Raw genomic sequence first — 124969 nt, 5'->3', positions numbered from 1 at the left:
ATTGGCATAGAGGACCCCAAAGAACCCTTCCAGCTCTGAATGATTCAGCAACATTGTTTAATTAGTTCACAGGTCTATCTGAGGAGATAAAAAATTTAGATAGAATTCTGCCCTGTCCTAGTGGGTCAGAGGACTGGGTTTTAAATTCCATCCTTTGCCTTAGGTAGTCCCATCAAGGGGGACAATACTGGGCTGAAATCAGGAAAACCTGAGTTCAAATGTGACACTAGCTGTGTGATCCTAAGCAAGTCACTTAACCCTGTTTGCCTCAGTTTTCCCATCTTTAAATTAACTGGACAAGGAAATAGCAAACCATTCCAGTATCTTTGCCAAGAAAACCCCAAATGGAATTACTGAGTCAGACATGTCTAAGCAACAAAGACACAAATGCAAGTGACCACCATATGAGATAGTGTCAGAGCAACTAGATGATCACATCAGGTCTGGAATCAGGAAGATCTGGTTTCAAATTTGACCTCAAACACTTCCTAGATGCTTGTTCCTGGGCAAGTCACTTAATCCTGTTTGCTTTGCCCTTCTGTTGTTACTAGAACTGATGGTAAGGGTTTAAAAAAGAAATTCAAGGCAGTGTCTTCCACAATGGGCTTGATGATATTGCTGCCTGAGGGCTAGCCAAACTAAATTTCAAGAAATTTATCACTGTAGTCAAAGTATATGAACAAACAGTTCTCAAAAGAAAATTGTAAAGTATTCACAACCACATAAAAGAACAACCCTGAGGTTTTACCTTATACCCTGCAAACTGGCAAACCAAAAAATGACAATAGTCAATGTTGAAGGAGTTGTAGGTTTACTAGGTTCACTAATACATTGTTGGTGGAGCTGTGAAACAGCAAACCAATTTGGAACTATGTAAATAAAGTGATTAAAATGTTCATACTCTTTGAACCAGAGACTCTATTAATGAGTTTATACCCCAAGGAAGCCATAAAATAGAAAATTATTTATATCATCCAGCCTGCAAAATATTTATATCAACATTTTTCATAATAGGTAAAAACTGGAAACAAGGTAAATGCCCATCAATTAGCAAAGGATTAAACAAATTGTGATACTAACAGAATATTACTAAAAGAAAAGATGTGTGATTCAATATAGAGAATCTGTATGAACTGATGCAGAGTAAATTAAAAGCAGAGCCAAGAAAATAATATTCACAGGAATTATAACAAGGTAAATACAAAGAACAACTACACACCAAAAAGTCAAAAGTAAATGTAACGGGGCGGCTAGGTCATTCAGTGGATTGAGAGTCAGGCTCAGAGATGAGAGGTCTAGTCATTTATCCCCCATTGCCTAGCACTCTTCTTTTGCCTTGGAACCAATATATGATATTGATCGTAAGATGGAAAGTAAGGGTTTAAAAAAAATGGAGACTGGCAAAGGTCCCAAGGGACATAGGAAGGATTTTAAAAGGTAGAGAGGAGGGTGGCAGAGATACCAAATATAGGTAATGAAACCTGTAAATGTAAAGTTAGGAGAACTGGGGGACAATTCATGGGGATGGAAAGTAGTCTGCCTTGGACTAGAAACTGAGTCTCCTGATTTTTAGGCCTTTTCCACTTGGCCTCTCTTGACCCCCATCTTTCTCAAGAGTCAGTGAAGTACGTTGAGGGAAATCTGACTTCCATGTCTTTCTTGTCTAACTGGGATATTGCCTGGAGTTGTGGAAAGTCTAGGAATTGGAATGCACCCAAACTCCCAGGTTGTCAGTCACTAGGCCTTGGTATTGTGAGAGTAAAGAGAAAGGGCTTCCCTATCCTTAGAGCTTAACTGAGGAGTTGTCATTCTATTTCTTGTCTTACCAGTAGAGGTGAAATAAAAGGACATTCAAGAGCTTACTCAGGGTCAGTCAGGAACAAGAGAACCTGATATGGAATATTTATTGAGTCAGGAGTCATGGATGATGCCCAGAGCATTAGGGATTAACAGGAGAGGAGGAGGATAAGAGACAGGGGGACAGGGGACAAGAGTGAGGTTGGTGGTTAAGCGGAATGAAATAGGTAGGAGAGCTGACTAGTTGGGGCAGGCAGGAAGGTCCTGCATACCAGGGGGAAAGGGCTGAGCTCCAAGCATGGTAAGTACTTTTTTTTAAAAAAACCCTTATGGGGGCAGCTGGGTAGCTCAGTGGATTGAGAACCAGGCCTAGAGATGGGAGGTCCTAGGTTCAAATCTGGCCTCAGCCACATCCTAGCTGTGTGACCCTGGGCAAGTCACTTGACCCCCATTGCCTAGCCTTTACCACTTGTCTGCCTTGGAGCCAATACACAGTATTGACTCCAAGACAGAAAGTAAGGGTTTAAAAAAAAAATCCCAAATGAGGTCACAAAGGAAAAGTTGAACAGGACTGAAACAACTGAATAACAATGAAATAATGGGCAGAAGTGATTGCTAAACCATTGTCAGTGAAATTTGAAAGACAATGGAAAAGATAGTGCAAGAATGAAGAATGGCCAATGTAGACTCAAAAAATAAAAAACAAAAGAGAGCAGATTCTGCAGAACTGTAGACCAGTGAGATTGAATTTGATTCCTGGAAAATTTTTAGGACAGATCATTAAAAAACGGTTGGCAAACATCTAGAAAGGGAAGCTATGATTACAAAGAGCCGGTTTGATTTCATGAATAAGTCATGTGCTTCAAGAATAGTCTATGCCAGACTAACCTGATTTCCTTGTTTCATACATTTTCTAAACCAGTTGATGAATGGAAAGCAGTGGTTTGGCTAGATGTAGCAAAGCTTGTGATAAAGTATTTCACACTATACTTGTGGAGAAATTGGAAAGATGTGTGCCAGTTGATAATGCCATTAGAAAGATTAAGAAGTGGTTGGAAAGCCTAATTCAAAAAAATAAGTGGGGCAGGTAGCTGGCTCAGTGGATTGAGAACCTGGCCTGGAGATGGGAGGTCCTGGGTGAACATAAGATCAAATTGCTTACCATCTCCAAGCTGGGGGAGGGAAGGGAAGGAGGAAGAAGGTTTGGATCTTATAATTTTAGAAAATGTATGAAAATTATTATTACATATGATTGGGGAAATAAAATATCTTGGAATTTAAAAATGGGAAAAAAGTATAAACTAGAGGCAGCTAGCTGGCTCAATGGATAGACAACCAGGCTTACAGACAGGAGGTCCTGTGTTCAAATTTGGCCTCTGAAACTTCCTAGCTGGGTGTCCCTATGCAAGTCATTTAACCCCCATTGCCTAGTCCTTACTGCTTTTCTGCCTTAGAACCAATATTTAGTATTGATTCTAAGACAGAAGGTAAGGGTTAAAAAAAAAATATGTGTCCCTGGCTCAGAATCAATGCAACAAGAGTTCTCTAGTGAAGAAATCCAGCCATTTGGGTTTGGCTCTGTTCTTTTTAACATTTTTTAACAGTGACTTAGATAAAAATATAATTGCATTCTTATTAAATTTGTAGATGACACCAAACTGAGAGGCATAGTTAACAGTGGATGATGGAGGGTCTGGATTGGCTCTAGATCATTGGACTAAATTTAACAACAACAACAACAAAAAACGAAACACCTCAGGATAAATGTAAAGTCTTATACTTAGATTAAAAAATAAACTTTATTTCATTAAACAACATTCACAGGTCATTCTCCCTGTCCTCATTTTCCAGTTCTGGAATCATAATGAAATCAACATTGTCATCACTCTTAAGAAGGGTTTGTCAATTTACTTCCCCATCCTCATAGCTCCACTTACCATTCCCTTCTAAACCACAGTATTCCCACCATTGTCATATATGGGTTGTCTTCCCCTATTAATCTCTAAGTTCCTTGAGAGCAGGGACTGTCTCCACGTTTGTATTTGTATACCCAGTGCTTGCTTGACAAGATGGCAAGTGCTAATGTTATAAGGTTTTTCTAATCCTTTTTGATTATTGGTATTGTATGGTAATACCAATAAATTTATCCTGTGTGATGACAGGCTTTGGTGTGACTATTTGAGAAAAATGGCTCCACAGAGCAGCGTAAGAATTCTGACTCAGCCAGTTGTATAAAAAATATATTTTTATTATAGGTTAAAAAAAACTAATGAAAGGGATATGAAAAAGAAACAAGTGGAAAAGAAATTCTTATAATAATATGTCCCTACACTAACAATTCTTACTCTAACCACCCAAATCTGATCTGCAAAGATCTTCTTCCCCAGAGTTGAGGCTACTCTCTCCCTATTTTATCTAAATCCCCCCAGACCTTAATCTATCTACCCTACTCTAAATTATACACAAGAGAAATAAGTTAGATCGCTCTCTCTTCCTTGCTGTATAGATGAACAAACATCTTTGAATCTCCACAGCCTCTCTCCACTCACACAGCAAATCTGCTGGGGCTTGCACTGATATTTCACCCAATAATCTCCTTCACTTGTCAGGTCTTTTAGATGAATCTTTAAATGTGAAAAACACTGAGATTTTCCCAATCTCACCAAGCAGCTCTTAGGATCTCCTTTCTGAACAGGGTCAGCTCAAAGAGTGAAAGTCAGTTGAGTAACTGTCTCTCAAAGCATTCAGGGAAAATTCTCTCTTACCCATAAATCCATCTGAGATTCCATTCAGATTTTTTAAAGAAACCTAACATAACTCTCTTATGCATCTATCAATAACTTATGCTACTTAACTTTCCTAATGAACTCTTACTTCTTTAATAAATAATTCTCTACGCTAGTTAAATGTTTGATTTTTTCTTCATCATTCACAAGCTGTAAAATGTCCAGAGGAGGGTGACCAGGATGATTGGAAAGACCTTGAACTCATGTCTTATTAGGATTGTTTGAAGCACCTGGGTCTCTGGGCTCTGACAGATTAGCTTTCACCTTATCTTGACTGGAACCAGGCTTCCACAACACTTCCCCTACCTATACTTCATCCATCACCTTCCTTTCCCTGAAACCAAAACGTTGACTTCTTCCCCTAGGTCATTGGCTCTGATAGATGAGCTTTCACTTATCTTGATTGGAGCCAGGCTTCCTTATAATCAAGTCAGCTGTTGATGGAACTCTCCTTTCCCTCTTCTAGGTTTCCTATATGTGTTGTTTCCCCTCCATTGCAATACAAACTTTTTAAGTATAGAGAGGACCATCTGGTTTGCTCCTATTTGTATCCCTATCTCTTAATCCAACATATAGTAAGTACCTGATAAATGTTCTATTAACCCATCTGTTTATCTGTCTGTCCATCTATCACCTATCTATCCATCTATCCACCTGTCTATCTATAGTTTGACAAACTATCTTTCTGTATGTCCATCTGTATCTGTCTGTCCATCTATGTCTTTTCATCTGTGTCTGTCTGTCTGTCCATCTATCCACTTATCTATCTATGTATCTATGTATCTATCTATGTATCTATGTATCCATCTATCTATCTATCTATCTATCTATCTGTCTGTCTGTCTGTCTGTCTGTCTGTCTGTCTGTCTGTCTCTCTGTTTGGAAAAACTTCCTAACAGAGATGTCAAAAATTAGAATAGGCTAACTCAAAAGGCAATAGTTTGGGGGCAGCTAGATAGAGAGTCAGGCCTAGAGACAAGAGGTTCTGGGATCAAATCTGGCATCAGACACTGCCTTACTTTGTGACCCTGGGCAAATTATTTAACTCCAGTTGCCTAGCCTTTACCACTCTTCTATCTTAGAACCAATTCTTAGTATTGATTCTAAGATGGAAAATAAGGGCTTAAAAAAAAAGGCAGTAGGCTTCCCAGACTTGGAGGTCTTCAAGCAAAGGTTGGAAAACTATCTGTCAAATATGTTAGAGTGGGAATTCCATGTTTAAAATTGTTCAGTTGGAATAGATGACCACTGAGGCATCTTTTCACTCTCAAATTCTCTATGATGGCAATCTTGGTCTCTGAGTTTATACAACAATCCTTCCTTCTGACAAGTTTTAGCCTATCTTGCAAGAGGCACCCAGGTTCCAAAAGACCTTGGGAGTTGTATTTCTACTCAACATGAGAATAGAGGAAGCTACCTCCAGGAATCGATGCAGAGTGAAAGGAGCAGAACCAGGAGAACATTGTACCCAGAGACTAATACACTGTGGTACAATCGAATGTAATGGACTTCACTGTGGGAGTAGAAACACAGAAGAAAAACAACTGCTTGATTACATGGGTCAAGTGGGATATGGCTGGGGATGCAGATTCTAAATGAACATCCTAGTGCAAACATCAACAACATGGAAATAGGTTCTGATCATGGACACATGTGGAATTATGCATTGGCTACAGGAAGAGTGGGAGGAGGGAAGGAAGGGAAAGAATATGATTGTTGTAGCCAAGGAATAATGTTCTAAATTGACTAAATAAAAATTTTTAAAAATACAAAAGGAAAAAAAAGAGAAAAAAGAAGAGAGGAAGCTAACAAAATCATGATTGGAAAACAGGATTTTCTCCCTTAAGTGGGAGTTCTAATAAGTGAGGAGAAAAGGAACAAGAACAAGAGAGGAGAGAGATGATAGGACTTTCCTCTGACACATGCCAAAAAGATTGCTAGGTTTGTATTAGACTATGGCCCCCTTTGTATCTCCCTAGGCAGAATCAAGACTAGGACAGATAAAGCTAGTGATGTAGAATATTTATTTAATTAAATCTATATTTAATATTACTTTTCATAGATGTCCACATTTTTAATTTCACAAAGTTCTGCTCATCATGGTAGAATGGTTTTCTTTATTTTATTTTGTGATGTCAAGTTGCACATAGAACAGTTGAAGTTTACAAAATTTGTCTAGTCCTGACTGTTTCCAATCCAACAGTGTTGAGGGTTCCATCCAGATCCTACTGCTTTAACAAGAAAGGATGCAAAAGCCCCAAAAGGGGTACCCAGATCCAAGGGCTTCTCATAATCTCTTTCATGTAGCTTACATCATTACACCAATTTCCATGGTGGCCAAATAGACATGAGGTCTTTCAAGAACTTCAAAGGGTTGATGGTAGTTTGTCCACAGGTTTATCTCAAGCTCAGTCACCAGGTGGTGATAGACATTTATAACAGGAAGTCCTGGGGAGTGTCCAGCCAAGACTGAAATTGAACAGGTACAGAAGGGTAGACCCTTGAGGATAACAGAAAATTAGTTCTCCCTTTGTTTTTTGTTTTTTGTTTTTTTTTGGTTTGTTTTTTAGTCTGTTTGTAAGGAGGAGAAGGGGATTGGGAAGCTTGAACAGGGATACAATCCATCTGTCTACAAATAGTCCTACATCTGCTCTCATGTATTTAATGATCATCGCTATGTTGATGATTCTCAAATCTTCTCTAACCTCTCTACTGACCTCTGGTCTCACATTACCAAATGCCTTTCAGGTATCTCTAATTGGATGGCCAGTATACATCTTAAGCGTAATGTGTTCAGAACTGAACTCATTATTTTTCCAACTAAATTCTCCCTTCTTCCTTAAATTCCCTATTATTATCCACAGCAACAACTATTTTCCTACCATCCTCAGGCTCAAAACCCAAAAGCCCTCCAGGACTCCTCATTATCTCTTATCCCCTATATCCAATCTGTTGCCAAGGTCTGTTGATTTCTTCTTTGCAATATCTTTCTAATGTTCCACCTTCTCTCCTCTGACACTACTACCAGTCTGGTCTAGGCCCTCATCATCTCACCTGGATTATTATAATAGCTGGATGGTAGGTCTGCCTGCTCCGGGTCTCCCCAACTCTCCTCCAATTCATTTTCCATTCAGCCCCCAAAATGATTTTCTTTTCTCTTCTCTCTTTCTTTCTCTCTTTCTTTCTTTCTCTCTTTCTTTCTTTCTTTCTTTCTTTCTTTCTTTCTTTCTTTCTTTCTTCTTTCTTTCTTTCTTTCTTTCTTTCTTTCTTTCTTTCTTTCTTTCTCTCTTTCTTTCTCTCTTTCTTTCTTTCTTTCTTTCTTTCTTTCTTTCTTTCTTTCTTTCTTTCTTTCTTTCTTTCTTTCTTTCTTTCTTTCTTTCTTTCTTTCTTTCTTTCTTTCTTTCTTTCTTTCTTTCTTTCTTTCTTTCTTTCTTTCTTTCTTTCTTTCTTTCTTTCTTCCTTCCTTCCTTCCTTCCTTCCTTCCTTCCTTCCTTCCTTCCTTCCTTCCTTCCTTCCTTCCTTCCTTTGCCCTTACCTTCTGTCTTAGAATTGGTTCAAAAGCAGAAGAATGGTAATGGTTAGACAACTGGGGTTAAGTGACTTGCCCAAGTAGTTTGTTTTCCACCATTATTAATGTATAGAGTGTTGATTTGTTGCCACTATAAATCAAATTTGATTTTTAAAAAGTTTGGAAGTGTCTGAGGCCACATTTGAACCCCAAACCTCCCATCTCCAATCCAAGTCTTCTATCCACTGAGTCATCTAGCTTTACATAGATTACATATATCACCTCTAGTATCAAATACAAAATCTTCTGTAGAGCATTCAAAGCTTCTTCATAACTAACTCTTCTTCAATCCAGTAACACTGGCTTTCTGGCTGTTCTACCAACACTGTTTCTCAGCTCCAGGAATTTTCATTGACTATCTCCATGCCTAGACTGCTCTTGAGCCTCCTCTTCTCTATGTATTGACTCCAATGGCTTCCATCAAATCCAACTAAATCTCTTATACAGGAACCCTTTTTCAACTTCTCCTAATTCTAGTGTCTTCCCTCTTTTAACCATTTCTTTTTATCCTGTACATATCTTATTCATACATATTCGCTTGTTGCATTTCCCATTAGTCTGTGAATTCTGTGAGAACTGAGTCGTTGTCTTTTGCCTCTTTGTTTCCTAGCATTTTTTCACAATGCTTAGTATACAATAAGCACTTTATAGATGCCTAGTGTCTGACTTATTGAATCAGAAGTTTGTGACCTATAAGGTAGGAACTGTTCTTGCCTTTAGAGTAAAGGTTGAGATGAAATTATTAGAAAGATCTAAGGTTGCCCTGAGAAGAGTACCTAACCATAGTTGAGAGAGGTGACTCTATGAAAATTTTAGTAAACTAGTATTTAACACTCTTCACAAACTGTGGCTTCAACCTACCTTTCTAATGTTCTTTCACATTATTTACCCTCACACAGTCTCCATTCCAGCAAAGTGGAACTACTAACTGTCCCTCTATCTCATCCTTCCTTTTCTTGCCCTTGTGATTTTGTATGGTCTAGGCCTCATGCCTTGAACACCCTTCCTTACCATCTTTGCCTGTTAAAATCTTCTCTTGCATCAAGGCATAATTCTGGTACCATCTCCATCTCTGAAAGTGTTCTCTGCCTCCTCAAGTTTCCTACAAAGCACTAACTCAGAGATTTTCAACCTTTTTTTAAGGCCATGGACCCTTTCTGCAGTTGAAGTCTATGGACCCCTTCTCAGAATGTTTTTAATGCACAGGACATACAAAGGAAACAAATGAAATTGAAATATAGTTATCAAACTATTTTCAAAAGCAAGTTTATGGCTCCAAGTTAAGATGTTTTTAAAACTGCTCATAGATGCCTCTCTTTTGCCCCTATCAAATTCTACCTTATATTTTGAATTCAGAATATAAATGGTAACTCCTGTGTTTAAAGGCACTACTAAAAGGAGATTTTGTTTCTTAGATTTAGTCATATTCTCCAATAAAGATTTAGTACCATTAAAGAAACTTTGTTCATATAGCCAACTTAAAAATATACAACATTCCATCCTATTTGGTGGAATACAAGCTTCTTGAGGGTGAGAACCATCCTTACTTATGGCAACTGGGTGGCTCAGTGGATTGAGAGTCAGGCACAAAGATGGGATATCCTGGGTTCAAATCTGACTTCAGACACTTCCTAGCTGTGTGACCAAGGAGGTCACTTAACCCTAGCTGCCTAGCCCTTACTACTCTTTTGCCTTGAAACCGATAATTGATTCTAAGACAGAAGGCAAGGGTTAAGAAAAGAAAAGAATCATCTTTCTTGAAAACCAAAGATATGGGACCAAAAAATGGTTTCAGAATCCTATCTATAATGTGCCAAAAGACTTTTTTTTTAATCACTATCCTAACACAGTTGGATGTGAAGGCTTGGGAATCTTAAATTGAGGGAGGAAAGGAAGAGCCACCCCATGCTGTCCCAGCAACTCTTTTTGATGCTGCCTAAGTGAGGAATATAAAAGGAGAGATCTAACAAGCATTCCATGGCCCATAGGAACTGATCTTCAATGGGCTAACATAACTTGAAACAGAAGCAGCACACAGCAAAGGGAAAGGAAAGGATAAAGTGGGGCAGAATTTTTTTTTATTAGAAAAAAATTTTTTTTCAAACTAAGATCTGCTTTCTCTCCCTTTCAACACCCACCCTTTTTTTAGAAAGCAAGAAAAATAAAATCTGGGGCAGAACTTTGACCAGCAGGAGAGGCAAGAAGCCTGAGGCATATTAGCAGCAGAGGCATCTTTGGGATGGAACTGCAGAGACTGTTCCTATGATAGACAAGAGAGTGGGGCTGCTGACATGGACCCTGGAGAAGGAGAACTCCTGAGATGGACAGCAGTGGAGGCAGAGCTGCAAGACTGACACTTGGCAAAGCAGGTTTCAACTCTTAGTAGCAGTTTGAAGACTTGGAAGGAGTTTCACAAAAGAATCAGGCTGGGTTCAACTAGGTGACTCAGTGATTAAACTGATTAGAGATCCAGGCCTAAAGATGGGAGATTCTGGGCTCAAATATGGCCTCAGATACTTCCTAGCTGTGTGACCCTGAGCAAGTTACTTAACTCTCATTCCCTAGCCTTTATAGCTCTTCTGTCTTGAAATTGATACACAGTATTGATTCTAAGATGGACAATAAAGATTTCAAAAAACAAAACTAAGACAAAAAAAGAACCAGACATCTAATTTCTCAGGTTTATAAGGAGATAAATCAATTGATAAATGGGCAAGGGACATAAATAGGCAGTTTTCAGATAGAGAAATAAAAACTATCAATAAACGCATGAAAAAGTATTCTAAATCTCTCATAATTAGAGAAATATAAATCAAAACTCTGAGATACCATCTCACACCTAGCAAATTGACAGCAAAGGAAAATAATAAATGTTGGAGGGGTCGTGGCAAAATTGGGACACTAATGCATTGCTAGTGGAGTTGTGAATTGATCCAACCATTCTGAAGGGCAATTTGGAACTATGCCCAAAAGGTTTTAAAAGACTGCCTGCCCTTTGATCCAGTCATACCACTACTGGGTTTGTACCCAAAAGAGAAAATAAAGAAAAAGACTTGTACAAAAATATTTATAGCCGCACTCCTTGTGGTGGCAAAAAATTGGAAAATGAGGGGATGCCCATCAATTGGGGAATGGCTGAATAAATTGTGGTCTATGTTGGTGATGGAATACTATTGTGCTCAAAGGAATAATAAAGTGGAGGAATTCCATGGGAACTGGAACAACCTCCAGGAATTGATGCAGTGAAAGGAGCAGAACCTGGAGAACATTATACACAGAGACTGATACATTGTGGCACAACCGAACTTAATGGACTTCTCTACTAGCAGCAATGCTATGACCCCAGACAATCCAGAGGAATTTATGAGAAAGCTATCCATATCCAGAGAAAGAAATGTGGAAGTAGAAACAAAGAAGAAAAAACATATGATTGATCACATGGTTCTGTGAGAATATGATTGGAGATGTTCACTTTAAATGATCACTTGATTGCAATATGGAAATAGGTTTTGAACAATGATACATGTATAACCCAGTAGAATTGCTTGTCAGCTGGGGGGGGGGGGGGGCAGAAAGGGGGGAAAGGAAAGAACATGAATGAAATACCTAGAAGCAGGAGCACTGGGAAACAGGGCCTGGGTCAGGAGGTTATAACTGGGGTGGTCTCTGGGACTTTGTCAGCGGATGATCTTTGTGCCCCTGGAAGTAGGGAGACAGCAAAGACCCTTCAGGGAGGGCACTCTAGGTTTGGCACAGCCAAGTTCTCTTGTCATTCCCTAGTGCTTCACAACCATCCCCTATCAAGACAGCAGAAAGTGATCCTGAATTTTTAGGGATAGAGTAGGACTTAGGTTGAAGATAACTGCTTGGTTTCCTAGCTCTAAAATTTTTTAAAGCTATATTTTTAAAAATGCTCTAAATCCTTAATAATAACGGAGGTGACGGGGTACAAGGAGATATTGTGTGGATATTGATTGAGCTTAAATAAGGAGTAGAGCTTGGAGTATGAAAGTTGATAGAAAAGGGACAGAAAGAGAATACATACTAGTGGCCCCAGCAGAACAAATCTTCTGAAAAGAAATATTAGGAGAGATGACATAATATAGCAGAAAGAAATAGAAAGAAGCTTGGGCAAATCACTGAGCCTTCCTATATTTAAGTTGCCTCATTTATATAGATAAGAAGTGGAGTATTATTCTGGTTTTTTGGTGTATTTTTTTTTTTCAAATTCCCAGACCCTTGACTTCCAGGTCAAGATGCCTCCAGAGTAGAAGCAGAGCTCTTCTTCTCCTCTCCACCTCTGGAGATAGAGTGCCTCAAAACAACAAAACCAAAGTCAAGTGAGTGAAACAGTTCCATGGTAGGGCACAGTACGGAAGGTAGGCAAAGTTAGGGCATTTCCACTCTAAAAGGGGGAAAATTTTCTCCCACCAAGGGACGAGCTCATCACCCCTCCCCCACTTCACCTACCTTTCCAGAGTAGGAAAGAGCACGGGACAAACTTCTAAGTTCTGGGAGGGAGGATGGCTGAGGTCAACACAGACTTACCCCTAAGAGAAATTAGACTTGGAACACTGGGAGGCTGAGGAAATGTTGAGATGGGGTATGGAGCTTGGGGAGAGGGGGCAACTCACAGCAAAATGCCACAGAGAACAAAAAAAAAAGCCCTTGGGCAAAAACCTCTCCAGTGCTCAATACAGAGTCTTGCCTACACTCCATACCCAGACCTCTTCCAGGCAATCTTTAAGTTCTCAGTGGCTGGTCCTGCCCATAAGAACAGCAAGACTAGGGACTCTAGGAGGCTGAGGAAATGTGGAGATAGGGGACGAAACTTGGGCAGAGAGAAGTGGCTCAAAGCAAAGCACCACAGAGATTCGAAAAATAGCCTGTGAGTAAAAACCTCTCCAGCACTCAATACAGAGACGTGCCTATACTCCACATCCAGACCTCTGCAAGGCAATCTTTAAGTTCTTAGGGGCTAGACCTGCCACTAGGAGCAGCTGAACAGTGCTGAGGATTGGGAAAAATATTCTCAGGGAAAAAACCTCTCCAGAGCCCAGTACAAAGATCACTCACATTCCTCACTTAGACATCTGACCAGGAAGGAACAAAGCAATGGCCACCAACTCTTAGGAACTGAAATCCACAAACACCAAAAAACAACAAAACAACAACAACAAAAAAACAAGAAGAAAACCTTAACACTTGATAATTTTTATGCAGAAAAACCCAGCCTAAAGAAGAGATAGCAGAAGATGACAAACAATTAAACACACCCAAACCTTCAAAAAAATGGAAATTGGTCACAAGTTCTTGAAGACTTTAAATACAAGATTGTAAGGAAAATGGAGGAGATGTGGCAAGAAAAGTGGGAAATAGTTCAAAAAGAAAATAACAGTTTAAAGGACAGGATCTCCCACTTGGAAACTGAAGCCCAGAAATCAAATGAAATAGTAAGCAAATTGGAGACCAGAAATGACCAGCTGGAAGCCATGAAAAGCAGGATAGATCAAACTGAAAAGGAAAATCAAAAGATCTTATCTGAAAAACCAGTCATTAAAAACTAGAATTGGGCAATTAGAAGCCAATGATCTCACAAGACAGCAAGAATTAATAAAGCAAAGTCAAAAGAATGACAGATTAGAAGGCAACACAAAATATCTCATTGAGATGGTGGTTGCCTGGGAAAACAGATCTTGGAGAGACACTTTGAGAATCATAGGCCTACCTGAAAACCTAGAAACAAACAGAAACTTTGACATCAGTGTACAAGAAATTATCCAAGAAAACTGCCCTAAGGTCCTGCAACAAGAGAGCAAAATAGATATTGAAAGAGTCCATAGATCACCTGCTACACTAAATCATCAAAAGACAACCCCCAGGAATGTAATTGCCAAATTCAAGAGCTTCCAAGTTAAGGAGAAACTATTACAAGAAGCTAGAAAGAGACAATTCAGATATCAAGGAGCACCAATCAGGATTACACAGGATCTGGCAACCTCCACACTAAAAGATCTCAAGGCTTGAAATACAATATTCAGAAAGGCAAGAGAATTGGATCTATAATCAAGGATCACCTACCCATCAAAATTGACTATATACTTCCAGCAGAAAGTATGGGCATTCAACAAAATAGAAGACTTCCAAATATTTGTAAAGAAAAGACCAGAACTAAACAGAAAAGTTTACATCAAAATATAAAAATCAAGAGAAACATGAAAAAGTAAATAAGAAGGAGAGGGGCCTTATTTTTTTTTTCTTTAAAGGCCGCAATAAGGCCAAATTGTTTATATTCCTATATGGAAAAATGTTATTTGTAACTCTCAAAAATTGCATTCACTATTGTAGTAGTAGTTAGAAGAATTATCCATAGGTAGAGATTGGGGTACTAAGTGGTTTAAAATCATATATAAAAAAAGAAGAAGAAAGAAAGAAGGGGGGAGGGGGAGATGGCACCAAGAGAAACTTGGAGGAATAAGAAAATTAGGATAATCTATACTACACAAAAAGACAAATGGGAGTGGGAGGTAAAGAATACAACTATAATAAAGAGAGAAAGAGAGTGCTAAAAGGTAATACTCAAACCTTACTCTCAGTGGAACCAATTCCAAGAGGTTAGAGCATCTAGATCAATTGGGGTATTGAATTCTATCTTACCCTATAGGGAAGTTGAGAGGAGAAAACTAAGGAGGGGGAGTGGGGTGGGGAGTTAAAAAAAAGGGAGGGGAAGAGAGGGGGAAAGGAATTTCATAGACTCTAAGAAAATAAAAGGGGAATAAAAAAGGGGGAAGCAGAAAGGGAGGGTGGGGAGGGAAGCAATACTAGGGATGGAGAGTTTGTGGGGTAGATTAAAAAGAACCCTAAAGAAAAATAAGGGAGGAATACAAAGGAGGAAGGGGGCAGCTGGGTCACTCAGTGTATTGAGAGCCAGGCCTAGAGATGGGAGATCCTAGGTTCAAATCTGACCTCAAACACTTCCCAGTTGTGTGACTCTGGGCAAGTCACTTAACCCCCATTGCCTGGCCCTTACTACTCTTCTGCCTTGGAATGAAGGTAAGGGTTAAAAAAAATGAAGGGAGCGAGGCGAGAACGAAAAGTAAAATAAGGGTGGGGAATAGGGAGACTGATTAAAAACAGAACACTGGTATAGAAGGAAATAGTAAAAGAGGAAAGAGCAGGACAAGGAGAGAAAACCAAAATGTTGGGGAATACACAGGTAGTAATCATAACTTTGAATGTGAATGGGATGAATTCACCTGTAAAGTGGAAGCAAATAGCAGAGTGGATTAGAAACCAAAATCCTACCATATGTTGTTTACAAGAAACACACATGAGGCATGTAGACACACACAGATTAAGGATCAAAGACTGGAGCAAAATCTACTGGGCTTCAAATGAGAAAAAGAAGTCAGGAGTGCTGGGAGCCATCAGGCCACAATTTCTTCACAAGGTCACTCGTGAATGCCAATAGGTCACAAAATGGCTCTTTGGCAGGATGGACTTTCCCACTCAGCCCCCTCTGCATGACTTCTCTCATCAACATCCCTTACTAATAGAATTGACATGATTGTTGTCCTCTCCCAGGTCTGAGAAAAAAAAATAAGAGCAAAATGCTTGCACACTATTTCCCCAAAATATCACCAAAAGATTAGATTCACAAAACCAAAGCCAAAAGACTATTATGATTTAACTTTTGCTTAGGTACATAATTCCCAGCAAAAGCTGTGCCCACAAGCCAAGCCCAGAATATTCCTTACCCCCTGTACAGAAACTTATTCTCCTAAAGCCAGTACATAGATTAGGTCTTTATGTACAAAATGCTTTGGCATACCATGCTTCATCAAGCCTCAGTGACTTTATTATACCAACCAGAACCTTCCTTGAAAAACTCACTAAACCCTGAAAAACAATCAGCCCAATATTAAATCTGAATTGTGTCCTCAGTACTTCTCTGATCTCTCAACCTCACTGCTATGATTGTTGAATTGTCTCTAGAACTTCTGATTGATTATCTATTTTTATTAAATGTAATAAGTGATTTTCCTTGATTGTGTAAGCTCAAAACTCCTCACAGGTTAATGAGAAAATTAATCCAGCTGTGAGGAAATCATTTATCTGGTAGAACCATTGTATTTCCTGTCAAAATCAATAGTTACATACAAATGTATAGAATGATCTCAGAATGTTAATCAAACAATTTGTTAAAAGTTAATGTATCACATCCAATTATATTTACTTGAACATGTATGTTGAATAATGTATCTGTGTGTCAAGAAAATGGGTATAAAAATAAAGGCTAAAAACTGGGCATGACAAAGCAGCCACTTCATGCAGAGCATGCCCCCAGTAGAAACACATACACAGTGCTGCCTTCCATCTCTCATTTTGCTTATCCCTCTCTACCTACTGAGGACCCCTGCAGCTATGAGTAAGGCTGGATCCCAGCCCATGGCACAGGAGATGCAATCATGATATCTGACAAAAAGAAAGTAAAAATAGATCTGATTAAAAGAGATAGGGAAGGTAATTACATCCTGATAAAAAGCAGTATAGACAATGAGGAAATAGCAGTACTCAACATGTATGCACCAAATGGTATAGCATCCAAATTTCTAAAGGAGAAATTAGCAGAGTTGAAGGAGGAAATAGTAAAACTATACTAGTGGGAGACCTGAACCTTCCTCTATCAAATCTAGATATAACAAACAAACAAACAAACAAACAAACAAACAAACAAACAAGAAAGAGGTAAGAGATGTGAATGAAATCTTGGAAAAATTAGAGTTAATAATATATGGAGAAAAATAAATAGGGACAAAAACAAACACACCTCCTTTTCATTAGCACATGGTACATTGACAAAGACTGACCATGTACTAGGGCATAAAAACATGGCAAACAAATGAAAAGAACAGAAATAATAAATGCAACCTTTTCAGATCATAATGAAATAAAAATAATAATTAGTAAGAGTACATGGAGAGGCAAATCAAAAATTAATTGGAAATTAAATAATATGATTCTCCAAAATTGGTTAAAAAACAAATCAGAGAAACAATAATTTCATTGAAGAAAAATGACAATGATGAAACATCCTTTCAAAATCTATGGGATGCAGCCAAAGAAGTACTATGGGGGAAATTCATATCCTTGAGTTCATATATTAACTAATTAGGGAGAGCATAAGTCAAAGAATCAGGCATGCACATTAAAAAAACTAGAAAGTCGAACAAATTAAAAATCCCCAGATGAAAATTAAATTAGAGATTCTAAAAATTAAAGGAGAAATTAATAAAATCTGAAAGTAAAAGAAATATTTTTCCCATTTCAATTAGTTTATTTAGTCAATTTAGAATATCATTCCTTGGTTACAATAATCACATTGTTTCCCCTCCCTCCCCTTCACCCACCCTTCCCACAGCCAATGCGAAATTTCATTGGGTATTACTAGTGTCCTTGATAAGAACCTATTTCCATGTTGTTGTTTGTACTAGGATGTTCATTTAGAGTCTACATCCCAAACCATATCCCTTCAACCCAAGTATTCAAGCAGTTGTTTTTATTTGGTGTTTTTACTCCCACAGTGTTTCCTCAGGCTGTGGAGAGTGATTTTTCTCCTAGATTCCTCCAGGTTGTTCAAGGTCATTGCATTGCCACTAATGGAGAAATACATTACATTTGATTGTACCACAGTGTATCAGTCTCTGTGTACAATGTTTTCCTGGTTCTGCTCCTTTTACTCTGCATCAATTCCTGGAGGTTGTGCCAGTCCCCATGGAATTCCTCCACTTTATTATTCCTTTGAGCACAATAATATTCCATCACCAATATATACCACAATTTGTTCAGCCATTCCTCAATTGAAGGGCATCCCCTTATTTTCCATTTTTTTTTGCCACCACAAAGAGCGCGGCTATAAATATTTTCCTTATTATCTCTTTGGGGTACAAACCTAGCAGTTCTGTGGCTGGATCAAAGAGCAGACAGTCTTTTACTGCCCTTTGGGCATAGTTACAGATTTCCTTCCAGTATGGTTGGATCAATTCACAACTCCTCCAGCAATGAATTAATGTCCCAACTTTGCCACATCTCCTCCAGCATTCATTACTTTCCTTTGCTGTCATGTTAGCCAATCTGATAGGTATGAGGTGATACCTCAGAGTTGTTTTGATTTGCATCTCTCTGATTATAAGAGATTTAGAACACTTTTTCATGTGCTTATTAATAGTTTTGATTTCTTTAACTGAAAATTGCCTATTCATGTCCCTTGCCAATTTATCAATTGGAGAATGGCTTGATATTTTGTACAATTGGTTTAGCTCTTTATAAGTTTGAGTAATTAGACCGTTGTCAGAGGTTTTTGTAATGAAGATTGTTTCCCAATTTGTTGCTTCCCTTCTCATTTGGATGCATTATTTTTGTTTGTACAAAACCTTTTTAATTTGATGTAATCAAAATTATTGATTTTACATTTTGTGATTTTTCTAGCTCTTGCTTGATTTTAAAGTCTTTCCTTTCCCAAAGATCTGACAAGTATACTATTCTATATTCGCCTAATTTGTTTATAGTTTCCTTCTTTATATTCAGGTCAGTCACCCATTCTGAGTATATCTTGGTATAGAGTGTGAGATGTTGATTTAAATCTAATCTCTCCCATACTGTATTCCAATTTTCCCAGCAGTTTTTTTTAAATCAAATAGTGGGTTTTGGTCCCAAAAGCTGGGATGTTTGGGCTTATCATAGATTGTCTTGTGAGGTCATTTACCCCAAGTCTATTCCATTGATCCTCCTTTCTGTCTTTTAGCCAGTACCAAATTGTTTTGATAACCACTGCTTTATAGTATAGTTTGAGATCTGGGACTGCAAGTCCTCCTTTCTTTGCATTTTTTTTCATGATTTCCCTGGATATCCTTGATATTTTGTTTTTCCAAATGAACTTTGTTATGGTTTTTTCTAATTCAATAAAAAAGTTTTTTGGTAGTTCAATAGGTATGGCACTAAGTAAGTAAATCTCGTCCCACCCATGAACAATCAATATTTTCCCATTTATTTAGATCTAGTTTCAATTGTGTGGAGAGTGCTTTGTATTTGTGTTCATATAGTTCCTGTTTTTGTCTCAGCAGATATATTCCTAAGTATTTTATATTGTCTAGGGTGATTTTAAATGGAATTTCTCTTTCTAATTCTAGCTGCTGAAATGGGTTGGGGATATATAGAAATGCTGATGATTTATGCAGGTTTATTTTGTATCCTGCAACTTTGCTAAAATTGTTGATTGTTTCAACTAGCTTTTTGGTTGATTCTCTAGGATTCTTTATGTAAACCATCATATCATCCGCAAAGAGTGATAGCTTAGTTTCCTCATTGCCAATTTTAATACCTTCAAATTCTTTTTCTTCTCTAATTGCTAATGGTAGTGTTTCTTGTACAATGTTAAATAATAGAGGTGATAATGGGTGTCCTTGTTTCATGCCTGATCTTATTGGGAAGGCTTCTAGTTTATCCCCATTGCAGATGATGTTTGCTGATGGTTTTAGATATATACTATTTATTATTGTTAGGAAAGGTCCTTCTATTCCTATACTTTCTAGTGTTTTCAATAGGAATGGGTGTTGTATTTTATCAAAGGCTTTTTCTGCATCTATTGAGATAATCATGTGATTTTTGTTGGTTTGCTTATTAATATGGTCAATTATGCAGATAGTTTTCCTAATATTGAACCATCCTTGCATTCCTGGTATGAATCCTACCTGGTCATAATGAATAACCCTTGCGATGACTTGCTGGAGTCCTTCTGCTAGTATCCCATTTAAGATTTTTGCATCTATATTCATTAAGGAGATTGGTCTATTGTTTTCTTTCTGTTTTTGACCTTCCTGGCTTTGGGATCAGTACCATGTTTGTGTCGTAAAATGAATTTGGTACAACTCCTTCTTTGCTTATTCTGTCAAATAGTTTGTATAATAATGGGATTAGTTGTTCTTTGAATGTTTGATAGAATTCATTTCTGAATCCATCTGGACCTGGGGATTTTTTCTTAGGAAGTTCTTTGATGGCTTGTTCAATTTCTTTTTCTGATATGGGGTTGTTTAGGTAATCTATTTCTTCCTCTGTAAGTCTAGGCAGTTTATATTTTTGTAAGTATTCATCCATGTCACCTATATTGCTATATTTGTTGTCATATAATTGGGCATAATAGTTTTTAATGATTGCTTTAATTTCCTATTCATTAGAGGTGAGGTCTCCCTTTTCATCTTGGATACTGTCAATTTGGTTTTCTTCTTTCCTTTTTTTAGATAGACTGACCCGTAGTTTGTCTATTTTATTTGTTTTTTCAAAGTATTAGCTTCTAGTCTTATTTATTAAATCATGATATAAATTTCCCCCGAGTGCTGCTTTGGCTGCATCCCATAGGTTTTGAAAGGATGTCTCATCATTGTAATTTTCTCCAATGAAGTTATTAATTATTTCTATGATTTGTTCTTTAACTAACTGGTTTTGGAGAATCATATTCTTTAATTTCAAATTAATTTTTGATTTACCTCTCCATGTACCCTTACTAATTATTATTTTCATTGCATTGTGATCTGAGAAGTTTGCATTTATTATTTCTGCTGTTTTGCACTTGTTTTCAATGTTTTTATTCCCTAATACATGTTCAATTTTTGTGAATGTACCATGTGTTGCTGAAAAGAAGGTGTATTCCCTTTTGTCCCTATTTATTTTTCTCCATATGTCTACTAACTCTAATTTTTCTAAGATTTCATTTACTTCTCTTACCTCTTTCTTATTTATTTTTTGGTTTGGTTTATCTAGTTCGGATAGAGGAAGGTTCAGGTTTCCCACTAGTACAGTTTTTCTATCTATTGTTATATTTAAAATAGTTTTGAGCATTAAATAGTTGTAGATAAGAGAGTGGGAGTCATAAAATGTGATAATTAAAATGTTTGGGAGCAAGGGAGATATATAACAATTATGACCACTGAAATATGTTTTCTACTGTGTCTTGGTTTTATATAAATATAAGATGGTCGCCAGGGAATATATTCCCAATTTATGAATATGCCCAAGCCAACTGGGTTTTATAGAGAAATTTAATTTATAATACACTGATTAATCAATAGAAAAAGAGAGAAAGTAAGAAAGGAATAAGAATGAAGGGCCTCAAGCCAATAAGGCCTAGACCTCAGTCCTAAGAGATAAATCAGTCAGTTGGTTTTATCACTCACCCAAGATCTCTCTAGGTAAGGCTTCTCATGCCAACCTCCAGCTCCACCTTCAAGAGAGCCTCCTTTCAAGAAATGTTTCCAGAGAATTCTCCTCCTGACTCCTCCTGAGTTCTCCTTCCACAGCCTCCTTCAAGACCTCTCCAGGAGCTCTCCCTCCAGGACCTCTCTCCTCTCAGACCTCCTTCAGAGCATCAACCTCTCTATCTTTAAGCAAACCATCTAAGTTCCCTCCCCTCAGTTCTCACCTCTACCAATGACTGTCGATGTCTCCCCTGTGCCAATGGTGGCTCTAGCTTAACCCAGGACCGACGAAGAGGTCTGTCCCCTTTGCACATGTCTGTTGAAGGTCATATTCTCAAATAATTAAATCTTGATCTTTGATGCAGCCCTTCCTAAATCCTGTTACTCTGAGTAGGGCAGAGATTATAGTTTCCAAGACCTGGTTCTGTCATTCCAAGTATCTCTATTGTATCAATTCTAAAATCAATCATGACTCAAAAAACTTCCTGTTCTATGCTTAAGCATAGGTCAAAGTCCTTTCCATTTTTTAGCAAAAGGTTTCTGTCCTAAAGTAGTCTTAAGTAGGGAGGAGAAGAATCCTCCCATGCCAAGGAGTTTCATATTCCAATAGAGTTCTTACTATCAGTAGGAAATTTTTTCAAGTATGAAATTTCCCAATGGCGAAATTTCCAACATTCATAAGTCTAAGAAATTTTAAGGTTTACACTATTTCATCCTTGAGCTCCACTAGTTTCTCCTTTAGAAATTTGGATGCTATGCCATTTGGTGCATACATATTGAGTACAGATATTTCCTCATTGTCTATACTGCCTTTTTTCAGGATGCAATTACCTTCCCTATCTCTTTTAACTAGATTTATTTTTATTTTGGCTTTGTCAGATATCATGATTGTGACTCCTGCCTTCTTTTTATCACTTGATGCCCAATAGATTTGGCTCCATCCTCTTACTTTCACCCTATGCGTATCTACCTTTCTCATGTGTGTTTCTTGCAGACACCATATGGTAGGGTTTTGGATTCTAATGCACTCTGCTATTCTTTTGCATTTTATGGGTGAGTTCATTCCATTCACATTCAGAGTTATGATTACTAGCTGTTTATTTCCCAGCATTTTGTTTTCTACTCCTGGTCCTGCCTTTTCTTCTTTCACTATTTCCTTCTACACCAATGTTTTTTTTTTATCAGTCCCCCTAGTTCCCACCCTTATTTTACTTCCCTTTATACCCCCTCCCTTCTTATTCCCCCCACTTATTTTCCCTGTAAACTTTCTAAAACTACCCCCACCCTCTCCCTCTGTTATACTGCTTCCTTCCCCACCAGTCCGTTTGTTACCCTTCTACTCCCCTATAAGGCGCAAATCTATTCTCTGCCCCAATGGATTGGATTGTTCTTCCCTCTTTGGGTCAATTTCAATGCATGTTAGAGTTGAGTATTTCCTATCTCCAACCTCTTTTACCCTTCCAGTGTATTGATGTTCTCCCCCCCTCCCTCCATGAGCTTCTTTGTGACATATAAATTTACCCCTATTTGTTTCTTTTCCCATTTCTTTTAGTATTAACCTCTTTTTTAGCTCTAGTTGTATATATCTATATATACATATGTATATGTATTTATGCATGCATATATCTATATACCTATTTATGTCTTGTCCTTTCATCCTATACAGTTTGTCACTGTTCCCTCTAAGTGTAATTCTTCTAGTTGCCCAGGTGATAACAACAGTTTTTAAGAGTTACCAATGACCTCTTTTCTTATAGGGATACATAACATTTTAACTTATTGAGTCTTTTAAAATAAAAAAAGGGTTTTTGTTTGTTTGTTTTGTTTTGTTTTTCTTTTTCCCCTATTTTTAATTACCTTTTGATGATTCTCTTGAGTTCTGTGCTTGGGCATCAAATTTTCTGTTCAGGTCTGGTCTTTTCTTTACAAATTCTTGGAATTCTTCTATTTTGTTGAATGACCATACTTTCCCCTGTAAGAATATAGTCAGTTTTGCTGGGTATTTGATTCTTGGTTGTAGACCTAGTTCCCTTGCTTTCCGGAATATCATATTCCATGCCTTTCAGTCCTTCAGTGTGGATTATAACCATGAAAATGTGGTTTGCCAAGACTGTGAATTGCCAAAACTGTAAAGGTTTTGGCCAAACTGTAAAGATAATTTTTAGTGTCTTGATTTAAAACCTAAAATTAAGTGGTCACCATGGGAAAATTCCCAAATATGAAAATACCCAAGGCAGCTGGGTTTTATGGAGATTTTAATTAATATAAATGAAGGAATTAAGGGAAGGGGTAAGAGACAGAGAGAGACAGAGAGAGAGAGAGAGAAAGAGAGACAGGGAGAGAGAGACAGAGAGAGAGAGAGAGAGAGAGAGAGAGAGAGAGAGAGAGAGAGAATAGTATAAAGAGCAATCAGTCTTTATCACTCACCACAAGATCATCTTCAAGTAAGCTCCAGTCCTCCGCTAAACTCCTGAACCCTCCAACTGAGTTCAATCCTTCTCCTTTTAAAGATATTTTCTCTTATGTCACCTCCCTTAAATTTTCACATCTACCAATCAGAGTAGATGCTTCCCCCCCCCCCCCCCCAGGACTGCCCATTCCTAGTTCACCTTCTCTGGTTAGATAAAATCCTCTGAGTACTTCACACCTCTTTTGTTAAGCTTGCCTTTTGTAAGTTGCTTGACCTTTTAGTGATTAATTTAACCTTTATAGGTAGTTAGCACCTTTTGTATTAGATCTAAAAATTGACCTACCTTAAGGTTCTAGCTTTACTATAAGTACGAGTTAGGGACTTTTCATTGTTCAGGCAGGAATTTTCAACTTTATCTTCCCCTAACACACTGTCTGAGCAGGGTGGAGTAATTTTAAAAGTTCTCAATACATTACTGATCAAGTACCTCCATTGTTACAATAGGGAAAAACTTAACCAAATCTTCTAATGTACAGACTGAGCAGTTTTAAGATTCACAGAATGCAGTCAGATCCTGTGTTATCCTCACTGTGGTTCCATGGTATCTGAATGACTTCTTGGCAGCTTGTAATATCTTTTCTTTGGTCTGATAGTTCTTGTGTTTGGCTAAAACATTTCTGGGTGTTGTCAGTAGGGGATTAAGAACAGGAGGTGATCTGTGGATTCTATCAATCTCTACTTTTCCCTCTTGTTCCAGAATATTGAGGCAGTTTTCTTGAATAATTTCCTGTAGTATTATGTCCAGGCTTTTTCTTTTGTCATGGTCTTCTGGTAGACCAATGATTCTTAAATTGTCTGTCCTTGAACGATTTTCTAAATCCTCTGTGTTGTGAATGAGATGCTTCATATTTTCCTCAATTTTTTCATTATTTTGGTTTTGTTTTATAGTGTCCTGCTGCCTTGTGAGGTCACATGATTTTAGTTGTTGTATTCTGGTTCTTAAAGACTGGATTTCATCCCTGGCTTTTTTGGTCATCCTTCTCTCTCTGGTCTGATTTTCTTTGGAGGTCATCTTTCATTCTCTTTGCCTCATCTCTCATCTCCTTTGCCTCATCTTTCATCTTCTTTGTCTCATCTTTCATCTTCTTTGCCTCATCTTTCATCTCCTTTGCCTCATTTTCAAGCTGGTTGATTTTGGCTTTCAAGACATTATTTTCTGTTTCCAGATGACTTATCTTAGTTTTTAAATTCTTGTCCCAATTGTCTTCAGCCTCTCTTAATTATGTTTTGAATTGCATTTTTGAGTTCTCACAAAGTCCGTGTCCAATTCCCTGGGATTTCTGTTTTATTACTTGCCTCCTCCTTTGTATTGTTTGTTCTTGGTTCATTGCCTGTACAGAAGCTGTCAATTGTAATTTCTTTCTTCTTTTTCTGTTTTTGGCTCATAATTACCCCTTCTTTGCTCTCCATACTTGTCTGTGCTCTTGCTCCTCTCATTTTTTTGGTTTTGGGGCTTTCTGTCCATCTCCCCTCTTGGAGCTTTGTCAGATCTCTCAGTGCAGTCTCTGGGGGAGGAGTGTTGGAGTTTACCCTTCCCTGTCCCCTGGAGGTTTTTTGATTGGATTAAAGTCAAGAAGTCAGTGAGAGAAGGGTGTTGCAGCTTAGGCTTCCCTGAATTTTGAAGACTTTTGATAGGATTAAGTTCAGCTGGGTTGGGCTAGGTGTGCTCTGAGGCCAAAAACCTCCTGAAAGGCTGGAGCAGTATGGAAGATCTCCACGACTCTATCCAGGCTGCCAGCTCCCTCTCCAGCTCCTTCCCTGCCATCTGTGCTCAACGCTCCAAGCTTGGCACTGCTCTGCCTGCAAGGTACACCCTCTAGACCAGCGCCTTTGCCCACCCACTGCTGTTCCCAGGTTCCCACTGCCACTGGAGGCCCAGCACTCTAGATGTTTGTGTGTGGGGGGGATGGGTCCTGGGACCTTCCTTCTGCCTTCCCCTTAAACCCGAGTGTTCTCAGATCAGAATCTTTTTTCTTTTGGGGAGGGGGGGTGTACCTTTTGAGTTGAGTCCAGCAGGAGGGTTCCTTGGCTCTATCTTGTTGTTAGGTTTGATTTTCAGTCCCCTAGGAGCATTCAGTTTGTGATCAATAAAGAAGGGTATTCAGAGGTCTGAACTTTTGCTCCTTCTATGCGGCCATCTTGACTCTGCCTCCTAAAAGAATTATTGAATTAATAAACAAGACTAGAAGCTGGTACTTTGAAAAAAACAAATAAAATAGACAAAGTACTGGACAATCTAATTTTAAAAAAGGAAAGAAGAAAACCAAATTAATAGTATCCAAGATGAAAAGGGAGACCTCACCTCTAATGAAGAGGAAATTAAGGCAATCATTAAAAACTATTTTGCCCAATTATATGTCAATAAATATAGCAATCTAGGTGATATGGATGAATATTTACAAAAATATAAATTGCCTAGATTAACAGAAGAAGAAATAGAATACTTAAATAGCCCCACATCAGAAAAAGAAATTGAACAAGCCATCAAAGAATTCCCTAAGAAAAAATTCCCAGGGCCTGATGGATTCACAAGTGAATTCTATCAAACATTCAAAGAACAGCTAATTCCAATACTATACAAACTATTTGACATAATAAGCAAAGATGGAATTCTACCAAATTCCTTTTATGACACAAATATGTGTCATATGTCATATATGTCACAAATATGACAAAAATCCAAAGCCAGATAGGTCAAAAACAGAGAAAGAAAACTACAGACCAATCTCTTTAATGAACATAGAGGCAAAAATCTTAAATGGAATACTAGCAAAAAGACTCCAGAAATTGATCATGAGGGATATTTATTATGATCAGGTAGGATTTATACTAGGAATTCAAGGATGATTTAATATTAGGAAAACCAGTTCACATAATTGACCATATCAACAAGCAAACCGACAAAAATCACATGATTATCTCAATAGATGCAGAAAGAGTCTTTGACAAAATACAACACTCATTCCTATTGGAAACACAAGAAAGTATAGGAATAGATAGGCCTTTTCTAAAATAACAAACAGTATATATCTGAAACCACCAGCAAACATCATCTGCAATGGGGATAAATTAGAAGCATTCCCAATAAGATCAGGAGTGAAATAAGGATGCCCATTATCACCTTTATTATTTAACATTGTACCAGAAACACTAGCAGTAGCAATTAGAGAAGAAAAAGAAACTGAAGGTATTAAAATAGGTAACAAGGAGACCAAGCTATCACTCTTTGCAGATGATATGATGGTATACTTAAAGATTCCTAGAGAATCAACTACAAAGCTAGTGGAAATAATTAACAACTTTAGCAGAGTCATAGGATACAAAATAAACCCACACAAATCATCAGCATTTCTATATATTCCAACTCATCCATGCAGCAAGAGTTAGAAACAGAAATTCTCTTTAAAATCACCACAAAATAAAATACTTAGGAATCTATCTACCAAGACAAACACACGAACTATATGAACACAACTACAAAACACTCTCCACACAATTAAAACTAGATCTAAATAATTGGAAAAACATTAATTGTTCATGGGTAGGACCAGCTAACATAATGAAAATGACAATCCTAACCAAACTAATTTACTTATTTAGAGCCATACCCATTGAACTACCAAAAAACTTTTTTACTGAATTAGAAAAAACCATAACAAAGTTTATTTGGAAGAACAAAAGATAAAGAATATCAAGGGAAATAATGACAAAAATTGCACAAGAAGGTGGCCTAGCAGTACCAGATCTTAAACTGTATTATAAAGTAGTGGTCATCAAAACAATATGGTACTGGCTAAGAGACTGAAGGGAGGATCAGTGGAATAGATTTGGGGTAAGTGACTTCAACAAGACAGTCTATGATAAATACAAAGATCCCAGCTTTTGGGACAAAAATCCACTATTTCACAAAAACTGCTGAGAAAATTGGAAGACAGTATGGGAGAGATTAGTTTTGGATCAACATCTCATACCCTACACCAAGATAAACTCAGAATGGGTGAATGACTTGAACATGAAGGATACTATAAGTAAATTAGGTGAACACAGAGTAGTATACCTGTCAGATCTTTGGGAAAGTAAAGATTTTAAGACCAAGCAAGAGTTGAAAAAAATTACAAAATGCAAAATCAATAATTTTGATTACATTAAATTAAAAAGTTTTTTTGTACAAACAAAACCAATGAAATCAAAATTAGAAGGGAAGCAACAAATTGGGAAACAATCTTTATAAGAAAAACCTCTGACAAAAGTCTAATTACTCAAATTTATAAAGAGTTAAATCAATTGTACAAAAAATCAAGTCATTTCCCAATTGATAAATGGGCAAGGGACATGAATAGGCAATTTTCAAATAAAGCAATCAAAACTATTAATAAGTACATGAAAAAATGTTCTAAATCTCTTATAATCAGAGAGATGCAAATCAAAACAACTCTGAGGTAGGCTAATATGACAGCAAAGGAAAGTAATAAATGTTGGTGGGGTTATGGCAAAATTGGGACACTAATGCATTGCTGATGGAGTTGTGAATTGATCCAACCATTCTGGAAGGCAATTTGGAACTATACCCAAAGGGCAATAAAAGACTGTCTGCCCTTTGATCCAGCCATAGCACTGCTGGATTTGTACCCCAAAGAGTTAATAAGGAAAAATACTTGTACAAGAATATTAATAACTGCACTCTTTGTGGTGACAAAAAATTGGAAAATGAGGGGATGTCCTCCAATTGGGGAGTTGCTGAACAAATTATGGTATATGCTGGTGATGTAATACTATTGTGCTCAAAGGAATAATAAACTGGAGGAATTCCATGTGAACTGGAACAACCTCCATGTATAAATGGAGATTTTGAAGCTTTGACTTCATTCCCCCAAAATCCTAGGTATTTCCCAGAATTCCCTATGATCTCTCCTCCATCTCCATGTTGGCAAGATCATATGATTGGTATTTAACTTGCAGTAATGCCTCCCACATCCTCTTTTTTTTTTTTTTTGCATGATGTAGCATCAGCAGTGATGGTGGTAAGGTGGGAAAAATTTGAAAATGGCTAACCAGCCATGGGCATGTGGTTTTTATTTTGTATCCTCTTTATACCTTGATTTCTAATGATCCTTAATAAACCTCATGAAATATAATATTTTTATTACTAGAGATATAATTTGATTTTCACATCCAGGAATTGATGCAGAATGAAAGGAGCAGAATCAAGAGAACATTGTACACAGAGACTGACACACTGTGGTAAAATCAAATGTAATGGACTTCTCTATTAGTGCAAATATTAATAATATGGAAATAGGTCTTGATCAATGACACATGTTAAACCCAGTGGAATTGAGCTTCAGATAGGGGAGGGGTTTCGGGTAGGGGAGGTAAAGAACATGAGTCTTGTAACCATGGAAAAATATTCTAAATCATCTAATTAAATAAAACTTTCCCCCCAAAATTCCTAGATCTTTAGTCTTGGAATCAACTCTGTGCTCTATTAATTATTTCCTTCTTATAGTGAAACCTGAGTATTTTTCAGATCCCAAAGAGGAGAGAGGCCCTTATTATATTTTAGGGAACATATACTATAGTGTATTTGGGTCAAGAGAAAGCTGCCTGTGTTCATATTTTTTTAAAGGCATTAACTAAAGGGTAAGGATTAGGCAATGAGGATTATGTGACTTGCCTAGGGTCTTACACCTAGGAAAGTGTCTGAAGTCATATTTGAACCCAGTATCTCCTGTCTCTGGGTCTGGCACTGCACCCATTGCCCCGAGGTGGCATTTTGATATGATAGCCAAGAGGGAAAGGATCTCCTGAGAACTGTTTCTCTAGCTCCAATGTTTTTGGAGTACAAATTTTCTCCTCCCTTAAGAGCAAATTTGTACTTTTTTCTACCCTGGTATTGGAGTTTATGGAGGAAATTGTTTTCCATGTATATATGAGAGGTTAAGAATGATTTTGTGACCTAGGTTTTCCTGTTACTTATGCTTGACTATCTTCAGTTAAATATTTTGATTTTAATCCTCTAGTGACTTGCCAGGTCTATGAATAGAACCTATACTGGACTGGGGCTTGTACCCTTTAGAATTTTACAGATCCCACTGTGAAGGGAGATTCCTATTACATTTTAGGAAGCTCGTATACTATCATGTATTTGGGTCAAGAGAAAGCTGCTTAATGTTCATATTTCTTAAAGTGAATTTTTATTGATTCCTTTTGTTTTTATATTACCTACATTTTCCAATGAATGCTCAGGGGTGTGCTGGAGCCAATTCTTGCTCTATAAAAATTGCTTGAGTGTGATAGAAGACTCAGAGAGTGAAGTCACCAGCAAAATGGAGACCTGGCTAGAGGCTAATAATATTAATGATAATGACACAGTATGGAGTACTGTGCATGTACCTGCATGTAGAGTTATCAACCTATCCTTGTGTGGATTGAAGGGAGGCAGAATAGACATCTCTAGCCTCTTCCCTTCTGACCCTTCTACAAAGGAGATTTTCATTGTTGCCAGAAAAAGAATCACAAGGTCAGGCCAGAAGCCACCATTTTGCTCTTCTCAGATAAAGAAGGCAACAGGCTAGAAGTATATCTATTGTTGTTGTTGTTGAGCCTTCCAGTCAAGTCAAACTTTTCATCACCCCATGAACTATGTCCATATAGTTTTCTTGGCATAGATAGTAGAATGGTTTGCCATTTCCTTCTCCAATGTGTCCCCATTTTACAGACAAGGAACTGACACAGATAAGGGTTAAGTGACTTACCCAGGGTCAAGTAGCTAATAAGTGTCTGAGCCTGGGTTTAAACACAGGTCTTCTTGGTTCTAGGCCTAGCACTCTATCATCACTAATTACCATTTCTTTTTAAGCTATTATTTTCTTTTTGCATTACTTTCATTTCCCCCCTCATTTTTCTTTGACCTGTCTTGTTTGCTTTTTAAATTTCTTTTTGAATTCTTCTAGCACTTGAAACCAATTTCCATTTTTCTTTGAAGTTTTTCATGTGGTCACTTAGATCTCACCATCCTTTATTGGCTCTGTGCTTCAATCTTTGTCTCTATAGAAAATTTTTAAGGTTAGATATTTCTTTTGCTGTTTGCTCATTTTCCCAGCTTTTTTTGGTCTGTGGACTGGGAATCTAAAAGCTAATGATTCTGTCTCCTCTGCTGATAGCAGGACTTGGCACTGTGAACTATTTTGCCTTGTGATTAGGTCTTCACCACAGTGCAGGCTTGAAAGAGCCAAGTGCTATGGTCTTCTGGGCTTAGGTAGTGCCAAGGCCTGGTTTGTTGTTGTTGTAGTCAGAGTCTTGGAATCCCAAGACTCTGGACCAGACTCAGGACCTGGTGCAATAGGTGGGTGATGGGGGGTGGTAAGCAAGCATACCTGCATGCAGTTTTGCTTGTGGTTCTCCCTTATCCCATGAAGATTAACTCTCTGTCTACCTTTCAAGTTATAGTCCATAGGAGAGCACCTTCATTCTGTCTTGCTATTGGTTTTTTATTCCTATTCTTTTGAGGCATTTTAAAGCTTGGTTTGGAAGTATTGTCAGAGTGAATTCAGCTTTTGCTGCTACTAAGCTGCCATCTTTGCTTTGTCCCCAGTGGCTACCATCATTAATAACCATTTCCATAATGAACACATAAATAATAGCAAAGAAACCCATTTATCCAAATAATGGGAAAAAGAAAAAGAAAATGGAGAAGTTTAACATGTATAGGAGAGTATATACCAAACAATACAGAGTGAAGGCACTTTCTCATTGGGGTCTGAAATAACTTGACTCAACCAAAAGAGAGTCCTAGATCTCACCCAAGGGGAAGTTCCCCAGGATCTCTAGTATAGCAAGCTGAATACAAGGACACGATGAGGAGACTGTTGGGTCCTCTCACGTCTTCCCAGAGTCTTTTCTTTTAGTGATCTGAAGTCAGGTTGAGTCTCTTCCATCTTTCTCCAAGTGGAAGGAATTCGTACCTAAAGAAAACTCAAAGAATCACCAGAGGATACTTAAAGAATCTTCGAAGGAGACTGGCCAAGATCTAAAGCTCTTGTCTTTCAAAAACTCTGCCCTTTCAGGCCAGCTAGGTGGCACAGTGAATAGAGTAAATAGTGGTCAGGTCTGGCATCAGAGAATCTGAGTTCAAATCCAACCTCAGGCATTTAATAGCTATGAGACTTTGGATAAGTCATTTAGCTTTGTTTGCCACCGTTTTCTCATCTGTAAAATGAGCTAGAGAAGGAAATGGGAAACCACTCCAGTATCTTTGCCAAGAAAACCCTAAATGGGGTCACAAAGAGTTGGACAGAACTGGATAAACATTCTACTCTGATCAGGACAATGATCTACAACAATTCTACAGGATTCATGATGAAAAATCTATTTGTCTCTAAAGAGAGAACAACTGATGCACTCTGATTGCAGACTGAAGCATTTTTTTCTCATTTTTCTTGCTTTTTTGTTCTGTTTTACAATATGGTTAATATAGAGATAGTTATGTTTTTCATGACTTCACAAGTATAATGGGTATCATATTACTTTGCCTTCTCAATGAGAGGAATCAAGGCTGGGATGGAAGGAAAGAATTTGGATCTCAAATGTTTAAAAGTAAACAAACTTAAGAAAATGGAATCTAAAAAACCTGTTAGCTATTAGCTAGTATTCTTTCATCTCTTCTTTGGGACAGGCTTGGTCATTATAATTTTACAACATTCAGTTTTAATTGTATTATTGTTCTTCTTGCTAATTATATTGTTGAAGTCTTTGTGTATATTTGCTGAGTCTACATACTTTGTTTTGTATCAGTTCCCATGTGTCTTTCCATGCTTCTCTGTAGTCATCATAGTCAATGTTTCTCTTTTTAATAACTTTTTCATTTCTTATTATTCTGAACTTGACAGATACCAACAATAAGTTTTTCTATACAAAAAACAAAAATGGTATGTTGCTTCTAATGTAAATTTATGTTTTATAATTTATACACATGTAATTTATAATTTTATGTTTTTATAAACATAAATTTCCATTAAAAACAACTTTTCATTTTTTAAATATGTAATAAACTTAGTATGATAGTTTCATAGCTGTTCCAATTGTCTAGTTTCCTTCTGAACCTCTTTCCATTCTCTTCCATGCTTTTAAACAAATTCTTCTTTAATGCTCTTTTCATTAATTTTTTTTGTATTACTATCACTACTTTCCTTCTACTATCCAATTCTCCCCACCTTCACTACAAAAAAAAAATGGTGAGAGGACTTCTTACCTTCTATCTCAGAATAAATATTGTGTATTGGTTCCAAGTGTTGTAAGGGATTTTAGCAGGAGCAAGCTGAAAGCAGGAAATAGAGAGGCAGAGAGAGAAAATTCCGGAATCCTGAGGAGACCATCTCTTTGGAGGATAGTTGGGGCTCTCTGGAGGAGATTTTGAAGTTGCCAGGAGACTGGGACTCTCCTTCAAGCAAGTCTTCATCCTCTAGAAGTGGTAGAGAGAGTGGTTGACACTCCAACAGGTGGATTGTGTGGGTAAAGCCATTTCTCCCCTTCCTGATCCTGTGAGCTACAGGTTTCTACTGAGACTTCTGCCTGACCCAAGAGGACATCAGTTTGTGAGGCTTCCTTTGACCTTTGTTCCTGTACCTACAAGCCCTCCCCTAATCTAAAGTAGTAATTAAGGACTTAATTAGAATATAGAAAGTAGTTAGTGGGGTTTAGTACTCTGATTTTGGTGTTAAGTTTAGATCCTTCCAATTCCCTTCCCTTCCTTCCTTTAGCTTAAATAAATTGTTAGTTTGATATTATTACATGTTCTACCTAGTATTTTAAATACATTATTTCACAAGGGAGAAGAGCAGTAAAAAATAGGCAATGAAGCTTGAGTGACTTGCTCACACAGATAGGAAGGGTCAGAGGACAGATTTACTAGGACCTCCTGTGTCTGGGCCTGACTCTCAATCCACTGAGCCATCTAGATGCACCCCCCAAATTAAAAAAAAAAGCCTTGTAATTAGTAAGCATCATAAGACAAAAGAAATCCATACATTGACCATATCTGGAAACACATGTCTTATTGTGTACCTTGAGAGATGATCAGCTTTCTGCCAAGAAGATTGAAGTATGTTTCATTTGGGGGCCTCTGGAATTGTGATTGATCATTATATTGATCAGGGTTTTTAAGTCTTCATAGTTGTTTGTCTTTGTAATGTTATAGTCATTGTATTAATCATCTTCCTGGATCTACTTGTTTCATTCAATCAGTTCATACAAGTCTTTCCAAATTTCTCTGAATCCATCTATTTAACCAATTTTACATCACATTCATATATCATAATTTGTTTTAGCCATTCTCCTGATGGATAAGTACCACTTTAGTTTTATATGAACAGAAAATAAGGGATTCTTCAACTATTGTCCTATAATAGAGGAAAGGAGGTGAAAGAAAATGATAAGGCTTTGGATAGGAAGGCATGACTTCTGAAGTTTTATCTAGCATGTATTTCACTTTCCTAAAAGTGAAAAACAAAGAGAGAGGATGAATAGAGTATAAAATAAACATGAATAGAAGGTAAAATAAAGGCAAAGCTTTGTTGTTATTGTTTTTTAAACCCTTACCAGGAGTTACACATTGGGAGCTAAGATGGCAATATAAAGGACACTCCACTCACCTGAACTGTTCATACACACACACACACACACACACACACACACACACACACACACTGAAAATAAATCACCTTAAAACAAAGGAAAGTGGGAGGAACATATCTCACTGGAGAAAGAAGAGAGGTAGCTCAGGGACTGCTGCATCTGTGAGAACTGGTAAAATGTGGACCAGGACAACTTGCTGCTATAGGGTCAGAGGCAACAAAGCAGCAACATGGAAACAAGCCCAGCCTAAGCCACGATTCATCGACAATGAAGGTAAAATAGGCACAAGATCAACATACTCCCTCCCATGTGGCCTGAGGCAGTGAAGTGGCAGAGAACCTGAGGCAACAAAGCAGTGGAGCAGGGACCAGCCCAGCCCATAAGACAATAGGAGAATTGGCAGCATGGGAAGTAGAATCTAACTGTACAAAACTGCAGGTGTCACCACAGCAAGCCAGCAGGGTTACCCCTTCAATAGATACACCTTAGGAAACAAAGACAACCACGTCTAACCTAGACACTAGAAAAGAGTACTCTACAAACTTGGAACAATGCTCCTCCTACCCCAGGAGCAGAGAAGACCCTCAACAGATAGATAAAATATGAATTCAGAAGAAAACAACAATGCCAAAAAGGAAACATGTGAAGGAAAGTATGAAAGGATGTCAGGCCCCAGAAGAACCCCAAGAAGAACTTGAACAGAAATTTTAAAAATCAAATACAATGGTACCCTAGTTATCATCATTTTCTAGGAGGCAAATAAAGTACCAAATGAATTTTTTCCTATAAAGAATAATATAAATTCAATTAATCTGTTCTAGATACCCAGAAAACTCAGGTTTTAGAAGACATTATAGGCATTAATAGAGTTGTATTTTACTAAATAAACATTAATAACACATAGAAATATTTTTATAACAATAATTATATTAAGTAAAATAATTTTGACTTTACTATATTGAGAGGAGGTCATGGTGTAAAGGGATAGTGGGGAGTAGAAATGTTATTTTCTGGGAGAGGAGTCCCCTTCCATAATATCTAAAGGCATCTGCCCTTCTACAGTTCTTTTTCTTTCACTTTTCTGTCCTTATCACCACTGAACCCTATTTGAGATTCACCATGTATAAATTTCCCAAGACACTTATCCAATGATGTTGTTTTTGTCTGCATTGCAAAAGTCTTCAAATGTGGGAAATATTCTGGTCATTTAACAAATTTACAATTCTGCTTATAAAAGCTTTTTCAGGGTGATATTTTTAAACAATGTTTTAAAGTTCCACCCATTTTTCACACATTTCCTTGATGAATGAATGAAAAAGGAACATCCTCCTTTGCTTCCTCCTCAGCTGAAGAAAACTCCCCTTCCACTAGCTATTGCTGCTTGCTTTGAAGTTCCTATAGGTCTTCAGTGTTGAGCTCTTCTTTATGCTCCTAAACTAACATATGATCCTTTATTTTCACTGGAATGGGCATATGCTTCCTATAATCACAAAGCTAACAAGTTCCAGCAAATGTGTTGAGTGCCAAGCAAATGTCAAATACCATGATAATTTTTTCCCATCAAAATGCATCACATACTAAATTCAACAAGTTCCAAAACTGTTGAGTACCAAGATTTGACTATAATCTGAGAATTGACAGAAAAGATTTAACAACTGGGTAAAAATTCATTGAAGAAATCAATTCCCTAGAGACCTTGGCAGTAGAGACAGAGCCAAGATGGTGGCTTAGTAGCCGCAAAAACTGAAACCTCTCTAACTATCCAAGATAATCTTTAAAAAATGCCTTAAAATGACAGGAGTTAAAAAATGAACAGCAAAATGAAACAAGGTGGTTCTCCTGATGAACACAACTTGAAAGGTAGCAGAAAGAGTTGATTTTCATGGGACAAGGGGGAACCAGAAGGAAAACTGAACACAGAGGAGTGTTGGTTGACCCCTTACCCCCCTCACTGTACTGGCTCTATGACTGGACTTAGGCTAACTTTGGGATCCTGGGATGTGGGTTATACCAACAAAAGAGAAGCTCAGACCCACCTTGGAAGTCTCAGGCCCTGGCACCAGCCCACAATTATGCCCAGAAGTCATAGCACTGGGCCCTTTTAAGCTTAAGCTGCTGTGGTGAAGACATAGCCCCAGGGCAAAATAGCTCACAGTGCTGATCCCTGCAAGCCAGCAGAGAAGGCAGAATCAGCAAGAAACTTTCATAATTCCCAGTCCATAGCAAAAAATGTTGGGAAAATGAGCAAATAGCAAAAGAAACATTTAACTCTCAAAAATTTCTATGGGAACAAAGAGCAAAGCACAGGACCAACAGGGGATGGTGAGATCCAAGCAATCACATGCAAAACTTCAAAAAAACAGGAGTTGGTCTCAAGCTCTAGAAGAACTCAAAAAGGAATTCAAAAATCAAATAAGACAAGTCAAAGAAAAATGGGGAAAAGAAATTAACACAAAAAGAAAATAATTACTTAAAAAGAAAACTTGATCAACTGGAAAAAGAGGCACAAAAACCCAGTGAAGAAAAGAGTGCCATGAAAACTAGAATGGACCAAATGGAAAAGGAGGATCTTTAAAAGGTCATGGAAGAAATCAACTTTCTAAAACCTGGAATAGGCCAAAAGGAAATGGAGGCACAAAAACCACTGAAGAAAGCAACTTCTTAAAGAGTAGATTGGCGAAATGGAAAAGGAAACACAAAAACTCAAGAAAGAAAATAACTTCCTGAAAATTTGAATTGGACAAATAGGAGCCAATGAATCCATGAGACATCAGAAAAGGAAAAAAAAACAGAATTGAAAGAATGAAATAGAAGAAAATATGAAATACCTTGCTGGAAAAACAATTGACTAGGAAAATAGGTCTGGGAGAGATAATCTAAGAATCATTGGGATATCTGAAATCCACAATCAAAAAAAGCCTCTACATTATATTACAAAAAAATCATCAGGGAAAACTTCTCTGATATCCTTGAACAAAAAAAGGGGGAAAAAGAAGTAGCAAGAATCCATTGATCATCTTTTGAAAGAAACCCCAAAACAAAATGCCCCAGGACAATATAAGGGATAAGAAAAGAGTTTTTTTTTAAATAAAAGGTTGAACTGAATTATTTTTAAAAAGGGTAACCAGAATTTTTATAAATTTCCAAGAGATATATTTAACAATTTATTTACAAAATATAGAAAGAGTGAAGTAAGGAATCAGAGAGAGGATAGGGTAAGATATCTAGCCTACACACTAAGTATTTTGCTCTGATCCCTGGCTCAACCCAGGCAGAGCTTAGCCAGAGAAGCTTCAGCCTTGAGCCGAGGACCTGGAGATATAGGGAGCCTCTCTCAAGAGGATAGGTCTCTCCTGAGGCTAGTTTCTTCAGAAAATCCAGGAAAGGAGTCAATTCTTTTCACTCACCACATGTCAATACAAGGGGAGATATTTAAGAACAGTCTCACCAATTACAGGGTCTCAAGTCTAGTCAGCAGATTCTTCACCAGCCTCCAACTCCAACTCAGAACTCCAGAGGAATGAGAGCAGTCAGAAGTCCCAAGCATGAGGCACTCGAGAACTCTCTCTCACAGGAAGTTGTAATTCCTTTTAAAGATGCTTCTTTTGTGTCACTTCCTGTGCCTTCCTCCACTTTTACATCTACCAATTATGGCTAAGGCTTTGCTTAGGATTGCCCAGGGGAAAGTCAGTTTGATTCAGATTAATAACCCACTATCGCACATGTGGGTCACAGACCACCCCCACTCAATTTGTGAGTGGGGTGTTTACACTTTTGGTGACTGAATCTAAAATTTAATCTTCACAATCAGGGGAGAGTTAGTTAATTTCATTTTCACAATCAGGGGAGAGTTAAATTTAATCTTTACAATTATTATAACCAAATTCCAGAACTCCCAAGTCAAGGAAAAAGCAGCCAGAAGGAAACAATTCAAATATCATGGAGCCACAGTCAAGATTACACAGTGTAAAGGATACTTTTAGCATTATGACCAAAAATATATTAATTATTGGTCACCATGGATATCCCAAATAAAAAAAATACCCATCAGGAAATTTATGGTGATTTAACTAATATAGTGGAAAGAAATTAAGAAGGGGGAAGGAAAGGGTGTAGGATTTCTCAGGGGGAAGATTAGAGGCTCTAGGAAGACAAAGCTTTGGAGAGTAAAGGAGGAAGGAATCAGCCTGCACTCCAAGAGGGCTCAGCCAAGGTGCCTGAACCCGAATTAGCTCAAGGGCAAACTCACCGCCAAAACCCAGAGACAAATAGATGCCACCAAGCCAAGATGTTGGAATGCCTAGCACTCTGCCAGTCAGAGCCACTTCTCTGGGGAAAAAAGTCAGCTGAAAGGCAGCCCCTTAAAAAAAAACCCTAGATGATTCTACCTCCCTTTCCTGTGTCTCCCCTGCACCAATTGTAGCCTATGCCTGATTTAGGACAGCCCAGGGGTCTGTCAGCTGTTTCTGATTTGTCAATTTTTCTATCAAAGGCCAATCTCCTAAACACTTAATCTCCAAGCATGGTTACAGATATTCCGGATTTTGTATACAAAGTAGGGTGGAGTAATGCAAAGTTCCCAAAACATCCCTGATATTGTTAGAATAAGCATCTTCATTGTTACAAATCAGGAGATTGCTAAATCCAATCTTCACAACAGAACCTAACAACTTCTACATTAAAGGACCAGAAAGCATGATATTCCAAAAGGCAAAAGATCTAGGATTATGACCAAGAATTATATACCTAGCAAAACTGAGCATAATCCTCCAGAGAGAAAATTGATATTTAACAAAATAAAGGACTTCCAGGATTTCCTTTCAGAGCTGAAAATACAATTCAATGACCAAATTCAACACTCAAAAAAAAAAGCATAAAAAGGTAAAGTGAAGGGGTTTCAATAAGCTTGAATTGAGTACATTCATATCTGGGAAGATAACTGAGAAACTTAAGATCTTTAAGATATGTAAGCTACTTAAAGTTCTTAAAATATTCAAAATAACTAACACACCTAAGATTCTTAAGAACTTTATCACTACTAAGGCAATAAGAAGGAATATACATAGAAAGAAGGTGTAAGCTGAATAGGATGGATCAAAAAAAAATCAATAAATGGGGAAGAGGAACACACAGGGAAAAGAGAAAAGTAGAGATAGAAGAGGATAGACTATCTCTCATGAAGAGGTACGTAAGAGTCAATAGAGTGGAGAAGTTGGGGGTGAGGTGATAGGTAATGCTTGAACTTCACTTTCATCAGATTTAGCTAAAAGTGGGAATAACAACCACACTCAGTCATCTATAGAAACCTACCTAGCCTTTTAGGGAAGTAGGAGGGAAGGGGGACTAAGAGAAGGGTAAGGGGTGGACAAAGAAGAGGGTGAATTGGGAGGGGTAGTTGTTGGAAGCAAAGCATCTGTGATTAGAAAAAGGCTGAAAGGAGAAAGAGAGAAGGATAAACATAGACGGAATTCCAAGATGGAGGGAATTCCACACACAATTAGTGTAATAACTGTCAATGTGAATGAGATGAAAAGGAGAGAAGAATGGATTAAGAACTAAAATCCCATAATATGCTGTCTACAAGAAAAAACATTTAAAACAGACAAACACAGATTAAAAGTAAGGGGCTCGAGCAGAATCTATTATGCCTCAGCAAAAGTAAAGCAAAAACAAACAAACAAAACTGGGGTAACAATTATGATCACAGACAAAGCAAAAGTAAAAATTGATCTAATATAAAGAGATAAAGAAATTAAATGTTGATAAAAAGACACCATAGACAATAGAACAATATCAAGACTAAACATACATGCACTAAATAGCATAGCATTCAAATTCCTAAAGAAGTTACACAAATTATAGTAAGACATAGAAAGTAAAACATTACTAGTAGAGGAACTTTAATTTTTCCTCTCAGCAGTAGATAAATCCAACTAAGCAAGAAAAAAGTTATGTAGGTAAATAGAATTTTAGAAAAGTTAGATATGATAGACCTCTGGAGAAAACTGAATGGGAATAGAAAAGAATGTACCTTTTCTTCAGCATTACATAGCATCTTCACAAAAATTGACTATATAATGGGTCATAAAAGATTCACAAGACTATGTAGAAAAGCAGAAATATTATATGCATCTTTTTTCAGACCATAATACAATAAAAATTACATTCAATAAAGGGTAGCAAAAAGAAAGGCTAAAAATTATTGGAAACTAATCTTATCCTAAAGAATGAATAGATCAAAGAATAAATCATAGAAACAACCAACAACTTCACTGAAGAAAATGACAATGAGGAGATAACATACCAAAATTTGAGCAGGCAACTAAAAAAACTAGAAAAAAAAATTTAATCCCCAATTAAAGGACAAATTGGGAATCCTGAAAAATCAAAGGAGAGGTTAACAAAATTGAAGGTAAGAAACAAAAATAAATGAATTAATGGAAGTAAGAATACCATTAAACTAATATATAAGAAAAGGAGCCAGTTTTATGAAAAACAAATAAAATAAACAATTGATTAATTTGATTTAAAAAAGAAAAACAAATTACCAATATCAAAAATGAAAAAGGCCAAATCACAATAAAAAAGGAGAAATTAAAAAAATTATTGGAAGTTATTTTGCTCAAATATATGCCAATAAATCTGACAATCTAAGTGAAATAGATTAATCTTTACAAAAATATAAAATAGCAGGAGGCAATTAGGTAGTTCAATGAATTGAAAGCCAGGCCTAGAGCAGGGCTAGCTTCAGATACTTGCTAGCTGTAGAATCCTGGGCAAGACCTCATTGCCTAGTCTTTACTATTCTTCTGCCTTGGAACAAATAGGGAAGAAGGAAGGTTATAGAGAGAAGGGATGATTGAAATATGAAAGTTTATAGAAAAGGCCAGGAAAAGGGAATATGCCAGTGTCCAGAGCAATCTGCTGGAAAAATTAGGTCATGGGAGCAAATATATATATATATATATATATATATAAATGTGTGTGTGGGGGTTACCTTGGTATGGAAAAAGATCGTGATCAAGGGTTTACTATTGTTTGATATAGTTAAAATGAAGGGATAGGAGTTGGGATAGATAGGAAAACTTTGAGCAAAAAAAACCAAAAACGTAGGGACACTAATTCATTGCTGATGGAGTTGTGAGTTGATCCAACCATTCTGGAGGGCAATTTGGAACTATGCCCAAAGGGCAATAAAAGACTGTCTGCCCTTTGATCCAGCCATAGCACTGCTGAGTTTGTACCCCAAAGAGATAATAAGGAAAAAGACTTGTACAAGAATATTCATAGCTGCACTCTTTGTGGTGGCCAAAAATTGGAAACTGAGGGGATGCCCTTCAATTGGGGAATGGCTAAACAAATTGTGGTATATGTTGGTGATGGAATATTATTGTGCTAAAAGGAATAATTAAAGTGGAGGAATTCCATGGAGACTGGAACAACCTCCAGGAAGTGATGCAGAGCGAAAGAACCAGAACCAGGAAAACATTGTACACAGAGACTAATACACTATGGTACAATCGAAGGTAATGGACTTCTCCATTAGGGTCAATGCAATGTGCCAGAACAACTTGCAGGGATCTAAAAAACACTATCCACAAGCAGAGGATAAACTGTGGGAGTAAAAACACTGGTGAAAAGCAACTGCTTGACTACAGGGGCTGAGGGGAAATGACTGAGGAGAGACTCTAGATGAACACCCTAGTGCAAATACCAACAACATGGAAATGGGTTTGAATCAAGAACACATGTGAAACCCAGTGGAATCACGCATCGGCTATGGGGGGTGGGGGAGGAAAAGAAAATGATCTTTATCTCTAATGAATAATGCTTGGAAATGATCAAATAAAAAATTATTTTAAAAAACTAAACTCCTTAAAAAAGGAGGAAGAATGACCTAGGGGCAAATTGATAACTGGCACTGGGTTCTGGATTGAGTAAAAAATTGAATAGAGTGAATTTCTCTCCTCTCAAGGTTTTCAGGATACCACTGTCATAAAACAATGCATACCCTTTGATCCAATAATACCACTACTAGGTCTAAATCTGAAAGAGATAAAAAAAAATTGGGAAAGGACCTGGTTGTACAAAAATATTTATAGTAGCTGTTTTTGTAGCGGCAAAGAATCGGAAACAAAAGGGATGTCCCTTAATTGGAGAATGGCTGAAAAAATTGTGATATATGATGATAATGGATTATTATTGTGCGGTAAGGAATGATGAACGGAATGATGCCAGAAAGAGCTGGAAAGACCTACATGAAATGAAGCAGAGTGAAATAAGCAGAACCAGGAAAACATTGTTCACAGTAACATCAATATTGTGGAATGATCAAATGTGATAGATTTAGCCATACAATGATCTAGAACAATTCAGTGTTATGAAAAAGAATGCTATCCGCCTCCAGAGAAAGAACTGTTGGAGTAGGAATGCAGATGAAAGCATATGATTTTTCACTTGTTTATTTGCCTATATGTTTTGGGGGTTCAGTTCTATAAGATTATTCACTTACAAAAATAAATAATATGGAAATGTGTTTTGCATGATAATATATGTATAATTCAGAATGAATTGTTTACCAGCTCCTGGAGAGGGAAGGGAAGAAGGGAGGGAAACAATTTGGATCATATAACTTCATAAACTTGTGTGGAAATTTGATATTATTTGTAATTAGTATAAATAAATAAAAAGGATACCACTCTCTCCTGGTTCTCCTTCTGCTATCAGACCACTCCTTCTGAGTCTCCTTTGATGGCTCCTCCTTCAGAATGCAATGCTCTGCCCTCTTCTCTGCTCCCTCTATATACCATTTCATTTGGTTTTCTCATTGGTTCCATGGATTTAATTACTATCTCTATGCTGATGATTCAGATCTATGGATCTTTCCCTAGCCTTTCTGTTGACCTACATACAATCTCATTTATCCAACTGCCTCTCAGATACCTTGAATTGGATGTCCAGTTGACATCTTAAACTCAATATGTATTAAACAGAATTCATTATCTTTTCCTCTCAGCCCTCCCTCCACTAATTTCCCTATTACTGTCAAGGGCAACACTATCCTCCTAGTCTTATAACCTAGAGGTTATCCTCAACTTCTTCAACTCTATACCCAATCTGTCAATTTTTTCCTGTGCAACTGTTTTTTTTACATGTAATTGGGAGGAAAGAACATTTAACTTGATTTAAAGAAATCATCTGTTTAGTGTTCAAAACCCTTCATGACTTAGCCCCTTCCTGTCTTTCAAGTCTTTGCTTTATATCTTACTCTCTGACAGGAAGTCTTCAATCCTGTCACACTGGCTATTCCACTAACAAAACACCTCACTCTCTAGTTATTCCTTATTCCTGTAATGCTCTTCTTTATCTTTGCCTAGTGGTTTCTGTGACTTTCTTCAAATCCCAAATAAAATCTCATCTACTACAGGAAATCATTTCCGATCCCCCACCTCTTTTTTTGTTTTTACACTTTCCTTCTATCTTAGATTTAATACTATATATTGATTCCAAGGCAGAAAAGCTGTAAGGACTAGGTAATGGGGATTAAGTGACTTGCCGAGGATCACACAGATAGGAAGTGTCTGAGGTCAGATTGGAACTCAGAACCACCTATCTCTAGGCTTGACTCTCAATCCACTGAACCACCTCATTGCCTCTCTAAACATTCTTAATTCTAGCGCTTTCCATCTTTTAGCTATTTCCTATTTATCCTGAATGTAGCTTGTTTGTACATAGTTTCTTGATGTTCTCCATCCCAAATCTCAAGTTCAATGATTCTGCAAGAAGGTAAGGATGATAGTAGGAGATGGGAGAAACAAGTTAGTAGAGAAGGCCTTCCTTGTGTCTACAATCTCAAGACCCCTGACCTAGTCACATGCAACCTAATACCTCACTAGTAAAAATAGTTATATGAGGAAAGGGAGTGCTTTGGTGATTTTGCTTTTTCTCTAAGTGATACTCCTCTCCAACATCATTACCACCAACATCAAGTAATATTTACACCTTGTGGCCAGCAAGAAGGAAAATGGAAAGAACTCCTACCTTTAGGCATTTTATAAGGACTCTGAGTAGCCAACCAATACATGTTCTAAGTGGCAAAGTGAACCCCTTCATTCCACATCATCGCACACTCTCAGAAACAAGCTCATCAAACACTAATGCTCCCACGACTTGGACCTTATTGGTCAGACCTTCCCAAGTCCAGGTTCCATTTTAGTTCAAAATGGTGAAGTCCAACTCCAACCTTACACCAGTATCCCAATGTCTTTCTCCCCCCAGAAAAGGACAACTTTTCTGTCTTTTGGATTGGATACAAAAATACTTAGCAATAGATAAGTGGGAGAGGATAAGAAAGAATAGGTCAACCAATGTCCATAACAGGAGAAACTTAAGAATAAATAGTTGAAGAACCAGATGAGAGTTGTCACAGAAGCCCAAATGAGGTTTCAAGAATATATTGGCAAAGAGAAAATGCAATATTGAACACAGTAGTATTGTAAGGGCTAGAACATAAGGGGTTAAAATTAAAGGGTTGGACTAAATTTATCAGAGCATGGTTGCCAAGAATTAATTAATTCCAAATTATTTTTTAGCAACTTATAAAATATAAAAAGAGTGAAAGTAGAGAAAGGAGAAAGAGGGCAGAGTAAGAAATCTAGCTGAATGAGCTAGACTATTTGCTCAAGCCCACGCTTTACTTTGGCAGGGTTCCAGAAGCCCCAGCTGGAGGGCCTAGGGGTCAATTAAATAAGGGTTTTAGCCACAAGGCCTCCTCCAACACAAGGGGCCCCTCTGGAGCCTAGTACCTCTCAGAACAGACCAGGGAAAGAAGTCAGTCTTTTTCACTCACCCACATGGTAGTCCTAATAGAAGCAGTCCTCAGCCAGAGCTCTTCCAAGGTCAAGTTGAAGGCAAAAACCTCACTCAAACTCAGAATTGACTCTCATAGGAAGTTGTAACTCCTTTTAAAGATGCTTCTTTGTGTCACTTCCTATGCCTTCCTCTACTTTTACATGGATCAGTTATAGTCTATAAATTTTTTTAGGACTGCCCAGGGGGCAGTTAGTGGATTCTGATTCATCACTCACTCACATGGGCTATAGACCTCCTGCACTCAAGTGTATAAATGTGGTGCATGTACTTCTGGTGATTAAATCTAAAAATGGGCAGGAAAAAAATTTTAATGGGCAGGGGAGAGTTAATCCCAACTTCATAATTCCCCCTGTGATCATTTAGGAGACTAGTCTCCCCAGTTGATCATTTAACATAATCATCTTGTATCCCTAAAAATACACCTATACAGGTATATACAATATTGCATCTTTTAAAAGAAAACAACACTAGTTAGAGATAAGAGGGAAATAGAGGAGAGAGAAAGCAAAACCAATATTTGCTAAGCACATTGACAAAAAAACAATTGGGGCAGTCCCCTTTGGCATAAAAGTTTACATTTAAAATAAATGTGTTCAACCCCCTTCAGTTCAATCAATTGCACCCCAAAGTTCATTCTGGATCTTCTTGATGCAGTGTAGGTTTCTGCAGGCATCTTTCTCCAAATAGTTCATTTTCTGGATTCAAGGAGTTAGCAAACTTCTTTCCCTGAAATTTTTTCTCAAACAAAATTTTAAATTGTGGATTTTATGAAAATATATACAATCCTCCCTGAAGAGGGTGTTGACCAAAACCCAGATCATCTCAGGATGCATGGCTGAGTATGGGGTGTCAATTATCAAAAGAAAAACCAAAAACATAAAAAGAAAAACAAATAGAAGAAAAAATTAAACTTTGGGAGAAAGAAAAAATTCAAAATCAGAATCAAAATATCAAAAATCGATGTATATAAAAATTTCTGAGTAAACAAGAATAAATTCATAACAGACCCTTGTATTAGGATCCAATTAAAGTAATTTCTGTCCCACAAGTCTGTAGGACAAAATGTAGTAATATTGCACTTGCCCATTGGCAGCCAGGACTACAGGAAGTTGCCATACTATGAGAAAGAAAAACAAACTAGATTTTCATGTAAAAGGGAAGTGTCATTCCCTGCTCTGATTTTACCTTCACTTTCAGGATAGGGGTAGCCAGGATGATAGCCAAACTTCAACACTTGTTTGAATGTGGCATGGAGAAGGTCTGTGTCTGATGTACATCAAACAACTACAACCTCGAACCTCAAACAAGTCTTCTGTCTTGGCCCAGATTTCATCAATTCCACCAAGATTGGTGGGTCTTTTTTGACCTTGTGCTTCTAGGCATTGTGCAGGTTCTCATCAATCCCACTGGGATTGGTTTGTCTCCTTGACCTTGTGCTTCTTTGTACTGTATAATGGCTCTTTTGTTCCCTTTTCCTGGAATCAGACACAAACATTAATCACAGTCCCATAACATTTATCAATAAATGGCAGGTTTCCATAGTCTAAAGCTTTTTGGGTACACGTTAATATTTTAGCAAACATATATTTTAAATTTATATTACTGCAAAAATAAAAAAGATTAATATTGTATAGTACATAATAATAGTACATTATTAGATCTATACATAAGATCAATAAGTCTTGCATCAAAGTGAAGAAAAGAGGGAGAGTTATAGGAGAAAGATCTTTTAAGAGGAATTCAAAGAGAGATAGAAAAAATGCCAGGTCTTAGTCTGGACTTTATTTGGAAGCTTCATACATTCAGGCACATGGAGAGAGAAAGAGATCTATGTTATACCAGCCCTCTCCTGGGGACCGATCCTCCTTTGTCATGGATCAACCTTCATACAGTCATACAGGCCAATCAAATATGTGCATGTGTGGTTTCACACCCCATTGTATACATATGTGTGGGATGGGGTATAGGTGTGTGTCAAGGGAGGGGGTGACAGAAGGTAATGCATAATACTGAGCAGCTAGGTGGCACAGTGGATAGAGTGCTAGGCCTGGAGTCAGGAAGACTTCTCTCCTTGAGTTCAAATCTGGTCTTTAGTTTTGTGGCCTTGGGCAAGTCACTTCATCATACCATACTTTTCTCATCTGTAAAATGAACTGGAGAAGAAAATGACAAAAGTACTCCAGGATCCTTACCAAGAAAACTCCAAATGGGGTCACTAAGAATCAGACACAACAGAAAGGACTGAATAACAACAAAAATCCCATCCCACCCATGCCTCCTCCTTTGTGCTCCTTATTGTCCCTCCCTAGGATATCCAGTTATTGGGTTGCCATTTTGATCCATTGGCCTGTCATTTGATCTTTCCCTCTGGCCCTGGGTGGGAGGGTCAAAATGGATAGAGTGATGAAAAGGTCCTTAATGGTGCTTGAGGAGCAAGTTATGGAGAGGTTTTTTTTTCCTTTTTAAGAGACAGGAAAGGGACAGCTAGGGGGTTCAGTGGATAAAGAGTCAAACCTGAAGATAGGAGACAGGAGGTCCTAGATTCAAATCTAACTTCAGACACTTGCTAGCTATGTGACCCTAAGCAAGTCAGTTAACCACAATTGCCAAGTCTTTACTACTTTTTTTATCTTGGATCCAATACAAGGAGAGAGAGAGAGAGACAGAGACAGAGAGAGACAGAGACAGAGACAGAGACAGAGAGACAGAGACAGAAAGACAGAGAGACAGAAAGACAAAGAGACAGAGACAGACAGAGAGAGAGAGAGAGAGAGAGAGAGAGAGAGAGAGAGAGAGAGAGAGAGAGAGAGGAAGGAAGGAAGGAAGGAAGGAAGGAAGGAAGGAAGGAAGGAAGGAAGGAAGGAAGGAAGGAAGGAAGGAAGGAAGGAAGGAAGGAAGGAAGGAAGGAAGGAAATGAAAGAGATAGGAGATCATTTCTACAGAAACTAGGTTGGAGAAGGAGGTCCCTGGAACCAATACAAAAGTAGGAATCCATAGTTAACTACACTAATCAACATTGGTAGCCCCCATCTTTTAATGGCAATGGAAATAAATTCCAGTCCTACTGGAAAGGAATAGAATAGATTTCTCCCCACTTTACTCTTCCCCTATGTTTGAAAGGGTCAAAAGAGGAAGTTAATGTTCAGACAGTCATCAGATGGTCACTCATCCCCAGAGATGTAACCAGAGAAATTAAATGATCAGGTACCCTAAGTAGGAGGCTCATCAGCTGATTCCATGATCTGCCTGGGCCTGGTATGGTTCAAGCCATTCATAGCCCCACTTATTGAATGCTGAGTTGCATGACCTCCTTTTGGTTTTGTCATTAAGACATGGCTCAGGTCCTTCCTTCTGCTCTCACCTTAGTAAAGAATGTGACATCAGGCCAAGCTTCTCTAGGATGACTCACATGCTCTTACTCTTCCTTCTCAATCCTCTTTCCCAGGCTTTTCTCCTTTGCAGAAACCCTCAAATTTATCATCAGAAGCATTTGGGAACTTTGGGTAAAAAAATATCTGCTCCACTCCCAGGCACTTCTGCATCCTAAGTTTCCATGGCAACTCCACCAGAATGTGAAGAGAAAAATGCAGAAGATATTGAATTTATCACATACTTATTGTAGTGTTAAGTGAATCTTAAATTCACAAGGGAAAAGGAATAGCAATTTCTTTGTCTTTGGTTTTCTGAGCACTTGCTGTACCCTGCATATTCTAGGACACATAGTTTTTATGGTTTTCTCCATAGTTTTCTCTTGAGTTTCATTCTGAAGATCATTTGCCTGGAACTGAAGAATCCAGCAATAGCACCAATAGTAGGTAAGAGGGAGGACAATGGAAAAGAGACCATGATGAAGAGATAGGAAACAGCAAAGATTCCCAATATTCTTTCCCCTTGGAATAAAGAGTGGGAAGAGAAAATATTCTAAAAGAGACATTAGACTTTTTTTTAATAGTCAATAAAAAAATGTCCACATTTCCATATCCAGAAAAATTTATCTCTGAGTCCTTCACCTCTCTATCAGGATGTGGGTCGTATGTTTGGTCATTAGTTTGTGGAATCCTGGTTGGTCATTACACTGTTAAGAGTTTAATATAATAGTATTGTACTACATTTAGATACCATAACTTGTTCATCCATTACCTAATTTATGGATACCCATTCTTTTCCATCTCAAAAAGCACTATAAATATTTTATACATCCTTAGAATTTGCTTTGCTTATGACTATTCCTTTCCTTAATCTACCCTCTCTCTAATTTCCCCTTTTTCCTTCTTCAATTTCCTTCCTGTTTTTCTTTTGAGTGAAATTTTTTTTTTCTGTACTTGATTCTGTGCGTGTGTCCTGTGTGTGCAGTTTTCCTTCTTTTGATCAGTTCATAGATTCAAGTGCCATCCCTTTCCCCTGCTTCTATAGATGCCTACTTGTGTACCCCAATTATATGAGATACTTTTCTGTATATTTCTTTCCCTTCCTCCCACCCAATGTATTCTGTTTCCCCTCTTTTTCTACTCTTAAGATTATCAAGACATAAAAGAATCATTCCCAAGCTTTGTCTAATTAGATGCCTTCTCTGAACCCCAAGGATGATAGAGTTCAGAGGTGACACATGTAATACCTCCCCATTTTTGAATGCAAGCAGCTTATTCTTATTAGGTCCTTAATTATTGTTAATTTATGCTTACCTTTTTATATTTCTCTTTATACCTGTTTTTGAACTTCAAAATTTCTCCACAGCTCTGGTCTTTTCATCAGTAATGCTTGGATATCCATTATTTCACTAAAGATCCATTTTTTTCTCATGTGGCATTATACTCAGTTTTGCTGAGTAAGTTATTCGTGACTACAAACCCATATATTTTGCTTTCTGGAATATCATATTACAAGTTTTTTGCTTCTTTAGAGAAGTGGCTACTGAATTGTGTCTCTTCCTGACTTCCTGACAACGTCTGGGTATTTGAATAACTTCTTTCTAGATGACTGCAGTATTTTTTTGTTTGAGCTAGAAGCTTTGGATTTTAGCTATGATATTCCCAAGAGTTTTCATCTTGAGATTTCTTCCAGTGGATTCTATCTATTCACACTTTGCCTTGTGGTTCTAAGATATCAGGGAAGTTTTCCTTTAAGATTTCTTGAAATATGATGTCTAGGCTCTTTTTTGTTGTTAAAGAATTCAGGTAGTCTAATGACTGTTAAATTTATTCTCTTTGATCTGTTTTTCAGGTTAGTTATTTTTGCTATGAAGTTCCTTACATTTTCTCCTATTTTTTCCAGTTTTTTTACTTTTTTTTTATATTTCTTGTTGGCTCATGGAGTCTCTGATTTCTATTTGGTCTATCTAATTTTCAGGGAGTCTATTGCTTGAGCAAGGTTTTGTATCTCTTATACCAAGCTATTAGTTCCTTTTCTATTTCCTTCTTCCATCCTCTTTATTTCTTTTCTTTTCTTTTTTGTCCACTGAATATGATGACTTTATTGATGGTACACAATATAATACTATGCTTCTTCTCCCTACTTCAGGGATGCCTTGGGGCAAGGACTGTGAATAGGGCATGAAAACTCCAGAATAGGGTAATAGGTTAAACGTCTGGCCTCCCCAGTGGAGGAACTCCTCTCTTGACTAGGGATGAAGATCCATGGCTTTCCACTTTATTCCTTGATGGCCATGCAGACCATAAGGTCTACTCTACATTTGCTATAACCATACTCATTGTCATACAAGTAAATTAGCTTGACAAAATCATAAATTATTTTATGAAGCCTTATTTTTCAATTACACATAGAAACAATTTTTATAACCCTTACTTTCCATCTTAGAATCAACACAGTGCCACTTAGCTGCCCCTTGTAGAAACAATTTTTGACAATTATTTTCTGACATTTTGCAATACAGATTCTCTCCCTTCCTTCCTCCTCTCCCACCTCAGTATAATAAATTGTCTGACATAGGATATACCAGTGCTTTCATGCAATACATGTTTCCATATTCCTCATGTGGTGATTGAAGATGTGTCTCATATAAAATTAAAAACTCACAGAGGAAGTAAAGCAAAGGATAGTGTGTTTTGATCTGTAATCACATCCCAACAATTCCTTCTTTTACTGCATTTTTTTTCATCATGAATCCCTTGGAGTTGTTATTTTAGAAATGTGTTTTGCTGCTAATAGTTCAAGCCTTCACAGTTGATCATCATACAATATTTCTGTGACTGTATACACTATTCTCCTGATTCTGTTCACTTCACCTTGAATCAGTTCATATAAGTCTTTCCATGTTGACAAAACCCTCATTGAAGGCAATACCAGCAACAGCATCCAAAGAAGAAGAGTGGGTATCACTGTTAAAGTCACAGAATACCACCTGGTCTGCTGTGTAGCCCAAGATGCCCTTCAAGGTTCCCTCAGATGCTTGCTTTACTACTTTCTTAATACCATTATATTTGGCAGATTTCTCCACGTAGCAGGTCAGGTGCACCACAGATACGTTGGTTATAGGAACACAGAAGAAAATGCTTGTGAGCTTCCCATTCAGCTCAAGGATGACCTTGCCTAAAGTTTTAGTAGATTTGGGGTAATACCACACCTACTGTGCCACAACTTGCCAGAGGGTCCATCTACTGTCTTCTGCATAATAGGAACGGCATGGATTGTGGTTCAAAATGCCAAAGTTGTCATAAATAACTCTAGTCAGGGGGAGGGGCAAAATGGAGGGACAGTTGGTAATGCGCTACTGACAAGTTTAAAATAATTATCGTTATTTGCTGCGGGTGGGGTCGTCTCACTCGAGCCTCTAGGGTTCCCAACAGGTGGTGAACGATCAGTCAAAATAAATAACAAACAGAAGACAGCTTATGGCCATGGGACTGCTTTGCATCTGACAGCGGCTCCACCATTCCCCGGCTTGATTTTTATTTTTATACCCATTTTCTTGGCATGCAGATTGCATTACCTAACACACATGTTCAAAGAGAGATAATTGGAAAAATGATATGTTAACTTTTAACAAATCACTTGATTAACATTCTGTATTTTTGTATTGTGATTACAGACAGAATACAAGATAAATGATTTCATCACAGGTGGCTTAATTTTCTCATTACCCTGTGAGAAGTTTTGAGCTTACAAACAATCAAGGACATTTACTTATTGCTTTTAATAAAATGGAATAATAAAAGACAATTCAACAATCATATCATTGAGGCTGAGGGGTACCGGGAACATAATTCAAATTTAGACTGATCATTTCTCAGGGTTCTTACTAGGGAGTTCCTGAGTTTGTGAAATTGAGTCACTGAGGCATATTGAAGCTTGATGTACTTGTACTTATTTTATGGGCCTCTATGATTGATTTGTGTGCTGGCTTCATGAGAATAGGCTTCTGTGAGTGGGATAGTTTGGGGCTTGGCCTGTAGCTGTGGTTTTGCTGGGAATTATGTACCTAAGTAAAAGTTAACCCATGATAGTCTTTTTGGGATTGGTTTTAAGGGTCTGATCTTTTGGTGATGTTTTAGAGAATTAGGGTACAAGTGATTTGCTCTTGCATTATTTCTTTTGAGACTAGGGGGAATAATAATAATGCAATTCATAGGTAATGGACATTGATGAAAGAGGTCATGTAAAAGAGATAGAGTGGGCAGTCACATCTCACCAAGGACCACTCTGTGGTCTCCCACGTGTAACACTGTCAAGGTGTCGTGGTCTGATGGCCCCCAGCAATTATTAAAACGAGTATGTAACAAAATTGTCTAATTATAATTATCATTACAATAAATATGTAACATGTAATTATCATTTTCCCATTCTATACTGATAGAATCAGGAGCAAGTAGGTAGCTCAGTGATTTGAGAGTCAGGCCTAGAGATAGGAAGTCCTGAGTTCAAATGTGACCTCAGATACTTCCTATCTATGTGATACTGGGCAAGTCACTTAAACCCCATTGCCTAGCCCTTACCACTCTTCTGCCTTGAAACCAATACGCTGTATTGATTCCAAGATGGAAAGTAAGAGTTTAAAAAGAATACGGGTAGGATCACTCTCCTGAAAGATGGTAATGGCTTTTTCATTGATCACCAGCTTTCCAGTCTCAGGCTTGATGGTGCCCTTGAACTTGCCACAGATGAAATCATATTGGAACATATAAACTATGTAGATGAAGCCTGGGAAGGAGTCATTGATGGCCACAATGTCCAGCAGATGCCAAATCCACATTTATCATCTTTTCTTAGGGATGCAGATGCAGCAGCAACAGATCCTGGCATCCAGCTTTGGAAAAGAGCTAAAAGACTCTCATTTTTTTCCTACTTTTTCTTCAAGCTCTCTCATTCCATTTATGAAAACATTTGTTACTTCTCTCTTTTTAACTTTTGCTTCATCTCTTCCAGAAATTCTAGCTGAGTCTCTGTGCCCAAAGAAGTCTAGGTAATAAGACTTTGAATCAAAAGTTTCTCTATGTGTCAGAATTGATGAGTGACATATATTCTACACAGAGCACAGGATTTGCCATTAAAAGACCTAAGCCTGAACCCTAACTGTTTATTTGCTATTTAATTCACAATCACCTCAACTTTATACTAGAGAACTTCAAAATACACATTGATTCTCTTTCAAACAACTCAGTTCTTCATCCTTTTCACTTTTTTTTTTAAACCCTTACCTACCATCCAAGGCAGAAGAGTGGTAAGGGTTAGGTAATGGAGTTAAGGGACTTGCCTAGGGTCACACCTAGCTTCCCCCCACCTATGTACTTTTCATGACCTACTCCTTCAACCCAACTTAGACACAAATTATAATAATAATAATAGCTAATAATAATATAACACTTCCTATGGGTCAAGCACTGTGCTAAGTACTTTACAATTATCTTATTTGATTGACACAACAATCTCAAGAGGTAGGTGCTTTTATTATCCGCATTTTACAATTGAGGAAGCTGAGACAGAGGTTAAATGACTTGCCCAGGATCATGCAGCTAAGTAAGTGTCTGAGATCCTCCCTTTTCAACTCACTGTCTCACTCTCCTTTTTCATTCCTCAAACTTCCCTTAACTGTCCTTTCCCTACTCTTTCAATTGAGAATCTTGCCTCATATTTTACAGAAAATATTTTTACATTCACCATGAATTCCCTCTTCCTCAGATGCTTTCTCCCTTTATCTCCTCATTCACCCCTATCTTACATAATAAGGTGGCCTTTCTCTTTTCCAAGGCTAACCCCTCTACTTGTTCAAGTGATCTTATTCCATCCCACCTCCTCTAACAGATTATACCCTCTGTCAACCTTACTCTATTACTTATTTTCAATATCTCCATACTGCCTACAAATATGCCCATGTCTGCTCCATTTCCCCTCTCACTTGATCCTTCTATCCCTGATAACCATAAACCTATTTCTCCTCAGCCCTTTGTATCTAAGCCTCTTGAAAAGACAGGCAGTAATAGGTGTCTCCACTTTCCTTCCTCTTACTATCTTCTTAACCTCTTACAATCCCACCGCTGGTTTCATTATTCCACTGAAATTGCTCTCTTCAGAGTTACTGATTATCTCTTAATTGTCAAATTCAATGGCCTTTTCTTAGTCTTCATTCTCCTTTACCTCTGTAGCCTTTGCCACTGTTGACGATTCTCTCCTCCTGGAGATTCCCTTCTCTATAGGTTTCTGGGATACCACTCTATCCTGTTTCTCTTTTTACCTATTTAACTGCTCCTTCTTAGGCTTCTTTGCTGCATCTAAATCCAAACCATGCCTTCTAAACATGATATCTCACAGGGTTCTTTCTGCCCCAGCCTGTCTTCATTTCTCCCTCTATTCTACTTCACTTGATGACCTCAACAGCTCCCAGAGATTTAATTACTATCTCTATACTGACAATTCTCAAATCTATCTTTCTCTACTAATCTCTATCTACCTCTCTACTAATCACCAAATCTCCCATCTTTAACTATTCTTCAATAATTTTGAGTTGGATGTCCAGTAGAAATCTTAAACTCAACATATCCAAAATGAGACTCATTATCTTTTCCCTTAAATCTATCCTCCTTCCTAATCTCCCTATGATTGTCAAGGGCAACATCATCCTTCCAGTCCCTCAGACTCACAGCCTAGGAGTCATCCTGGATCCCTCCCCATCTCTATCCAATTTGTCAGTTTCACCTTTGCAGCATCTGTCTCCATGGACACAGTCACTATTCTGGTGTACTCCCATATCACCTCACATTTGGACCATTGTCATGGGCTGCTGATTGGTCTCCCTGCCTCAAGTCTACTTACTCCATTCAGTCACCAAAATGATTTTCCTAAAGGGCAACCTAGACCATGTCACTCCTTGCTCAACAAATTCCTCCAGGGACTTCCTATCACCTCCAAAATAAAAATTTTTAAATGCTCTGGTTGATATTCAGAAAGTCCTTCATATCCTAGCCCTCTCCTGCCTTTCCAGACTTCTTACATCTTACTCTCTTGACAGGTATTCTTTGATCCAGTAACACTACTCTCCTGGATGATCCATGAACAAGACACTCCATCTCTTGGCTCTGGACATTTTCTCTGGCTGTCCCTCATCTCCACCTACTGGCTTTCTGGTTTGCTTAGGTTGCAGTCAATATACCATCTTCTACAAGGTGCCTTTCCTAATCCCTCTTAATTCTAGTGCCTTCCTTCTCTTATTTGTTTCTTATTTATCCTGTAGATGGTTTGTTTCTACAGATATTTGTTTGTTATCTCCCCCATTAGATTGTAGAGCAGAGATTATTTTTTGCTTCATTCTGTATCCTGTCAAAGAGGCATGCATGCAAAGGACATCATCTGTCAGTCAAATGAGGATTCTTTTTGGAATGTAACTGGGAGACAGTTGAAGCCAAGCCAATGACTGGACTGAGCTTTTGGCTTCTGACAGAGGTGGAGAGGAAGCTTTTTGTATCTCTGGGACTGACCTGGCTGAAGGAAGAAGAAGAAAGACAGTTGTCCTCATATCTCTCTGACTGACTTGGTGTCACAAATGTGATAGAATTGCCATTTCCCCAATATCCTCCTAACCAAGGCTCCCGGTAGAGAATAGGGAAAATCCTATCCCTCTTACCTTATCCTCCACCTTTCCTGTTTTCCTCACTAAACCCTTACTTGAGTTAAAGAAGAGAAAAGAGTATTTTCTCTAAAGCATCATAGTTCACACTGAGTGAAACTGAAGAGGGGGGGGGAAGCTGAAAGGCTTCTGAAGAGGAGAGGAAGGGAGATTGAAAAGGGGGAGGAAGGGAGGAGGGTAGACAAACTTGATCCATTAGTTATTTAGTATACATCAATATACACCCTCAGAAAATATATCTATTACAGATTGGCACCCCTAAAACGACTGAACTACACAATCCCTTAGGAAAAAAATGTTTAAGCAAATTCTCTGTGGAGCTGTGGTACTGGCAGCCATTACTGGATTCTGGGTCTACAATATACTCTATAGCAAAATGACCCATATGATATTTGATTCTCTGGATTATATTGGCAACACCACCATGTTTATACTGCAGTTGCCATTTCAGACTGAACCTATACTATGGCAGGTTTTGACTCAAGTATACATCATTACTATGGCAGTCGTACAGACTCTGACCTATTTGAAGAAGATATATAGATTTGTTATGTCCAAAAAGGCAGAACAGATACTGGTAGTAGATAATAACCTGGAAAACATTATCAAGAAATTGTTTGAGGAATTGATCAAGGAAAAAGGGTTAGGCCAGATTAAGAACAAGAACAATGGCCAGGCAGATAGTGCACCCAAAGAAAAAGAAAGGAAGGCAAAGAAATCTAAGGTCAATGCAAAGGGAAATGAAAGTGACAAGGACACTAAGTCTGATAGTGAACCAGAAAAAAATGTGTCCATTAAAGGAGGTCACCATGCTTTCAAGCACAGCTGGTGTGCTACAATCTAAAGTGCATAGGCAGTTTACATCCCAGGAACTTGAATCCCTGAAAAGACGTTTTCCAAAATGTTTAGAGCAACCTTTTAAGACGCAGAAAGAACTGAAACGTGCTTTTAGGATCTTTGACCCAGACTTTGAAGATGTAAAGTTTCTCCTGTCTGAACTGTTTAGCCCCCATGAGCAAAGGCAATTCCTTGAGAAGACCAGAACAGATAACTTAACTAGTTGGCCCACAGAGGAGTAAAGAGAAGACCTACATTTTGCAAACCCAACAAGCATGTCCTACTTGAGGAAATGTAGGGAAGACTTGCTCCAAGCTATAAAGCAATGTTGCTCGAAGCCTAATACATGGGCAAGATTTGATAAACTCATGCAGAACAAAGGGGAACATCCAGCTACATTCATTGATCATCTCTCAGAAATGGCAGAATCAATTTTGGGTCTACAGGCTAATAGTGAGGGGTCTTCTAGTCACATCCGAAGGCAGTTTTTGAGGGAAGGCAGTTTTTGAGGGGATGCACACCTCACTTGAAGAATCCCCATCTGGGGTGCCAATCTGTAATAGATATATTTTCTGAGGGTGTACATTGATGTATACTAAATAACTAATGGATCAAGTTTGTCTACCCTCCTCCCTTTATGTCTCCCTTCCTCCCCTCTTCAGAAGCCTTTCAGCTTCCCCTCCCCCCTGTCTTCAGTTTCACTCAGTGTGAACTATGATGCTTTAGAGAAAATACTCTTTTCTCTTCCTTAACTCAAGTAAGGGTTTAATGAGGAAAACAGGAAAGGTGGAGGATAAGGTAAGAGGGATAGGATTTTCCCTATTCTCTACCGGGAGCCTTGGTTAGGAGGATATTGAGGAAATGGCAATTCTATCACATTTGTGACACCAAGTCAGTCAGAGAGATATGAGGACAACTGTCTTTCTTCTTCCTTCAGCCAAGTCAGTCCCAGAGATACAAAAGCTTCTTCTCCACCTCTGTCAGAAGCCAAAAGCTCAGTCCAGTCATTGGCTTGGCTTCAACTGTCTCCCAGTCATATTCCAAAAAGAATCCTCATTTGACTGACAGATGATGTCCTTTGCATGCATGCCTTTTTGACAATTCCCAGCACTTAACACAGTACCTGACATAGTTTTTGGTTTTGTTCAGTCATTTCACTCATGTCTAACTCTTCATTATCCCATTTAGGATTTTCTTGGCAAAGATACAGGAGTGGTTTGCCATTTCCTTCTCTCCAGCTCATTTCACAGATGGGGACCTGAGGCAAACAGGGTTAAATGACTTGCCCAGGACCACACAGCTAGTAAATATCTGAGGTCACATTTGAACCCAGGCCTTCCTGACTCCAGGCCTGGTACTCTATCCACTGAACCACCTATTTGCCTTGCCTGGCACATAGTAGGTACTTAATAAATTCTTATTGGCTATCTGGGTAACATCAGTTACCTCAGTAACATGAAGTGGCTGGACTAGATGACCCCTAGTGTACTTTAATGTAATGCTACGATGCTATTATCTCATGATTCTGTAAATGTTGCAGAGAATTTATGATTGAAGGAAGACAATTCCAACTTCCTAATCTTTTCTGATGTTGAAAAACAAAAAGCACAACCCTATGTTAATTCCCAATCCTTTGTTCACCTTAATGCAGAAAAGGCAGGGACCAAGTAGTTGATTAGAAAATGGATTGTGGAGGAGCCAGAGTGAATTTAAACTGGTATCTTTGCTTAACCTACTTAAAAAAAAATCAGTAATCTTTTCATCAGAGAACCCCAGAATCTATTGTTTCTTCATTGCTAAGTAGCTAGGTGGCATAGGGCCTTCAGTGAGGAAGATGGGGATTAAAATTTGATCTCAGATACTTACTAGCTATGTAATCCTGGGCAAGTCACTTCTGTCTTCCTCAGTTTCCTCAACTGTAAAATGGGGCAATAATAGCACCCATATCACAAAGTTATTGTGATGATCAAATGAGTTAATATTTAATGGTTAATAAGTATGTTTTCTCTTTCCTTCCTTCCCCTCTTCTACCAAACCTATAGATTTTCCATTTCCCTCCACACAAGATTACAGAGCCCAAGCCACATAGCTTCCTGAAATGAAGGTTTATGATTATAAATAGACCTTCTCTCCTTGTAAGGAACCCAAGCAAGTATTATTCTGGAGAAAGGGACAATTGAAAGTCTTAAAACCAGGCCTTGAATAGCTTGTATTCTTTTTGTGAGCACGTGTTGGTATGTTTGGGTTGAAGCACTCACTCTACCTGGCATTAAAGAAAGTTTTTGAGTGGTTAAAAAAAAAAAAAGCCTTAGGTGAATGAGTATTTTCCCAAGATGGACATGTCCAGACTTTGCAGCCACCTTGTTAGTTTGAGAGATTTGGAAAGGCTGGATATTTTGTCTTTGAAGAGAATTCCTGTCAAGTATACTACTACCCTAGGCAATGACCACTGGCTGGAGAATGAACCTAAACTCTGACCTTTCCAGAAGACATTGATTTTGAGGGAGACAGGTAATGTGTATAAAATGTCCTGAAGAGTTTCAACCATTAGAGTATAATGTATAATTGTAGCTTTTGTATTTCCCTCTATATATTGAGTGTAATAGTAATCATGTTAGTGTATATATTTTTTGTCTATTCATTTGAACTTGTAAAATTTTTTGTTATGAATTTCTTTTATGTATAGGGAACAAATATCTGTCCTGTACCTGATCTAGAGTATATACCAAATACTTTTCTACCCTCCCTTTTGGTGAAAGGAGCCTGAAACAAAGATTTAAGTAAAGTTTCCTTCCTCTGGGTGCCAGTCAGAATATAGAGAGGCTGAGGAAAGGAGTCTGCCCCCTCACCTAGGTGATCAGGCTATCCCAAAACTGAACTTGATTTTCCTAAGTCCATAGGTCTTGTAATAAGGGACTACTTTGAATGGTAATTGATATCTAAAGATCAGGCTGATAAATCTTTCTTTCTCCCTTCCTCTCTTCCTCCCTTCAACCTCCCTACTTCTTCCCTCCCCCTTCCCTTTGATTTTCTATTAGTCTCTTAAATCAACGCAGGGTGAGTTTTGTGATGTCTCAAATGAAATACTCTTTCTCTTCTCTATCTTAAGTAAGGGGTTTATTGGGGAAGACAGGGAAGGATAAGAAATGGAGGGGAAGAGGGTTGGGAATTTCCCTAATACTACTATGAGTCTTATTTTGGAGGATGGTGAAATATAGTTCAATTGGGAGAAATGGCTGATAGGTCTGGAAGTTCAGTCACTATCACAACAGAGTAAATCAGAGAGAGCTGGACTTTGCTTTCTTTCTTCTGTCTTCAAAGCCCAGAGACCACCTTCAGGCTTCAGTCTCAAAAAGCCAAGAGAAAACAGACTTCTTTCCTCTTTCAAGTCAGAAGGCCCAGACATCAGTTGGTCTTCCTCCAACTGCTTCTGACGGTCACATTCCAAATCAGAATGCTCTCGTTTGAATGACAGGTCATCAGTCCCAGCTATTCCAAGCTCCTGCTACAAACCATTCTCAATTTCTCACTTTCAGTCTAGAGTTGAGAGGGGCCCTGAAACTTCTCTGACCAGCCATGGCATTTTTGGTTAGATTTATATTATACTTTTATATATGTACAAGTTGCATTGCCTCTAACTTTATCTCCAGCCAATTCTTGTTCTAGCTTTATTTTCCTCCCTTCAAAATGGTCTAACTTTATATTGTTCCCAACCCTTGAAGCATTTTTCTCTTTGTTCTATTGTAGCTCTTCCCTTTCCACTATTCCACCCCAGTATTACTCCCATCACCCACTGAAGTCACACAATGGTATTTTTGACTTCAAACCTTCCTAGAGAAATATCTTATATTCAATATCTCTACCTTTTTTTTTTTAATCTTCCACTCACTTCTCTATCCTTTATCATCTGGCTTTGTCCCTACTGCTGAATCCCACTTTTCTAAAATTGCTTTCCTCAAGGTTATCAATGACTTTATTTCCAACAGCCTTTTTGCTGTTTTCATTCTTTTACCTTTGCAGCATTTGACTTTCTTGACCAATTTACTCCCTGGATTTTCATGATAATCCGGGTTTTCTTCCTGCCTGACAAATTCCAGTTTCCTTTCCAACATGATCATCTAGTTTATCTTACATGTATAGATGTATCTCAGGACTTCACCCTGGGCTCTCCATTTTTCCTCTAGGTAATCTAGATCCATTGCACAACACATGCCATCTCCTGACTTCAGGCATTTTTATTGTCTCACCCTGCCTGGAATTTTCTCCCTTGTCACATCAATCTCTTGGTTTAGTCCCACTTAAAATCTCATCTTCTATAAAAAGCCTTTCCTGATCTCCCTTAATGTTGGAGCCTTCCCTCTGTTGATTATTTCCAGTTTGTCCTATATATACCTTGTTTGTACATAGTTGTTTCTATGCTGGGACTTGCCCAAGGTCACACAGCTAGCATCTGAAGGCAGATTTGAATCCAGGACCTCTTTGGTGCTATCCTCTGAGCCACCTAGCTGCTAACTGCTCTCACCCATGTTAGATTGTACAGTCCTTGAAAACAGGTACTGACTCTTAACCTTTCATTATATTCTCAGCACTTAGCACAGTGCTTGACACATAGCAGGCTCATTTATCAATGTTTATCGATTGGGTACAACTATCATTATTTCTGCACATGACTCCCAAATCCACATATCCAGTCTTCATCTCTTCTGAGTTTCAAGTTGTGCACCTCCAACTCCTAGCTGGATATCTATACTTGGATATCCCATGGGCATCTCAAACTCAACATTTCAAAGACAATTTATCTTCCTCCTAGCCTTTCTGTCAAGGACACAGCCAGAGCTTAGCACACCTGGCACATAGTAGGTACTTAATAAATGTTGCTTGACTGCCCATTCTTCAATTCACCCAAGCTTGAAAGTTGTTATCCATTTTCACTTGCTCTTTCCACCCACCAACAGTCTAAAGTTATCAAGTTCTGTGGATTCTACATCTCTCATATTTATCCCCTTTGCTCCACTTACACTATTACTCAGGTTCAGACCTTTGGATTGTTGCAATAACTTCCTGATTGATCTCACTGTGAAGACTCATCCTCTCTCCAATCCATCTACCACACAGCTGCTAACATGTCACTTCCCTGATCAAGAAGCTTCAGCAACTCCCTACATCATCTAGGATAAAATAGTGACTACTCTATTTGGCAAAGTTCTTCACAACTTGGTTTATCTGTTTTTCCAGAGGGTATATTCCTACTACTCATGCATTCTAAAGTTCAGTCAAACTGGACTCCTTGCTCTTCTTTCATGTAGGCTGATCTCTGTCTGAGATAAATCTACCTCTTCACTTCTACTTTTTTTGGAACCTCTGGGGCCAGGGACTGGAAGCTCTTGGAAGGCTTTCTATGCAAGTAGTGGGGAATTAATGTTTGGTGGACTGAATTTAGAAGTTACCCTCTGATAGTGTAAGTAGGAAAATGAAGACCTTATGAGGATGGGAATAATCCATTGTGTACATTATAAGCCTGGGTGCACAATGAAAGAGGTTTCAGGAGCTTGTTCTTTGAAGAAGGAAACATTTTTTAAAAGAAATACTGCATGGGGCAAAAAATTTAGCCAAGATGCTGACTACTGTGTCTCAACAATGCCAAGTACAATGAATGTCTTGGACTTTGAAGCATTTTTCTCTGACTTTATACCTGCTTCTCTGGAAATCTCCAAAGAATCAGGAAGAACAGTTAATATAGCAAGATGAAACACATCTGCTTTTTAACATTCCTTTTGAATATCATGTTGCCCACAGAAGAGGTTAGTCTGGGAAGGTTGCAAAATGGAAGTCAAGTTCAGTCCTTTACTAATTAGAGACATGTGGTTGAAGGGAGGTGGGGTGGTGTAGTACACTGAACATACATCTAACTTTTGGTATTTTAATAGCCTTCCACTAGCCTGCCTCAAAATCAAACTAGCCGTCAAACACACCATTTTTTCATTCTGCTTACTGCTCAATATTACATGCAAAAAAAATTGCAAGCATCTTCTACTAATTCTACAACCAAGGATAGTGGAAAAGAAATCTCGAGATATAATTGGGAGCATTAAAGGGACAAGAGGAAGAAAACTCAATGAATGGGGGTTCCTCTAATAAAAAACTAATTTATAGCAACAAGTGGATCACAAATCCATCAGGAAATAAATGATAGACAATACTAGAAAACAAAAGCCACAATTCTGTGGTGAATTTTTTAATGCCAGGGAGATAATTTGGGTGGGAAAGACACTGGGTTCCACCCTCAGCAGTAAATGGAAGATAATTAATGATCAAGAGATAGGAAAAGTCAGTTTTCTAAGAAAGAAATTCAAACAATCAAAAATTTTGGGGAAAAAAATTCCAAATAACTAATAATTAGAAAATGCAAAATAAAGCAACCCCATCATACTAGCAAAGGTGCCAAAAGTGGAAAATGGCATATTGGAAAAATTGCAGGCTAACAGGAACATTAATGAACTGCTGCTACTAGAGATATGTTCTGTCTAGCCATTCGGAAAAGCAATTTGAACTACTCCCCAAAATCACTAACTTGCACTCTCTGACAAGGAAAGGGGCCTTCATGTATAAAGTTATTTGTAGTTGTTTTCTTTTCCCCATTGTTGTAAAGAACTGGAAACTAAAGGGGCATCTGTCAATTGGGCAATAGTTGAACAAGTTACAATAGATAAATATGATGGAATTATACCATAAGAGATGAATGACAAGAGTCAATTTCAGAAAAATGTGGAAACAGGAAAAACAATGCAAAGTGAGCAGAACCAAAAGAATTTATGTAATGAGTCTTTAAAAGGTGTGCAACTTTGAAAGATTAAAGAACTCTGATCAATGAGTATCTAACAACAATTTCAGAGAACCAATGGGTAATCATAATGAGGAGATGGACTGAAGATGTAGAGTAAAAAATATACTCTTGGACACAACCAAAATGGGAATTTGTTTTGTATATTTGTTATGAGGGTTTTGTTGAAAAAGGCAAAACAAACATTAAATGGAGGACAACAAAGTGGGGGCTCCAGTGAGTCATTTCAGGTACTTTTATTAGATTTCACTTACAGGGCTGTAATTAAGAGAACTCCAATCCAAATCCAACAAATGCACATCTGCAAACAGGCAAAGCTGGAGCACCAACACCCCCAGAGAGCCAGTTTTTAGTTATGAAAACTGTAAGGGGAGAAGAGAGGTGGGCTAAGAAAAGATCAACATCTTTCTTGTCAAAAAAGGCTGCTGCACCTGCCTGCATGAGCCCTTCTACCCTGAGCCCTATCAGTCACCACCTTCCTGGTTTGTGGACCATTACTCTTCTAGTGTAGAAATTGCAATGGGCTACATTGAGGGAGATGTGCTGGCTGGGACAACAAAGGGAAAATGGTCTATACTATAAGTAGGAGAAGCAAGATCAGTTCAGGCTTTCTGCATTTAGGAAGGCAAATTGTCCCTTCAGATTAATCAGTGGGGTTGGAGGAAGTGACCAGGATCTGGTCAGAAGCCTGGCCCTCCTACCAACCCCACTGCTCTATGTATAGCTTCATTAAGCCCTCACTGGCTTTCTTTGGATAATGGCACAAAGTCCATTGTTGAACTAAGGCAGTTAAACCAAAACAAAAATAAAATAAAAAGGACAAAGAAAGTTGTGTGAATGCCAGAATTTCTCAGAGGGAAAAAATAATGGTTGAAAGTAAAGTGAAACAAAAGCAGCAAATAAAGGAGACTAGAGCAAGCAGAGGAGGAGCCTAGGCCTTTTCTTCTTGTGATCTGATGCTACATTTGTGATATTATGTCTCAGAAACAAGGTTAAGTCTCTACTTGGTTGAAAATGAATGATTTCAGTGTATGCACAAATGGAAGATTATGAACTAGATGCATGTCTGAACTAATCAGGATATTTACTATTCTAAATAAAAAGTCAGTCCCCAAAACCATTTTCAATAGCTCTAGAATAGATTACCTTGGAGAGGTGCTCCCCTGTGCAGGATTTCATGCTCCAATCGTTCTTATGCAATAGTACCACATGCCCCTGAAGGAAGTTACAGGCCAGGCAAACCCTTGGCCAGGAAAACCACTAATGCCACTAGCCAGTTCTGCCCAAATATATCAGCCAAAGCTTACACTGAGCTTTCTGATACCATCAGAAGTCAACATGCAAACTAGCAGATGCAAACATTCTCTCTAGAACCCAAGAGGAAAAGAGGGTTCAGCATATGCAAGAAATATCATGATGTGTAAAAGTGATAGAAGCATTCTAGCAGCTGTGCCCTTTTCCTTTATACTAAATGGCTGAGGATAGTTTGCATTTGGCATCAAGACAAAATAGTAACAAGGTGCCCAGGCCAGTTGGCTCAATATGAGGGAAATTCTAAAGAATTTCCATGAGGTGTTGCGTTATGATGTTCTTACTCACCTGCAGGCAGTTTAGGCCAGTAAATAAATGCTAGGGAACCCATTAGGCCCTCTGTTTTTTCCCTGTAGCTGTCATTCTCTATTTCCTTGGCTGCCTTCTCAGGGGTCCTTGCACAGACCTCACACTTAGCAGAACCCTAAATTCCCTCCTGGGATTGCCACAGTTGACATACCAGTGAATCAGAAGACCCAGGGCTCAGGAAGTAGGAAGAGGAAAGAAGGTGGTGGGTGGGAACACAATACTTAATACTGCGGTTGAGCTGAGCTTACCTCTGCTAGACCCAGGGGACTATGGCATTAATTAAAAATTTAAAAAGCAAAACAAAACTAAAATAGCCCAACTCCAGTGCTCAGCTCCAGTGTTCCACTTGCCTGGATGCAGCTCATTCTTCAGTTCCCCCCCCTCTAGACCTTCAGCTTTTAAAAATGTCCTTACTGTGTAGCTTGGTGGAAAGACTCAGGCACTGAGGTTTACTTCAAAGGATAGCTAACTGTGGATCCACACTTATCTACGTACACACCCATCCACAAACACACACCCCAAAAGGGATTGATTAAGGTGAAAGCTTGAGAAGGGAGAAGGAAAGGGAAGTGGAAAGTAGCCTCTCACTCCCCTTTTGTGCAGTATTTTTCTCTTTAAGAATAAAAACAAACTAAAAAGGCCTGTAGGAAAGAATTACAAATTGCTGTCATTATAACCAATGTAGATCTTTAAATCTCACCTCCTAGTCTGGTGAGAGGAAGAATGAGGTGAAAAGGGGGAAAAATCATGCAAATCAACAAGGGAAGCCCCCTGTCCCAAGACACAGCTCATCTGACCCTTCTGGTTTTCATTCTAACCAGATAACTGGCCAAGCTGAAGAGGGGAAAAAAGCAGCCGCCACTGTCAGAAGGCATCCAATACCTGGTAATGGAGTAGAAAACAAAGGACAGGGCAGAGGGCCAATATGGTTTTTAAAGGGGACTAGGAGTGGAGGAAGTGGAAAGGGCAAGAGCATTAAAAAAATGAGAAAATTGCAAAAGGAAAGGGGAAGGCTGCAGGAAAAGCAAATTCCAGGGGACACAGAAGGGCATAGTTCTTATCAAATACAAATTGCAAAACTGTAAACTGAGGTTAAATGTCTGACTTTCTTGCATTGGGGATAGTTTTGGGATTTCCAGTTTTGAGATTAAATTCAGCCTGGCAGAAAACCCAGCCTTGGATCCCTCTATCTAGTGGGTACCCTCTGGAAAGAACAGTGCCAAGATGCTTCTGTGGGTCGCAGAGACCCATGGGTAGCCTTTTCCCCTTCTTCAGGTCTGCCCACCATTGGGGCATCATTACAGGGGAAGAATCATGAGAAATGATCCTGGCTTCTAAGAGGGCTGTAAGTCTGGTCCCCAGGTTTGCCCAGGAGGATGGTGGGGAGTGTTAGGTCCTGGGGAGGCTACACATCTCGCAGTGGTCCGTGCCTGGTTGGTTCATGAAGGTGCAGTGTTGACAAGCCCACATTGCAGAGGAGGTGGCATGTGTTGGACCCCCGATGGCACCATATTCATGCATTCCTGGAAGCTGGACACCAACTGTACCTGTGGGGAGAGGAAGAGAACAGAGAATCCACATCACCTGAGGGCAGAGAAGAAAACAGGGAAAGCATGCTAGCCCATCTGAATTCTGACCAGTTTTCATAATCATATCGATGTTACAGATAGTAATTGCTCTCAAAATGTAAGAAAAGATATGGCCATACTGTGCACATGTGGAGACTGTTCCCTGACTATTACTACAGCTGTGGTTTGTACAGTCTTTATTTTTCAACTCTATCCTATAGTCCAGGAAATGCTTTTGCTTACTTCCCCATCCCTGCATTAGCCAAATAGTTACCCGGAGTTGCCATCACTAGCAAGCCTCAAGGCAAGTATCCCTTAGGATGCTCACCAGGAAGAGGAACACAAAAGGTAGCTAAAGCTATCGCAACACCAAAAATTGTTCCTTTTGCTTGTGAGGTTGCATATCTCTTCTCTTAGTCAGTTATTTCTAAAGGTTTTCTTGGTTACTATTTGCTGATCATACAACCTTGCTCTATCCTACTGCTGAAAGATCTCCAAGTTGCTACTCGAAAGGACTTTAGACATATCAAACTAGTATAGACCTCTAACACATAAGCACCATTTTATTTTACTGTTTATTTGGCATCTGATTCATCCAATGGCCCAACCTTCATGCTTTGTGGACTTCCCCAACTGTCTCCTCAGCCCACTTCTATCCTCAGTAGATGAACAGGAAGCACTAGGCCTTCTGAATCCTTCAAACCAAGCTTATTTTCCAGTAATGAAACAGGTAAAGCAAGAGAAATGTGTAAAGGACTGAAGAAGGCCTGTGATGGCTGAAATATTAAAGTTCACAAAAAGAAACCAAGAAATCTACCAGAATGGTGGAAGCAGAATAAATGATCAAATAGTAACCAGGAAATCCACAAAACTGAGGAAGCAAGGGCTGAGCAGCCACAAGAGATACACAGCATTAGCAGCAAAAAGAATGACTGATATAGCAGTAGCTTGCTGGCACAGCTTCAGTGACCTTTAGACTTATCACATACTGGTGACAACCATTTCTCAGGGAACCTGGCCTGCAGGCTTGCTGGTGATGACAGTGTGTTAACAACTGGCTTGGAGAGCAGACATTACCTTAACAAATGCAAACAAGTCATGTTGATCCTAAACCTTCACTCAGAAATTATCTCAAATCATGATTACTTCTTACAAGAAAGATCTGTCGAAAGCTGTTATTTCCTAGCCATGCACGAGAGGATATAGTTAGAACTCTTGACATGGATCTAGTGCTTTTAACCTAAAATATTAAGTACTGGAAAGAACTTCAGGAAGTTTTGTTCCTATATAAGTCAAATACCTTTCCTTCTCCTTCACTCAATAAACCTTAGGGAAATTTCCCTGGCATATTAGTTTGGTGTTATGAATATGAAACTAGCCCAGAAGTCTGGGGCACTGAAGGTGATTCCTGGTTCTACACTAAGACCTCCCAGGGCAACCCGGTACAAACTAATTTATCATTCTGGTTTCATAAAAATGGAAACAAGAATTTCTGCCAGGATGTTTGAAAGAATGATAATGATGATGATAACTAACATTTATATATAGCACCTAGGAGGTAGGTGCCATTATTATCTTCATTTTTCAGGATACAATGATGATTTAAGAGATTTGCTCAAGGTTCTATAGTTGGTACCTAACACTGAGATTCAAATGAGGTCTCCCTGACAAAACCAGTCATCTTTCCCCTCTCATCCCAAGAACTGTGTTTTGAGTTTTCCAAAGAAGATGAAAGGTAAGTACAAGGTGACCAAGTAAGATGGAAATTCTGGTTTTCTAAAGGTTTCTAACTCATTAACACACAACATGAGATACCTCTCCGTGTGCGGGACACTCTCCAGTGAATGACATAGATAGGTGCTATATGGATATAAATTTGGAGAACCTATAACTATAGCAGTCAAAACTACTAGTCAAGAAAATTTTCTCTCTTCTCCAGTGACATTATGTGTCTGAAGTTCTTGAAGTTCATCTAGTTAGGTCACCTGATATAGATCCAGTGCTTTTTAACCTAAAATACTAAATATCTGAAAGAGGTTCCTACTACATAGTCCCTACTATACTATAAATCTCCTTGAAGACAAGAACCATACCTAACTTAACTTTTGTGACTCCCCCACAATGGTTGGCACATAGAAGTAATTAATAAATGTTCAATGACCAAATAATTGATGGTCCTAGATATAAAAAGAAGGTAGACATGGTGCCAACTAGGGGCTGAAGAATTAGATTCTAATATTAGTTCTGTCACTATCTGTGAGCTTGGGCAATCAGCCTCTCTGAGCCTCTCTGAGGTTTTCTCTGTTGTTTAAAAAAAAAATGGGGAAGATGACAGCTGCCCTGCCTACCTTAGAGGGATGTAATAAGGATGCGAATGAAATAATCTCTGTGAAGATGCTCTGTTAACATGCATGTATAAACATGTGTAAATTAACCCAACTATTGGGCAATACTTTAGTTGAAAGATTAGAATCCCTATGCAGTATCACCTCTCGCCTCTTCCTCTCACAGTTCTGAGTGTTAAATATATCTATAGGGGAATATATATCCCCTAGATAAAACTGGGGACTGGTTTTTTGATTTCAAAAAAACAGCTTCAGATCACTTCTTAACAATTTTAAGTTATATACAAGTTATTATAAGACTAGAATAATGTAAATGGAAACTCAAATAGCTGTGTAATTATAGGCCAGTTATGACCCTGAAGAAATAAGAAAATACATATCCCTCTTTGCTTTGCAAGATGGAAGATAGGGAGACAGACAGAAAAGGGCAGGACTGTGGGTCTGGGATATTACATATACTGTCAGACTCAATTAATACTAGGTACTTTTCTCCCCCCTTTTTCTCCATCTTTTGTTATAAGGGTTGGCTCTCTAGGTAGCAGAAGAAAAAGGGTTATATTTCGAGATGAAGCTTATATAAACACAATATATTAATAATTTTAAGTAGCCAGCTACACTTCAGAGAAAACTAAAAATCAAAGAAGTCATACTGAAGAATATGAAGACTTCTGAATATAGTTGTCTAGTTAGTTAAAAAGAGAAAATAGCCACCCCTACCCCCCCCATCTACGAATCAAGGAAGGACCCTAAGTTCTCAGAGCTACTCAGACTGACACACTTTCAAAGATTTCATACTTCTCACTTTTTAAAAATCAAGACTAAAGAGGTAGCTGGGTGGCTCAGTGTATTGAGAGCCAGACCCAGAGATTGGAGGTCGTGAGTTCAGATCTGGCCTCAGACACTTCCTAGCTGTGTTACCCTGGACAAGTCACTTACCCCCCATTGCTTAGTCCTTATCATTCTTCTACCTTAGAACCAATATACAGTATTGATTCTAAGATGAAAGGTAAGGGTCATTTAAAAAATCAGATTAACATTTTCTGCACACAAATCAACTCTTCCTTACTTTCTAAATCTTCCTGTTCACACTCCCCCTAAGTTTGCAGCAGGGTGCTATAATGGACTCTAATGAATGCAAATTCACAAACTCACTGAAACTTGGATCTCAGATGCCATCTGATCCAATTTCAACCCAAACCCGTAAAAAAATACCTGGCAAGTGGTTATCTAGACTTTTTGCTTGAAATCTTTAAGTGAAGGAAAACTCACAACCATGAGAGGTAGTCAGCTCATTATATGCTGATAGTTCTAATTGCTAGGAAGTTATTCTTTATATCAAGCCAACTTTGTCTCTTCAGAATTTCCACTATTTCTAATCTTGTCACCAAAGGCCAAACAGAACAAATCTAGCCCCTTTTCTCTGGGTCAGCTCCTTGAATATCTGAAAACAGTTATCCCTGCCCTTCCCTTTATTTTCTTTTTTAAAAACCCATACCTTCTGTCTTAATATCAATTCTAAGACGGAGGAGCAGCAAGGACTAGGCAACTGGGATTAAGTGATTTGTCAGGGTCACACAGCTATGAAGCCTCTCAGGCCAGATTTGAACCTAGGTCCTTCCAACTCCAGGCCTGGCACTGTATGACCTAGCTACCCCCTTTTCCATTTGTTTTCTCTTCTCCAAGCTATCCCCTGTTCCTCTGACTGACTTTCACAGAACAAAAGATTGGATTTCTTCACCATAATACTTCTTCTGGAATCAAGGGACTAGGGTTCAAATCCCACTTTTGACACTTTCTACTTTGTGTGACTAGGGACTATTTATGTAAGCTCCCTGGTCTGTAAAATGAGGGGATTACATCAGATGGCCCCAGAGGTGGGTCTCTTCCAGCTCTAGATCTATAATCCCCACTCTGTACACACAGCAGCCTTCTTAATAGTCTTAATGATCTTAGTGATTTTCTTAAGCATTCAGGGCTCAACATTATTCTCCATATGGAGTCTAAAGGGCAGTGGGATCTCCATCTTCTCAGTCTGGACATGGATATAAAGTCTGCATCTTTCAGTGCATTCTAAGATGGCTTAAGTGCTCCTGATTGCCACACTGCACTACTGATACATGTGGGTCAACACTTGACTAAGGTCTAAAGATCTTTTTAAGGTGAGCTGCTATCTAGACACTCTTCCTTCATCTAAACTTCAGTGAGGTCCACTGGAGACCTCCCTCTCCAAACTGACATCAAGCCAATAATGACTACTATTTAAATCCAACCAGTTGAGAATGCACCTCATTGTACTAATAATGGGCTCCCTTCACTGCTAAGATCCCAAAGAGATTACTTTCTGGTAAACAGTCCATATACCTAAATTGCCTTGAAAATGAAAGCTAAATTGGTATAGCTAGGTAGCATAGTGGATAGAGCACCAAGCCTGGAGTTGAGAGGACCTAGATTCAAATTGGCCTCAGATACTTTCTAGTTGTGTGACCCTGAGCAAGTCACTTAATTCTTATTGCCTAGCCCTCACTGCTCTTCTGTTTTAGAACTTATACTAAGAAAGTTAACTCTAAGTCAGAAGGGCAAGGAATAGGGGAATAGGATTAGTTGACTTATCCAAGGCCATACTAGTGTCCAAGGCTAGATTTGAACCCAGGTCCTCCTGACTCTAGGCTTGACACTGTATACACTGTGCCACCTAACTACCCCTGCCAAGGACCCTTTGAAGATGAATATGTGTGAAGAAAGGTCTATGAGACATTCTTCTTGACCAGAAATGCCCAAATATGGCTTCTTGCCAAGACAGTGCTTATCAAAATACCAAGTTTCTGTTTGGTAAGCTATTTCTTAGAAGTTTAAAAATAAGTCATTGATGTTGTTTTTAGTTTGGACCTACTCTATCACAAATACCCCCAAACTCCACCAAGTTTGAGTTCCTAATAGAAAGAAATAAACTCTTTGAGTTTATAAAACACCAAGTGGTAGTAGTTCTTAGAGATTGCAAGGCTTTGTTTCTCCTTTTATGTAGGGAGCATGATGGCTCCCAGAATTGAGACACAGAAGGTGCTGGGGTTGTGAAGCAGAATGTAGGTACTTACTGCAGAGCTGTTCAATGGTGGCCCACTGCTCAGATTTCTTCCAAGTCTGTGCTAGCTCCTCATTCCTAGTCCTCACAGCCTCCAGCAATAGGCTAATGCTGTCCTGAAAGACCCCAAAATGAGTAAGTTTAAACCTGTTTTGTAAAGTATAGACAAAGATGTAGCTAATAGATTCCTATGCCCCTTGTTGAAAGGACAAACTTCTGAGAGAATTAAAGAAATCCTATAGTTGCCACACCATGAAACTCAAAAAAACATATCCTTTGGGCTATCAATGTATATGCTAAATCAAGCTTCTAAATCCTGCCTAAATAACCCCCAAGTGAGGGATGTTGTGTCTGTCTTTCATGTACTGACAGGCTGTTCAGGATCATAGGAGATAAAAGATAAGATCCTTTATCCTGGGGGCTCATATTCTTAGGACCAGGCGACAGAGTTAGACATAGGTATATGAGCTGACTGAGTGATGTAAATGTAGCTTTCTCCTCACCCTGCCTCCCCCCATTCAGCTCCTCCTTATCTTGGGGATTATGTTCTTTTCAAAACACACTTCATGCCCAAGGCCTTCTAGGCTAACAGAACATTTTAAAAGTCACAAAATTAAAAGGTAAAGTCTTCAGAGGACTCTTAACAATTGAACAACCAGACAAAGGATGCTTTGTCATATCTTATTCATCTGCAAAGTATTTTTTTATAGGTAAGTTGAGGAAAGGTGAATATTAGTAACATTTCTATTGATATTAAAGTGCAGTGACCTGAAAAGTTCATTCATTCAGATAGTTTGGTCAGATTGGAAACTGAGAGGTCTAAGTACAGGACATAACTATGGAGGAAAAGAGCAAGCTGAAAGTGAACCATATGGATCAATTGAGCAAGGCTGGTCTTTAAAGGAAGACAAATGAGGTTGCTGCCAGACAAAATGGGAGATGTGAAGACCAGCCATGCAGCATGTAATAAAAAGTGCCAACTTGCATGGTGCAAAGGCAGAAAGGCAGCAGCAACCTACTTTACCTCTGTTTACAGGAATCTATCCTAAAGACTACAGGTAGTGTTAGTCAATAGTTTAACTCAAGGGAAACTCTAAACATGCTGTTAGCCTCCTCCTTGTCATATTCTCAGAAATGAAAGGCCACAGCTAAAGGATATCAGCTATAATGCTGATTGATCCTAATCTCCAGCTGCCCATTGTTAGCCTAACTGCTCTGTACCATGCTTATAGTCTCTAACCCTCAGTATGTGTAAAACATGCTTTTTTCCCCTCTTTCCTTTTTTTTTAATCAGAAAACACCAACTATGTAGATGTTAACTCCTTTACTGATAATCAGCCAAGCTCTCTATGCCAATATAATAACACTAAAGTTTATTTTGGTGAAGGGGGGACATAAGAGAAAAGAATTGGGGCTGTAATTTCGAATTATGTCAGGAATTTTTACTTCTAGTACTTCTAATGTCTTCTGCCTTAGGACAGCATGGAATTGGTTCTGCTTAGCACATAATTAAAAAAGATAAGCTACCGGTAACCTCCAAGGGCCTGGCAAACTTATTAAGCTTTCCCAAGGAAAATTCCAAAGTCAGAAAATTCAACTTACAATCATTAAATATATTCTCTTTGCAAAAAGTCACTCTACATTTTCAATGCTTGCAGGGCAGAAAAGCTGGGAAACTGATTTCAGAACTAAATTCTTTTGCGGATAACTAGAGCTACTTCTAGTATCTGCTGTGGAGAATACTTAAGGGGAAGTAGCTGAGAAAAGCAACTCTCTCACTGCTAAAATATCACTCCCATAAGACAATCTTAGACTCCATATGCTTACATTTCTAGCTAAGAATTTTCTCTTTGGGTTACATACCTGAAGAGGCATGACTTCATTGGTGACCAGAAAGAGGAGCAGATGGAAATCTGAGATGATGTCTAGGAAAATGGAGGAGGTGTTCTGAGACAGATATGTAGCCAAACTATGAAAATCCTGCAGTAATTACAGAGAAAAAAAAATAAGATTTACTGTTTCATTGCAGTTCTCCAGCTCTGTATGCAGTAAAGTAGTAATTTCTCTGTTTAGATTTATTTGAACAAATAAAATGCTAGTACAAAGTTGTTTTTTACATTGATATTTAAAATGTGGGCTCCAGAGTGAAAGAGAAGTTTCAAGAAAGTCTCTGATACTCTTCTGGAAAGAGAAGCTTAGGGATATGATAACACTTAATTAATGAAGTAGTTAAGAAACTGAGCACTCATAGAATATATTTTCAAGTAGCTGGGGAAAAGGTTCTACTTTACTTTGATGTCACACATCTGGAGGGAAAAAATTAAACATAATGGCAAGTTCCACTTTAGGAGTAAAAAACTAATGTTTGGTTTGTTTTACCCATCTGAACCTTTTCACCTTGGACCATGGGCACATATGTGCATGGGGGTGGCAGGAGATTCATCAGACTTTAAGCAGGAAACCATATCTGGGAGAATCACAAGTGAGAATTTTCTCTCACACTCTAAAATCTGTTTTGGAGATATATTTGGGGAAAAAAGACCAAGTCTATGAAGCACCTTTGGAAAACTACAGAAGTGACTGTTTTAGAAAGAAACTTTATTATGAACATACTTGATTCATATTGCTTTGTAAGATTTTTATTCACAAATCAACACCTGCTAAATGACTTTAAAAATATGTACACACCCTACACCAAGATAAACTCAGAATGGGTGAATGACTTGAACATAAAAAAGGAAACTATAAGCAAATTAGGCAAACACAGAATAGTATACTTGTCAGATCTTTGGGAAAGGAAAGACTTTAAAACCAAGCAAGAGCTAGAAAAAAATACAAAATGTAAAATCAATAATTTTGATTACATCAAATTAAAAAAGTTTTTGTACAAACAAAACTAATGCATCCAAAATTAGAAGGGAAGCAACAAATTGGGAAACAACCTTCATTACAAAAAACCTCTGACAAAGGTCTAAAATCTCAAATTTATAAAGAGCTAAACCAGTTATACAAAAAATCAAGCCATTCTCCAATTGAAAAATAGGCAAGGGACATGAATAGGCAATTTTCAGTTAAAGAAATCAAAACTATTAATAAGCACATGAAAAAGTGTTCTAAATCTCTTATAATCAGAGAAATGCAAATCAAAACAACTCTGAGGTAATTGGCTAACATGACAGCAAAAGAAAATAATGAATGTTGGAGGGGATGTGGCAAAGTTGGGACATTAATTCATTGTTGGTGGAGTTGTGAATTGATCCAACCATTCTGGAGGGCAATTTGGAACTATGCCCAAAAGGCCCTAAAAGACTGTCCGCCCTTTGATCGAGCCATAGCACTGCTGGGTTTGTACCCCAAAGAGATAATAAGGAAAAAAAATGTACAAAAATATTCATAGTTGAGCTCTTTGTGATGGCAAAAAATTGGAAAATGAGGGGATGCCCTTCAATTGGGGAATGGCTGAACAAATTGTGGTATATGTTGGTGATGGAATACTATTGTGCTCAAAGGAATAATAAAGTGGAGGAATTCCATGGGGACTCAAACAACCTCCAGGAATTGAGCAGAGGAGAAGAACCAGGAAAACATTGTACACAGAGACTGATACACTGTGGTACAATCGAATGTAATGGACTTCTATTAGTGGCAATGCAATGACCCTGAACAACTCAAGAGGAACCTACGAGAAAAACCACTATCCACATTCAGAGGAAACACTGTGGGAGTAAAAACACCAAAAAAAAAAAAAAACCAAACCAACTGCTTGAATACATGGGTCAAAGGGATATGGATTGGGATGTAGACTCTAAATGAGCATCCTAGTGTAAACAACAACATGGAAATAGGTTCTGATCAAGGACAGAAGTAATAACCAATGAAATTGCTCCTTGGCTGCAGGAAGAGTGGGGGGAGGGGAGAGGGAAATAATGTGATTATTGTAACCAAGGAATAATGTTCTAAATTGACTAAATAAACTTATTCAAATGGGAAAAAAAAATATGTACACACTGGCAGAAGAGTTCACTATTTGCCCTTTATTTCCACTGGTCAAAACTTGAATGATATAATGTAGCAAAGGCCTAGGACATCTATTCCTAGCATTTAAAACATAATAAAGAATAATACCAAATGGAAAATACTGATAAAAACTTTTTTTTTTAAAAAGAACAGCTTGGTGCTTGATGTTTGGCTTGTTTGTCCCAATCATTCCTATCATTTCCATCTCTGATAAAACAATGATAAAGGAATTTCAATGAAAGAGGCCTTGTGGTGTAATGAAGTGACAGGTTCTGTAAACTACTTAGCTGTGTGCCTCAAGGGAAGTCACTTTAGCTCTAAGAACATTGGTTTTCCTCAATTATAAAAAAGGAACAATAATTCTTTACAGATTTCCTTTGAGAAATATGCTTAAAGAAATATTAGTTATGGAAGCTCCAAAGAAATATGGATTATTCTCATTACTGTAAGATGTCTATGAAAACAACAATAAGATGGCATCTCAGCTCTAAAGAAATGAAATATGGATTGTTCTAATTACTGTAATTTATCTATGAAATACAACAGAAAAATGGCACCTTAGGATTCAAGGCAGTTCACAGAGACCAATAATAATAGTTTACAATTCTTTAGCTGCGCTAGTGTGTTTCAATTAATAAAATAGGACTGTTGCTAATGTATCTAACATAACCACTGAGTTTTGGAAAAAGTGAAATGTCAATTGAAAAGGGTCCTGCCTCCAAGGTCTCATAAGCTTCTGGGGATTTAAAAGGGATTGATCTAACTAATAATCTGTCACTTGAAGCCACAGGCCCTATAAGCAATTAAGATCGAAACTGTCTGTTTTGATACCAAAGGTCTGGTTAAGTTCTCTGAGAGGCATGAATAAGAGGGACAGATCAAGTACTTGGCACTTTCAGGAAAAATACTACTGACACAGGGTCAATCTTCAGATCTTTACAAATATATTTCTGGGGATGAGGAGCTTACCTGTGTCTCGCCTAGGACATCTCGGTTCTCAATAGGGAATGGATTTTGTGAAATAGAAAAAGTATAAACTGGATCCTTGGGGAAAGTCGTCGTGATCTAAGAGAATAAACAAACATGAATCTAGGGTAAACCAGGTTATATGACAGGGATATGGATGCTGCTCCAATACTTCTACTCAGCTCAGAGCACTTACATGCCCCCAAAGAATTATACAGTGCTGGTATCAATTCTGAAATAGTTTCTGAAATTCTTACAATGAAATAAAAAATTAACTTTTATGAGAGTCATTCCCAAATGAAGACTGAGAAACTATAAGACTCTGGGAGTAAAATAAATTATAGTAAAGTCTCATAATTTGGGCAGGGTTTTCTGGTCCCTATCACGGTGGCAGGAAGGGACAGTTTATAAAGTCCACTTTATGAGTTGCCTCTTAATAGAATTGTTTTTCTGTTATCATCTATACACTAAAAGGTGGTTTCCAACTCATCAGTTGCTAGTGGGAGCTATGTGAGTAGAAGGACAAGAGAATATCTCTGGGAAGCACTAAGAGGCTTGAATTCATATGCCTGGGTTTGGGAGCACCTGCAGACCCAACCAGTGACAATTTCAGAAAATGGAATGACTTTAAGCCAGATTGCTAGAACCATTAATGGCAATGGATAATGGTTTTTAATGCCCAGGAACAGTTCCCATGCAGCCTTTGTACTTTGCAAAAAGGGAAGGAAAACAAAGGCAAGTGAATAGCATAAGGAACAGTTTCTTTGCTCTCTCCCTCAATGAAGAAAGAGCCTAGACTAAAGAGCTGATGCCAAAAGCCGAGTCTCAATCCTTTCATTTGGCTCAGAAAGCTTTAAGTGATGACAAAGAACATTTTAAATCTAAAATACAATCAATACATGTGACAGGGACAGTGGTAAACGTACAGGAATCAATACAAATAGGGTTTTTTATTCCTACTGGCAGATGCCCTCCCCATGAAAGCACCCATGTGTGAGCTATTAACCACCTTTTGGTTGACACAGCTTTTCTACTGCAATATGACACTTACAGCAGTAGCAGATTACACCTATCTTAGATTTAGAGCGGCCATTCAGGATCCTTCGGGACTATTTCTAAGCCTTGGAAATGTTGTTCTGCTCAGCTTTCTACAGAGGCAAAGGCAGTGAACTGTTTCATGGCTAGCCAGCCTGGGATTCTGTTGTGACTGTGCCAGTTGCCAAAGGAGGAAAGGCTGAACCATCAAAAGAATCTATAGTTGGAACCCAGTAAGATTTTCAAAAATCTTTTTAGGTTTGAGATCCATGTTGCAATGGCCAAGGGTGGAAACAAACAAAAGTGCAGGAATGTATTATCCTATTTAAAATTTAAAATTTAGAAAAGGAATGGGCAGGTGGTAAGTGAACTTGGAACCAATGCACCATCATTCATCATTACCACTCTCCCCTGACGAACTATAGTTGAAGAGGCCTCAGAGCCTGAGATACAAAGCTGTCATTCTATGACCTGGTGGCCACTCCTCAACACAAGAGACTTACTGAATGGCAACAGCGGTTCACGTTTCACTACATAAGGGACTGACCTGGTTCTAGCCTAGATCCAGAAACTTAGAAAGCCCCTAAACCACCCTGATTCAGATTTATACACACCTCTAGAATACACAGAGGACTATTTGGGAACATTAAGACTTGAAATGGAGTTCATTTAAAATGAGTCACTCTTTAGAAATTCCCTACCTAAACAGAACATGTTTTAATGTTCTAGTTTCCTATTGAGTTGGCTACCACCTACTTTCTATGGGTTTGCATTATTTGGCCTTTTGCTATATATCTTCTTCTACCCAGGGTGCTCTGGTGATTTGATGCAAACAGAGATCTTAGCTACAGGGAAACGAACTATCCATACTTGGATAACTGAACACAAAATGCAGAATCAACAACTATTTCATTGCAGCAAGAGGTTTAACTTCATTTTTAAAAAGGAGACAGAAAGGCATTTCATAAATTTGGTTTCAAATCACCCCAACTTACATTAAATATATGTTACATCAATCTGTTTTCTACTTAATTACATCTTAGGTAATATAAAAAATAGATGCCTTTACTGATGGCGTAATAAATATATTCTCTGGAGCTATCAATTGGAATGGGCTGTCAATAGGGTCTACTCGCAGGAACCAACTATTCTAAATACAATGATATTTTCCTGCCTTAGTCACAAACCCACCCTGAGTCTAAATACAGTCCTTGGCCCAACAGAAATGCAAGAAACAAACAAAAGAATGAAAGTCTTTGATATTCTAACCTAATCACTTCAGACAAGGTCAGTGATACCATACTCTCTGTTATATTGGATTTATTACTGCCAATACATTTTGCCTCTAATATGTTCTGACCTTTGTCCAGCTTCTACTCTAGAAGCTACGTGAAAGGTGGATTGGACTGGGGAAAGACCTGAGGCAAAGGAGATCAAATAGACTGCTAGTGCAATAGTTCAGATATAAAAGGCAATGAGCTAAAGGTCTGAACTATGGTGCTGACTGTGAACAGGAAGAAGAGAACAGATATAAGATGATGCAGAGACAATATGGACATTTGGCAACTGATCAGATGTGTAAGAGACAGTGAGAAGACAAGAAGCATCAAGTGCTCATTATGTGCCAGGCACTGTACTAAGCAGTGGGGAAAAGAAATAAAAAACAAAGACAACACTTTCCTGATTTCAAGGAGCTTATCTCAAGGGGAGAAGACAAGGAAATGGGAGCTTAAAAGGAGAGGTGGAGGAGAAAAGGTGCCTCCTCAGAATATGCCAGATCAAGTCCAGAGAATGAATGATGGCTGTCCTGGACTCTTCCTCAAAATGGATGTTCTGGGAAGAATGCACCAAGGAGAGAAGGTAGGGTGGGGGAAAAGAGTGAGCCATGGTGAAGTCTATAAAGAAAAAGAGAAGACAAGGAAGACAATGATGTTGTAAACCTGGATGACTAGGAGAAGGATGATGCCCTTGACAGAAACTGAGAAATTCAGAAGCATAGATTTGGATGGGAAAACAAAAAATTCTGTTTTGGACATGCTGAATTTAAGATTCCTGACAGAGACTGAAGGAGCTTCCCTACCACCCCCAACACTTATCTTCTTAGTATCAATTCTAAGACAGATGAGTGGCAAAGATTAAGAAATTGGGATTAAATGGCTTGTTCAGGATCACACATAAGTGTGACTAACCCTTCTAAGACCAAATTTGAACCCAGGTCCTCTCGACTCCAGGCCTGGCACTCTACCCACTATGCTACCTAGCTGCTCCCACAGAAAGAGCTTAATAAAATGCTTATTCTTTCCCCCTTAAAAGTACCAGCATTTCCCCTGTCTCTCGGCTTCATAACTTCAGCATCATGAACTCTTCATTCTCTATTATCCAATATAGTCAGTTGGCAAAACTTGCCATTTCTACCTCAACTTGCATCTCATACTCACATAGCCACCACTTTACTTTTGGTGCTCATCACCTCTAACCTAGATAATTGCCACAACTTCCTAATTGGTTTCTTCTCTATTTCAGTTGATTCTCCTTTAAGTTGCCAGTGATTTTCCTTAAATGCAGGTCTGATTATGTCATTTTTCTCAATCAATAAACTTCAATGGGACCTTATTGCCCCTAGGATCAAATTCAAAATTTTCTATTTGCCTTTTAAAACTCTTCAAAATTTGGCCCCCACCTACATGAGTGGACATCCTTTCCACAGTCTATCCTTCTGGATATGGTCTCCCCTCTGTTCCTCACATATAATACTCTATATATACACTCATGGTCTTCCCTTGTAGTGCCTAAGCTCCTTGAATAGCAATTGCTTCATTCTTTGTGTTTATATCCTTAGTGCATGTGGCACAAAATGGAGGTGAACACAGCAAGAGCAAGGGTGATTGATCACCTGGAAAAATTCTGGATGATGGACAGATGAGAGGTCAGGAATAAGTTGAAGAATAGCTTTAGGTGTAGTAAACAACAGGTGGAGATGAAATAAGAGGTTGTGATCAGATTAAAGAATTTCATAGTTCTTGATCATATAAACTGAAAACTTATGGGAAGATCAAGGGAACTTTTCTAGGCATGCTCAGAGCTCCTCATGATATGTGATCTAAGTTCCATGGCATATTATAGCTTCCAATACTAACTCAAAAGACTAAATATAAGGAATAAGCACTTACATCTATGATCAGATATTCCACCGGGAGGGGGCGGGCCAGCTGAGTGATCTCATTACCAAACTTATCTATGTCCTAAAAGAAAAAAGTCAGAGGTTAAGCACTGTTGATATAGGAACACTGAAGGAGAGGATATTTCTCCCTCATAGTAAGCCTTGGAATAATTTCAATTATTTTATAATTGTATATTTTCACAATTGCTCCATCTACCATAATTTCTTGGAGCATTTTAAAACAGTCATAACATGATAAAGACATACTACCATAGTAAGACACTATTGGAATCATGAATTTAAACATTTCTCTGCTCCCTTTCCAGAGGGTAGGAGAGTCCTATGAGTTGGCTAAGCAAAAAAGCAGACAGATTAATGATATGTATCTCTTCCACTCAGGGTCCCTTTGTACCCTTGTTGTCTTCTACAAGCAACATTTAATTACCAAATAATTCCATTCACACCTCTGAAAACTTTCCTTTAAAAATTTTAATATGAGTGGTAGTAGATAAACATACATACAGATGAATACACACACATACAAAAAATACACAGAACTAAAAAAAAAAATCTTCTGACAATCTGTCAAAGTCTAAACTTATTTTGCTTTGTCAGATGCTTCGAACATAAAGTTTAATTATGGGGAAAAATGGCCAGCATATGTTCATTAATCATAACATGACAATTAGATCTGATTTATGTCAAACATTCTGAGTTCAAACATAGCACAAGAAATAAATTCATAAGAATTGACGCTTTTCATTAAAGGTTCTGTGGGGGAGGGGTATTCATTTTTCTATCTAAATGATCACTTATTATATAAATCATTCATTGAGTCATATATACATTACATATCCATAATTTCCAATTATTGGGCCCTACATAAAAGTTTGTTATTGAAGCTTTTAGATACTGAAGTGATTACAAGCAGATCCTTATGAGGTGTGCAGTGTGGCTCAAAGATATCATCCAACATACTGGCATCTTTTCTAGAAGATGTTTAGAGGGGGTCAGTACCTCTGCTTTCTGAAGCAATCACCACAAGATAAGCTAAAACAACCCAATTATCTGAATGGGAAATTTATGTGAACCTCTCATTTAAAATTTAATTTTATGGCATGAGGTCTTTCTATACAGTCATATCTACATTCTATCTCAAACTGAGTTGCTCCCCAATTTTATTCTCTATCATCTGTTACTTCCACATTTACATAGATTGAGTTGTTCTCTCACCCCAACCCAAGCCTGATATGTGGAGTACATACTCCTTCTCCAACTCATTCTTTCAGAGAATTCTTCTCTTTCGTCAAGACTCAGCTCAACCCCCAAAGAAATTTAATTATTAACTGATGCAAAGTAAAGTGAGCAGAACTTACAAGAACACTGTATACAGCAACATTATTGATAATAAGGTGTGAAAGACAAAGCTACTCTGACCAATACAATGATCCACAACAATTCCAAAGGACTCAATGATGAAAAATGCTCCAGAGGATTCTGAACACAGACCAAAGCACATTTATTTATTCTGCACCACCACTCCTCCTCCCCCCACCCATTCCTGGGGCAATGTGGCTAACATAGAAATATTTTGCCTGACTTCATATGTATAAGGGATATGGTATTTCTTGCCTTCTCAATCAGTGGGGGAGGGTAGAGAGAGGAAGAGAATTTAGAACTGAAAATAAAAATAAAAAATTTACAAATAATCCACTATGATTCAAAGGCAGGTTTCTGGAAATATGTCACACTTCTTTCAGTTTTCTTCCCTTCATAGCTGAAATTACTTTCTTACCAATCTGGGCAAGAATCATTTATCCATTCACATGACAGGTGGCTGTCTTTATGGGTTATTTTATAGTAGTCAGGGTGGCTGGGGGGCATTAGCTTTCTCAGGTTCTATTGGTTTTGACAGGAGTAATCTAAGACATGGGACCTTTTGAGTGGGATCTCAGGGCCCCAAAAGAGACAGCTTCTAGATCGATGTGATATGGTAGGCAGGAATCAAATCCAATCAAACTAAATCACTATTTCCAAAAATATGCTCTTGCCCCTACAAGAAATAACCTGCAACAACACACATAATTAGCCCATCTGGAAATCATCTTCAAATCTAATTAAGTTCTAATATGCAGAAACATTTTTCCAGCACCTGTTCACTTTAATCTTTCTTCCCCTCCAGGGATTTTCATGTTAAATGCCCCCTCTTCTCTTTTGTGTATGGCATGTGATTCCCTCTCAATTTAACTACCTAAGTGAACCCTGCTTCCCGCTCCCCAAAAAATAAGGGTACTTGAAGCCCCCTCTCTTCCCTAGGGAAAACAGGTAACTTCTATTTCTCCCTCTTCCTCTGCCTCAATGCCTTTGCCAGCCAATCTGTAACCCCATGTACCATTTTAATAGGCAATTACATTTTATGGGCCTTAGCAAATGTCAGACCAAGTGCACTAAGAGGGAGATGTCTTAACTCTAAGTTTGGCAACCACCAAAGTGTCAGCAATTTTATCTCCACTTGTAGCAAGATACAAGGAAGAGTCAGAAATCAAAGGTCCTCATTGCTAAGCTTCCCGGTCTCTATGTGCTGCTTGGAAGCAAAGGCACCAGATGGTGGGAATCAAGGAAAAAAAGAAAAAAAGCAGAGTGAGTGCATGTGAGTGTGTGTGAGAGTGAAAGAGAGAGAGAGAGAGAGAGAGAGAGAGAGAGAGAGTGTGTGTGTGTGTGTCTCTGTGTGTGTGTGTGTGTGTGTCTGTGTGTGTGTGTGTGTGTGTGTGTGTATGTCTGGGGGGACCAAAAGCAGCCTGTGTTGAGACAAGAGAGCAGGAAACTGCACACTGGACGGTACCATATTGTTTTAGAAAAGGAGAATGAGATCTTTAAGACAGTGGCTTCTTTTCCATTGCAATAGTGAGAAGTGGAAATTAGTGACATTAGTAGTTTCCTCTGGAATTTCCCATCATAGAGTTCAAAAGTAAAGTAGAAGAAGAGAACATAGAGTATCACAGGAAACACTCCATCTCCTGAAAACCTTAGGGTTTGCTAACAGCCTAAATTCATTTAGAGTACAAAGAACAAGATCCTTGCTGCCTCTTATATTTCTAGTTTAAAAGTAGGGCTCTGTCTGACATGTTAAACAAAAAAGGATCATTTTTCATGAGAAAAAAGTCATCTTAACTCAACTTGTGAGAAATTCCCTATTTGACTTGACTAATTCTGAAATTTTCTATGAAGAATAAGGTGCAAACAGGATCTTCTGTGATGACAAGTATTTGCTCAAAAATTTGCACAGCTTGAGGAAACATGTTGTGATATGCATTGCTAAAAAAGTCATAAAATATTTATTATACAACTTTTAATGTGCCTAGCACTGAGCAAAGCATTTAACTTAAGCATAAGCTCCCTCCTTACTGTGTTCAGAAGGCAAGGTCTACATCTTCAATATATTCTATGCTGCTAAAAAGCATGTAACACTTAATGATCAATAAATATTAAAGGTTCCTAATGGCCCAATTCAAACCCCAAATTTATAGATTAGACTCTATCCTCATCCAGAGGATTTTCCTCACTATCCTTCCTCTATTCCAAATACAGTTAACTAAAATTACGAATAAATACATACTATAGTTTCAAGTCTATTAAGTCAGACTTAGCAAGCCAGAGGTTTCTGCTTAAAGAGGAAGCTGATACTATTAAAACTAGTAAAATCACTGATACCCAGAAACCAGGCTGTATTTCAGGCTCCTTTATGAGATATTCAGAAATCAGCTATTCTCCCTGACAGTCTCTCTAAATTCAATTACTCAATCAAACATCACAAAAATTTTAAAAACTCCTTTTACTTTAGGCAGTTACTTTAGGTCTGCTTTGGACAGTGAAGAGAAAATAAACTCAGAGTAGCAAGGTAATAAATACAAACTTCTAATTATGCCCCCCTGATTCTGATATTCTGATGCTACCTGGATCTTATTTTCTTTTCCTGTAAGCCAAGCTTGTATGAAAATTAATTTTTTAAAGGAAAGCATCTGGGGAGAAAATAGCATACACTGTAACATAGCAGGAGGGGTAAGCAATACTACTAGGGCTAAGTGCTATGATGCTGAGCAATGTTAATGTTTAGCAATGACACTAAACTACTTTCCATCTGTTGTGGAGACATTCTTCCCTTAGTGAAATCTGAATAAAATGAGAGGTTCGTTTTTCCTTCTGAACAGGAGAATCTTAAATAGCACCTTCCACATGGCCTTATTTATTACAGGGGCATTGGGAACAGATCCTTTCAGCTTCACACACACAGGGCTGGCAAGGTGTCTATTATCACAAAGGCATTTTGATAATAAGTATGATTGGACTAATACACTGCATGCCTCAGGGTTACTTTCTTTTGTATAATTTAAACCAGACTAGGCATTAGGTGATGCTTTAAAAATATCTCAAGTACTTCCAGGTGACAAACTGTATCCAACACTGACTGAAGAGTTTCAACATATGCTTTCAATATGTTTACCATAATCTAGAGATAAAGCATACAATCATATTGTTCCCCACTAAGTTATATACAGTAAAGTCAGTCTCCTCACTCTCTCTCTCCCTTCTTTCTTTCATATCAAGTCCCCAACAAATGTTGAACATTCTTCATATTTCCTGGGACCCTTAATATGAGACACATTTCTGTAGAATTCTTGGCTGTCAGGATCTGAACATTGAGGAAGCTCAAACCTGTTGTGTAAACTCAATATCACTCCTAGTCAGTCAAAAAAGTCATATGAAAGCAAAAGCTTGGATAGAAGCAAACTGGTTGAATTTTTTTAGAAAAGGAAAATATGTTCAATGAATCAATCCACAAACAATTATTAAGCATCTACTATGTGCCAGACACTAGGAAACAGATACAAGGATGAAAATCCCTACTCCCAGGAAAATTTAGATGTCAGCTATTCAGCCTAGAAAGAGTGCAACCTATATTCAATATTTTCTCCAGGGTCCTCATACCAGAGGAGTATAAATTTGAAAGGGCAAGCAAAAATTGCATGTAAATTATTCACAACCCAGATCTAAAAGTTTGGAATCTGGGACATAAACACCCAAAAGGACCTGTATCAAAGACACACTTATCTGAGTTTCCTTTGGATAATTAAATGAAATAGTCAGATATATAACTTGATTTAAAAAAACAAACAAACTCGAATGGGTAAGAATGCTTAGGAGAAGTTATATATACTTCATGTCCAAGGTATGGTTTGGAGTCTATAGACTGTATATTGTAATAAAAGACCAGTCTTTAAACAAAACATATTTTTCAGTAATTCTACTGGACTTTAATAAAGAATTATAGATGTAAAAAGACTGCAGAAGAACAAATAAAATGAAACTTTCCAGAGTTTGAAATGAATTTTTTTTAAAAGCCTCTTACCTTATAATCTTAGAATCAATATTGTGTATTGGTTCCAAGGCAAAAGAGTGTTAAGGGCTAGGCAATGGGAATTAAGTGACTTGCCCAGGGTCACACAGCTAGAAAAGTATCTTAGACTGACCACATTTGAACTCAGGACCTCCTGTTTCTAGACCTGGCTCTCAATCCACTGAGCCACCTGAGCTGCCTCCATGACTGAAATTTAACAGATAATATACCTCTTGAAGCTGACACCCAATATAAAATCCACCAATCTTACAAATACAAAACAACAACAACAACAACATACCAAGTAGTATTTCTGGAATGGGCAAATGCCTTTTCTTGAAGGAACAGCCCCTTGATTATTTATTTGTTTATTTAAAGAGAGATTTAAATAGTCTTTACTTTAACATGTCAAAATCCTAATTGGTCTAGAACTTTCCATGGAAACATCAAAAGGTCATGATTAATAAACTCACTGATATATAGTGGAGTAGTTTCCAAACAGGGAATTCAGACTATGGTTAGAAGGGGAGCAGGCAGGTTCTGAATCACAAGATGTCAAAAGGATAGGGGATTGCCCCCCTTCACTTGCTCTTCTAATAAATGTCCATGTTTGATAATATAAAGCCAAGGGGGCAGATAGATGGCTTAGAGATGACTCTCAGGATTGAGAGTCAGGCCCAGAGATGGGAGGTCCTGGGTTCAAATTTGGCCCCAGACATTTCCTAGCTGTGTAACACTGGCAAGCCACTTAACTTCCATTGATTACCTAGCCCTTACTACTCTTCTGCCCTAGAACCAATACCCAGTATGAATTCTAAGACGGGAGGTAAGGATTTTTTAAAAAAATAATAAAAGTTTTTAAAAAGATAAAGCCAACTGCATGAGAACATTTAAGAAGCGGGAAGTTAATCCAATAGTCATGCCCATTAGATTCAGATTCTGGGGGATTGGGTTACAGGTGAGAGAGGGAAAGTGGGTTTGGCAAGACCCACCATGGACATGGGTGAGTGGTAAATGCATACTAGACAAAATGGTCCCTTGTATTAAGTTATCAACTCATGGCAAGGTCTATAGACCCAAGAATAGCAATAAAATGGCATTTTACTATAAGGATGACACTCTTACTGCTGATATTGAAAGGTGTGTTTTTAAAGTTAATACATGAAAAGCCTGCAAAAGTATTAACATGGGATAACTTAATTTTTCCATGTTTTACTTTCCTCCTTCCAAACCCCCCCCCATCAATCTTATTTAGACCTCCAAATCCAGCAGAAGATTTGATATGACTAAAATAAAATCTTATCTTGCCATTAACAGAGAAAGCTATCAAGGGAATACCATATATTAAAAGGAAATAGGAGGAAAAGCTTGAAATTAAGAATTCAAGAATTCTGCAACAAAAGACATAGAAATGTATTTTGTCACTCTATATTCATACTAAACAATAAAAAAAAAATACACTCTCAAACTGAATATGGTTGCTCAAATTAGTTCTCAGAATTCACCATTTCTTAAAGGAACCACAGGGTACTCAAGGAAGAAATCCTCCAAAGAAAACACTATGTTTGCCCTTTTGGTTTTCAGTCCATTGACTGGAAAACTTGATTGAAATGGGCTCCCAAATCTAAGTGAATAGTTGATTAGTAGCTGTCAAGGTCTTCATCAGTTTGTAAAAATGGGTCAAAACTACTTTAACCACATGCATACCTTTTACAGGTTAGGCAACATTCTTTTGAATGGTTCACCAAATATGAAAGCAATGGTTAGCCCCTCAAACTGGATGCTAATTTAATGAGTTTTCATATACAAATACTCCCCTCTAAAAAGGCAGGAAAGTCTGTCTGTTCTATCAAGCCTGATAAGATAGCTACACAAAAGCAGCAAAAACAAAAAGCTTTTTCTCAGAGATTAAGACTTACAAAAAGGCTTAACAAGTGTTTTCCTGTAACTGATAGAAGCCATTTCTTCCTTTGCTCTCTTCAGACTTACAGCTAGAGGCTATCAGAATGATTCGGCCCCAGGGGATGAGTCTCATTGTAAGCTTCAGCTATAATTTTTTTAAATGGGTGGGACATGGCAGAGTCTTAAACTCTTGTTCCATAAGCATACAGACAATATAACTTACAAGAAAAAACATGCCTGTCACTTTTGAAGCCCTTAGCTCTTTCACCTCACACTTTTAATTATTTCCCCCAGCTGTATTGTGATTGCTACCACTATTTTAGATTTCTGCATCAATACAAAAGTAAAACTTTCAGTCCAAAAAGCTTAAAGAAAATAATCTAGGGGGCAGCTGGGTAGCTCAGTGGACTGAGAGCCAGGCCTAGAGATGGGAGATCCTAGGTTCAAATCTGACCTCAGTCACTTCCCAGCTGTGTGACCCTGGGCAAGTCACTTAACTCCCATTGCCTAGCCCTTACCATTCTTCTGCCTTGGAACCAATACACAGTATTTATTCCAAGAGGGAAGGCAAGGATTTTAAAAAATAATAATCTAAAGGGAAAGTAAAGCTAATCTAAGAGCAATGAAGCACTTTTCCTTAGAGCAAGATTTTTTTTTAAACTTCCTAAAACTACCTACACTCCTTTCCCCCTACTTAAAAACATAAGGACAGAAGTACAATTACTTTCTATACAATTTAAGTTTTAACAATTCAACATCTATTCCTAACTGAGGACAAAAATAAATCTTCCCAATAAGTTATGTTTCAGAAGGCAGAAAGTATTCACTCTTGAAAACACAAAGGCTGCTCAAAAAATGAGGAGCACAAAAGAACTTTTCTGACTCCCTAACAGGCTGAATGGACAGACCTACTTCAGCCCACACTACCAACTTCTTAGCAAGGGAATCTATGCTATAAATGATCAAAGAGGTGTAAGACTGACTAAAGCTTAGTGATGCCTCAGCAAATGTGATGTGGTACCCTAAGTGACTAAGGAGAATGTATCTGGAAAACTCAAAACCTTCTTCACCCATACTTCTCTTGATTATACGAACTTAAAGAGCCCTTCTTATACTTTAAAAACAAAACTAGCAGCTTTCCAAAGGCTCATTAACATTCAGAATAACATTCAGAATTACCTATTAAATTCCTAACCCAGAAAATATTTTAAACTCAACATACTGAATTTCAGGAACACCAAGGACAACCAAATTTTCAATAGAGTTTTCATGTAGCTTATTAAAAATACAATCAACCAGGACTTGTAATGAAACATGTATCCTCACCCAAAGTTCATACACTAATAAGTCACCAAAAGAATTCATCACAGCATGGAAATTTCCACAGAACACTATGTCTTGTTCATCCCCTTTGCTCTCAGGATTTCTTAATCTTTTTGTGTTATGGACCTCTTTGGCAGCCCAGTGAAGCCCAAGGGCTTTTTCTCAAAATAGTGTTTTTAAATGTAAAACAAATCATAGGATTACAAAGGAAACTAATCATATTTAAATGAAGTTAACAGAATAGAATTTTTTAAAAAGTTCACAGACCAGGGGCAGCAGGGTTGCCCAGTGGATAGAGCCAGGCCTAGCGATGGGAGGTCCTAGGTTCAAATCTGGCCTCAGACAATTCCCCAGCTATATAACCTTGGGCAAGTCACTTAACCCCCATTGTCTTAAAAAAAAAAAAAAGTTCACAGACTCTGGATTAACAGCCTCTGCTTTAAAGTAAAAGCTGATAGATACCAATGTTCTAAAATGTAGGTTAATTTGTCTCATGAAATTAAAAAATAGTACACCAGATTACATTATGACCAAAGAGAAAGTCTAAAATGGGTTAAATGGCACCCACATCTAAACAATGGGTTGGTAGTTATCAAAATCTTCATCCCTCAAGTTGTATCCAAGAAAAGGAAGATAAGAACAATACAGGAAGTAAACCAGCTATAATCACAAAGATACTATCCTTTAATTTATTTTTTTAATTAATTTGGTCAATTTCAAACATTATTCCCTGGTTACAAAAATCATTTTCTATTCCTCTTTCCCCTCCCCTCCCATAGCTGAGGCACAATTCCACTGGGCATTACATGTGTCTTTGATCAGAATTCATTTCCATATTGTTGGTATTTGCACTAGGATGTTCATTCAGAGTCTACATCCCCAGCCAAATCCCCCTCAACCCATGCAATCAAGCAGTTGTTTTTCTTTGGTGTTTTTACTCCAACAGTTTTTCCTCTGAATGTGGATAGTGTTCTTTCTCATACATCCCTCCGGATTGTTCAGGATCACTGCATTGTCACTAATGGAGAAGTCCATTACATTCGATTGTACCACAGTATATCAGTCTCTGTGTACAGTGTTCTGGTTCTGCTCCTTTCGCTCTGCATCACTTCCTGGAGGTTGTTCCAGTCTCCATGGAACTCCTCCATGTTATTATTCCTTTGAGCACAATAGTATTCCATCACCAACATATACCACAATTTGTTCAGTCATTCCCCAATTGAAGGGCATCCCCTCATTTTCCAATTTTTTGCCACCACAAAGAGCACAGCTATGAATATTTTTTATTTTATTTTATTTTACATTTCGTTACTCTTTCTAAGTCTTGCTTGGTTTTAAAATTTTTCCCTTCCCAAAGGTCTGACATGTTTACTATTCGGTGTTCACATAATTTAACAAAGATACCATCCTTAACTTCATTAAGAAATAGATATCTAGAATATAAGACCAAAGGAATGTCACAGAACTTCAAAGGACCATAGGGACAGAAAAGATTGTGGCAACATAAACTATATTTCCTTGTGATCAGCTATAATTTGAAGCAAAATATCTGAAGCAAAATAGAAAAAAAAAACTACTCATATCACAAAAACAAAAATGGAATTGTTTCATATACAATGGACTCAAATCAACACTGAATATTTTCCAAACCTGTCATTCTCCTTCAAGAGAACTGAAAAAAATGCAAATACTGTTAAGTATTATTTAGCAGCATTTGTGAAAATGCAAGATTCTTCTCATATGTCCTACTCACAGTTACAAGGGTACTCAACTAATTTTTATCATTATAACAACAGATCTTTCCTTTTTACCAGTAACCACAGAAATCTAAGGATAAACTCAAGAACAAGAAAAATCAAGGACAAAGGTAAATTTCACAAATGGAACCAGAGAACGAAAATGACATATTAAAGAGTAGTAAATGGAATTCACATTAGATTTTATTTCTTAAGTCTCTAAAAAATCCTTTTATTTTAAGTGTCTATTTTTATTCCAGGGAATAATGATTGCAGAAGCATTCTCATTTTTTAAAAATAGTGGTATCAAACATTAAATATCTACTCATTTTCCAATTTTTTGCCACCACAAAGAGTGCAGCTATGAATATTCTGGTACAAATCTTTTTCCTTATTATCTCTTTGGGGTATAAACCCAGCAGTGGTATGGCTAGATCAAAGGGCAGACAGTCTTTTTAAAGCCCTTTCTGCATAGTTCCAAATTGCCATCCAGAATGGTTGGATCAATTCACAACCCCACCAGCAATGCATTAATGTCCCAATTTTGCCACATTCCCTCCAACATTTATTATTTTCTTTTGCTGTCATGTTAGTCAATCTGCTAGGTGTGAGGTAGTACCTCAGGGTTGTTTTGATGTGCATTTCTCTAATTATAAGAGATTTAGAACACTTTTTTCATGTGCTTATTGATGGTTTTGATTTCTTTATCTGAAAATTGACTATTCATGTCCCTTGCCCATTTATCAACTAGGAATGGCTGAACAAATTGTGGTATATGTTGGTGATGGAATACTATTATGCTCAAAGAAATAATGACTTAGAGGAATTTCATGTGAACTGGAATGACCTCCAGAAATTGATGCAGAGTGAAAGGAGCAGAACCAGGAGAACATTATATACAGAGACTGATACACTGTGGCACAATCGAATGTAATGGATTTCTCTACTAGCAGCAATACAATAATCCAGGACAATTCTGAGGGACTTATGAGAAAGAATGCTATCCACATCTGAAGAAAAACTGCTTGATCACATGAGTCAATGGGGATATAATTGGGGATGTAGACTCTAAAAGTTCACCCTACTACAAATACCAATAATATGGAAATAGGTCTTGATCAATGACACACATAAAACCCAGTGGAAGTACTCGTTGGCTATGGGAGGGGAGTGGGAGGAGGAGAGGGAAAGGACATGAATCATGTAACCCCATGGGAAAATATTCTAAATCAACTAACTAAATAAAATTTTTCAAACAAACAAACAAAAAAACTCCATTAAATAGCTAAGAAAGAGTATATTCTGCCAACCAAATTCCCAGGTGGAAACCATTTTGGCTATGCCAGATAATCCACTGTTTTGCTAATTGTTTAAATCTAATATTTTAAATAATTTAAAAATTTGTACTAGAATTGAGAATTCAGGTCAAATTTCAGCTTCCCTTAGAACAGCGGTTCTCAACCTCTCAATTTGTAGCAATGAGAATACATAATGCATATCAGGTATTTACATTCCGAATCATAACTGTAGAAAAATTACAGTTTTGAAGTAGCCACCAAAATAATTTTTTGGTTTGGGGTCACTCCAACATGAGGAACTGTATTGCAGGGTCACAGCATTAGAAAGGTTGAGAACCACTGCTTTAGAAGATCATAATTCCTAATACTATTCTATCACATTTCATAAATATATATGCCTTGACATTTTACAAGAGCTCCTATTTGGAGGAAATCTTAAGAGGCTTTTTAATAGTTTGATTTTTTAACCACACCATTTTTACTGGTCAAAAGAGACTGAAAATATGTATAAAATTCAGGCCCTAGTGGGTAACTGCCAAAAACTGACCAAATAATTCATTCAGGAATTTTGCTGAAGAAACAACAATGAAAGAAGATTGTATAGCCAGCTATAATCCTGAGGCTTTTATAATAGTTCATGGGAAAGATTTCTATCGGTTAATTGTGGTAGACAAATTGCTAATCACTCAATAGATCTGAGTATTCCCAAATGAAGACAACTATCCCCATTAGATAAAATTCTTGCTATAAACCTCATATTTCTTCTTACCTTATAGAACACATCAGGCACATATTGCTCACTGCTGGATTCCTTGGCATAACCCAACTCAGGTGCATCTCGACATGGCAATAAGCACTCATCCCGAACCAATGCCATGCACTGATTAGATACCTGGTAACCCTCAAAATGAACTTGGTTGTCTGGACCACCTGGAAAAGAAAGCAACCTTCATAACAAATCCATTGCTGGCAATCATACATAGAAAAACTCACTGACTGCTTTGTTCATCATCTTATACAAAAAGAAAAGATAATCTCACAATTGAACTTCCATGTGTACTTTTGTGAAACCCTAAAGAATTTTATATTATAACTAAAAAAAAAAAGTGCATGTGTGTGCGTGTGTGCGTGTGTGTGTGTGTGTGTGTGTGTGTGTGTCTCCCCGTCCCTAGGCATACATTACTATGTAAAGATACTATAAACATACTTTTAGGTCAGACATAGGCTATAGTCAGTGGCACTCTCTTATGAACTGGGGGAACATAAGTAAAATCTAAAACCAACCGTCTCAATCCTCTACCTAATGTTGTGTTCCTCCTAGCACAAGGATGTATACAGGAGAGAAACTACAAATGCCAGAAAAACCCATCTCTTCAAAGAATATGAACAAAAAAAAAAAAACCCATAGATTAGGAAGTATCAACTGTACTCTATGCAGAGCATAGTAGTAGTCCAACGCAGAGCAAGCTACTCTTTTGCCCCTTTCCTCAAAACAAAAATAGAACTATGGAACTTAAAATGAGGTTTGGCACATAGTAGCTTACATTTATAGTATAGTGATTTATACATATCATCATACTGAATCCTCACCATAACCCTATAAAGAATTATTTCCATTTTATAGAAGAAATGGAGCCCAGAGGAGTTAAATTATTTGCAGAAAGTCCCAATGGGAAAAGGATAAAGATGAAACTTGCACCCAGATATTAATTCTTTTTTTTTTAAACCCTTACCTTCTGTCTTAGAATCAATACTATGTATTGGTTCCAAGGCAGAAGAGTGGTAAGGGCTAGGCAATGGGGGTCAAGTGACTTGCCCAGGGTCACACAACTGGAACGTGTCTGAGGCCAGATTTTAAACCTAGGACCTCCTGTCTCTAGGCCTTGCTCTCAATCCACTGAGTCACCCAGCTGACCCCTATAGCACTGATTCTAAGATAGAAGGCATGGGTTTAAAAAAAAAGTGATATTTAAAAAAACCCTTAATTCACAGGCAAATAAACTTTTTGGGAGATGGAAAGTCAACAACATAGTATTATAAAACAGGGATCTCTGTCTACCTATTTAGGGAAAGGCATCATCTATACAAAAACAAAAATTCTCTCTTTCGGTGACATCTCTGACCCATTCTCTCTGGATGTCCTTGGAAAACCACTGTTATGTATTTGCTTGACTTTGCTCTGTCACAGAAATAAAGGGAAATAGTTTGCAAGACTATCACCTTCTGGGGGCAGCTGGGTAGCTCAGTGGATTGAGAGCCGGGCCTAGAGACGGGAGGTCCTAGGTTCAAATCTGGCCTCAGACACTTCCCAGCTGTGTGACCCTGGGCAAGTCACTTGACCCCCATTGCCTAGCCCTTACCACTCTTCTGTCTTGGAGTCAATAGACAGAAGGTAAGGGTTCAAAAATAAATTAAAAAAAAAAGACTTATCACCTTCTATGGGCCTACATTGATTTCAGTGTTATGTGTTAAACTAAATTAGAGACCTAAGCTCAGACTCTCAAATGCAAGGTCTTTAGGGGAATACTGAGGGGGAAATGGTTGTCTGCTTCCAGATGAATGGCAACTCTCAGAGGTCAGGGAATGTGATATGTATATACAATAGTACAAAGTAGCTGCTCAATGATTAAACCACAAATGAGAAAATGAGGTTGTACTTGCTTGAAGAGGAGGGGAAGAATGTGATGGATTGATAGGAGGAAAAGGGAGGGAAGACCACATGGCTAACATTTTAATCTAGGTGTTTATAACCTGAAGTAGTCATCAACAAGTAATGAGACATTAGAGAGGGGGAAAAAATCTGACCTTTGAGAATGGAGAAAAATGGAAAGTGGTATTTGAAAAACTGAAGGCTGTTAAGGAAAGTAAAATTAGTCCATATGGAGATACTCTAAAAGTGAGTTCAATGAGATGAACTGTAAATTCCCCTGCCACATGGAATATCAAGAAATTGAAGGCCTGGTGGTTTATTTAGTGGTGATATGGAATTATTTGGAATATAGCCCCCCTCCCTACCCTTAATTTTTTTCTTAACCTTCCATTTTTAACTTCTCCAGAAACTTTGCAAATATGGGCCAAAGAAAGCCTGTGTCAATTAGCCATCATTTTTCTGTAAAAAACAGTCTTTTAAGATGATACTTTTAATTCTCTGTTTGGGAATCAATGATGAAGGCTCTCAAAAAGCCTGGAATGCCTAGGGCAGCATGAATTTTAAACAGGCTACTACTAGGCTGGCACAGAGATAGACCTCTTTAAAAACATTCTTTTCCAACACCCCTAAGTCATGCTAAAGTCTTGGTCTTGAAGAAGGGGATAGCAATAGGAAAACCTAAAACTCTGCTGTACTTGATCCAACATTTTCCTTTGTTTTAAAAAATCTGTAAGGGAGGAGAACCTATAGGAGTGCCAAAAAAAAAGAAAGACAAAAGAAATGAGGGTCACTGAAGAATTATTTTGTTAATGTGAAAGAAAAAACAGAAGGCCAGAAAGAAACAGAGACAAACAGGACAGCTTTGGAAGTCACACAGTGAATTTTATTATATACATAAAAAGAAAAAAAGTTGTATGTAAAAAATATACAATTTCATGTACAATCCCCTTTTTCTGTTCTACTCTGTAGAAATGCTCAATTTATTTGGTATTAAGTTCTGAATAAAGAAAAAAACATTTTTTAAGAAAGAGGAATTGGCATTAAAAACTTCATTTAACATTAGTCATTTAAAATTCTGGAGCCTCAGTTTCCTCAAATGTAAAATAGGAATAATACTTCTTGTACTGTCTATCACATGGATCTGTTATAATGATGATACTTGTAGACTGAAATATATTGCAGAAATGTGAGATTTTGTTATGACCTACTATATTACTCCATGCTCTTTCTTTTCTTTTTAAAAACCCATACTGTATATTGGTTCTAAGGCAAAAGAGCAACAGCGAGCTAGGCAACTGGAGTTAAGTAATAGCCAGGAAGTGTCTACGGTCATATTTGAACTCAGGACCTCCTGTGTCCAGACCTGGCTCTCTATGTTCTGTGTTCTTTCAAGATGTTGTGTCATTGAATCTACAGCTGAACTAGGTGACTAACTTCTACTCTTTCAATTTGAATTGTTATCTAAGATCATTTTTAGCTCTAAGTCCTCTACTTGCCTTTATCCAGACATAATTTAACTATTGTTTTAAGTTTCTAAAAAAGTAAAAACAAAATAAACAGCACCAAAAATAAATGAAACAAAAGAGAAGTAGATGCCAAAATGTTTTTACCAATCTATCTGCATTGTACTGCACAGTGAAGAATTGCAGAAATTAAATTGAGAGCACAGAATTCTCACTCTGGCTTTAGGAGCTACTTTTTTGCTTTTTAAGATCACTCAAATTCATTGAAGAGAGCTCTTCCACCTCTGAAAAACTCAAACAGGAAGTATTTTGTATATGGTCAAAGAAAGGGAAACAAGGTAACAAATGCTAAGGAACCTTATTCCTTTCAGAATCAAAGCCTCCTAAGTCTATCAACTGGGGATACATCCACTCATTTAGAAATTTATTAAAAGCAAAAAATAAAATCCTCATTAAATTAATGTAAAGAACAGTTTTATTTTCCTTATAATGAGGAATAGAATAACAACATTAATTAATTCACATCAAAGAGAAAAGTGCAGACTATCATACTATGAGCATTAACCCTCTGAGGCAGGTCCAACAGTAGCAAACTAAAGAAAGTTCTCAGATCTGTACTTATAGAACTGATGACCTAACTCTGTCAAATGTCTATCAAACAAATATTTAGTGACATTAGGAATGAAGTATTAAAAATACCACTTAGAGTAGGGGAGCTTATTAATAAAAATATAATAAAATGCAATTGTTTTGCAGCTTACAAAGCAGCATGTTATGCATAACAACCCTATGAGACAGGTACTATGATAGTAGCCATTTTATAAATGAGGAAACTGAGGCTAAAAGTGAAATGACTTGTCAAGTGCTAAAATTCAAACCCATCTCTCCTGATTGCAGGCCCAATGTGAAGGCATACAAGATTTCCAACTTAGAAGAATATCATAAATTGTTTTTTCCTATCTCAGGACAATTTCTACTGATAGCGTGAAGATTAAATTTAACTCTCCCCTGATTGTGAAAATTAAAATAACTCCCCTGCCCATTTTTTATATCTAACCACCAAAAGTGTAAACATCCCACTTAATCATTAAGTGGGGAGGTCTGTAACCCATGTGTGTAACAGTGGGTGACAAATCAGAATCAAACTGACTGCCCCGTGGGACATCCTAAGCAAAGAACTGACTATGATTGGTAGATGTAAAATTAGGGGAAGGCACAGGAAGTGACACAAAAGAAAGTGTCTTTAAAAGGAAGTTACAACTTCCTAAGTGAAGTTCATTTCTTCTGAGGAGTTTGGAGTTTGAGTTGGAGGCTGGTGAAGAATCTGCTGACTGGACCTGTACTTTGGTGAGACTATTCTTAAATCTCTTCCTGTGGTAAGTGAAAAAGCTGACTCCTTTCCTGGAATTTCTGAAGAGACTAGCTTCAGGAGAGACCTACCTCTTGAGAAAGACATCCCCAGGTCCTCAGCTTTGCCAAGGCCTCTCTGACTAAAGACTAATTCTCCCTGCCCAGGTTGAGCCAGGGTTCAGGAGTAAATTACTTAGTGCTTAGGTTAGATATCTTACCCTATCCTCTCTGATTTCCTACTTCATTCTTTCTATATTTTGTAAATAAATTGTAAATAAATCTCTTTGGAATAAATTAAATTCCTGGCAACCCTATTTTAAATATAATCCAGACCAAGATTTTTTTATAACAAACCCCATTTTTCTCCCCCTTACAATAGAAAAAAAAGTTATAAATTATTATTAGGGTCTCAGGCTAGCTCACAAGAGTATATTTAACCTATAATGGAGTGGAACTATAATTGTGATACACTAATAAGTCCACTGGTGGAAGGAATACACAGAGGAGGAAGAAAAAGACCTTTTCTTTCCTTTGTGGCCCAAGGTAAACTTTTTTAAAAAGCCAACTCTGGCATCCCTCCTTACCTTTCTTTACACTTTCTCTCCTCTCTTTTCCTGCTTCTCCCCCTAGCCTCCCCATTCTCTCACACCAGAAAAGGTCCCTAATTTCTAAGCCCATAATCCTCCTTTGGGTCTGCCATGTTTAAAGCTCTCCCATCCTTCCAAAGGGCTTTGTGCTTCAAATTTCCACTTTTCTACTCAAATCAAAATTGCTAGTCCCTCAGGGAAGTTGCCAGGTGTTAGAACAAAGGCAATCTGACTGAAGTAATTCAAACAAATGTGAATGATTGCAAGTCCCCAAGTGGTATTTGTATTTTTAAAGGTATCTTTCAAAGTAGATGTCTATACATTGGAAAATAAATAAACTATGGTACATGAAATAAAATGGAATATTGCTGCAATGCTATAAGAAATATCAAATATGAAGAATACAAGGAAAACTGGAATTGACAAAGTGAAACAGAACCAGTAAATAAATGTAAGTGACAACAATGTAAACAGAAAGAACAGGAAAAGAAAACACTGAATGTTGCTTAATTCTAATGATTAAGCTTGACCCTAGAGAATAGAGGAAATGGAGCAATAGGTATGAAACAATGCACAAACTGGATATGTATGATGAACTATTTTCCTCTTTTGAACAAAGGATGCTCTCAATCAGGGAGGAGGTAGAGACATACTTGAAAATGAAGGTGATATAAAAAATAAAAGCTAACAATCAAAACTTTTAAAAATAAAAATAAAGAGAATGTTATTCAGTCAAATGAATTTCTAATTAGTACCATTTCAGTGGAACTACCCAAGGTAATACGGAAGAAAAACACTGGGGACCAAGAACCATCACTTTCCTCAGCTTTCTTCCACAAACTATGTTTGTTTCTGACAGGCTCCTCCCCATCTCCCACATGTGAGACCTCAGGTGACCTCTAAGACTTCCATGCTTTCTTCCATTGGTTCTTAGGCCAAGGACAGCAACTGGATGGAGAAGACATGGCAAAAACTGTTGTCTGTATAAGTCATAGATTTCCTCAATCTATTCAGGTTCCACATAAAAAGAATTAAATTTAAATGAACTGAACTAGATTTTAAGTTCCATGAAGGCAGAGGTGTCTGCTTCCTCTGAAACGCCCCATGATGCCTAATGTAGTAACTGCCCAGTATCCTGTGGGGGCTTCATAAATATTTATTGATGATTTTGTAAATCAGGTCTCCAATTCAAAATTTGACTTTTTCCAAAACAGATGGTTTTATGTACTGCCCTTTTTCTATAGTAGCATCTCAAGACTCTTTGGAAGACATTTTGTGATACTCCTTAAAGGCCACCATCTTTTATAACTGTCGCATAAATGTACACTTCTGCATATGGATATGGAGAAACTTACATACATACCTACATATATCTCTACACAAATACACACACACAGACACACACATACACACACCCTAAAAAATTCTTTGTTCTTGAAAAAGCTTTATGGAAATGGCATTCCAGAATGGCCACTACATTCAGGAAAAAAAAAAAGGGAACAAGCTAGAACACAGAACAAGAGCATCAGTTTTCCCTTACTATGTGTTTTTTGGTGAACCACTACAAGAATGAGTGAGAATGTCCCATTTTGTTATCGGGGTGGTCAGACAAATTTCAGCAGTCCTGGGAAACAATAAGTTACATTCTCCCACACAGTTAAGACTTCACTTTCTTATTTCAAGGAGTGGGGAGAAACTACCCAGATCCAAGGGAGATAAAAATTAATTTTGCCAAAGGCAAGAGTCTAATGGAGAGAGCTCAGGACCATGAGACCTAGGCAGGATTCCCATGCTTGTCATTAATTGTGAAGGTGACTGATATGGTCATTTTTCTCTGCTGAGGCTTGCTTAACAGGAATATGGAGACTAACAACTCTCCCTCATTGGCCCATTATAAGAATGGATTAGGCCACGCCAGTTAAATATAAATAATTACTTAAAGGTATAAAATAAATACATTTAAAATACACACACAAAGTAGAAACACATACACACACACACACACACACACTAATGACAATACAATTATAAATGTGACTTTGAACCAGCTGATACCTGTAGCTACCGCGGTTACAAACTTCGATCCAAAATGACCATCTGGGGAAAGCCGACATATATTGGGATGCTTGTTCTGGAAATTTCCTGCAGTTATACATTCTTCTGCACTCAGAAAATATGTGTCCTAGGACAAAAGAACTTAAATTAGAATACATTCCTATTTCCTTTTCAACAGAATACAACATAAGGCAGTGATGTCGAAGTATTAGACAAAATTCAATCTGATTCAACCACCATTTAGTAATTATCTATATGAACTGCACAATGCTACATGAACACCTAGGCTACAAAGATGAAGAAATGCAAACAAAGCCCTCCGAAACAATTAAAGAAGGGAGAAATCACTTTTAGCTGAGGGGATTGGGAAAGGAAAAAAACATCAATTAGCTGTAGTGGACTTCCCCCCTTCTCTATTCATGTCTAGTCAGGTCTTTTTCTTCCTTCAGAAAGGTCTAGTTGATCCCTACTCAAATCTCTTGTGGCCCCTCAGTCTGAATGTGCACTTATATTCTAATGTACATTATATTTATTTGTGTCCATATCTAATTATACTGTAAGATCCTTAGGGACACTGTCTAATTTTACTTTTATATCCCTTGTATGAAGCACAGTGTCTCACACACAGTAGATGTTTAATGTCTAGTGAATGACATTCACTGAAAATGACTACCCAGAATTGCTATTCTGAAAAAGCATATATCTATCATTTCCCACGAATGCACATAGATAAAATGTACTTATTAAGGTAAAACTGGATCACATGCCATTATCAGAAAGGATCAATACTCTGCTCTAATTTATCATAAGAACTCCTTTAGAAAATAATTTAATATGAAATTCAGTGGAGTATTGTAAAAGGACCATGTCAATTCAATATAAAACTTTTTAATTACCAAGATTTCTAGTATTAAACTAACTAATTAAGCTAAAACAGTAAAACCTTTTCACTTTACTCTGCATTTTCCTTACCTTGTTTCGGCTATATCGGACAGTGCCTTTTCGGGTATCTTCTGAGACCAGGTCTGTAAATATCCAGCCAACCTTAAAAAAAGAGAAAAAATGCACATCTTTTTGGATGGCCCTCTGAAAAAGAAGAATCTTATCTTACCAGTCCACAATGTTTTGGGGGCTTGTATCCATTTAAGTCAGAAAGCCTATGAATTTTTACAACATAAAACTCTTCTACACAAGCTGAGTTTCTGTCAGGAAACATTAGTGCATCGCTAAGAATTCACCTGTGAGCAGAACTTTTCCTTGAACTATCTATCACCAAAGAATTCTGTCCATACAGCTTCCTGAATCAGAATCTTTTCACTGGACTCAACTCTCACATTAGAAGATTTGGGTTTACTCATTTCAATTCATCCACGGTTACTGCCAGATTCTGTCTTCATGTCTCTTCTTCACTCTCTTCATTTTGAGACTTAAGTATATTCTTTTCAAAGATCCACCTTTTGCCTATGCCTACCAAGAGTTTGGGATATTGTGGAGCTGAAAGGGAAAAATGGAAGCAAGTGTCCCCCTGTTGTGGAATGATTTCTTCCCCTTCTAACACTGGAGTTAGCCACAAAGCACAACAAATGATTACATTTCCACTTATTCCACAGGAATAAGATATAGACAAAGGATTGGTATATATCAAGGTGGTTTAGAGGGTCAATGGGACAGAAGTATAGAAGGAGAGTTAATGATTGCAATCAAGGTACACTAACAGCAAGTGTGAGGGTCTCTTGAGCAGCTGCAGTGGGGTAAAAGAGGTTAGGAATGGAGCCTGAAAAGCTCTAGGGTGCATTTTAGGACTTGGCATAAGAAGGGAGTGGTCTGGGAATAAATGAGACTGAGAACCTGGGTAGCAATAATGGGGTAAAAGTGGTTAAATGAGGAGCTTAGAAACCTTGGGAGTGCATTTTAGAACTTGGCATGAAAACATGAGAGTGAGGCTGAGAAAGTGAATGGCTGCAGCATATAATGGGTATGAAGAGGGTGGACCAAGAATTTAGGCCTTGCATGGGAGAAGAGCTTGTGACCTGAGTGCTAATACTCTGCACAGAGCTTATTCTAACTAGTAGAGAGCAAAGAATTGAAGATTAGATTCTGTTGTGCTTAAAACATCTGAATCATTGGCATCTGATTTTCCTCATTTGTTTTAGAAGGAGCTTGCCTCAGGTGCCATGGAATCAAAAAAGGCTAGGAAAAAATAACAGTATCCCACACATTTAGATAATTGCTTTAAGGTTTACAAAGCACTTCCCCCAAAACAACCATGTGAAGTAGGTAGTGTAAACAGGATCATCAGTATAATTATCTCTATTTTACAAAGGAGGTAACCGAGGCACAGATAATTGACAAGATCACATAGCCAGTAAGTGACTTGGCCAAGATTTCAACTGTTTGCACGTTGCTATGCTGCTTTAGCCTTGCCAAGAGAGAGGGTATCAAAGTTTCTATCTTCTAATGGGAAGTTGATCATGGACCATGAGGTCCAGTAACTCAATTAGCCTCTTCAATCAACCTGAAAGGACAGCTGGAAGAGTCTCCCTCAAGAACACAGAATTTTGGTGCAAAAGTTGGTACATAAAATCCTTATAGTAGGTTTGGAATCATTTTAAGTTTTCTCCCCTAAATTCATAGGGAACCAAATTTCCACTACTAGCTAGACTGACCAAAAAATATGAAGAGTCAATAGAACCTACCAGTTCAATGATATTTAAATTTCACTAGATCACAAGCTCTTAAGAACTAAAAATGGAAGAGATTACTAAGGACATTGGGTCCAACCCCCTCATTTTACAGATGAAGAAACTGAGGCCCAGAAAGGTTATATGACCTGTCCAAGACTATGCATACAGTATTTTGTCAAGCAGGGATCTGAACTCGAGTTCTGTGATGCCAAGTTCAGTGCTCTGTCCATTATATTACAATGCCTCATTTCTAAGATGTCACATTCATGCTTACTTTTCACACATTTCTTTAAGTGCTCATCTCCAGAGTATCCAGCAACTTTGCCAGAAGTATCAGACAAGCAAGATTAACAAAACTGAAGGGGAAAATTATCCTCTGTTTTCACTTTTGACTGTTCTAAGTAAAATAATAAAAGACTTATCTTCTCACACTTCTAATTTGCAAACAGAAAATTCAATGATAACTGAAGAATTGGGCCTAGAACCACAGGGAAAAGAAAATGAACAATTTAGTGGGTTTTGAATCTTTGAGGGTACTAATACCTCCAAAAATATACACAAAGCCTACAGAAAAGAGAAAGCAGGACAGGAAAATATATCAGAGTAGCAATGCCAAAAGAAATACCCCAGAAAAAAAAATCCTGCCAGTGGAAAAAAAGAAAGGGTCTTCCTTCTATTGCTCTTTAATGTAACCCTTGAGAAAGGTGGCTGATGATTTAAGTACAACAGCCCTGGCATTTGGATCTTTTTATGCTCAGGGAAATGTTCCCATTTCACTTTAAGGCCAAAAAACATAAAAGCCATTGGCGCCCAATAAACACAAATGAGGCTTCAAAATGTGTCAGGTCTGCAACTGACCTTGTGCAGCTGGGGAGAATTGATCCCAGATGAGGCTATATCCCCTCCTGCCTGCCATTCACCCAATACAATACCCTAACATTCCTTCCTACAAAGACTCAGACTAGCAAATAGAAGACTCCAGTACCTTTCTTAGGCCAAGTTTGGCAGCAATCTCATCTACTACTTCAGCTTTGGGGTCTTCAAGGAGCTCCAGGCTGTTCTGTGTACCGATCTGTGGGAAAATTAAAAAGAAAATATATACTGTAGAGTAACCACTGAGCTGATACCCAGAACCATGGGTATCCTCTTCACTCTCATCCCTTCTTAGGATGCACAAAGCTGCAAATATGCTGAAAAGGAGAATTGTCCAGGCAGAAAAAGAACTCTAAGCAACCTACTGAAAATATAGCCAAATCCTCTTGAGCTTTCCCATATCTGCAAAAGAAAGCACAAATCTATGCTGAGAAAGAAGAGGAAAAAATTAAAACAGGATGTCTATGTTAGTTTAAATTTACTGACACTAAAAATTAATGGAAAGTGTTCATCTTTTTCCCTCTTGAAAAAAGTATTTTTTCCACTGTGTAGTCCTGTTCCAAATAATGAGTTTGCTCAGTTCAGAAGCAACTGAAGCCAACAGTAAAATTAAAGCCAGTTCAAGTGTTAAGACAAAAAACAAAAACCCAGGCAATCCTCAAAAAATATTTGTGTAGCTTATTAAAAACATTTAGCTTAATGGGCATTATGACATTAAAAAGATAGTGAGAAGTAAGAGAATACAAAACATTATGTAGGAGAAAGAAAAAGATGATGTGCAATCCAGAAGAATTCAAAAGAATTCACAAAATTAGGACCTTATTTATTATATCAGAGTAGCCAGAAGATTCAGTTCTGGGGCAAATTAGCTTATCCTCATGTGTTCTGGATATGAGTTTATTCATGAATATAATGCCTAAACATGATCAAAGAATATCAATTCTCTAATTTCCTTACATTCAATAAGTTTACTGAAGAACTTTAATCTTCACTTAAATGTAGTTTGTAGCTCATTAAGAATAAAATAAGTATCATACTTAGATAGAAGAGTTCCCAGTCGCAGGAATAGGAAGGCAAAATTAATCCTAAGACTGAGTCTTACTAATTGAATATATCCTTGTAAATTAGCCAAATTTTGGCAAACCAACAAAAGTACTGTTATGTTGGTCTGAATATCCCCCATATGGAGATCATTAATACCTCTAGGGCACAGGTCAAATCAAGACTTTATTACAAATCTAGAGAAAAGTACTTGTTTAATGACATGTGGCAGCATGAGCTTCAACTCCTAATGAGCTCAAGGGTTGCTGAAGGTCAACTGTTCCAACATTCAGGATCTCCAAATTAGAGACCTAATCATTCTATTCTATTAAGCTGGATGTGGGAGAGCCATTTCAACTAGGAAAAAATTACAAGTAAATGTTCTGAAAACTATTGTTCCTTTTAAAAGGCTGTCTTAAAAGTTTAATGAATGGTTTATGATACATATGTCTGGATGAATATTCTACAAATTTGGGATCTCTCAAGTTTTTAGAAAGGCAGAATCTCATATACAATGTAAGAAAGTAACCAAAGCTTCTTAAGTAGTGTCTCCATTGCCACCTAGTGACGCTTTTGCAAAATGATGAGTCATCACGAAAAATAATTTTTAAAAGGCTCACAATGCCCTATACACTGTATTCTCAAATACATTGTGGGATTTCAGCTTGAAAACAGATATAAATATTACCAGACCAATGTGACACATACACGGCAACCAAAGACATTTCTGGTTTCAATTGGTGGCCACATACAATCTGCAGTTAATAGTATATATTAACTATATTCTCTAGAAAATATTATTTCTGGATTTCTTGCTTAGGAAGTTCTGAATGATATGCTCTAAAAAAAACCAGATTAAAAAGAAAGGTCACATCTAACAAGATCTGAGCATCCAAAGCATATCTTACATTTCATCCACATGCAAGCTGAGGTCTAAGGAGCAAAACGTCTGAAAACCTGTATCCTTTTCTTGCAGCATATACTGTGCCTGTGTACAGCTGTCAGATCCTCAGCACCCCAATATTCTGACAAGCAATGAAGTCACTAGAAACAGAGCCCAATGTGCTATAAATTTTTCCAGCTCTACTCCCAAGTTGCATGAATGTACACATCTTTGGACACTGTCTCTTGTGAACATAATTATTTGGTCTTAACTGAAATGGGGGAAGTGAGGAAGTATAAAAAACTAAAATGCAGACTTTCAGAATTAAAAATTTAGAAATGCTGACTGAAAAGGGCATTCAAACAACCTTCAGGAATAGGAAATGCAGGTGAAATTTGATTTCTTTTATAGTTCTAAAAAAATGATGACAATGAATTATCAAATCCTGTAGGTTTTTGTTTGTTTGTTTGTACCTGAGGGGGTTCATAAATGGCAGCAACCTCAGCCCTAATGCCAAGAGGAATGTCTTTATGCTCTGTATACCGTCCATACAAGTACCCAAAATGCTGGTTCCCAGTCTTTCTCCAGAAGTCAAGGAAACGATCAGCAACCGTGTGATTCTCAAACATGATGTTGTCTACATGCCGATATTTCTGTGAAACAAATGGATCAGGTTCACCAGGATGACTCCATTCCGAGAGATTCATGAAAGCCATAGTATTGAATTATAATTTATTTTCCTAAATTAACCCATTCGTAACTATATTTCCTATGTATATTTTATGGAAAAGTATGACCAAAAAGATGTGCATAAGGAAAGGATAGTAAGAAGTTTTATGTATTAGGGTTGCTTCAGGAACAGTGATAGAGCTAAAGAAAATCAAACAGATCAATATACTTATTAAATGTCTAAACCAAGATAGCAATAAAGGGTAAACTTTTACATGAAATCTTGTGGGAATACTATCAACAAATTCATCTTAACTTTTTTTTTAACTTCTTAACTTTTCTTGTGTCATAGCCCCCTCTGGGAGTCTGGTGAAGCCTAGGGACCCTTCTCAAAATGTTTTAAAATAGACAGGATTATAAAGGAAGTCAATTATATTGAAATAATTGTTTTAAAAAATTTTAATGAGTTTATGGACCCCAAGTTTAGAACCTCTGTCTTAAAGGATTAGCTATTAAAATGCTAGCTTGAAGGAAAATAAAATACACAATGCTTAGGAAAGAAGGGAAAAAAAGAAGGGGGAGGTCACTAGAAAGGCAAGTAGGGAGAGCAATGAAGGAGTATACTCTAGTTCAGGATTAAAGTATAAGTACAGAATATTCTGATTAGTTTTACATTTGATTTTCATTCTTTACTACATCCTTGAGTCAGGAAACTTATTCTCTAAAAGCTATAACCAAAACTTACTTTTGCTAAGCAAGCATTCAGACGCACCAACTAGGAGGGGAGTGTTAAATAGTCTTATCTTGGAGGGAATCAAACGAGGTGTATAGCCTGCTAGTCTCTGCCACATAAAGTACAGAGCAAAAACTGATATTTTAGATAGGAACAAGTTAGAAAGAACACTGTACTTACACCATACAAATAAAATGGAAAAACTACAGCCTGAGATTCTCCTCAAAAGCTGGAATTTCTCTGATTTCCAATAACTTTGGAATAGTCAACAAACCAATCACCAAATTCCTTTTATGTTTATTACCTCTGCAGTAGATGCTTAAGAGACACTTTTCTGGAAGTCTTCTAGAATAACAACTCACCTGTCTGTTCAGTGTGATAGCACTTGGCTGGCACTTGGTACAAATGCCATTAGGCCATGGAAGATGTCCCTCACAACCAGATTTAATCTTGCAGCTGATATTCTCCAGGGCAACAAATTTCCCCCTAAATAAAAAAGCAGCTTTAATTAAATATCAAAATATGGCCTGGAGAGAGCAGAGTAAGATGCAAAAGAATATGTTAAATACGTTATATCTCATGAACAGAATCCTCTCTAAGGAACTAAACATCTGGCAGGCAGGAGCAGGAAGCATGTGCTAAAAATTATTCTATTACAAATAGCTAAAATTCTAGCATATTTTTAAAAATGAGCTTTTGGATTTGGATTTGGATTCAACAGGGGAAAAAATAGTTTTATCATAAAAATCTAATAATTTATTGCCATCACCTACATATTGTCACTGACTATGATTATTTCCAAGAACACTGACATCTATTTTTTTTTTAATTAAAATTTTATTTTCCCCAAACTTACCTTCTATCTTAAGAAACAATATTATTGTATTGGTAGAGGAGCAAGTAAGGGCTAGGCAGTGGAGGTTAAGTGACTTGCTCAGGGTCACAGAGCTAGGAAGTATCTGAGGCCATATTTTAGCCCAGGACTTCTTGTCTCTAGGTCTGGTGTTCAATCCACTGAGCTACCTGGCTGCCCCCTCAACATTTACTTCTTCAGATATCCTATACTACCCTCTGAAAACTTTTCTGAAGCAGTTTTAATGAGTTTCATTTTCAACCTTTTGTGCTTTTATCCTAATACTTAGAAAATTACCCATCTTGGGCATTCAAATGATTTAAGAAAAATACATAAATAACACTTGGAAAAATTATACCTTAGTTCATTTAACACAAACTGCTATTTACCAAAAACAAAATTAAGATCAGAGACCCAGAAAACAGGCATTATACACCTGGTTCTATTGCTGACTAGTTTTTGTTGAATCTGGACACCCTTCATTACAGGGTGCCAATAATAATAATAAGGGCAAGTATTAAAAATATACAAGTGAACATGATATGATTTTTTTATAATAAATAGTAATCATATCAGCAACAGAGATATAAATGTACACTTTTGAACATGAAGCCCACTTTCAGATGTCATAATAAAGGCCTCACCTACTGCAATAAATTTTTCATCATAAAGCCCTTATGGACTTAGATAAATAAATTCATGGTCTATCACATGAACTTGCCACAGCCCTTTCCTTTAAACAATAAAAGTCTTCCAAAATACAAGTTCCACTAAGTAAATCTCTGTTCCTTCTTTTATTCTGACAATCTAAAGAGGTTTATATTCTGGTCTCCAAGAGGAAGAGTTTGTGATTCTATTTTCTCTCCAAATCAGACTCAAAGAAAAAGTGTTCTAAAATATCAATGGCTTGTCAGAGCAAAACATACAATCAAATGGACCATATTTTCCACACTAAATGTTACTGATTTGGGTTCAGTCACTGCCTAGTCTTGTTAAAAGATTGAGCAGAAATTCACTTATTTGACATGGTGCCTTTCCAGCATACAAAAGAAAATTCCAGAGGCAATGTCTGAGATGGGTCAAATCAAAATGTTTTTAACTCTTTTCCTTTCTCAGTCTCTACTATCAAAGTTAACTCTATTTTTGGCTAGGGTTCCATTTTGATTCCTATTTTACTATCTAATTAGTAAGGAAAAGTATTTCTAATACCCATTGCAAAAGTTCTAGCTTTCTCACAACCAAATTTCTTCTGTAAGAACAGTAATTAAACTGGAAAAGAAAAGCTCAGTCAGAACAGAGGTAGTAAAGGCTGAGAAAATCATGAGCCAAAATCATCCTGAGATGGTTCTGCAGCAGTTGTTCTTGGTTGCACAAAACTGGCCTATTCATATAGCCCCTTTAAGCAGCACTCCCAGGATCCTGATAGAGATCATTTAAATTCTCCACTAAGACTCTCCAGTGGACATTATTTGGAGTTGAATCAGAGGTACAGACATGGAAAGGGCCTTAAAGGTCATCAATACACTGCCATGTCACTGATGCCTAGACAGAGGTTTTGTGATTTCTCCTGGGTCACTCAGTTAATACACATTGGAAGCAAGGTTCAAACCCAAAGTTTTCCTGACTCCCAAATTCTATGCTGTCTCATAATGGCACAAAGCCTCTTAGATACCTCCCCTGACCTTCTGAGCCACCCAGCACTGGTTAGCCAATTGGTAATCATCTAACTTACCTCTTTCTCTTTTTTTTTCTTTTGAACAAAACTAACAATTTGGGAGTTTCTTCCCATATGACAAACTAAATCAACTCATTCCTATACCTGGTGGCAATCATGAGGTGACTGCCAGCAATGCAAAAAGCCATTTCTTTCTGTTAAGACTGCAGTTACTCCAGGCTAATTGCTTACTTATCAGCCCCTCCGGTCAGTTTTCGAATGTAGGCATGGAAGGACATATGCTTCACAGGAGGTTCAAGATGGTTCAAGTAATCTTCATCAAATGGCTGCCAAAATGCAAATATTCAAGAGTCTGGTTATGCACCTGTCTGAGAACATGCAGGATACTGAAAAACAAGCAAACTAGATTCAACCGCTCACAGAAAAATAACCTAGCAGCATGTGCTCCCCCTGCAAGCCAAGCACAAGTGACATAAAAAGAAAAAAGTGGATGTTTTCTTTTAATTTACCCCTTTATTTAAAACCCCACAGATTTTCTCCTTGTATTTATATCTGCTCCATCAAAAAAGGCTTCAATTCAAAGAAGAACTTTACCAAAAAGTGCCACAAGAAGTCAGGTAAGTTGATCCAGAAAATGAGGGTAGTCTTGCTATAAATTCAGGGCTCCTGGTTACCAGTCAGCATTATCATGGAAACTCTTAATCTCAACAGGGCAAACTGGTAGAAGAGATCCAAGATTCAGGGCAGAAGTAAATCAATAGAATGACAAGCATAAAAACTGACAAGCACAGCTTTGTGTCAGTTTTTTAAAAGGATTGGCTGGAGAGTTTATTGTAAATGGTGCCTCTTTATCACAGTAAAACAAATGCTTTAACCATACATAATCCACAGAGAAGGTCACTACCATAAATAAGGACTCAACCTCTTTCTGCAGCTCACATTGATGGGAATATGAAGCCCAGGGCAATAAATACATTAAGTTCTTCAAATTGATACTACTGACCAAGAAGAAATTTAAGGAAAAGTATGTAGACAGTTTCATGAAAGAGATCATCAACTAACACTAAAATATATGTAAGCATGCATACACATGCATGCACACACGCGCGCACACACACACACTCTCTCTCTCAAAAAAAAAATTTCTTACCTCGAGAGGTACACAGTGCACACATTTCCCCAAAGGACCATGTCGGCAACTAGGATGATAAACCAAAAAAATAAGCATAAATTAGATTGTTTTTCTGCTGCTGCCTACTAACATTTTACCAGTTGAAAAAATATATATCACTTAATACATTATTACACAGAAAGTTTCAGAAGATTATTTAAGAATACTTTTTTGCGGGGGGCAGCTAGGTAGCTCAGTGGAGTGAGAGTCCTCAGTTCAAATCTAGCCTCAGATACTTCCTAGCTGTGTGACCCTGGGCAAGTCACTTAACCACCATTGCCTAGCCCTTACCATTCTTCTGCCAATACACAGTATTGATTCCAAGAGGAAGGTATGGGTTTAAAAAAAAAAAGAATACCTTTTTTTCTGCTTATTAAAGATTTATAATCTTTTTTTTTTTTAATCAAATTAAATTTCCCCCTATCCCTTTCTACTCTGGAAAAGTCATTCCTTAAAGAATTAAAAAAAAAAGAAATTAAAAGAAAATTCAGCAAAAAATCATGCTGAAAAACAAAAATCAGACATTATGAACATTCTATCTCCCCATTCTTATCTCCCTATCACTGTTATGTCTTCTACTACACAATTTTCTATTGATAGCATGTTAAAGTTTAAAAAAAAAAAAGCCACATGCACATTTCAGTTTGAAAAGATTTCCATATAAAGTTAACTGACTTCATTTCTTCCAAAGAACTACATTCAAGGTCTTTTGAAAAGATTTCCAATGAAGTTACAGGTCATAAAAGAAGAGCTTGTATTGGTTTCCTAAAAGGAAACCCAAATGGAGGACGAGTGCTGCTAATGGTTTCAGCTGAGACATGGATTAAAGCCAACTACAGCTGAGTACCACTTGTGGTTCTTTAAGAAATAAAAGTTGCTAATGCAGCATTTGAAATCCCAATGTTTCAATGTCAGCACTACATCATACTGACAAAGTTATACAGTTAAAAAGAGTCATTACTACAGAGACAAACAATTTTCTCTCAGAGATGTGCTCATATCTCTGAGTGTAAACCAGGAGATTTCTACTTGATCTCTTACAAACAACCACCAAAAAAACTCCTAAATATATGTATGAGTGCATATACATTTTACATAATCATATGATTTATATAAATATTCAAAGAATAAGTGATTTCTTGGGCAAGGAAAAACTCAAGAGTGGAAGGCCCATCCTACTTATATGCTATTAAAAATCTGCTTGCTACAAATGTAAACTATAGTCATAATTTTATGGCAAAAAATTCAGTTTTGCCCATTTCAAACTTTTCAAGTCTCATTTTGTTGCCTCAATGATTCAATGTAAGTTTTTAGAGGCTGAAACTTAAGAATAATCATTCTTAAGGACTAACTTACAGCTGCTTCTTTCTCATGGTCATTTTTTCAAACTTTTTCAGGCACTTTACAAATTTCTTCTGAAAGTATAGGTTAGAAAAATTCTGAATCTCTGAGAGAAAACTAACCAGATGATTTGAGGTGAGTTTATCCGAGAACTGATTTAGAAATTACTCCTCAAATTCAATACTTGATTTTTTCATTAGATACTTATTAGACTCAGACTTATACTTCATGTCTAGTTTTATTGGTTATTGGTCCACATTGGACATATATATAAAATCCCTATAATTCCCTCTATCATTTGTCTTAAGATTGCTTAAATAAGAAAGAAATGAACTATTTGATCACACTCAACACTTACAGTTGTGGATCTCGATTCCTGTAAATCTTCCCATCCTGCTTACTAAGGTATTGATCAATCTCATCTTCTACCACATTGGGAGCTCCCCAAGCACGTAATGCTTGTGTGGAAGAAGTTTCCATGTCAGATGAGGGTCCAGCAAGGCTCGAGGGAAACAGGAACAACAAATCGCCATGTCTATTCAAATAAAAAACATTAAATGCATGCTTTTATCAATAGTGGTTTAGTGAACTGTGTACAAGATCAAAGGAAATATGTAGAAGCCCCTAACATAAACAAATGATTGTATCAACTATTATAATAAATGTTCAGTTTTCATCCTCTTGTTTTAAATGTTCCTTACCATAAAAAAAAGTATATCTTTGTCATCTCTAATTGTGTTCCATTCAAAAAAAAAATTGACAAATTTTCTATTATTTTCAATGTAAAACATGTTCTCTAGCTCAGATTTGTATACTGCTGACCCCAAAGAAGACCCATTAACACTCTAAAGTCAAAGTGCTATAATCTTGGTACTAGATAAAAATTATCTTTTCTCACTTTATTTTAATCATCCTAGGAGCTTCTGGTCAAAATTCTTTAGGTCTTATAGAGATTAGGTATGAAACTGTTCTCAGTAAAACAAGCCACTTCTGCTAAGTATTCACTTTATCATCTGCTTACCAATTATACTTGGCTTATATGTGTTTAGAGCCAAAAACTTCATAGATTGGGGTTCAGACGACTCTGATTTGGATATTTCTGTTGTCTGCCTATGTGACTTTGTGCAATCTACGTACAATAACTCTTCTACAAACTGAGATAATACCTATAAGACCTGCTTTATAGTGCTACTGTAAGGGTCAAATGATGCAATGTAAGTAAAACATTTGGTAAACTCTAAGTCAGTTTACTATTATTATTATAGCATTATTAATTCTCAACTCCTTTGCTCTACATAGATTATTTTTTCTATTCTCTCCAATATCATAATGCCAGAACAGGAAAAAAGATGAACTACCTTCTGAAAGATGGTTCTTAAGACCCTACCAGGAGTACAAACATTTGCAATAATAGAAATACATATATTGGCTCCCTATCACCTCCAGGATCTTCTATAAAATCGTCTGACATCTAAATCCCTCCACAATCTGGCCTCTTCTTGCCTTTCCCATGAATTCCACAATCCACTGACACTGGTCACTTTGCTGTTTCTCATTTCCAAGCATCACTGCACTAGCTATCTACCATGCTGAGAATGCTCTCTTCACCTTTAACTTTTAATTGCCCTGGCTTCCTTCAAGACTCAGTTCAAATCCTACACTCTTCAGAAGGCCTTTCCTAGACCTCCTACTGCTTCAGATTACCTTTCATCTATTTTGTACACATCTTGTTTGTACATAGTTGTTTGCCTGTTGTTCCTCTCGACAGAATTTGAGTTGCTTGAGGGCAGCGTTTTCACTTTGTTTTGTATAGTTGGCATATAATAAATGCTTAACAAATGCTTGTTGATACAATATTATTTCCAGGAAACACACAGGCAAATATTATGAGGAAGCAGCTAGTTCCATTAGAATAGGTTTATGCAAATAAATAAAGCCAGGGCAGCGAGATGACTCAGTGGATAGATCCAGGCGTGGAGTCATTAGGATCTGAATTCAAATTTGACCTCAGATACTTCCTAGCCATGTGACCCTGGACAAGTCACTTAACCCTAATTGCCTAGCCCTTACCAGACTTTTGCCTTGGAAAGGATACTTAATAAAAATTCTAAGATAGAAGGTAAAGGGTTTTTTTGGTTTCATTTTATTTTTTAATAATTAAAAAAAAAATATATATATATATATAAAGCCCCCAGTAAGAAAACTGATGCTCAGAAAATTAGTGCCACTACTCTTATCTTGGATTACTGCTAACTATATGATTTGCACTCTAACAACTGGCTAAACAGCAGGGTCTTGCAATGTTATAATGAGGTTTGCTGATAACAAATTAATAACATGAAAAATGATATTGGTCAATGTTACATGTGAGATCAATCAAAAAACACTTATTAAAAGCCTATTAAGTGTCAGGAACTGTGCTAAGCACTAAAGATGTCTACAATTTACACTAAACTTACTACGCTTTTCTCATACTAAGTATAGTGCTTAAAAAAGACTTAAAAAGATCTTAATGCTCATATGTTTGCTGGGTAGTAACACCAAACATACATCCAAGAGTCACAGAATTAATGCAATGGAGTGCTCTCCGGAGGAGATCCCTGGAAAGTATACTAATTTAAGGGTCCTGCAGACTGCAAATGTGATTAAGGTACACCCAGAAAACCTGGAGAGAAACAGTGAAATAAAAGAGGGGAACAGTAGAGCAGGAGTCCCCACTAGCACTGGTGCCTGACTATAAAGGGAAGCAATGAATTCAAGAGGATTCTGCCATCTAAGAATAAAAACCGCAGCCTGTGGGGAAACCATATCTTTTGTACAATGGAGATCTTCAGGTATAAAGTTAATTGACTTGATTTCTTCCCAAAGAACCACGTTCAAGGTCTTTTGTTCTTAAGAAGCTGAGTGTGCAGCTTATCCAATCTCAGTACACTTAAGCTACAAATCTTTTCCCTCAATGACTTAGCTCTCAGAATACTGCAAGTCAATCAAATCTAGCTCAACAATAACTGCAGACTCAGTTTGACTGCTTAACACCTTGCAAGAAATATGACAGCCCATATATTGGTCTGTAAATAGGAAAGCATCTAGACTACCTTGACGAGATAAGTTATAAATGAATCTAGTTCACGCAGACAACATTTGCCACATAAAATTCTCCCCACTGAGTACTTACTTAATTTTTAACAGGTTAAGGGATTTGTTTGGTGATGCTGTTATCTCTCCTGTCTTGTTTCTATTGATGTAAACTGAGAAACCATTATTCTGGAAGCCAAACTCCTTTGCAACCTAAAACAAATCCAAAACAAAGGTATAAACATAAACAAACACACACACACACACACACACACACACACACACACACACACACACACACACGAGAACACACCCAGATTTTCTAAATTCTTAGGTTCAGAAAATCCTGCATTTACTGGGATCATTCATCATTATTTTGCTAACTTTTGAGTAATTAAAAAAAAAATTCCCTCTGAAAAGATAGGTGGCATTTCCTACATATATGATGCTCACTCCAAAGTCAACTAGAGTAAAGAAACTAAGTTTGAAAGAATCCTGTACAAACATGCAGAATGTAAAAGAAAATATGGTAAAATAATAATAATAAAATTAATGAAAATATAAAGGAACAGATATAATCACAATTTGATTCAATTTTTATAAAGTATCCACTATGTACAAAGTAGATGAATAAAATAGTTTCTATCCTCAACTTATAATTTAACAAGGACAATAAGACAATACAAATTAGAATATAAGTGCACAGAGAGGTCAAACAATGATCATACTGAAGTATATTTCAAATGTTCATGATTTAATTAGTGTAGGCACTTCCACAAAAAAAAAATGTCAATCTTCAGCTTGTTAATAGACAATCTTTACTAATCTGCCACTTACTCTTCCATGCCCACTCCCCCAAAAAATCAATTTCCTGGTGATGAGTTTCTCTAAATTCTGATAAATTGGTCCTTGGATACCAGACTCCACTGCCAAGCTCCCATTTGAATCCATTCAGCTTGGTAGTGCTGCCAAAGTTTATGATTTGCTGGCAGTCTTCAAGAATCCAGGGTCACCTTCAACCATGATGAGGTATTAGAATAGAACTTTACTAGAGAAAGAGTAATAATAACCATGATTCCTGATTTAATAGTGTCTTACAAAGTGCTTTCTGAATTGCTATGATTACATGGAAAATACTTTTAACTAGGGAGCAGTGTTGGGTGAAAAATCATGGAAGGCTTCCTGATGGAAACAGTCAGTACTGGATCTGACTGAGTCAGCTTAAGCTGGATCTCAAAGGATGACAATTATTTCAACAGTAACAGATAGATGAGAAATAGGGAAGGAGGAACACATTCCAGGTAAAGAGCAAAGGCATAAAGAAGTGAGACAAGTTCAAGGGAATGATGTGTACTTCAGTTTAGCTAGATCATGAAAAACATAATGGGGAGTGCTGTCAGAAAAAGCTAGAAAGGAAGATGGTGCCAGACTATGGTGAGTCCTGGTTCTGAGGCTCACAGAGTTGTAGTTTATTCAATAGACAAAAGAAAACCACGAAAGGTTTTTGAGTGGTGGAGGTAAATGATCAAAGTTGCACTTAGGAAGACTACTTTGGCCATCATTTGCAGGATGGACTGGAGCAAAGAGATACTAAAGGAAGGAAAACATCTTAGTACTCCCTTTCTCATTTGAATTTTAAAAACAGGTTCTTAAAGATGAACTTGTTTTTTCCATTCTTTTAAAATTCTGTTTTTAGGGGGCAGCTGGGAATCTCAGTGGATTGAGAGCCAGGCCTAGAGAAGGGAGGTCCTAGGTTCAAATCTGGCCACAGACATTTCCCAGCTGTGTGACTCTGGGCAAGTCACTTAACCCCCATTGCCTAGTATTACAAAGTATTGACTCCAAGATGGAAGGTAAGGATTTTTTTTAAATCTGCTTTTAATGTAGCTGGATACACTAGTATTAAAAAAACAAAAATCTTAGTCAAAATAGATAATAAAATTTGATTCTTATTTATTTTTAAGAATAAAAAACAATTTTAATGTAAAGAACATTTTGTAACTTGATATCAAATAGTTGCCCTAAAGATATATAGCAGATGCACAAGAATCACTCTGTTTTTCAAATGGTCACCTCTATACCAGTTCCTTTCTTTACTTTTAAAAACAACTTTCAGCAAAGAGAGGGATATCAAAGGTAAACATCAGAAATGTGGTAGAAGAGATTAATGAATTGAGTGGAAGAGCTGAATAAATAACCCCTAAGATCTCTACAAATCTATGAAATATATTTTAAAAAAACTTTTTTTAAACCACAGTTGGAAAAACCAAATTCTCAAGGTGAAACAAAGTAAAAAATTAAACTAGTTATCAAATGTTATCAAGTATGATGCTATTAAGGACTAGATGACAAGACATTTATATTAATCAATGAATTTATAAAATGGTGACACAGATAGAATAGGAAGAGTCAATAATACTTACTACCCTTACTTTTCTTAAGGCAATTTTTTTGAAGGGACAGGATGGGATGCACTTTAAAAGCACGTTTCAGACCAGTTCTGCCTTTATTTTTATGAATAATTCTGGGAAATTTCACCTGGCCAATGGGTGCTCTATGATGGTCTGCTGAAGAGAGTAGAAACAACAATGCTCACAAATCACATCCCATCAATACAATCCCTCCAGACTATCAACAGCAGGGGCTGTTATGTATGCAATCTCCCTAAGAAAGGCAAAATGCAACATAAACTGCTAGGAGGGAAGTATTGGGATCAATACTTGATCAAGAATTAAGCTCTTCTGCTAGCAAATCAAAGGCAAAACTCAAAGGTCTGTCTTCTGGTTTTCCCCAGGAAAAAGAAAGCAAATGTTGATGTTTCTTGTTGTTTCACAGTACTTGATAATTCTGTTTCTAAACTGAACATCAAAGCCTCTAGCAAGTTAAAAGAGTCACATCTTAGAATGCTTGTAGCAATCTTATGACCTCAAAAATTCCAAGTAAAGAATTAATTCAATGTACTCCTCATATTTCTAGTTCATATTCTCCCTTACGGTTCAATCTTTTATCTCATTCATATAGTCTATGAAGAGATCTTACACAGAGCATCAGTATCATCTCATATTTCTAAAAACTGCTAGCAAGTGTCTATTACTCAGGTTAAAAAAAAACAAAAAGGAATTTAAAATTTTTGCGCAAGACTCCTTAGAGCCTTATAATTAATATTTCATGGCCTTTCTTTTATTCATACTGTTTACATATTCAAACTGTTTATACCATGTGAATAGGCAAAAAAAAAGCATCATCAACAAACAGAAATAGTTTAAGTTAAGTCTCTTACTTTTCAAAAAAGGTTTAATAGTTTCTTACCAGCAATTTGTCTTCAAAGGTTCCAAGGGTCAACCAGTTTAACTATAAATCCAACCCCAAGATCTTATAGAATACTGACCCAATTACAACTCAGAAGCAGGAGAGACGTGAGTGAAGAGACATGGGGAAGTTTGGGGTGGGGGAGGGGAGCAGACAGCTAGAGGAAAAGGATAAACTGCTGAAAGGTAAATACCAAAATCATAAATACCTTTTTCAAAAATGTTGCAGCTGTTTCTCTCTTTGTTGCAGTGATCCGCTTTACCCCCTCTGGTGATTGGACACGGATTATCTGTTAAAAATGAAACAAAAAGGAGTTACTGAGAAGAAACATAAAGTCCTGTCCCATTATCTGGTTGAGACAAAAATAAAAATGACAGTAGCTTTTTTAAACACTAAAACAAAGCCTTTCACAGAAACGTCAGAAGTCATGGACCATACTCTTTTTCCCCTTCTCAATATCAAATCAATTCTTTCTAGAAGATGAAATGGTGAAAAGAAAGATTTGCAATCATCATCAGGTAATATCATATTATCTAAAAGCATAGCCCTGACTTGTAAGTTTAAGATTATTTTGAAAAGAGCAATGGTTTTTATGTTTCATGCTGAATAACACAGCTTGCATTTTAGGAATTATAAAAAACTAGATCTGGGACAGTGGGATTATTTTTATCCTGAGCCTTTGATATTTATTCAAGAAAGAAAACACACATCATCACTGAAAGAAGATTCAAAGTCCTTCTAAAACAGAATTCACTTGATTCTGGAATCCTTCCACAAAAGCACTGGCTGACCTGTAGTACAAGAAATCAAATCACCATTAATCCTTGGTAAGCAGTACAAAAGAATTAAGAAATATAGTCCTGTGCCATAATAGAGAAAACAATGCATTCTTATAGGAGTAAAAGCCTGTTATTTCACTAGTACAGGGAATCTCCAAAGAAAAAAACTCCCTCTCCAATGCAGACAGGTACCTTCTTTACAACTTGGTTTTAGGGAGCTGACTGGGGCACTGTAAGATTGGGTGATTTACCTAGGGTCACAGAACCAGTAAGTGTCAAAGATGGCACTTGGGATCACATCTTTTGAGCTATATTCACTTAGCACACTGCCTCTATACTTTTTATAGCAAGCTTAAAAAAATCAGGTACGGAATAGGTTGGGAAGTATATATGTTTGTCCTCTGAAAGAGGTCATCACTTCTCAGGATTGAAATTTTTCATTTGAATCAGCTATTGCTTCATTCAAAGAGTGCTGTTGAAACAGAAGGACAATATTGTTGAAAAATAAATGCTGTTTTAGCCATATGAAGAACAGAAACTGTCCATGTAACAACAGATTGCCAGAAAGTACTTCGGCTATGGTTATTTTTTTTCAGCATTTACTGAACTGTTTATTACACAAAAGTAAAAACTCGTATGAGAAATGTATGATCTGTTAAAAATTATTTCCACTATTATATGACAAAGCAGCCCATTGGCTCATGACTCTCTGAACTTAACACATTCTGGTATGGAATTCATCAAGATTAATTCATGTCCTCCTAAAACAAAGGATCACAGGATTTGGCATTGGAAGTTAGGAATCCTAAAGATCTAATCTAAACCCTCACTCTGGACTTAAGAGAATAGAGATGACCTTTTTTTTCCCATGGTTACAGATAAGCAAAAGACTCAGAATTCAAATTCAAGTCCTCTGACTCCAAGTACAGGGCTCATTATACTTTAACACTGGATGTCTTTTTTGTCTAATAAAACAAAAACTTTTGTCTGAAAAAATTTGTCATCAATTTCTAGGTTTAAAGCAGTTTATTTCTATGAACATTCCATTCATTAAAAGTTTAGAAAAAATTAGTTTACCTTTTAATCTAAACTTTTTAAACTTGTGTTAACAAAAACACAGAATAGCCCTTTTAATTTTTAGATTGTCCATGTTACATATAAATTCAAATTTCTATAAATGTCTCCACATTAAAAAGTATTATTTCAAAGTAAAGCATATACATACTTATAAAAACATTTCCATTAATATTTGAATCTTCTAGCTCTAAAACCAAGATTTAACTAGAAAAAGTATTCAGCTGCTTGTTGTTCTACATTAGGAATATTAAAACTAGATCCTAAATTATCAATTCTGTTCAAAAAACACAAGGTAGTTATTTCTTCCCTAAGAGACTGACTGCCAGGTTTCTAAAATAGTTTCTCAAACTAAAGAAATTATTCTGACTTATTATCTTAAACAGCACCTACTGCCAAACCAATCTCGTTTTCTGACAATAAAAGACAAAACTAATTTATACTAGTTCTAGTAAATACAGGCTTGAGTGTATATCTACATTTTGTATTAACTAAAGAATTTCTCCAACTATAAAACAGGAATAACTACAATCCCTAACTTCACAGAAACAATGTTTAAAATCAATATTCTTGGGACTTCAACTTTTTTTTGGGGGGGGGTCACATATCCTTTTAGTAGTATGGTGAAACCTATGTATCCTTTCTCAGAATAATATCTAGATGATCTCAAAAATACTCAATATCTAAATTCTATTTTCCTCCAAAAGATAAATGTATTTCAAAAATGTATGTTTAGCTGTCTTTTTCTCAATATCATTAGACTTAAGAACAAATGAACTGAAGGGTTTAAGTTGCAGCTTTAAATAACCAACAATCCCTAACCAATTTCTAGCTCCAAGTCACTTGATTTCTGCCACCTTTTAAATTTCTGCAACCTCATATTTAAAAGCACCGATATTTTATTTTCAAATTTTTTCTTATGCCATTCCTTCTCTCCTTCCCTCGAGATAGAAACACCAGTGAATCTGGTGCCATAAAACAGAAATTTAAATAGGGGCAGTAGAGTTTAGTGGAAAGTCTAGAACCAAGAAGTTTGGCTCAACATAGAGATATCCAGGGAGTGCCGATTTCACCCTGAAGAGCTGCCCAAACAGCAGGTGCAAGAAGAGCCATCCCCAAGACCCGGCCATCACTCATCTCACTCCACAGCTACTTCCATTCTCCTTCTTTATATACCACCAAAATGTTACTGACCAAATCATCCCTACTAATCTTTCAGAGACATTTGTTTCTTTGTTAAAGCACTTAAAACTTATCGCCTAAGAAACAACCACTTTCTATGTTTTCTGATAAAGATCTGATTTTGCTTCAAGGTATTGGGGGGGGGGGGGGGGGTAAAAGCCTGATTTCCTTAGCACAGGTCAAGAAAGGAAAAATAAACTTCTTTTGCCACATTCCTTTTAGGCAAGCATTTAACAAGCTTTTCTTGAAAATTAAAAAAAAAAAAGTCGCATTACTAGACTTCTGTCCTGAACCTCCTCTGGAGAGGAGGGAGTTTTTTCTGTGGTGTCCTTATTTGTGGCTACTCTGGTCCTTGTAATTTAGAAAGAGGAAAAGGTGGGGGGCAGAATGGAGAAAAAGGGAGGTGATGGAAGAGAGGGGGGTGGATTCCGGCCGCTGCTATGGAGTGTAGGGAAAGGGGATCTCTCTCAATTTGGGACTTTTCCTCTCCCGGCTCCAAGGTCGGTGTGTTCCCCAAGGCAGACTGACTCTCTTTCGGACCCTCAGAGACTACGTCCCAAGGGAGGGCCGAGGATGAGTAAGGGCCCAGATGACAGGGCCAGGAAGGGGGAACGCCGGAAGGCCCGAGTGCCAGGAGGCCAGGGAGACTTGGGTCCACGCCCCGCAGGCCTCGGCGGTGAAATCTGCTGCCTCATCTTGGAGGCGCCCCACTCGGCTCGCCCTCCCGGCCCGCACCGGCCGGCCCGCGGGGAACTGACTCACGATGCTCTCGGCCATGGCCGCTTCTGCCGTCTCCGGGCCCCAGCGCCCGGCCCCCGCCGCCAGCGCCGCCGCCCGCCGCCCCGAGTGGCCCGCAGCCGCAGCTCCGGCTCTAGCCTTGGCTCTGGCCTCGCTCCTCCGACCGCTCCGCAGCCACCACCGCCGCTCCAGCTCCGCCCGCCCGGCCTCAGCCTGCAGCCGACGTGCCAGTGCCACGCTCAACGCGCTCCCCTAGACACGCAGAGCCGGAAACAAGGTTCCGGCTTCCACCGCGGGAAGGTCCCAGACACCACCCCTCCCCCCCGCTACCTTCCCATGTCTGTCCTTCTCTGGGCCTCTGGGAGCTGTCCAGAGACCTCCTCCACCCCCCTATTGCTTGTACCCTCCTACAGTATTCTCCACACTGGGAAAGAAAGCCCAAGGCTTGTCTCCTATTTTAGAAGATAAACTCCCTGTGGGCAAGAACGATTTCTTTTACAACTTAGTGCCTGGCTTTCAATAAATAATTCTTTGTTTTTATCTTAAGAAATTTACTGGGTAAAAAAAGAAATTAAGGCATGTTCACAAGTATACTTCAAGACAGATCATGAGAGAGGCAGCTGGGAAACTCAGTAGACTGAGAGCCAGGCCTAGAGTCAGGAGGTCCTGGGTTTTCATCTCAGACACTTCCCAGCTGTGTAACCCTGGGCAAGTCACTTAACCCCCATTGCCCAGCCTTTACCACTCTTCTGCCTTGGAACCAATACACAGTACTGATTCCAGGTTGGAAGGTAAGGTTTAAATTAAAAAAAAGAAAAAACATGATAACTGCATAAGAAAATGTAAAGTGCTTAGGAATTCAGAGAGGAAGTAATCAATCTACCATTAAATGCCTACTATGTGCCAGGGACAAAGCTAAGCATACAATCTTGAGGCCCTCAAGAATTTTACAATATATTGGGGCAGAGGGGCTCAAATATATACAAAGCAAGCTGTATCGAACCAGCTAGGTGGCATTGTGGGCTTTGAATCAGAAAGACATCTTCAGGAGTTCAATTCCAGCCTTAGACACTTACTGGCTGTGTGACCCTGGCTAAGTCATTTAATCCTCGTTGCCTCAGTTTCCTCATCTGTCAAATGAGTTGGAGAAGGAAATGGCAAACCACCCCAAATGCCTTTGCCAAGAAAACCCCAAAATGGGGTTGTAAAGAGT

At 37.7% G+C, this 124969-nt stretch overlaps 1 protein-coding gene and 1 pseudogene across 2 annotated transcripts; both read right to left on the bottom strand.

The window, feature by feature from the left end:
- Window positions 1-51021: 51021 nt before the first annotated feature.
- Window positions 51022-53581, bottom strand: LOC130456920 (glyceraldehyde-3-phosphate dehydrogenase-like; annotated as a pseudogene).
- A 10758-nt stretch (window positions 53582-64339) lies between these two features.
- On the bottom strand, window positions 64340-123996 carry NPLOC4 (NPL4 homolog, ubiquitin recognition factor). 2 transcript variants are annotated; one of them, XM_001379809.5, is made up of 17 exons: window positions 123781-123995; window positions 120192-120272; window positions 116775-116887; window positions 113958-114134; window positions 112238-112286; window positions 111319-111413; window positions 108922-109045; window positions 107631-107810; window positions 105346-105432; window positions 102649-102720; window positions 101677-101803; window positions 94341-94501; window positions 81928-81999; window positions 77726-77821; window positions 74603-74719; window positions 72753-72855; window positions 64340-67294 (listed from the first exon to the last, which is right to left on the bottom strand). In XM_001379809.5, the coding sequence occupies exons 1-17, from the start codon at window positions 123793-123795 to the stop codon at window positions 67137-67139; spliced, it is 1827 nt and encodes a 608-aa protein (XP_001379846.2). In that variant the 5' UTR covers window positions 123796-123995; the 3' UTR covers window positions 64340-67136. The 2 variants fall into 2 exon arrangements, with proteins under 2 accessions (XP_001379846.2, XP_007482935.1); XM_007482873.3 differs by lacking the exon at window positions 107631-107810 and having other exon boundaries at window positions 123781-123996.
- Window positions 123997-124969: the final 973 nt, after the last annotated feature.

Source organism: Monodelphis domestica, chromosome 2 (assembly GCF_027887165.1).
Source record: "Monodelphis domestica isolate mMonDom1 chromosome 2, mMonDom1.pri, whole genome shotgun sequence".
In the NCBI taxonomy this organism is placed as follows: domain Eukaryota; kingdom Metazoa; phylum Chordata; class Mammalia; order Didelphimorphia; family Didelphidae; genus Monodelphis; species Monodelphis domestica.
This window is presented reverse-complemented; position numbering and strand designations above follow the sequence as displayed.

Excerpts from the sequence above, each read along its gene's own strand:
- NPLOC4 (XM_001379809.5), bottom strand. Across the intron at positions 116,888-120,191 it reads CTGCAACATTTTTGAAAAAG|GTTGCAAAGGAGTTTGGCTT; the intron begins GTATTTATGATT and ends GATTTGTTTTAG. Across the intron at positions 112,287-113,957 it reads AGGAATCGAGATCCACAACT|TTGCCGACATGGTCCTTTGG; the intron begins GTAAGTGTTGAG and ends TTATCATCCTAG.